Genomic DNA, 143,522 nt, shown 5'->3' with positions numbered 1-143,522 from the left:
TTTTGCTTGAGATTCAGATTTTGGAATCCTTGGAATTTTGGGGCTCTGGACCAATAAAAATTTAAAACAAATCAGGCGATCACATGAAAAACGGCGACGTTTCAATGCGACAAGAATCAAATTGCATACGTTCTCAAACCGACGTCGTTTCTTTTAAATTTTGACATTGTGCGGGAAAGTTTTTTACTTTTTTATTCTCCCTTGCACCAGGGTGTCATCTCTTCTCTCTCTCCCTAACGCCTCCCAGCATGGATGACACGTGGCTGAAACGGCAAAACACCACTGCCCCTGGCACGTGTCGTTATCTTGCTGGATGTCACCGTTGTATGAACAGAAACCCTTTCCCTTGTCTTTTGTTTGGTAACTGGGTTATCGAGACCGGTTTCCGGTTAAGCTTTCCCCCACTCTGGTTTCAGTTATACAGTGCTGGATGACTTCCTGGAGTTCAATTCTATGTCTACATGATTAATGCTCTTACATAATTTCATGATTAAGCAAATTTAAAAATAATCTATCAATTAAATGAGAAAAATATATATTTCTAGATAATATTAAAATACTAATTTAATTTAAATCATAACAAATAAATGAAACAATCTTGGACCAATGTATAATAATTATTATCTATTTATCATATGAAACAAACCATGGTTTATAATAAATGCATTTTTGTCTTTATTTTGTTCAATAAATATATTGGACAGAAATATTAATAACAAAACTTGGATGATTAATCAATCCTTATCTCAAACTTCTTAAAATTATAATCAATACTAATGTGATGCCACCGGGATTAACTCTATGTCTATATGATATTTAATAAATTAAGGTCATGTTTAGTTGGTTAAATATAGTATAAGATATGGGATATATAAGAGGTAAATCATTATATAAAGTAGCGGTTATATTATATCTTATGTTTAGTTGATGATGAATCTTATCTTCAACTAAATATAAGATAGGATAAGTGATGGAATATATTATCCATTATTATTTTTCATAATTTTCACATGAGATATATTAATTTATGGTAAGATAAAAACATTTTTTTTTAACAAATTTTTGTTTTTTAATATACTCATTTTACAAAATAAATTTTTTATTATAAATTATATTTATGATTAAAAATATATATATATATATATATATATTAAATGACATAATATAAAAAAAATATTTGTGAAATTTAAATATTTTAATCAAGAAAATTATTAAACATAACAAAATTTTCATTTTTTTAAATAGAAAATATTTGAATGTGATATAATTTTTATTTTAAAATTGAAAATAATTTATATTTCATATATATTTTTTATTTATTTCACAAAGTAAATATAAATATAAAATAATATAACATATTCTACAACCTTAAAATATCATGTTCATAAAATATGTATATTAAAGGATATCATATTCCATCAGAATTCATATCTTATACAATAGAATATGATATTTTAGGATATATATATTTATATATATATCTTATCCTGACAACCAAACGACCCATATAAGTTCAAAAGTACTACATTATCTCATATACCGAAATTTAAGTAACCCCCAAATTTTCAATGAAGCAAGTCAAAGTGCAATTTAAGAAAGTAGAAAATCTTTAGCAAGAAAGCTTCCTTGATTACCATATTTTTTTTTTTTTTTTTACATGTAAGCTAAGTGAGGTGCTAGTATGAGATGACCAAGAAGATGAAAATATTGGTTTTTATGGAAATATGGAGAATTAGATTTTACAAATATATGGGGAAATATTTAAATGACAAAGGTGAAAATATTAGGTTTTATGGAAATAGCGATAATAAGATTTTACAGATATATTTCTGATAAAAAAAATTATGATAATTTAAATGTAATTTATGATAAACAAATGATGATATATGTATGATTTTATTTTAAATTTAATTGTAAAATTTCATTTTTTATATATTTAATTAATATACAAAAGATATAAAGAAAAATTCAATAAAAAAATTTATAATGATTTTTATATTTTTAACAACAAAATAGAATTTGAATATAACATTCAAATTATTTATTAAAATTTTATTTTAATATTTTGCATTTTGTATGAATTTGTTGAAAAAGTATCTATATTTAATTATTTTTTAAAATGAAAGAAAGAGAGATTTACATATATGTTTTTAGGATTTATACCATTAAAGGTGGATTAACCTAGTCCATAAGATTCGAGGGAGTATCGGAATTTATCCAAAAATAATCCCTATATATTAGGAAATAATCCAAAACAAGTGGAAATTTTTCCTCAAAAATCATTTCTATCTCCACGGATATTTTCATCCATGGAAATGACAAGATTTTATATAACTAAATAGACGTTGTGATATTTTCAATGGGGAAAATGGTAAAATTTTACCTCACCTTAAATCTTAATTTTTGTTTAGAATAATATATAAAAATAATTTATTGGCTTTAAATACGAATGCACAAATGTAACCTTTTTTTAAAATGAGTCAAAGGTTCTAATATAGTTGAATAGAGTTTTAAATTCAAACTCCTCTTTACTTCCATCTTTTCTTGATATGGGGTGGAACACTACGTAATTCATGGTTGTTAATTTTTCTAGTGGCTTATACTAAAATTGGAAAATTAGGTTATGTTTGGTAACCAAAAATAGTTTTTTATTCTTTACAATAAAAAAACAAAACAACATGTTTGATAAGAAGAAAACAGAAAATATAATATTTTCAATTAACATTGCAATTGTTTTCACTTTTTTTGTGAGTTATTTTTAAAAATAATTATTTAAACATAAAGAATAATTAAAAATAAAGTATTACAGATAAAAAATTATTTTTAAAACATATTTAAAAATATAAAAAATAGGTAAAAAGCATTTTAGTTCTCAGATAGATTATTATTTTACAAAACATTAAAGAATAATAAAAATTATTTTCAAAAACTGTTTTCTTAAAGTGTTTTCGAAAATACTTTCCAAATAGAGCCTTGGAGTTTTAGCTACTATTCCACATCTAATTGATTAACTATCAATTATGCTTTATGATGGAGGATAAACTGAGAGTTTTAAGCTAACAATGGAGTGTTTGGCCGCTTTGCTTGCTTGAATATATGCTAAGCTCCTTTCATTGGACTAATGTGCTTTCAAGTCCTAAAGAGTCAGGGGAGGCATCTAATAAAATTTGAAGGTTAAAAATGAGTGTAAAGGTGGATTAATTGAAAAGAGAATAGAAAAGATAAAAAGGTACTTGGACAATTCTAACAATGAAACCCTCTCAAAGGGAAGTTTTGAGGGAAGTAGTTGATTAAAAAGTGTCCCAAGATTTTTTTGACGACATGTGGACATTTTTAGTATGCATGAGGCTGGATAAAAGCACCCAAATGGAATGAATTGCACCCACTAGGTGGCTTACGCTAAACATTAGTATTGAGCTATTACTTGTTAAACTATGAGCAAAACATAGACATAATTGGTTGTAGAAATTGTGACTGAAGTTTTACATGCTATATTTGATTCCAATGGATTTGCAACATGAATTAAAACTGAAAAGACTAAGAAAAGTCTACTTACCTCCAGCCATTGTTGTCGGTTTCAAAAACCCAGATTTCCAAACTCTGATCTCCTTTTTTAGATGGTGTTTTTTCTGAAGATAAAAATGTAGAAAACGAGTTTAGGACCATTTTTCATATCTTTATAATTGTGGCTTCCATCATACCACGTTGCTCTTGCCACCATGCATGAGCAGTTGCTGAAATGTGCTCTTTAACCGCAGCGGAAGAGAGATGGTGGAGGACGTGGTCAAAGTGCTGGACCACATCATGAAGTGTTGGACGATGTGGCGAACGTGTTCAGCTAACATTCTCCCACTTGGTCCACACCTTTAACCTAATGTCCTATCTCAATCCATCAATTATCCCATTAAGTAACAAATACATGAATCATGGCGATAAGTCCTTTATTTAACGAGTGTTACCTTCCATGTATTATAGTGTACTCATTTCTTAACATTATACTTTATGTGGCAATATTACTTAATGAATAAACCCTATGTTCATTCTTGGTCCAATGAAGTTGAATTTTCTCAAAATTAAATAAAAGTGCACATCAATATGAGAAAACATTATAATAAAAGTTTGTACAATAGAAACTACATAAGAGAACTAAGTCCCATGTTCACTACATGATCCTTGAATTTCAACGGTGGCATGCCCTTAGTCAAAGGATCAACTATCATCAATTCAGTGCTAATGTGCTCAATAACCACTTTCTTTTCTTTAACACGTTCACTTATGGCTAGATACTTAATGTCGATGTGCTTGCTTCGACTTCCAGTTTTATTATTCTTCGCCATAAAGACTACAACTGAATTGTCGCAATATATACTCAATGACCTAGATATTGAATCCATAACTCTAAGCCCGAAAATGAAACTCGTAAGCCATACACCATGTGAAGTAGTCTCAAAACAAGATATGAACTCAGCTTCCATAGTAGAAGTAGCAGTCATGGTCTGCTTAACGCTCCTCCAAGATATAGCTCCACCGGCCAATATAAAAATGTATCCAGATGTTGATTTACGTGAATCAACACAGCCAGCAAAGTCTGAATCTGAGTAGCCAACAACCTCTAAATTGCTTGTCCGTCTGTACATAAGCTTGTAATCTTTGGTTCCTTGAAGATATCTCATCACTTTCTTTGCAGCTTTCCAGTGGTCCTTACCCGGGTTACTCTGATATCGTCCTAACATTCCAACAGCAAATGCAATGTCAGGCCTTGTGCAGACCTGAGCATACATCAGACTTCCGACTGCAGAAGCATATGGAATGTTTTTCATTTGTTCCCTTTCAAGATCGTTTTTTGGGCATTGGTCCAGATTGAACCTATTACTCTTCACTATAGGAGAAACACTAAGTGAACAATTCTTCATCCAAAATCTCTCTAAAACTTTATTGATATAGGTTTCTTGAGACAAACCTAAGATACCTTGAAATCTGTCTCTATGGATCTTAATGCCAATGACATAAGATGCCTCACCCATATCCTTCATGTTGAAATTTTTAGAGAGGAATTGTTTCACCTCATAAAGAAAACCCTTATCATTGGTTGCAAGTAAGATGTCATCCATGTATAAAACAAGAAAACAAATTTTACTCCCACTGACCTTAAGGTATATGCATTGATCCATAACATTTTCTTCAAAACCAAATGAAGAATTTATGTTATGGAATTTTAAATACCATTTGCGAGATGCTTGTTTTAAACTGTATATGGATTTCTTAAGCTTACAAACCAATTGCTCACCATCACTAGAGGGGAATCCTTCAGGTTGTTTCATGTAAACCTCCTCCTCTAGCTCTCCATTAAGAAATGTTGTTTTCACATCCATTTGTTGCAATTCCAAATCAAAGTGGGCTACTAATGCCAATATAATACGCAAGGAATCTTTCTTAGATACAAGAGAAAAAGTTTCCGTGTAATCGATTCCTTCTTTCTGAGTGAACCCCTTTGCAACAAGTCTGACCTTGTATCTCTCAATGTTGTCTAATGAGTCTTTCTTTGTCTTAAAAACCCATTTACAACCAATGGTTTTTGCACCATTAAGCAACTCAACAAGGTCCCAAACATCGTTGCACTTCATGGAACTCATCTCATCCTTCATGGCATTGTACCACAATTCTGATTCTTTACAACTCATGGCTTGTAAAAAAAATTCGGGATCATTTTTGGCTCCTATATTGTAGTCACATTCCTGTAGATACACTACATAATCATTAGGAATTGTTGACCTCTTAGTTCGAGTAGACCTTCTTAAGGTTGCACCAATATCTTCTAAGAAAGTATGAGGTTCAACTTGTTGTTCAGTGTCAGGCAACTCCTGATCAACTTGATCTACTAGAATGTTGTCAACAGCTTGTGGAACTTCAACGATTGATTGAACTTCAGCGATTGTTTGTTCTACACCCGATTGTACTTGAGGGGTGTTATGAACAATAAACAATCTATCACTTGAAGTGGAAGGTTGAGACTCTGTATGATCAATATCAGAAACTATGTTTCTAAATTGATCGCTCCCACTGACCAAGTCATATTTAAGAAATTTAGCATTTCTCGATTCCACAATCCTAGTGTTGTGAGATGGACAGTAAAATTTGTACCCCTTAGACTTTTCAGCATATCCAATGAAATACCCACTAATAGTCCTTGGGTCTAGTTTCTTCTCTTGTGGATTATAAATTCTCACTTCAGACGAGCATCCCCAAACGCGCATATGTCACAAACTCGGTTTCCAATCTTTCAATAACTCAAATGGCGTCTTTGGGACAACCTTGATTGGAACTCGGTTTAATATATACACTACTGTCTTTAGTGTTTCAGTCCACAAGAATTTAGGAAGTTTTGAGCTGCTAAGCATACTCCTCACCATGTCCAATAAAGTTCGATTTCTTCTTTCTGCTACACCATTTTGGTCTGGAGAATTGATTGGAGCCAAAATATGTGCTATAATGGCACATATTCGATATGATTTATGCACCAAAGGACATTCAAATCACCAAACTTGACCTAAATCAATGCTAAGGCCCTAACCATGAGTTTAATCTATACTTTGGAGATTTATCTCAGGTTCAAGGGAAGAAAATTGTGCAAATTGAATGACTTTAGATTTTGAAAGATCAAGAAAGGGCTAAATGAGGAAATAAGTGAATCAAGACTCATTGAACCTAAGGAAAGGCAAAACAAGGATATCATGAGGTTGGAGGATGCTAAATGACCATTATAGAGTAAGAAAGAAGGCAAGAAAGCATGGGAAATGAGGCATGAAGCAAGATTGAGCTGCATGGAAATTTAGAACTCAAAAATCTGATGACATTATATACTCTGACTTTTAGGACAAATTTGGAGCACTTTCTGGAGTCGATTATATACATACTATATATCGTTTCGAAGCTCGGGAAGTCAAAAGTTCAACGCTTCAAATGGTTTGCAAATCGAAGCTGAAATGAAGTATGACCATTTGAAGACAACTGCACTAAGCTGGAGGGTCATTTTGAAATGATTTCGAAATTCAACTTATGAATTCGAAATCCACTTCGAAATGACACCAATTTCGAATTCACCCACTGCCACTTTGATGTTTCGCCTCCTCTACCTCGGGAATTGCATCTAAAGCACTCCATCTGCCCTAGGTGGACCCCACACGACTAGAAATCACCATTTTATTATTTTTTAATCATTTTTAGGAAATTATTTTGTAATAAGTGGCCAATGAGAGTGTGTCACATGTTAGGTAATTGAGGATATTATATAAACTCTCTCAATTCTAGGTTTTTCGGATCTTGGATTTTTTTTCTGGAGAGTTTGACATTGAAGGTGGAAAAAGACGAGAACTTTGGTTTGTTTTCTTTTTCTTCTCTATTGAATATATTGTTTTTAGTTTCTTTTGATTCAAATTATGGATTTTTACCCTATTATGGATTGTGAATGTGACATCACCCCCATGAGAGGCTAAGAGCCAACTTGGGGCTTGAAGCATGAAAACCTAAGGGCTAGGAAACCTATAGGGACAATGGGTAAATTACTATAACAATGAGATTAATTATTGGTTGGGTGACAATTTATCAATTTTTATCCTATCCTTGTGAGTTCGTTTAGGGAATGATACAATAGGTTATTACTTGATACTAGTGATTCTTGGTAATTCTTGATCATTAGTTATCCTCGTCTTCTCTACCGTTATTTGCCCCTAAACAAAGCTATAAGGAGTAGGAAGGGTTAAAAAGCCAAATCTTAAATTGATAATCAATCTCATTCATTTGATGGTTTTAGGAATCTGTTTTAAAAAGGAAAAATCAGGTTTTGGATGCAATCTTGAGTTATAGAACTCAACTTGATCGCGAACGGCCAAAGATCCTAAAATCCTAAGATCATATTACTTAAAATACTCTTGTTTTCTCTAATTTCTATACCCTAGGTTGGATTGTAGAAAACCCCAAACTTGAATCAATTGAATTTAAAATCAATATTCATTTTTTTTTATTAATTCAATTTCTTTTACTTAGTTTCACATTATTCACATGTTTTTTCATTTAAGGATTTAAACAAAAACAATTCATTTATTCTAGTATTGACAATTTTCATAAGCCAGTCCTTGAGAACGATACTCGGAATACTACAAAAGTCGTAGTGACTCTTTCTCTAGTTTTTTTTCTTAACCAGAGTTACTACGTAAAAAGGCTAAGTATTTTGGTACAATAGAGAATTTCGGTCAAGAACCAGACATGGTGTATTGGGCAACAATCCCATGTTCTTGAAGAAACTTAGCAAATGGCCCAGGTGATTGTCCATCTTCCAAGTATCTACCATAATATTCTCCACTTCTATCTGATCTCACGATCTTAATTTGTTTACCACATTGTTTCTCTACTTCTGCCTTGAAAACTTTAAAGGCTTCTAAAACTTCATTTTTGTTATGAAGTATGTAGAGATACATGTATCGTGAGAAATCATCTATGAAAGAGATGAAGTATTTCTGATCATGAAAGTCCATGTCAAGACTACATATATCAGTATGTATGATCTCTAGTATGGCAAAACTCCTAGTAGCACCTCTCTTTGACTTGTTGGTCTGTTTTCCTTTAATGCAGTCCACACAAGTTTCAAAGTTAGTAAAATTTAAAGTATTAAGTACCCCATCATTCACCAATCTTTTGATTCTATCTATGGAGATATGACCTAATCTCCGATGCCATAATATAGAGGAATCCTCATTAACAACACATCTTTTAATGCCAGTTTGGACATGTAATGAATTATGAATGGTATCATTTTGTAAGAATATGCAATAAAGACCATCAGACAAAATACCATTCCCAACACAATCAGATTTATAAATCAAACTGAAATATGTTTCTGAAAAATGAAAGGAATATCCAAACGGTACAAGTCTAGAAACTGAAATCAAGTTTCGTGAGAAACTTGGTACATAAAAGGTCTTTTTCAATTCTAAAACAAAACCACCATTTAAAGTTAAATAACATGTCCCTATTGCTTCCACATGCGAACCCATCTTGTTTCCGGATAAGATGAATTGCTCACTTGTCACTGGCTTCCTTAGGTTTTGCATACCCTGCAAGGAATTTGAAATGTGGATTGTAGATCCAGAATCAATGCACCATGTGTTGGTATTTACATTAACCATATTAGATTCATAACAAACAAATGAGGTAGGGTTACCTTTCTTCTCAAGCCATTTATGAAATTTCAGACATTTTTTCTTCACGTGTCCTTTCTTTTTACAGAAAAAAACACTTTTCGTCTTTCTTAGTGTCAGATTTGGGAGGAATTTGTTGCTTCCCTTTCTAACTGGCTTGAGATTTTCCTTTCTTTCATTTCCTTTGCGTCACCAACATGACACTTTCTCCATGTTCCATCAATAACCTTTATTCCTCTTGAACACACATGGTCATCAATTCATTGATAGACCACTTATCCTTATGTGTGTTGTAAGAGATTTTGAAAGGTCCATACTGAGGCGGAAGAGTGTTAAGGATAAAATGCACCAAGAAGGATTCAGACATTTCTACCTCGAGCTTCTTCAATTGAGCCACTATGTCCCTCATCTCCATGATGTGTTCGCGTACACCTCTTATACCAGTGAACTTTAGGGATGTGAACTTCATAATCAGGGTGCTTGCCAAGGCTTTGTCTGAAGTGACGAATTGCTCATCAATAGCCTTGAGCAATTCGCGGACATTCTCATGTTGCTCAATCGAACCACGTATACTAGCACTAATTTTCGTCTTAATGTACATCACGCTTAGCCGATTAGATTTCTCGCAACGTTTGTACAACAATATTTATTCAGGTGTGCTAGTATCAGTGATCTTATGTGGTTCGTTTTTTCTTATGGCATAGTCTATGTCCATGCACCCTAATTGAAGAAGAATTCTCTCATTCCATATCTTAAAGTTATCTTCTCTAAGTTCGGGAACCTCACAACGAATATCAGATATGCTAGATAAAACTGTATAAAAGGATTACAAGCTTATTAAAAAATTTTGAGGCTTTAATATAAATTCATGTTTTACCAATGTAGAACATGCTTAAAATTTAATCTAATTTTATTAAAAATTGTCTATGGGCTAAATCTTTAATTCAATCAGATTAATTATATTTATGATAGACTTTATCAAACTATTTTATTGAATTATGAAATTTATTATAAATATAGTTTGATATTTTCTGTTTATAATATTTATGATAAACCTATTAAATTAATTCTTCCTAACTCCTGTGGGTAAATTATGAAAAATTAATTTTAATATTTTATCTTAATTAATTATATAAACATAATGAAAACCCTGTGGGGTAAAATCATCATATTTATATAGTTAATTACAATTAATGTCCATAATGTGATCCTTATTTACTTAATATATAATTTTTATATAATTAAGGATGTTGTGGCTATTTCTTAATAATTTAAAAAATCATATGGATTCACTAGACATTAAAACTATATGATATAATTTTAATATATCTAACTAAATTTTAGGCAACAATTGCATGCATTAAAAGCTACAGTTTTAATTTAGGCTACAACCATATAAAGCAGTGTATAATTATTTATTTTGCATGTATAAATTTTACATGATAATTTTAAAATAATAATTTTAAAGGTTTCAGATTATGAATGAGTGCCTAAATACAAATAAATCAATTCTATGCCCAATAAAATTAAAATAAAAATTCAAATCAGGCCAAAAAGGGCTTAAACTGGCCCAATTTTTTACATTTATACATGACCCAATTTAATGCCTTTTATTTTTGCAAAATGGGCCACTGCCCATGCTTTGAACCTAATGGGCCCAATGGGCCTTTGCTTCCCTTATTTCTATAGCAAATTGGGCTTTGACTTCCCCCTCATGGCCCAACATTTAATTTTTCTTGCCACCCTATGGACTTTTTCAACACCTGCAACAACGTTCTTGCCGCCATCCACGTGGACTGCACCATTGCCGGATGCAGTTCAAGCCATGAAACCGCTTGCATTAGAGGCATAAAAAGCCTCATGGGTGCCATCTGGCTACCAGCATCACCAACAAGTAAGGTTTCACTGGTGACTTCCAGCCGCTGCGAATAGCGCTTGAACGGCTCTCCCAAAGGGCGCCTCTCGCCAGCGCGAAAAGACGCCTAAAACGACGCTGGTATGACGCCTGAAATGGCACTGGTTGCAGCCCAAAAAATGGCACTTCCAATTGCTCTGCAAGCGGTGCCTTAATGGGGCTGGTATGGCGCCTGAAATGGCGCTAGTTGCAGCCCAAAAAATGCACTTCCAATGGCGCTGCAAGTGGTGCCTGAACGGGGTTGGTATGGCGCCTGAAATGGGGCTGGTTGCAGCCCAAAAAATGCACTTCCAATGGTGCTGCAAGTGGTGCCTGAACGGGGCTGGTATGACACCTGAAATGGGGCTGGTTGCAGCCTAAAAAATGCATTTCTAATGGCGCTGCAAGTGGTGCCTGAACGGGGCTAGTATGGAGCTTGAAATGGGGTCTTTTGAACGCTTGTAATGGCCTTTTTTTATGAATGAATGATGCCAACTATATATGGATCTCCAATAGCAATCGTTTAAATAATTATCAAGAGATCATAAAATAAGATTTTTCATTCCGAAACAATACAAAGCAGAGGCAAGATTTACAAGCTCTGATACCAAATGTGAATGAAGTTTTACATGCTATATTTGATTCCAATGGATTTGCAACATGAATCAAAACTGAAAAGACTAAGAATAGTCTACTTACCTCTAGCCATTGTAGTCGGTTTCAAAAACCCAGATTTCCAAACTCTGATCTCATTTTTTAAATGGTGTTTTTTTTTAAGATAAAAATGTAGAAAACGAGTTCGGGACCATTTTTCATATCTTTATAACCGTGGCTTCCATCATACCACGTTGCTCTTGCGACCATGCATGAGCAGTTGCTGGAACATGCTCCTTAACTACAGCGGAAGAGGGATGGTGAAGGACGTGGTCAAAGTGCTGGACCACATCATGAACTGTTGGATGACGTGGTGAACATGTTCAGCTAACAGAAACTTGTCAAATTGGTCCTTCTACACAAGTTTTTGGGCAAAATTGCACCAAGTCACATGGGAAAAGTGCTTGATGCAAGGTTTACACCGTGTAGGGGCCAAAATGTTTGTCACTTGAATCTTAAGCCAAATTTTGAAATCTTTCTAGAACTTCACTTCCTTATGCCACATTCATGGACAAATGAGAAGCACATATACTTTTGACTAGTATTTAAGGAATTTTTTTAATCATTTGTATGCTTTGAGTTTTTAAGGGAGGAGCTTTTATTCTTCTCTGTTGAATTTTTCTACAATTTCTTGGTGACTAAGCATGGTATTTGAAAGTGATTTTCACTATTATGAGTGATTAATCATCTCTTAAATCTAAAGGACCATGAAGGAGTATGTATAATTTATAAAAATGATTATATAAAGTTGTGAAAACATTGTATAAACAGTAAAAATTATTTATCTACATATTATATTATTCCTTTTTTTTCTAAAAAGAAAGATTAAGTAGAACATGTCTAAAGAATTGCACAATAGTAGACAAAAAATGAAAAATAAAGGCTACATTTGATAGATATTTCCACATGAAATAGGCACATAATGATAGGTTTAGGGTTTATGATCTCCCCCATATGTCCAAGTTGCAATCAAACAACTTCTCTAAAAATACCATATTTTATATTCTTAAAATCAGTTTTTTTGTTATCAAATATATTTTTTAGTTTTTTTTAATTCATAGGCGGTAGTTATTTGACCCAAGAAATTATGATATTAATTTATAGAAATGATTATATAAAGTTGTGAAAACATTGTATAAACAGTAAAAATTATTCATCTACATATTATATTATTATTTTTTTTTCTAAAAAGAAAGCTTATAGCCTTATATAGAACATGTGTAAAGAATTGCACAATAGCTAACAAGAAAGGAAAAGTAAAACCTACATTTGATAGATCTTTCCGCATGAAATAGGCACGCCGTGATAGGTTTAGGGTTTATGACGTCCCCAATGCAACCAGATGTCCAAGCTGCAATCAAACAACTTTTCAAAAACACCCTATTTTCTATTATTGAAATCAATTTTTTAGTTGTGAAATATATTTTTAAGGTTTTTTAATTCATAGGCAGTAGTTATTTGACCCAAGAAATTATGGTATTAATTTATAGAAATGATTATATAAAGTTGGGAAAACATGGTATAAACAGTAAAAATTATTCATCTACATATTATATTATTCTTTTTTTTTTTCAAAAAAAAAAAAAGCTTATGCAGAACATGCGTAAAGAATCGCACAATAGGCCAATACCTGACAAGAAAGGAAAAGTAGAAGCTACATTTGATAGATCTTTCCGCATGAAATAGGCAAAGCATGATAGGTTTAGGGTTTATGATGTCCCCTCTGCAACCAGACGTCCAAGCTGCAATCAAACATGGATAAGATTGACTGAAATCAAAGAATCAAACATGGATAAGATTGGCTGAAATCAAAGAGCTTCGTCCAAATGGGTTTTTCAAGTTTTAACCCGGGATCTGCCTTTATGGTAATCAACGACACAGTTTCAGTGCCGGCCAGTTGAGCGTGATGCTGTCAAACCCATGCCAGACCAGACAATGTGGCTGCTAACGACAAACAGAGGTTCGTATTCGTACTGATACATTGAACGCCACCACTAATTGGTTCTGTACCATTCTGTGACAGACCCAACTGATGTGGTCGTTATCCCATTCATTTGGTATACTGCAATTTACATGAAGATATATATATACACACGTTTTCTCTTTTGTTGTTTTTGTTTGTTTCTGGGTTTCGATTTTTGGTATATTTAATTTTGCCGTCCACTCTACTACGTTACACTTTCTCAAATTGATTTTCTTTTTTTGAAATATTTGTTAATTTACAGATAAATCATAAATCCACTTGCAGTTGAATTATGTTTATGATAATGTGATTGAAAAACCATTGTAGGATTGGTTCTTTCTTGACTATAGAGGAAAATGTGATTGATAAACCATGATTGCTTTTAGTTATCCCCCAATTCAATACATTACTTATTTGGAGGAACTGGCTGAATTTACCCTGTTGTTTTGTTATTTGATCACTGAATGCATAAAAGCACACCAGAACCAGGCGTACTAAGGATCTAGATTTCCTTTGTTTGTTCCAAGTGCAACCCCCAATTTTTTGAGCAAGAGATAAAGGATGGATCGGTGGAAAGCTGCACGCATGTGAACTGGCGAATTGATTGTCGGTACTTCTTATATGGGATTCCCTTATCTTGTCCTCAATTAGTGGTGCCCCTAGCTTCTAAGGTTGCATTCATTCCTTTTTGTTTTTTTGTTTTTTTTTTTCTAATTCTATTCTTTGTCATCATCCCTGTCATCCATACGAACATCCTCATTTTGGATTTTTTTTTTTGACTTCCTACAGTTTAGCATAATAATGTGTGACCATAAGGGTGTTATGAACCTTTCGTATTGTACTTGACAGTGATGTACTATCCACAAGATAGTGTTGCGACTTAAATATTCCCTTTAACTTGATTGGCATTAATCACTAATTTTCATTGTTCTTTCACTTCTCTTAGTTTTTGCGAAATTAAGTCAAATATATTTTGCCCTAGTTCTTATTCTGAAACCCTTGGATTCCAAAGCATCTAAAGATAGTTTAATTAACCTTGGTGCTAGTTTATTTCACGGAGGCATGCCATTAGTAGATAATACACCCGAACGGGCTTTTCCTTAACTATGCTTGGTAAATTCATCCACACCCAATACAAGAAATTAAATGAGATTAGTGCTTATCCTTATAAAAGCTCGTTATGATTAGAAATTCACTTTTCTCTGCTCCAATTATTTGCATCCATAAATGTCCTGATCAAGTTGATATATTTAGTTGATATTTGTTTGTTTTATAAGGCCTGCCATACTATCTCTAACAACTCATACTCAATGTTGAATCTCTTTGAAATGAGATCAAATTGATTCTTTGATACACCTGCATATCATCTCTTTATATGTACTTATCACTCTGTAAAGATTCATTAAATGAAAAACAAGTTTGGTACCATGAGAGTTGTGATTTTCAAATTTCAATACCACCTTTGTTCTTATATACCACCAAAGTACTTCTTTTCCTCTTTATTCATGAGTTAATCATGTTGTTGGCAGCATTAGTGTGTAGATGATGGCATGACTTGTTAGTGGTTGTGGTGATGGTGACAGGTCACTGCAGGTGGAAGACTAACAGGTGTTTGTACTTCTGCATACATATTACATGTTATGTATACTTCAATTTTCTAATATTGTGGCTCTAAAGCCATATCTATGTTAGTACTTCCCAAAATCTTATTGTAATTCATGTTCTGCAACCAACTCTCACTTATCTTAAATCAATATCGATATCTATATTGACACAATATTATCATAAATATTTTTGTGGATATGGAACCTTGATATTTCCTTTAACATTGATGGTTAGGTATTTAGTGGGGAGGTGTTGCTAGACGATCTAGGGGATGAAATAATAACATGGTGGTCAATAAGGTAGTAGTAATGATAGGTTTCCATTTCCAAAGGCAGTGGTAATGGTGAACTATGTTTTGATAAAATCTCTTTCCATAATAATTTGCATCCCCTGTTTAACTAAAATCAAATTCCTGAATTTTCAGCAAAACTCCAATTGGGAATTTTGCCTTAACCACAAGAGCTATTAGATTATAAACATGTTCAAGGAGTTCTAATGGAAGAGAACATGCATTGATTAGGTTATAATATTCAAGTTTAGACTCTGTTGTTTGCCTATATTAGGATATTATTAATAAAACATGGTAGAATACTTGACTAAGATCTGTGATCTCTTTTCATGAAGTAGTGCCTTCTTCTTTAGTCTCTAATGTATTGATAAAATGACTTTATTGGCCTCTTTGGGAAAGTGGATGATGTTTTAATTCTGTTTCGAGGAGAAAAGGGAGTTCAGGTAGTCATCCACCTATTTTTTTTTTTTTTTTGCAGCATTAGTTAATTGCAAAATATTGTCCTATATGAATGCTAATGGCTTGACTTTAAGGCTATATTAGCCACTGGAATATGCACTTCACAACATTTATGTCCAACCAAACCTGATCTTAATTAATATACATGTTCAATAGCTGTACATGCACAATGTTGGCCTGTCCTTCTGTACTAGAATAATGCATTTGTCATTGATATTCCTCTTGTCGAAGGATTTTTAATTTGTGGCTGGCTAGAAACAGAAATGCTGATCTTATTTTGGGTTCAGGGAATAGTGTTTGTGGGCATCAAGTTAGGACCAGATCCATGTGAGTAAGCTCCTGAATGACACTTTGTCATCTATAATTGTGATGCATATTTACAAGCTGACCAGAAAAACAATACCAGAATGGATGAACAGTCTTTCTAAGATACACATTTTATGTAAGGTGTCTTTCCTCATCACAAACCATTTGCTACTATGGAATTTATATTTATTTTCTTGTATTTGTTCAAATTTTTGTGCTTAGTATTTGTTGCTATTTCAGGTTTTATCAAATAATGGGTCAGATGACTGCTGTGGTTGACCTGATGCTATACATATATACATCTCTGGTTTCTATTGTTGTTTTTTTGAGCTAGTTACTTCTAATGGATTGAAGCTTATGATCACAAGGCTTGAACCCATTCAATCCACTCTGTCAGTCATTGTTATATCATCTGTTTTATTGACTTTCTGTAATATTGGCCTGTGCAGAGAGAACGGGTTTTCATAAGGACTCCCTGGAGACCTAGATTCAAATATTCTAGGTTATATAATTAGCACCTTGTCTTCTTCCTTCGAAAGGAAAAGGAAAGGAAAAAATTAACTGCTATCAGTTATAGCGACGATTTTTTTCCTTGTTTGGACAGTTTATTCATCTGTGTGACTTGGCTTGCACAGCTAATGTTCCTGCTGTGCCATGCTACTGCAAGATTCCAATGCAACAATTGAGAGAAGAGGCCGTTAATGAGTTCCTGTTGAAAAGTGTCTCACATTCTATTTTTGAGTCAATTGAAAAGTTATAAATAGTTTCCAAGTAGAAAATATTTTTGTAAGTGGGTTTACTATTATTATAAAGGAAATACCCTGTTATGAGATGTTCTTTTAGGAAAAGGCATTTTGACAATTATACACTTAGTTTCCTATATGGAATCTTCCTATGTAATTAGGAAGAGATTTTGACCAAAACAAGGAGTTTTTTTGGGTATAATTGGGACTTTGGGATTTGAGAGCTTTGGTTTGTAATTTCCTTCAATAATAGTGGAAGTTCTTCTTGGTCTTCGCCTGTAGATGAAGGCTTGAGGCCGAACCACCTAAATCGTTGTGTATTTCATATGTTTTGTTTTGGTTCTCTCATTCTTTTCTCCCTATTATTATTCTTTGTTGTGGTTTTTCGCAACAATTCCTTCATTCCCTTTTTTTGGGTCTTAGTGCTACAAAGGCTGGTTTAAATTTGTCCTTACGTTTTTTTTCAGCCCACCCCTTTGTTGGGGTGCTTACCACCCTCACCATGGAAGGCATTTGCCCTTTCAGGACAAGTTCAGAAATACTTCTTATTCTGTTCTCTTTATTCCTTGATGGGAACGATTTCAGTCATCTTTCTTGTAGCTTAAAGCATCAAAGACATCTTTTAGCTATCCGGCATTGTGGTGGGTCTACGTCTTGGATTACAAATGCTAAGATACCATATCATCTACCATTACTATTCTCCATACTTTTGGCAGCCAACCTATTCATGATCTTTATTATAATGCACTATTCTTTTTTCCTTTTCTTTTCTGTTCTTCCTTTTTTTTTTTTTTGGTTCTGGTTTTTAGAATCTGAACCTTCTTGTGTGTTGGGAACGCGAGTGGTGTGGATGTGCTCTTATACTCAAGCAACCAAATTTGAGAAATGACTTTTTGACTTACCCTTCTTTGTGTGTTGGGAACATGAAGCGAGTGGTGTGGATGTGCTCTTATGACTCCAGCAACCAAATTTGAGAAGTGACCTTTTGATTTTTCTGGTGGGTCAATGTTATCTTCATTTTTTTCTTCATGAAAACTGCCCTACCAAACCATGCCAAACACGATCAGAGACCTGCTGTTGATATATATATATATATATATATATACTTTCAACAGATATTTCCCTGACCACTAGACCGCAAAAAAAAAGGGACTGCTTTTAGTTTCTCATCCCACCAACATTTCAGGAAGGCAGAGACATTTTCTTTTTAGCATTGTATGTGAGAGGCTTCTTTTGGCTACTTGAAACCCCCCACTCCACCAGGACACCAAAGTCTTAATGCAGGCACTGTAGCAAAAAGGTACGCAGCGAAAAAGTGAAGCCAAGTGCATTGTCTGAAGTTTTAAGACTTAAGCCACCTCCTTACTACTTACCATCAGTGTGGTGCCATTAATCTTTTGGATAAGTTGTCTATAAATGGCCCTACGCTCTTCCCTTCACTTGCATTACAAGCCTACGTCTCTTCTCTTCTCCCGACAAAAAGAACAAAGCCTTTAATTAATTGCCATTTTTAATATAAGAGAGAAAGGATTATACGGCAAACTTAACTTCAATTTGTGGACAAAAGAGGAAAGTTAGGAGGGGTGCCTGTTCTAAGTCAATAGCGTGAAAACACAGAAGAAAAGCAAGAGAGATTTACATTAGATGGTCACTATCTACATATTAAAATGCCCTTAATTACATATCATATAGATATCCCCATTCCATGCCACTAACATAATTGTTTTCCGGAATGTAGAACACATTATCCAACCCATCTACCACCCCAAATTCCCCAAAAAATGGTGGGTCTACGTCTACCGCATTCGACAAGGACGAGGTCGGGCTATTGCTTGAAACGCCGTCGGAGCGCTCCGACAGCCGTCGTATCTCCTTCTCGGCGTCTGAGAGCTGTTCCTTTAGCGTTAATACCTGCAAATTCAGGGTGTTTTTACGGTCAAGCAAGATGGTACGATATATGGTGATTCGAATGCCAGCCATTGGATTAGATTAGATTTGGGATTCAAGACACAGCATATCTTTTTGTGGGTCCGCGAGATGTGGTAGATGGAGCAGCAGTTTTCCATGTGCTGCTCTCAAGGCCCAACATATCAGCCACCTTAAATACCTTTGTACGGATTACGAGGACTGAAACGTGGGGTGGCTAATGAGGTTTACATTGTTCTCTGTTCCTTGTCGAACTAACAAGGATTTTTATTTTTATTTTTCCTTTTTTTAAAGGCTTTTTCTAAACCTAGAGCCCCATTACGGAAGAAAAAAAAAGGAACATCTCATAAAATTAAAACACAAAAATATGTTTTTTATTTTTTAAAATTAAAAGAAAAAAAATAAAAGGAAAAAGTGCATTAATTTTTTTTTTCCTTTTTTTTAAGGCTTTTTCCAAACCTAGAGCCCCATTACGGAAGAAAAAGAAGGAACATCTCATAAAATTAAAACACAAAAATAAGTTTTTTATTTTTTAAAATTAAAAGAAAAAAATAGAAGGAAAAAGTGCATTAATTCTGGAAAAACATGAGTGATACTGAGTTGCAGTGAGTGGATTTTTGAACTGGACACCGCATAAATCCTTTTGGAAACACACACTCAACATGGTAGAACTAAGAAGCATCTTCTTCCATTTGAAAACATGAATGACCTTCACATGAGAGAAGGAGAAGGAGAAAGAGAAAGAGAGAGAAGAGAGAGAGAGAGAGGAACCTCTGTTTCAAGGCGACACTTCTCCACCACAACACTTTCGTGGACTATCTTCAACTTGGAGAACTCCTCCTCCAGCTTCTTACTCTTCCAGCGAGCCCTCCGGTTCTGAAACCAGACGGCCACTTGTCGGGGGTCCAACCCCAGCTCCGAGGCGATCTTATCCTTCCTCTCAGACTCCAATTTATGTTCATTACCAAAATTCAACTCTAGATGAGTAACTTGCTCCTCGCTCAGCTTCCTCTTCCTCGCACACCCACTGCTACTTTCTCCTTTGCTCTTCTTCCTCCTCCGCCGCACCTTCGCCTCCCCTAAACACCATCACCAACCACTCCATCATATGATCAAATGCAGACATAAAGAAGCCAGCTACGAAAGCTAATCAAGAGTTGTTTCTGAGTTCACTTCATACGTATAAACATGAAGCAGAAATTAACCTACCTTGTTCCGGCATCGCCTGAGTGTACAACCCGGGATACATATGAGTGAAGAGCTCCATATGATCTTGGACCTGCTGATTCATGGCGGTTGTCATTGTTGTCTGCTAAAACAAGTGGATATATGCCTTAGAGATTACAACAGCTAGCTGTGATTTCTTTATAAAGCTAGCTGAGTAAGGACTTTGCTGGCTTTGGGACTTTGGAGAATACAGTGAAGACTTTATTTATAAAACCTGGGACTCGGAATGGGGCTTGGCTTTGCCCCAAATTTCAGGAATGCCATTCATGCACCATGGGGGATGGGGCTTGTCTGATTTGGTGGGACGTGACTATGTTAATACCGTAGGACCTGCGGGGATTTCCCTGCTTGGTCGCTTGCTTCCTTCAAACTCTTGGTCTGTCGGAATAAACCTGATGTTGGCTACTGATTCGCCCACTGTGGGACCCTCCTCTTACGGGCTTAATGCCTTATAGGGTTTGACTTCCTCCCTCCATGCCACCAAAGTCCTGGTCTTTGATCAGAGTGCTGCTGTGGATTATGACACGTACCAACCAAACTTCTCACACCTCCAATTTCAATCTCACCACTCACATGCTTGCCTTTAATTTTAATCATCACAATGACGGTTGACTGCCTCTCATTTTAAACAAATGAGAAAGAACAAATTTTCAAAATTAACCAAAACTCTGCGGATATGCTTTACAACAACTAAATATTTAAAAACAAATATATCCTTTTTTTTCTCTCACGCTCTTTCTAGGGATGGTAACTGCTAAGTTGATCATGAAGAACAATTTGGTTACTTCAAGGAATGAGGCGTGAATTGGAAAAAATAGAGGTACTATATTTCAGGATAATCTGTGTTAGGTAGTACACGATCACGCTACATATATTATAACTTATAGTAAAAGCTTCGATGACTATGAATCAAAGAAATATAGAAAGACCAAGATGATAAAGTAAAAAAGAGTTCGGTGTTTTTCATGTCATTGTTTTTTTATGTTTGTTCACGGAGGGTAGTAATCCAATGCTGGCATATTAGGGAGTGGGAAGGTTGCGTTTGGCTTTCCTATTGAGGTAATTAATGGAGGAAGAGAGGGTCATTTTAGTGTAAACACGACCCACACAAAAGTTAGTAATTTTGTATGGTTGGGATCCCAACCCTGACCACCTCGAAGTCATTAAACAAAGTGGTACGGTTAGCCTCTGGATTTGGACATGCAATTAGTCGTGTTGTCCAATTGGGTGGTACTCACCTTTTTCTATGCCCCCCTACTTAGCCAAGCCATGGCTTTAACTCTAGCTCCTGCGTGGCTCGAGATGGGCACACTGGTAAAAATCCAAATTCGATAATGAGAGAAAAAAAATGGTTATTTTGGTTGCATGCAAATGCATGGTAATTAATTGGCCGCCCATGCATTCTCCCAATTTTCTTTCTCAATAAATTATAATTAATAATCTAATTGGGGGTGTAATGAGATTTTAGTCTTAATCTTTTTATGTAGGTGTGGAGAGTTGAGGACAGGGTTTGGAAATACCTATTTGTTTTCATCCTCCTATCTTTCCCATGTGTTTTTTCTGAGTCAAACTGAATAAGAGAGAGGAGACATTACTATTTGGTCTTCTTTTCCACATTTTCTGAGCAACCAAACAGCACGAGTCGCTATCCATATCTCTTCCCGTTTAGCCTTTTTCTCTTGCATGTTTTTTGAAACTAATTAATGCATGCAGCAGTACTGTACACGATTGGTTTGAAAGGCGACCAATCCAATAGGGAAAAGTGGCCCAATTTGACCAACTTTCCTAAAATATTAAAGGTCAAAAAATGCTTGCACTGTTTGTCTTTTCGCTTAGAGGTTTTGTTGGCGATTGTAAGATAAGAAGAAGAAGAAGAAGAAAATTCAAAAGGTAAGAGCAAATAGTTTCCCGAGAAGAAAACAGGTTCCCTGATAAATTCTGGGCATTCAATCACCTCAAGATTGTTGTATGTAGACCTACAGACAGGCCACCTAGGTAGCAAGCCGCAGGGAGCAAATTCGTCGAAACCACATGGATTTTTATGGTTCAATTTAATCCACGAATCCGGAATACCAAAATTGTATGAAAGATTAAAAGGCAACACAAAGGTGACCATCATCATTTCACCACTAAAAAAGAAATGGGAAAAAGAAAAGAAAAGAAAGAAAGAGAGAAAGAAGTTAGGGATGCAAAGCTAATCGTCTTTCCACTTTATGACGACATGCTGCCAAACATAGGCCACATCCGTGTGAAGCTAGAGTAACGTCTGAATTTTAAATAAATTTTATCCAAACATGTACTTATTTCCTCTTACCTTAAGAATGAAACTCTGTATGTACGAACTGATAATGTACGGGCATTTTAGTTTTTCATCCCATCCATTCCCTGTAGGAATCAGGATGGACTTGAAGCAGTTTAACTAGGTTGGGGTAATGGGTTTGATAATTTTCTTCTTTTTTTTTTTTTTTTTTGTAAATTTGGGTCAATTTTGGGATAAGATTGTGAATTGTCTATCTCGTTTAATTATATGTTTAATTAAATAAAAAATTATTTAACTTTTTTTATTATTCTCTTTTTTTTTTTTTACATACAAAATAAAACAATTTATTTATCATATTTATTTTTAATATAAGTAAAAATTCTTAAAAATGTTTAAATAATTTCATTACCACTTCTGTGTCATTTGTTCAAATTTTTCTTAATCTAGGGATGAGGTTTAAGTGAATCAAGGTCAAGATAAAATGATTAGTGTCGAACTCACTCAAGTTTCTTTTCTAAATATTTATTTAGTGTTTTTAATATATATTATTAGGTGGGTTAATTCAATTAGAATAAAGATGAATGAATGGACGATGTTAATTAGAGTGAGCAAGGATTAATGATGGAATAAGCATGCTGAGAAAATAGCATGGGAATGTTAATAAATATGTGTGGCAATGGAGTGGGGATGAGTAGGAAAGCACTAAATAAGAGGGAAGTCGAGGGAGCCAGAGTGGGGGAGAGAGGTGGCTCCAAAGTGAAGCCGATGGAGTCAAAAGTGATGTGGAAGAAACTAACAGATTTTAAAGGGTGTGATAAAGACAGCTTCCACACCAAGGAAAAGCACATGGGTGCAACCAAAAACTTTTACACGCGTCCCCTCCCCCCAACCATTTGGGTGGACCACAAATCCTATCCATCCACATGTAACTTGCCAATAGATGCAGACAGTTTCAGGCCCTGCCTACCAATCACCACTCACCACTCACCACTCACCACTCACTACATTCACTTTAACCATTAACGGTAGCCGCCACCTTTAAGCCCTCATCATCCACACTTGGAGATAACTCCCCTTTCCCTCCTGTTATAGTAATTTCTTGGGATAAGGTGAAAAAGGAGGACAGACCCATTTCCCCGGTTGCTTTGGTGCAATTGGATAATTATTTCTCCACATATTGCCATATTTTGAAGTTGGGTTGCTTCATGGATTTACTTTCGATTCTGTCTCATGCTGGCCTCTTGCGGATCCTTATCTGATCATATGAAATCAATCCATTCTTTTTTTCCACAAAATAGAGTGGTTAGTAATGGAATCTGTTTAGTCATAGTCATATTTGGAAACTATTGCTAACATTTGTGCCTCTTTAATGCAGATTCAGCTAATTTAACCTGCAGGATGGGGATTATCATTTCCCATATAGGCAAAGGAATGTGGATAGAGGCACTGTGACCCCCTTTCTCCAAAATATCGGTCCAGTCTGTCATGACATGTGGAAGAGTATGAGCGGTGGATATGGAGCCCATTGGCATACGACACCCAGTGTTTACTTGTCAGTGATGAGGACATAGGAGGAGGGCTTCATGAGGTTGCCAATGATGTCAAGAGGACATTGATTGAGTTTGGTCCTTTTGGTTTTCTATCTCGAGCTTCAAACACTTAAAATCATCAATGAAAACTTGGTATCCAATTGGGTGGTGACATCTCTAGCTTTCCTCATTCTCCAAGTGAAGAGACTTTCGAGGAGAGGATGGATTATTTCTAATTCAAGTTGGTGTTATTTTAAGCAAGAATGGTAACCCCAAGAAGGCTTTAGTTCACTAGGGTTAATTGGATTAAAGTGAAGACAAAGGTGTGGTAAGAAAGGATAAGGATGGAGGGGGAGGAGGGAGTAGGAGAGAGAGAAAGAGGAAGAGAGAGAGATTCTCCTAAGCTGGCAACTTGTGTTGATTGTGTTCTAGTGTTTGTTATTGTTTAATGAAGGAAAACAATAAAGAAATGCTGAAGAAGATGCGCATGGTGTGCAAGGGATTCCTCTGCGTGCTTTTGAGTTTTTTATAAGTTAAATAAGCTTTTGCCAGACTAAAATATCATGAACTCAAAGGCTTAAACTAATGGGTGTCATGTTTATCCCGACACTCCCAAGCCTTGTTTCCCATCTTCCAACTTTCTCATTTAGATGCTAAACACCTATTGGTGATTACCCAGATCTTCACCTCCTAATTTTGGCTAATCATAGTATTCCTCTTCATTAATCTAAATTAGCAAATCCTTAAACCTTGAGCTGAGTTACAACCGCCCCTTCGTTTACATATACAACATTAACCTACCTAGTGGTCCCTTCATATGTGATACTCTAGGATTCTTTCATCCTGTATATGTACACACTATCTTGACCACTGTTCATATATAGCTTACTGTCAATACTTTTTTATCACCCATCATCCTAAAATATTGGATGAGTACAGAAATAGGTCAGACCCCTTGTGATATATGAGACGTAAAGGATGATTCGGTTCTCTCTCAAGCCATTCTTTTCTTCTATATTAACAATGTATGAAAATAACAGCATAATTCAGTAATTTCTAAAATAATTGGAGTACTATAGGTCCCTAATCCTATGTCGACTTTGATACTTTTTTATGTTCAGGAGGAGAAGGAGGATATTTATGGACAAGGGCGTACGTGCTTGCCTCTAGATTGGTGAGAGAACAATACTGCCCATTCGGACATCTCTCCTCTCCTTTGTTGTTCTTGTTGTATATATATCACGCAAAGTACGTACCCCGCTCAGAGTCCCACACTATGTTTCCCCTCCACCCATACTCAGCCCTTCACGCTCTGCCCTCTGGGTGCGTGCCCATGTCTCACAAAAACAATTTCCCAATTTCTTACTCAGTCCGCGCATGCTTTCCACAACAAAAATCTTTTCTTTTGTGTACTTTGATTTCAACAACCCTTAATTTACGCCTTAATTTGGGCCATAATCTAGGTGGGTTATGACTTAAGCGTACTAGCTAGGTTCCTAATTAAGCTCCGAATTCAAGGTGTGCAGTTCACCAATCCCACATGCCACATGCACCACGGCCCAATCACCACCCAACATCTAGTCCCAATTCGGGTGAAGGGGCTTGAGCGTAACTAATCTACATCTTACCCATTAGTCAAAAAGATGTTGGTCAAATACTTAAAAAGAAATCCAGAAAGGGAGAGAGAGAGAGAGAGAGAGAAGGGGAGAGCTAGTCTATGTAGCTCTTTCACAATCTCTGCTATTGGTAGGCAACCCTTAGATTGTCACTTTCTCTAAAGCTGAAAGTCCACAACGCATACAAAGTAGGATTATTATTCTTGCTGCTTAAAAAGCAAAAGAAATCCAGCCCCATCAGCTAAGTGATGTGGTTTAGGAGGATTTAAATATAATAAAAGATTCTAAACCGTCCATTACTTAATACATAGCTCAAGAATTAATAATGAGCAGAAGTACATACGTGTATGGTTGAGAAGATGGTATGTGGCCTTCCATTGTTCCTTCGTTTCCCGTTTATGTGATAAATCTTTTATTACTGATTCCTGATGAGCACATGGTGAGCACTTGCTGTCTGGGCATAGTTTTTATGAGCAACCCCATTCCTTTTGATAATTTTGAGACGATGAACTACACGTGTTAGGCTGGTTCCATGGCCGTCTGTTACTTGTCTCCATATGGATTCTTCCTGGAGCTTTAAAGTGTTTCTAGATTGCTCTCTCAGGTGTCCTAGATCCGAAGACAATGGATCATTGTTATTCACCCCTTTTTCGTCTTTTTAAATTCATTTTCACCCTTTTCTCCTTGTTTATTTATTTATTTTTTTCTTTTTCGCTTTTTTCCGGGTGTCCAGTGCAGTGTAATACTGTACAGGGCAGAGAGGCTGTCATGGCTTCTGAATTTTTATTAGGGCTAGTTGGATGGTGCTTTATGGAGCAGCAGTGGATTATAAAAACCTCTCTAATTGCTGGATCGTTAATGGTTTCTTTTCAACTTCTTTCCGTACACTTTGCTGTAAGCAGACGTGGTCCGTCTAGGATAGTATAGGCTAAATCAATTTAATAATTTTAAATGATTTAATAATTTAATTAGTAGAATAACTTAATATTATAACTAGGCCCACTGGTGTTATGATATGCATTTTCTTTCATATGTCCATACTGTCATTGAAGCCACTATTATGTTTATGTCTGGGCTGGACTGGGTTGGACTGGGCTGGGCTGGGCTGGCCTTAAAGGCGCCTGTCTATTACCTCTTATTTCTTCTTTGGGCCAACTGTTGCCCCTTTTGCTTGATATATGAATACCAAATTGAAAAATTGAGATTCAATCAATTTATTCTAAATGTAATTTAAAAAATCTAAGTAAAACCCATTTAAGAAATCTTCCCATTTCATAGTTCTCCATGATTTTATCTTCACAATAATTTGGATTATTCACCACAATCAGGATATTTAGGATTCTACCTTAGAATTTTCTTTTATTGTAGAAAATAGGGAAATAATTAAATATAATTAAAATTATTTAAAATTTTGTGCATTTTAAATTATTTAATCTTAAACTGAAAAAAAAAAAAGTTAAATTAGTTTGAAAAGTCATGTAATAATAATTTAGTTATTATAGTTAAATTTTTCAAGAATCAAACATATGACTAGAAAAATATAAATTATCCTTAGTAGACTTCTAGTCTTGCTTTGACTTTTATATATTTTATTATAATATTTTAAAATTTTTTATAATTAAAACATTAAATAAAATGATGAATAATTACAAAATTAAATTAAATTATTAAATTAATTAAAATTTTAAATTTAAAAAATTTAAAAATTCAATAGTAAAGAAACTAAAAAGTATTATTAAAAAATATATTTATAAATTTAAAATTAAGTTGAATTGGTCCACCTAGCGCTCCAACCGCTAAATCGGTGAACCGGCTACCCCACTTTTTGTTTTCGGCTTTTTCCAAAACTCATCCAATGATCCAACATGTAGGGGCCCATTGTTAAGCCGAAACTCTTCACCCAAGTTCACAGCTGGCCTGTTTGTTAATGGATGACAACTTTATGGACCACAACTACCAAGCTATGATTACATCTTTGCAAAGGAAAGCATTTAAAAAGTTTATATAATTTGGGAGATAATAAAATAGATAGTTACTAAATCCAAACAAATTTAAATAATAAAATTTTATTTAATATTAATAATTAAAAGTTACATATTTAATAAAATTAAAAATATTGATAATTTAATAAATTTTGTACTATCCTTGTCATAATTTAAGCTATCAATCTTAATGATGATTAAATAACAAAATTTATTTTAAAATTTTAATTATTTATATATTTTTTAATTTCTTATAATTATTTTTAATTTTGATTATATATAAATTATATAATTATGACATAACCAAGACCATAATTTAACTATTAATCTTACTATTAAACATTGAACCGGTAACTTTTTTGATTTGATAACTAGTCTAATTTTGAAAACATTGAATGAAGGCATGAAACAAATTGTCACTTCTCTCGTATAAAGTTTTAGCATTATATCATTAGACTTTTGAAAAGAGATGCCTTTTCATAGAATTTATAGGGAACTTATGTTTTGGTTTGGTAATATGAAAAATATAAGAAATTGGAAACCCAACTTTTGATTTTTCAATATAACTATTCTAATCTCAAAAACAATTTAGAATTCATGCACTTTCAACTTAGTTGTTATTTTATATCAAAATTACCCTCCCCTTTCCTCTAGCTCAGCTTTCATATTGAATTAAAAAAAAAAAAAAAAAATCCTATACTTTTCTCTCTCCCATAGTTGACACTAATACTTAATAGAAGACTTCTATCCACTTATCTCCCTCTTGAAACCCAAAAATCTAGAAACCCTAACACCTTTCTTGTGTTGATCTGAATATGAAAAACCTAAATCTGATAAAAAAACAGACCTCTTATTTTACCAACCTAAAACATAAGTTTCCCTTAAAATAGTGGAGAGTTTGCCACTAATGCAACAATATATCAAAAAGGGATGTCACTAACCCATCTGCCTTTCATATGTTTTCATTCTCTATCTCTCCTATTAATGTAATCCTATGATTCCTATCCCATAGCCCAAATTTCGCTTTCCAACGTTGACGTGTTGTCCTCTTAAATTCTTCCTTCCCATTCTAACTTAATGGTTATGCAAATTATGGATGTGTTTCATAATGTTTTTTTACTCAAAGTATTTTTAATAAAAATAATTTTTTTAAATACTTTTGAAAAAAATTATATATTAATCATTTCTTTAAAAAATATTATAAATGATTTTTCAAAATTTTAAAAATATTTTCAAAATTTTTATAAATAACTTATTTTCCTTTGAAAATATTTTTTAAAGTGTTTTTAAAAAACACTAGCAAACGAAACTCATGTCATTGAAGGTATGTTCTTGTCCGTTGCGAATGAGTACAGACTAGCAAATGGGGAGGACCATGTCCCCTTTCCAAACTAGCCGGTCTAATACTCCTTTCATCCCTTCATTGGATGATTCCACCATTTTTTTTTGCTTTTATCTATTACAAATTCAACTCAATATAGTCAAGATGTCAACATGTTGTCTAGTATTAAATTGTTGTCATGTCCTAGAATTGTGTTTTTTGAAGCAATCCATTAACTTTGCCAACTGTTCCAACTTTTTTTGCTTTATTTCCTACAAAGAGCAAGGAAAGCTTTTGGAAGGATCTTTAACTCAAGTTCTCAATCTTAGCGAGAGAGACGAGAGATGGACAGAAACGCTAGCACCATATGAATCCATTCTAAAAACCTCAATGGAAGAGGCTATTATGGCTCCATTAACTCTAAACCCCAAGGATAGGAAAGGTTATGAGAAATTCCTATTGTTAGCATGTGGAAGTTCTTGGCTTTAATTTATCATGGATACTCCCCATTTTTGTAGGCTTGGTAACAAAGTTCACTGATAATGACAATAAGTGCCTAGAACATGAGGAATTGCTTTAGATGTCTAACACCCTGCAAACTTAGGAAAAGGAGAAAGAAGATGAAAAGATACACGATTGAGAATTATTGCAAGAATTAGTGACACTCAAACATAACCCATTAGCTTTTGGAGTTGGATACAATCCATAAGCAAGAAAATGATAACCTAAAGATTGAGATGAAATATAATATTAAGCTAAAGCAGCCAAAAAGAAGACTCAGGCATTACTAGCACTCTAAGAAACTTGGAGAGCACAAGGACCTTGAATATGACATAGGTTATGAAGAGTGTTAGGTAAAGCATGGCATCCTATTGTTCCTAAAACACTTCTTGATTCTTCCCTTTGTTATTATTATTATTGTGAAAAACAAGTGTAATAATTAACAACAAACAATGAAAGCTGTATGCCTCAAGGTTAATCAACTTTATTGTTCTTTGGCAGCAAGAAATGTGGACAACTCACTTAAGCAAAGTGATTACAAAATTTGATGAATAGTGCACTTAGGAAATTTTTTAATAAAATATTTTATATTTTTTTAAATTGATTTTGATGGGAAAATCTCTTCCATGAATTGAGTATTAAAACAACTTTATGTTAAGCTTGTTAATAAAGTAGCCTATGTTTAACTATATCAGATGAAGGCCACAAAGCCCTCTTTTATAAGGGCCGTGTGCATGTTAAATTTGGATGAACTTTTTGTCAAATTTTGGAAGTATGCTAAGATAAAACCCTTAAAAGTATAATATGATATAATATATTTTGATTTATTATTTATTTAATAAGATATCGGGTTTTCAATTCTATCTATTATATTTCATGTATTGTATTATATTACATGAGCATTCAGATTTAACATATTTTATATTGTATATGACTTGAATGAATTTGGAGTTGCATGAAAAATTTGAGTGATGAGTTTTTTAAAAAGTAAATAATTTGTTTATTATCGTTTTATGGATTTAGATAATCCATTTGAAACTGTAGTGCACTACCTTATAATTAGAGGATAACTAGTTTTGCTCATTAAGATGGTTTTCTATGTTAAGTGTATTAACATGTATGGTTATATATTGAATAAAACCGATGATGTGCATAATATAAGACTATCAAATAATTATGATATCATACAACTGTTATATTGTAAAATCTCTTATCCTTGAGATAATATTGAGTTTATGCCAAAAATTTATAGTGACTGTAACTTATAAGTAAGACCCTAAGATGATCATATATTCCTTAGAGATTAGATTCTATAGGTTCTATATTTGAGATCAATCTTACTCCACTAATACCAATAAGTGGCATAGGGGAAGAAGCACCACACCTAGGAATCAACAATATGAAAATTTTGTTATGAATTGCCCTTTTTCCTTATTGGGATCGAGAGTAAGAAGAATGGTTGGTACAACAATCATCCATCTCGTTTGGACTTTGGCTACTTATATAACCATTGAAGCCGGTTGAAGTGACTAATTCTTGAAAATTAGGGAGCATTGAAGATAAAGAAATTATTAGAGTTATCATTTCTATGGAAGCCGATGGCAACACTAGAAATATGATCTCACATGCATAGATTAACTTCACTTTTATAGCATTTAAATGAACTAAAAAAATAAATTTAGACACGAAATAAAGAATGAACTAATTTTTATGATAGAAATCTTAATTCATATTAATATCAATATCAATTTTTTATTACAAGTTTTTATTATGTTAGGTCCATGTTTTAAGCTATGTGGACGCATTATTTTTAAACTTTGTATGTGTATAATTAGTTGACTGCAATGAATATAAGACATAAATCTTAAAAAAAAAAAAACAGTTAGATTGTTTACTCGAAGAATTAGATTGGATTCCACCGGAACATGCCTGGTTAAATTTGAATGGACTATTCGTACGTTAAATCTGGTGGAGGTGGAGCTATAAGCGAAACTAGTCTTAGAAGCCAATATCAACACGGCTTGTGACTTATTGTCTACAGGCCAACCAAAAGAAAAGGACACTGAAAGTAGCAGGAAAGATAAATCTTCCCCAATGGCCAATGCCAAAGAAACAAAAATTTGGTGACAAATGACTTTATTATTCTTTAAAAATAAAAATCCAAATTTAGATTAGGTTTCAAAATAATTTTCAATCTAATATGTTTCCGACGTATAAGCATCCACATCATAGATTTGAAGTTGGTTTTGAATTTTTTTTAACATGGTCAAAATCGTAATTATCAAGTATGATTTTAAATTTAAATTTTAGATTACATTATTTTTTATTTATTAATATTCAAATCATTGGTATTTTTAATTTAATATAAAAATATTTTTATTAGTTTTATTTTTAAAAAAATGGGCATTATAAATTATTAACCTCTTACATGTAATAAATATAAAAAAAATTGAAATTAAGTTTAAAACTATAGTCACCAACTACAATTTTAAAATAAAATTCAATCTAAAATCGTAATTAATGATGATGGTTTTGAATATTTAAAAAAAAAAATCAAAATCATAACCTTTAATTACAACTTTACAATATGGATGCTTACACGGTAAAATCACACTAAATAAGAAATTATTTTGAAACCAAATCTATTTTATAAAATATTTTTTTAAAAGAGAATATTTTAGGTCAAAACTCCAAAATAATATTATTTTAAGAAAAACCTCACTATAGATGGAAGTTTCAAATAATTCCCAATCTAATTCATGGGCAAAATTTTCAACCCATGACCATGTTTATGGTTGAAAATCAAAACCCCACCTCATGATTGAAGCATTTTCAGCTTATTTGTATTTTTTTTTCTTTATTTGAGATAAAGGAAGAAGGAAAAAAATGTCAAGAAATAAGACTTGGAGATATATTTCCATTTTTTGTTAAAAAAAAAAAAAAAAGGCCAAGTGTGATATTACCGGGTATAGTGTCTTGGCAAAATGATTAGAGACAGAGGATGGGCCGATGGCTGTTGAAAACAAAGATTAAAGTACATTGGCCCAACGGCTCGAGGTAACATGTGCTCTTTTTTTTGGAGGGGGGACATTTAAATTCTAATTTAGTAATTTATATATTGATTATGAGAAAAAAAGGTAAAATGTACATGCCTAAAAGGGTGTGGTTTTTAGAGGAAGTTTTTAGGGACAGGAGATTTGGGAAAGGAATAAAGGATGGCCCAAAAAGAGGTCATTCCGTGGGACCTACGGAGAAGGACATCTAGAACGTCGTCGTTTCACAAATAAAACGTCATGTCTTAGCTGTCTTACCCAAACGGCCTAACTTTCTACAACACGCTTTGGTTCAACATTGTCAAAACGACACCGTGTTGAATCTTTATTTAACTCCTAATCTCAAATCCACATCGGATATTCGCATTTCGCACAAAGTGTGAGGGAGAGAATAGAGGGGATGTGTTCATACTTCATGATTCGGATCAAGAGCGGGAGGAGAAACCTGGGCTGGATGTTGGGTCAAAAGGCACCCAGTATGAAAATGTATTGATTTCTTCTTTGTCGTCTTTCTCGGACTTAGACTTGGATTTCTCCATCTGCAACCATTCTTTCTAGGTCACAATTTTCATTTTCTTTCTCTTCATCGATATTGGATCATTGCAGTGCCCGTTATTCAATTCTTGAATTATGGGGAAAGGAGGAGGCTGTGTTCCCAGCAAGAAAAAATTACCCTCGGCGACAGCCGATGAAGGCCCACCTAGCGCCAGGGACGCCCCCATTCCGGCCCAGGACAACAGCCCCGAGGCCCCCGCATTGGATGTGGACGGCGTAGTCACTGATCCAATTGCCAAATTGAAGATATTCGTCGTGTTCTATTCCATGTACGGCCACGTTGAAGGCTTGGCTCGGAGGATGAAGAAGGGTGTGGATGGGGTTGATGGACTTGAGGGGCTTTTGTTTCGGGTTCCTGAGACGTTGCCAATTGAGGTGTTGGAGCAGATGAAGGCGCCGCCCAAGCCCGACGATATTCCGGAGATATCCGCGGCGGAGTTGACGACGGCTGATGGGATACTGTTTGGGTTTCCGACGAGGTATGGATGTATGGCTGCTCAGATGAAGGCTTTCTTTGATTCAACGGGGCAGTTGTGGAAGGAGCAGCAGCTCGCCGGCAAGCCGGCGGGGTTCTTCGTGAGCACTGGGACTCAAGGAGGTGGCCAAGAAACCACTGCGTAAGCCTTCTTTTTCAACCTCTCCTGATTGCTTTACTCGGATTTGCAAGTTGTAACTTGTTATTGTCTGATTGAAAAGTGAATTGCTGTTGAATGTGATCTTGGTATTGCCTTGTTAGTACATTAGATTATGAGTTACAGAATTGAAAAATATCATAACACTTGGCAATATCACTTTGTGAACGCCATTGTGACTGAAATCATGTTGGTATCTTATTTCTATAAATAACATTAGAGGTAGACTGCGATGACCCACATCCAGTGGAGAAGAATTAATCTTGTAGACACTCTTTGAAAGACTGAGGACCCATTGGCCCTAAGCTGATAATATCTACATGGGAGAGAGTTGGCCATTACAAAGTCCCATACATCGGTGTGGGACTCTATTGTCTGGCCTCGTGAGGGATGTTTGTTTATCTAAGTGACATCTCATGGGTACCATGGATACAACAATGTCTTTGTTTGTGCATGGAGAATGAATATGGATAAGGGAAAAAGATCTTAACACTACATATGTAGTTTGCTTCCTTTAACCATGTAGACATGGACTCAATGGACTCAAAGGATAGGAGAAGAAATTCCTCACAGTATATATGCAGTATGTTTCTTTTAACTGTGTAGATGCATTTTAAATTCATGAGGACTCATTGGTTCTAAAGAGGAAAATATCTATATGGGAGAGATTGAACCGTTACATAGATAGTTAGAAATTCTAAAGTTAACAAGTGAAGTATATTGTGGAGCATAATAGTAAACAAAATTCTACTTCTTAACTATATAATAGAATTGGGTCTCCTTGACTATGCGTCCATCAAGGGTATATGACTGTCTCTAGCTGATCAACTGATAGGCAAACTATCTGCTTTGATGGTTAAGTTTGACCATAAAATTTACAAAAAAAAATGGAATACAAATGTGAAGAACTGGGTGTCCTGTGTGTTAAGGGGAGGGGGTTGGGGTGGCAGAGGAGGAGGGGGCATGAGTAATTGTGTTTGTTATTGGGTTGGATTGGGTTTGTGCTGTTTTGCCATTGTCCATCATGAACAATTTTTTTATGTTATAACCTTAACAACTTTCAGCCTCATTGAATGTTGCCAGATCTTTTGATTGTAGTTCAATATTCTTTTTCTTTAGTCCACATCTCCAAGATTGATTAATTCCTCATTTGTCTCGTAAATCAATATTGAGTTTCATTGCCATGCTTAGATTTTTCGGTCCCAATGGACAATGTTTTATGTCGTGGTATAAGGAGAAAATTTTATTATCTCTTTGTGAAATATAATTGTAGTACAGTCAATAAATCTTGGCTTGAATTATCATGGAGAATCCAAGTTGTGCTGAATTGGGGATAGAAGTTCATCTTCTTTAAAACAAAAAAAATTGTGCTGCTCTACTTTGAAACTGGACATTATCATTCCTATGAAAGAATCGAACATTTTTCATTGACTACCTGTATTGGAAGTTTTGAGGAAAGTTTAATTTTCTCTAATCCAAATCCATGTTCTTGCCATCAGCACATTGTGCTTGGTGTAATACTGTTCCAAAGTTGGGATTCCCAAGAGATCATTAATGACCCCAAATTTTGTGTGGAATCTGTTTGAGCTGCCGTGGATTACTTTCACAAGCCATCCACTCATTTGTCATGTTGGATATCAGCTAGATACAGATATTTATTCTCAGACCCTCACAAGAGGAGGATCTTAAGTTGCATTCTTCTTTTCATTGAATATTCAGTTATGACTTTTCCTGTGCTAATGTTTCAAAATTGGTCTGCTTCAATTTGTGAGGTTTAATATTATGTACCTTTCATTTGTTTGGTTAGGATTTCTGTATGCATAATGTACCTCTCCAGATGAATAAAATTCTGGGTGAGGGGATGAAGAAGGTTAGTGTTCGAGTTTTGCTTAATAACTGTTCTCTTAACCTTAAACCTTCTTAACCACACTCCCCCTTATATGTCTCTCTCTGTGTTTCATATATTATAGGAAACATAAAAAAATTATAAATGAATAAAATTCCGTTCAATTAATTTTTCTTAATATGGTTTTTTCTATTGTAATGTGGTGTTGGGTTGGACTTTGGTTGGATGTGATGGTACAAAATTATCTGTGAGTGAGAAAATTTGAGTTTTCTGCATTACATTATATCCTATATTCATTTCTTTTGCAGGTGGACCGCAATCACCCAGTTAGCTCATCATGGAATGCTGTTTGTTCCTATTGGGTACACCTTTGGGGCTGGTATGTTTAAGATGGACTCCATTCGCGGGGGTTCTCCATATGGGGCTGGAGTTTTTGCTGGTGATGGCACAAGGCAACCAAGTGAAACAGAGCTGGCACTTGCAGAGCATCAGGGCAAATATATGGCTGCAGTGGTTAAAAGACTTGCCCAAGCTTGATGGCATTATCCTGATTTCAACCTTTTCTGGCCCATTAAATCTGCAGCTGTATCTTTCCTCCCTTTATTGATTTAAATATAATTGTTCTGTGATTAGTCGTGGTATTTCTCATGTTTCAGTGAGACACAATTTTTTTTTTCTTTTGGTGTCAGTTCCTTGCTCTTGTCCTACTCTGTTTAAAGAGCTGTATTCTTCTGTCTGATATTATTTAAATAATAATGCGAGTTTGTGGGATGTGCTCTTCTTGTATATTTTATTCTTTCACCTATGGCACTGTGGACTTAATGTTTTTTCTCCTTCCAGTCCTTCAAATCAGTATCGATGAATCATGAGTCATTCTCCATTGTTGTAGACTCATCACCTCCTCTGTTAATTTTGGACATGGCATCGAAACAAAATCATCTCTTTCCTTGCTGGAAACAGGGAGCCAAGGAGAATGACTACAAAACTAAAGGAGTAGGGGACGTGAAATTACTTTCTTCCAATGTTGGGTACATATATGAGAATTGAGAATGAATATTTTGAAGTCATTTTTTGTTTCTCTTTTATTAAAAATCATTTGTAGTGGCTTAAATCTCTTCTATTTTGTCAGACATGCTGTTGAAAGAGGAGGGTTTTGATATCACTAGAAAGACCCGCACAAAGTGAGATATAGCAACTTGTAACCCTGTCCATCAAATGGAAAATGGAGATTGTAACTGCAACCCTCCCTAGCAAAATAAAAATTTTAAATTAAATATATTCGAATATCATTACAAAAAATAGTAAATACAGTGTGAGGCAAAAATACCTATTATCACTTTGTTTCTTTTCAACACAAATTTTTTTCCTCTCTCTTCTTCATGGATGGACCTGAAAAAAAATTATGGAACGTGAGCAATTAACTTTATTTTTCCCTTATATTGTCTATTTTTTTTCTTTTTTTATCCGTGTGACAAAGTCAAAGGATAGTCAGCAATGAATTCCATGAATGGAAAATTATGATTGTTTTAGTATTGTGGAAGTTAATTCTCAATCATAATATTTTTGAAGTAAAACTAATTATATTAAAGAAAAACACTAAAGATGAGGTGAGTTTGATTGTTAAAACTTTTTAGAAAACTATTGCGATTGATCAAATAATAAAATAATAAATGTAAATAGTGTAGGGAAGAGAGATGTAAACTTATTTTTATAGTGGTTCAATAAATCTCGTTTATGTCTACTCTTCTCAAACTCCTTTCCAAGTAGGGGTTTATATCAAAGGCTTCCAACTCCAGGCCTTCGAGCTCTAGACTTGGATTTAATGGCTCCAATGGACACTTATAAGTCTCTTCAAGCTCTATGCTAACTTGAAACTTCAATAAAAATAGATTTGGAAAACCTTTATCTTTACTTAATGTCTCCAACAAATTCAATCACAACAAAATCTTTTCAATCACAACAAATTCAAACACAATATAAGTAAAATAAAGAGATAGAGTTTAGAGAATTCAAACTCGGGTTTATAGTGATTCGGAACTTCTTTGCCTACGTCCATTCTCCTCAATCTCCTAACCGAGTGAGGGTTCCACTAACTTGAAGCTTCAACCAAGCTTCCAATTTTCTTACACTTGGATTCTGGCTCCAATGAGTTCTTACATAATCTCTTCAAGATTCAAATCTCTTGAAGGCTTTGACACTTAGATTTTTACAAGAAATGATCCCTCAACCTAGCTTAAGGATAGCTCAAATACAAGACAAAGCTAGGATGACACACAAGAGTGCACTAAAGGATATGCAAGTAGTGATTTAATGCACTATGAAAGAAATGAGAGCTTTTTGATCAAGAACAAGTAGGTAGGCTATTGAATGCAAGTGTTCTCTTGTCAATAAATGAAGTGGAGCTATCAATTTATAGGTTTCTAAGCTCAGGAGTCACAAACAGCAAAAGGTAACCTCGTCCGGTCAAGTTAGGGGTCAACCGGTTCACTAGCCGTTGGAGCATTTAATGTATGACAGGTTACCGTTGCCTCGACCGAACCTCGACCGGTCCTTGACCGGACCTCGATCGGTAAGATAATCCCCTCGACCAGGAAGAGAAGGCTACCGGAAGAGAGAGAAACTTTTTGGCCTCCCTCGACTGGTCCTCGACTGGACGAGCACAACCGGTCAACTGGTTCCTCAACCGGTTGAGCCGGTTGGCCATAACCTCGACCGGTTGAGCCTTTTTGGCCCCGAAAACCTATTTTTTTAATTCCTTTCTTTTCTAACACTTAGGCAAGGTCTTTAGGTGAATTATTAAGCCAATTATAAAACATTTTGCCTAAGGTACATTAGTTAAAGACTCGGGTTTTAATGAAATCGAAGTTTTAAAGAATAAACCGAGTTTTCTAAGTTGCATGAAACGTATAAAAATCCTAAGTGCACTTATGCATTCATCTTACATTAGTTTCCTATGATCACAAGTCTTCCAAGGGTCTCGATCTTGTATCCATTTGGTCATTTGATGAATTTTTGAGTTTATGCCTGAGATTTTTAACCATTAAACAAATTAATCACTTAACCATGGTTTATTATCATCAAAACCCGATTAGGAGAGCCCTTGGACTAACAATCTCCCCATTTTTTATGATGACAAACCTTGGTTATCTAAGAGAAAAAAAAAATCTCCCCCTCAAACCAATCATGGATCAATCAAACAATTTTTAATAAGAAACAATGTAAAACACGAAAATTTGAATAGGAAGCAATGGATCATGAAAATATTATAATATATATATATATGGAAACCTCACATGTACATGAAAACATATGCTAAACAAAATAGATATGACAATGATGACAATGACATGCATGAGGGTCTCCTAGATCCTATATATTTCTTCCCATTTGGCAACATAAAAAAGAAACAGAGGGAGAACTCTAGATAATCTCAAGGCTGAGGGGGTGGAAGAGGAAACACAGAGCGGAGATAAGCCATCATCTCCTCATGCTGACTCGCCTGGCGACTCTCAATGCAATCAATGCTCTGCTAGAGATGCTCGAATGTAGCCTGCTGCCAATCCATACGCTCTTCTATGCGCTCAAATCTCTGCTGGAAGTGCTCAAATCGAGAAGTGACTCCAGTCTGATACTGATCCATGTGCTCCTCCATAGAGTAAAACGAGTGTCATGGACTAAAGCAAACTCCTCCATATTAGTCCCAAGAGAGCTGATTTGAACTGAGACATCCATCCAATGCGCATGATCAAGAGCGTGAGGAGCGTGAGATGGTAGCTCTGTGTGAGGAAACTCGGTAAATGATGGTTGAGATGATGGTCATGTTGTGTAAGACGGCTCAGTCATCATAGGCTCTGAGAAAGTGGCCTTAACATGAATACCCTTTAACCGAATGTCAAGCTCAGACCATTTCTGCTCAAAATCCCTCTGAGAGTCTAACCCATCCTCCATCTCTCTGATCTCGGCCTCCTCCTCTGCTCTAGGATGCATCTGTCCCTAACCTCGGGCTTGTCACTCAAATCTCCTAACCTAAGAGTCATCGGGTGCCTTCTCGAACTTCATTTGCCCCAAGGACTGCTCATCGTACGTGCCATAGCTAGTGGGGGCCTCGAAGTCCGTCACTCTACTCAAGTCGACCCCGGCATCCTTGAATACTTGAGTAAGGAAGCGGTCGTAGGGGAGTACTCGTGTCGTGCTCTCAACGCAGGATATCATATGCATCATCATCAGATATCTCACGTGAATCCATCTCCCGATGAGGATCGAGTTCACAATAAATGCCTCAAGGTAGGAGACCTCGTCTCGATGTCCTCCTCGTGGCAATAAGATGGAGCAAATCATGTGATGAAGGACTCGGTAGGGCACGGTCAGGCTGTGTGCCGATGGTTTGCCCATCCCCTAGGCATCTGTGAGTCCACACAACCTCTGAACAGCCTCTCTAGGCTCGAATCCCGGCATAGTGGGTCACACCTTCTCATACACTCGGAATCCAACTAAAGGAATGTCGAGAATGTGGCATATACTCTCCGAGCTCAATCCAATCTCAACTCCTCTAACTGTGGACAAGACTGGTCCTCCAAGCTCATAAGTCGCCCGGGAATAAAAATCCCGCACCAAAGTCGGGAAGATCGGCTCGAAAATCGTCTAAAATGGCAGTCATCCCATCCAACCGAAGAGTCCTTCAAACCCGAAGTGCTGAAGTTGGGAGAAATTGATACTTCTCCCTAAGACGACTTTTCTCTAGGCGAATTTTTTCTTGTATCGCTAATAGTCTTCGACGGAATTGAAGAGGGTCGTGTCATACCTCGCCTTTCGACGAGCCTCCGTCTGCTCAAGCTGAGATGGCTCAGCAGGGCGCTTGCCCTGAGCCCTGGAGATGCCCGTCTCTCGCCTGGGAGCCATCCAACAAATGGAATAAGGAGAAGGAGAAGTCTAAAAGGAGAATGAAATCAAACAAGAAAGAGCAAACACCAACCCGAAGCCCTAGGCGCACGTAGATGAGGTTGAATCCAAGCTTGAGGCATGCGGTCAGAGAGAAATCACCCCCAAAAACTGAAACCCTGGGTTTCAAATTAAAACCCTAGCCTCAAGACGCCCCAAAATCAAATCCATAGCCTACAATCAATCCGAAATCTTGCCAAAACTGACTTTTGGAATCAATGATGTGAAGAGTCTTCAAGGTATGGAGGAGAACAGGTGAAAAATGAAGCGCGGGGGCTTTTTAAATTCCTAGCCCCGATGAACCGGTCGACCGGTTGAGTCTTGGTCAGCGGTCAACGGTCAACGGGCCAATTTTTTTGCATTTTCTTGTCTCGTGATCCCTTCCCCTGTCCTTTTTAATTGAAATCCCTAATTTTTTATGTCCAATGCCAAAGGAATTTTGATTTTTGATCAAAATTTGACATTTTTCCTAAGATTATTTCTATATAATGCATATGATATGAAATTCACGCAATCATAAGATATATTCAATCAAGAATTCATCAAGCAATTATTTGATCATAAAGAAATCACCCCTAGTTGTCTTCTAATATCAACAAATTGCTCTTCACTTAGGGGTTTTGTAAAAATATCGGCAAATTAATCTTTTGTGCTTACAAATTCAAGTGTAATGTCACATTTTTGTGCATGGTCTCTAATAAAATGGTGTCTAATCTCTATATGCTTAGTTTTAGAGTGTTGCATCGAATTTTTTGAAATGTTTATGGCACTAGTGTTATCACATTTAATAGGAACATGCTCAAAAATCAAATTTCAATCCCTAAGTGTTTGTTTCATCCAAAGGATTTGTGCACAACATAAACCGACTGCTATGTATTCGGCTTCCGCCGTAGACAAAGCTACCGAATTTTGCTTCTTACTATGCCATGAAACAAGTGAGTGTCCTAGGAAATGACAAGTGTCACTAGTGATTTTCCTCTCAACTTTACAACTGACAAAGTCGGCATCCGAGTATCCAATTAATTCAAAGTTATCACCCTTAGGATACCATAGGCCTATGTCCATTGTCCCTTTTAAATATCTAAGAATTCGTATTACAACACTTAAATGAGATTCTTTAGGACAAGATTGAAATCTAGTACACAAGCATACACTATACATGATGTCGGGTCTATTAGCGGTCAAATATAGTAAAGAACCTATCATGCCTCTATACATAGTTGAGTTGACGGACTTACTTTTCTCATTCATGTCAAGTTTGATGGATGAACTCATTGGAGTCTTCATTGTTTTGGCTTCCTCCATATTGAACCTTTTGAGGAGATCTCTTATATACTTTGCTTGATTGATGAAGGTTCCTTCCTTTAGTTGCTTGATTTGAAGTCCAAGGAAGAAGTTAAGTTCTCCCATCGTGCTCATTTCGAACTCACTATGCATGCATTTAGAAAATTCTTCACAAAGAGAGACATTAATAGCTCCAAAAATGATATCATCAACGTATATTTTCACTAAGAGCATGTCATTTTCTTTGGTTTTTATGAAAAGAATTGTGTCAATTTTTTCCATTTTAAAACCCTTTTTCAAAAGAAATTTACTCAATCTTTCATACCATGCTTTAGGTGCTTGTTTCAAACCATAAAGTGTCTTTTTAAGTTTAAAAACATGATTAGGAAAGTTAAAACTTTAAAAACCGGGTGGTTGTTCAACATATACCTCTTCATTTATAAAGCCATTTAATAAAACTCTTTTCACATCCATTTGATATAAAACAAAGCCTTTAAAACATGCAAAGACAAGTAGCATCCTAATGGCTTCCAATCTAGCTATGGGAGCAAAGATTTCTTCATAATCTATCCCTTCTTCTTGATTAAAACCTTGGGCTACCAATCTTGCTTTATTCCTTATAATTATGCCATTTTCATCCATTTTATTTCTAAAGACCCATCTAGTTCCAATAACACTTTGATTTTGAGGTCTTGGCACTAATTCCCATACTTCACTTCTTTCAAATTGGTTTAATTCTTCTTGCATAGCAATCATCCAATTTTCATTAACTAGAGCATCTTTTATATTTTTAGGTTCAATTTGAGAGATAAAAACAAGATTATTGCAAATATTTCTAAGAGATGATCTAGTTCTTACCCCACTAGATGGATTACCTATAATTTGATCTTGTGGGTGGTTGATGACAAACTTCCAATCTTTAGGGAGGTCTTGGTTTGATTCACCTTGTACTTATTGAGGAGGAGGTAGTGCCAAAGGTGATTCTTCTTTCTTGGGATCCTCTACAACTTCTTCTTGTTGCCTTCTATCTTCAATTTGTAATTTTCCCATGGAGGTCTTCAAGCCTAAATCATCATCAAAACTCTTTCTTTCTTGGAGAGAATTGTTAGATTCATAAAAAATAACATGGATGAACTCCTCAACAACCATGGTTCTTTTGTTAAAAACTATAAAGGCTATACTTGAAGTTGAGTAACCAAGAAAAATTCCAACATCCGATTTTGCATCAAATTTTCCAAGATTGTCTTTGGTGTTTAATATGAAGCATTTGCACCCAAAGACTTTGAAATAACTAATGTTGGGTTTCTTGTTTTTCCAAAGCTCATAGGGAGTTTTCTTAAGAATAGGCCTTAATAAAATTCTATTTAAAACATAACAAGAAGTGTTAACCACTTCGGCCCAAAAGTATTTTGGTAAATTGTTTTCATTTAGCATGGTTCTAGTCATTTCTTTAAGAGTTCTATTTTTCCTTTCAACTACCTCATTTTGTTGAGGAGTTCTAGGAGCCTAAAAATTGTGGTTAATACCATGCTCATTGCAATAGTCTTCAAAATCAATATTTTCAAATTCTCTCCCATGATCACTTCTTATACAAGTAATTGTAAAACCTTTTTCATTTTGAACCTTGTTGCACAACTTTGAAAACTCATAAAAGGCTTCATTCTTTTGGCTTAAAAATAAGACCCAAGTGTATCTAGAGAAGTCATCCACAATAACAAAAGCATAAGATTTTCCTCCAAGGCTTGGTATCCTAGAGGGACCAAATAAAAGCATATGCAACAATTTAAGAAACCTAGTTGTTGAAATGAAATTTTTGTTTTTAAAAGAGTTTTTGATTTGCTTTCCCATTTGACAAGCTTCACAAACTTTGTCTTTTTGAAAATTTATTTTGGGAAGGCCTCTAACAAGTTCATTTTTGTTGAGTTGAAATGAGGTCCATGTTATCATGTCCCAACCTCCTATGCCACAACCAACTTTGATCATGCATGCTTGAAAAACATCTATCATGGCTGATTCATGCCCAATTGGTGTCTCAGCTGATTTGTGTTCAGCTGGTGCTCCTTGATTGAGGAAGTGATCAACAAAATTTATACCTATAACACCATACACTAGGGTAGCAAATACAAAGCTACTATAGTATAGTGGCTCTAAGGATCGTTCACTGGGAATGATTTGCAAGCAATCAAGGATACCAATTCCAAGTGAATTGGTTTTGTTTCATTTCACGGTTAGTTTAAGAAATAAAACACAAACTTTGATTGGTAAAGGTTGAGATTTAAAATAACTAACTTAACAGAAGTTTGGAATAATTTAGGAAGAAAAGCATTCCTTGGAGATTTAGGTTCACTGGGGTGGTTCCTCATGCAAAAGACATAGCTCCGGTCAGATGGTTCATTTCCTCGCATTAGAGATTCAACTTATAGTTAATTCTCTAACCGGTGATGTACAGAGACTCCTTCAATTAGATTTCACTTTAATTCTCTCACTGATACAACTTGCAATGGTTCATGCCTCTCACGAGCACTTACCATTCAAGGTGATCTTTAACCTTGGATTCCCTTCACAAACTCGCAAGAGATAACTAATGGATGCCTCCTAAGAGTCCAAAAGCTTACCAAGTGTTGGTAATTCCGGAAAATCCTACCTTGAAGTCACCTACCAGAGGCTCGCAAGGGGTAAACTAGTGCATTTCCACGGTTGGAAATCACTTGCCTTACCAAGTGTTGGCCCAGGTGACTCTAAGATGTTTTAAGTTAACTAAAAACATTGAAATCACTAAAGGATTTCACTTCCTCTTCATTACTAGCTAAAACCACAGAGCTTTGCATTCTTGCACTTGGAACCTTCCCCGGCAACCTTAGCTCCAAGGAATTGGAGGTTTAGTTACTCATTCTCTGGGGAAAACTCCTCAGAGAATTCATAACTTAGAAATAAAATGAAAAATACGAAGTGAGAAGGTAAGGCAGTAGAAAGAAAAGACCTTTACTAGCTTACCAAACGTTTACAGAAAAAACTCCTCCTCGAGAACAGGCTCCCGAGAGGTATTTATATCAACAAAATATAAAACTAATTGTTACAAAGATATTTGGTCTTTTTACTAACTTAAAAACTAAGGAATCATGTAATTGGTGGTTTACAAGGAGTATTTTGGGATTTAGACAACAAAAAATCTAATGGAAAATATCTCCCAATGTCGGTAGCAAGCTTCGGGAGGCTTCAGGAGCCATTTCGCAGGAGAAAAGTGGTGCCTGCGAAATTTCGCAGACACCCAAGAGGGCTGCGAAATTATTTCGCAAGACCAAGCTATCTTCACCAGGCTGCAAAGTTGGCTTCCACCTTGAAGTTTCCAGCTCCCTTCTCGCGGCATGGTTCGTGCATCGTCAGAAGGAGAAACACCTTACTGTACAAAAGTGTTGCGAAATTCTCGCAACAAAAGGCTGATTCCGCAGCACTTCAGAGTGACTGGCTTGTAATGGCTGCAACTTCTTCGTTTCAACTCCAAATCGCGCACCGTTTGAAGCATTGGATTGTTGACTTCCTGAGCTTTGAAATGGTATATAACTTGCATCATTTGGACTTCAGAAAGTGCTCCAAAAGTGGCTGCTACGACTGTCATCAAGAATATGCTCCATGACTGATCCTCTTTGCTTTTTCTCCTTGCAATCCGGATTCACTCTTGGCAATTGAATTCTCAACTTTGCCCAAGATTCCTCATAGCTCTCCTCATTCTTGACTTGCTTTGGTGATCAAAATACTAACAAAAACACCAAAACTTACACAAAGTGATCAAAATTGCTTTAAAGGATCCTTAACATGTCAATTGAGTTAAAAGGCCTAAACTACTACTCAAAAGTGTTAAAAAGGATTAATTAAAGGCTATCAAATAGCACTTTTTGAGTAGTAATCACTCCCCCCAACCGACATATTTCTAGTCCCTTAGCAATATAGGAGAGAAAATTAAAAATAAATAGCAAACTAATCTAAAATTTACAACATCATGCTGAAAGGAAATAATTCTCAAGTGGCATGATGATCTAATTCTCACATGAATCATTAAAGAAATACAAACCCAAATCTCAACAAGAGTCATAACACTTATGCTAAACACTGTCAATCAAGGGAGTGCATTATGCAAACTGAAGTTTTAAAATCATTTCACTTTCTAAGAACTAAACTTCAATCTTCCACAAAAATCTATGTGTATTGGTTCTTTAGCTTCCGAGAATAAAATGCTACTAATCTCACCCCCCAACCTATCTCTTTTCAACACTTTAGCAAACTGACCAAAATCAATAAGAAAAGAACACACTTTCATCTTTTTTTTTTTTTTTTTTTTTTTTTTTTTTTTTTTTTTTTTTTTTTTTTTTTTTTTTTTTTTTTCAAGGTAGCTTTATGGGGTACTCTTTCTGACTTGTCCATGTAATGGGGGTCCATCGATGACTCCCAACCAATTAAGGTTTAGGGCACCAAGTTTTAAGGATCTTTCAACCACTAACTCCTCGGATTTTTCCCCGGACTTTTAAGAATGAATTTCTAATACCCAAGCATCTACCATATGCTAACTCTACCTATTCACCCTTGTAACGAGCATTGAGGTCAGTGACTCCCAACCAATTAAGGCTTAGGGCACCAGGCTTTAAAGGCTTTCACCATATGCCCCTCAGACCTTGCTCGGGTTTCAAGGCAAGCAAACAACTTTCTTTATTTCAAAGGCTCATTGGCCTTTTGCAGGGTGTTTCAATTTTTATCAACTGAGGTCAAATATACCAAGTCTCAAAATTATCCTAAGTCAAGAGGGAAATAGCTTTTCATCTTATAATCGGAAACTAATGTGCACAGTGTGTGGATAGCTTAAAGTGGAAGAACTAACTTCAATTTCAGTAGAAGTTTCAACAATTGAACTACTTTAGTAAGCATAATCCATACTCTAAGTCAAGTGAAAAAACAACAGTTCAATTTCTCTTGGTTTAATTTGAAAATTTTCCTCAAAATTCATGGAGAATAGAGTAACAAGAGTAAAAAGTAAAGACTACAACTAATTAACCAATATAATTGCAATACCAAAAAGGTTTAGAATACTTCCTTCCTCATACCCCCCAACCGAACTGAGCATTGTCCTCAATGTGATTTGAGTGACTGTAATAAAAGGGAGGAAGTGGTACCTCCATGCTGATATCAAATTCGAATATTGATTGGGGAAAACCACATGTTTCAAAAAGAATAGAATATGTGAGAAAAGGAAATAAGGAGAATTTAATGCTAACTTTTAACAAGAAATAGTCAACTTGTATTACTTTGAGTTCATTTAATTACAATGCTAAAAACAAGTAACACAAGGGATCCCATATATATACCAAAATACTGGGATTTCATTTCAACTAAAACAAAACAAACATGCATAAAAACATAAATAGCAAATATATATAATGTCTGATAAATGGGGTGATAGTGCTAGGCAGAAGGATCTGCCTCCTCAGTAGCTGGATCAGCTGAGGCTTCGGGCTCTGGAGCTTGAGACTCTGAAGGCTGAGAGTGTGGCTCTGGTGTAGTAGGAATGGAGGGCTCTACAGCTTGTGGCAGATCGAAATGGACTTGAAGCTGCCTTAGGATGGCAGCTTGTTGAGCCTGAGAGGCTAACATCTGCTCCTGGCATGCTTTGATGGCTGCCAATTCCTGAGCAAGATTGCTCTGGGAAGCTGTAAGAGTCTCCAATGCTCGGCACAGCTCTCGATATTCGGATATAGGGATGGCCATCCTCGGCTCAGCTGATGTGGATGGCTGTGATGGAGCAGGTGCAGCTGGTGAAGCTCGAGGGATGGCAGGAGTAGCAAGTGTAATACCTTCAGGTGGATGTCTTGGGGAAGCTCTCCTTGCTGCTGGCTGAGGCTGCCCAGGCTGATCAATTTTGTAGGCCGTCATATTATTCCATTTATCAAGGGTAAATGGCTCACGGCATATTCTCTTTCTTTCCTGCTGAGGCTCAGAGGGGTATCCGAGATGCTCCAAAACTTGGCATAGCAGCCTTGGGAAGAGGAGTGGAATGCAATCTGCTCTTTGAAGCTTCTTCTTGTGAACCTTTTCCTCAAAGTATAGAAGGGCTGCCATGATCAGATGATGAGGCCCAAAGAAGAATCCTTCAGACATCTTGTATAGAGCTTCCAAGAGAACTCCCCTTCTTTGGGTCCAATGCTGCAGGGGATAGATATTATGCCTCAAAAAGGCATCAATCAAAAACATCACTGGAGGTAGCTCCCCCCTCAACAGGTGTGACCGATTTGCAGCTCCTCTGGACAGGGTGCTAACCATCTCTAACTCAGTTGGATTTGTCCAAGCTTTAAAATTGTCGAATTGGGTTGGCTCAAAAGGAATTTGCAGAGCTTCAGCAATGTGTCTTGCTCCCAAAATACCATGCCTTCCATCAATTATGAAATGGATCAGAGTTGGATTTCTTACTTCTTTGGTTGTCATGGTCTGGTAGAAGTCCGTGACTACCCGGGGATAGAAAAAATCCCTTGGAGCTAGCAGATGCTCCATATGATATCTCCTCAGCAGCTGGAAGGATTGGGCAAGCTCTGGCCTCACTCTGAATGCTGCTAAGTCGAAGCTCAATTCAGAATGGAATGCCCGTGTTCGACAATCCAAGTTTCCTTCGATTGGGGGCTGGGGGAGCAATGGCCTTCGAATCACTTCTTCCAGAGGTGCTTCAGCTGCAATTTGGGGCTCTGGAATTGGCGCTTGAGGCTCCTGAACTTTTTCTTGGGGTGCCGGAGATGGTACCGGCGATGAAATTGGAGTTGCTTCAGGTGAGGGAATTGGCGAGGGAACCGGTGACGGCACTGGAATTTGTACCGGTGAAGGATTTGGTGATTTCTCAGGGGATTGCTCAGTCAAATCGATTGGTTCAGAGCTCTCAACCCTGGCTTTCTTCTTCAATGGCTGACCGCCTGATCTTGTCAAATATCGTCTTGCCGGCGGCTTTGGTGGCGTCGGCTTCCCTGGAGAAGGTTGTGGTCTCGACGGCGAAGGCTGTGGAGCAGGTTCTGGAACAGAGCCTGGACTTGGCTCCTTTCGCAGACTCCTTTTGCGGTTCGAAGGAGATGAAGATTTTGCTCCTCGCGTTCGTGCCATTTCGGGCTATCGATCTTTGGCCGGCGCTGCTAAACGGAGAAGACGACCGGAAAAGCGAACGGCGTGGCTTGGTGAAGAAGATGAAGGGGCTGCGAGAATGGCTCTCTGATTTTTGAAACCCTTTTCGCAGCACTTTTGACCGGTATAAATAGGAAAAACGGAAGCCCAGGGGTCAGATTACGTTTCGCAACAAAACGCCAATTTCGCAGCAACTTGCCATTTTCGCAGCAACTTCGCAGTGAGTTTCGCAGCTGCGAAATTGATGTCACTGTGCTGCGAAGTGGCACTCGTGTGCCAAATCCACTTTCGCAATTGCGAAATGCCCTGCGGAAAGGGACTTTTGGTGCGAAATCAGGCTTTACCACTTCGCAATGAGTTTCGCAGCTGCGAAATGGATGCTACTGTTCTGCGAAGTGGCACTCGTGTGCCAAATCCACTTTCGCAATTGCGAAACACACTCGCAGAGGCTTCTATAGTGCTGCGGAATGGGTTGGCAGCAAAATGCCAATTTCGCAGAAGTTTCCTTCACCCTGCGAAATTTCGCAGAGCTCTGTTTTTTTTCCTGTTTTTGCTCTGTTTCGGCTCCAATTTCGGCCCGATTTTTTTCTTTTCAATTTCCTTGAAATTTCTTCCACCTGGGATCATTTAAAACGATTAAAACACACCTAAAAACATGATTTAAGATCAAAAACTAAAATCAAAAGCATGGAAACAACTTGAAAATTTACAAAATTTACAAAAATTTTGGACTGTGGTTAAACCACGTCCAGCAAACCCATTTCCCTTAGGCTTTTTGAGGTTCAAGGAGGTTGATTGCCTCCTTTTCTGATTTGAATGACTCCATGAACGGCTTAAGACGATATCCATTGACTCTAAAGCTGTCCTTGCCATTGGAATTCAATAAGTCCACCACTCCATTGGAATATACTCGGTGAATAACAAATGGACCAATCCACCTTGACTTGAGCTTCCCAGGAAAGATATGGAGTCTTGTGTCATACATCAAAACTTTTTGCCCTTCCTGAAATTCCTTGTTGGAGATGAGTTGATCATGCCACTTCTTCATCCTCTGTTTTGCAACTTTGGAGTTGATATAAGCATTATTTCTCAATTCCTCCATCTCATTAAGGTCTAGAAATCTCTTTTCTCCGGCCTTAATCAGATCCATGTTCAGCTTCTTTATGGCCCACCAAGCTTTGTATTCAACTTCCACAGGGAGATGGCATGCTTTGCCATAGACAAGACGATAGGGAGACATCCCTAGAATAGTCTTATAAGCTGTTCTATATGCCCACAATGAGTCATGAAGCCTAATAGACCAATCTTTTCTGTTGGAATTCACCACTTTCATCAAGATGTTCTTGATTTCCCTGTTAGCTAGCTCAACTTGCCCAGAAGTCTGAGGATGATAAGGTGTGGCCACCTTATGCTTCACTCCATACTTGGATAACAGAGCTTCAAAAGGTTTGTTACAAAAATGAGCACCTCCATCACTGATTATGGCCTTGGGCACCCCAAATCTTGAGAAAATGTTCTCTTTAAGAAACTTGAGAACCACCCTGTGATCATTTTGTTTACAGGGGATTGCCTCAACCCATTTAGAAACATAATCTACCCCCACCAAGATGTAAGAATTACCAAAAGACATTGGGAAAGGTCCCATGAAGTCAATGCCCCATACATCAAATAACTCAACTATCAGAATGGGGTTCATAGGCATTTGATTTCTTTTTGTTAGCTTTCCAAGCCTTTGGCATCTATCACAATTCCTACACATGATATGGGCATCTTTGAAAAGAGATGGCCAAGTAAACCCTGATTGTAATACCTTCATGGCTGTTTTCTGAGAGGCAAAGTGGCCTCCACATGCATTCTCATGACAATGAGATAGAATCCCTTGCTGCTCATCTTCAGGGACACACTTCCTAATAATCTGATCTGCACAATACTTAAAGAGAAAGGGCTCTTCCCAATAATAAGAATGAATTTTGGCGAAGAAGTGCTTCCTGTCCTGTGCATTCCACTCATTCGGAATTTCACCAGTTACTAAATAATTAGCAATATGAGCATACCAAGGAGTTTTCACTAGGAACATGAGTGATTCTTCAGGAAAATCATCATTGATAGGCAAGGGATGAGAATTATGTGCTATAACTAACCTTGACAAGTGGTCAGCTACTACATTCTCCACTCCTTTCTTATCTTTGATTTGAAGATCGAACTCTTGTAACAATAGAATCCATCTAATCAACCTTGCTTTTGCATCTTGCTTTGTCAATAAATACTTCAAGGCTGAATGGTCAGTAAACACAATGATGAAAGACCCCACTAAATAAGCTCGAAATTTGTCCAAAGCAAATACCACAGCTAACAATTCTTTCTCTGTAGTTGTGTAGTTCCTTTGAGCTTCATTTAGTGTTTTACTTGCATAGTAAATCACATAGGGCTTCCCATCTTCTCTTTGGCCAAGCACAGCTCCTATAGCAAAGTCACTGGCATCACACATCAGTTCAAAAGGTAACTGCCAGTTAGGGGCTCTCACTATTGGAGTTGTTGTTAAAAACTTCTTCAGTTGATCAAAGCTATGCTGACACCTTTCATCCCATATAAACTTAGTATCCTTAGCTAACAGCTCACAAAGAGGTTTTGAAAGACTAGAAAAACCTTTTATAAACCTCCTATAGAACCCTGCATGGCCAAGGAACTGCCTTACTCCTTTCACAGTTGTTGGAGATGGTAATTTGGCAATAAGCTCCACCTTTGCTTTATCAACTTCAATGCCTCTTTCAGAGATGATATGGCCAAGGACAATTCCTTGACGTACCATAAAATGGCATTTTTCCCAATTCAGCACCAAATCTTTTTCAATGCATCTATGAAGAACTGCTTCCAAATTAACCAAGCACTCCTCAAATGTACCTCCATATACGGTGATGTCATCCATGAAAACCTCCATAATTCTCTCCACCATATCACTGAAAATACTCAACATGCATCTTTGAAATGTAGCAGGTGCATTGCATAACCCAAAAGGCATTCTTCTATAAGCAAATGTTCCAAATGGACATGTAAAGGTGGTCTTTTCCTGATCTGCCAAATCAATTTCAATCTGAAAATACCCTGAATACCCATCCAAGAAACAATAGAATGGATGTCCAGAGACTCTCTCCAGCACTTGGTCAATAAATGGCAATGGAAAGTGATCCTTCCTGGTGACAGCATTCAGCTTTCTATAATCAATACACACCCTCCAACCTGAAGTGAGGCGTGTAGTAATTTCTTCCCCTTTTTCATTTTGAACCACTGTGATCCCTGACTTCTTTGGTACCACTTGAGTAGGACTCACCCAAGGGCTATCAGAAATAGGGTAAATGATTCCTGCTTGAAGTAGCTTCAGCACCTCAGCTCGCACCACCTCTTGTAGATGAGGATTCAACCTTCTTTGAAATTGACGAATTGGCTTTGCTTCCTCTTCCATATATATATGATGAGTACAAACTAAAGGACTAATGCCTTTCAAATCAGATATTTGCCATCCTATTGCCTTCTTACACCTCCTGAGAACTTCCATTAAACAATTCTCTTGATGACTGGTCAGAGATGAAGATATCACAACAGGACATTGATTATTTGCTTCAAGATATGTATATTTCAGCTCCACAGGTAAAGGCTTCAAATTGAGTTTTGGAATTTCTTTTTCAACAGCTGCCTCCTCTTCTTCATTGAACAGAGGTAGAATTCCTTCTATCTTTCTCCAACTTTGTAGAGTAGCAAGCCCAATAGGAGATTCAGAAAAACCTTCCTCAATATCCTCAAGACTTTCACTCAACTTGTCTTGCATATGCTGATTGCAATGCTCCTCCACCAAAGTATCAATTATACATAACTCTTCTGGTCCTTCTTCTTCTTCTGGAGTGATTTGCTTTTTAGACATATAGAAAATATTTAGATCCAGTGTCATATTACCAAAAGTGAGTTGCATAAGCCCATTTCTACAGTTGATGATTGCATTTGAAGTTGCAAGAAATGGCCTTCCAAGGATGATAGGAACTAGATTAGCTTCCTTTACAGTAGGATCTGTATCAAGAACAACAAAATCTACAGGATAGTAGAAATTATCTACTTGAACTAATACATCCTCAATTACCCCTCTTGGAATTTTCACTGATCTATCTGCCAAAGATAAAGTGATTGCTGTTGGCTTCAACTCTCCAAGGCCCAGTTGCTTGTAGACAGAGTATGGAAGCAAATTCACACTTGCTCCCAAGTCTAGCAAGGCTTTCTCCACTACCTTTCCTCCAATCATGACTGAAATGGTAGGACTTCCAGGGTCTTTGTACTTCAAAGGAGACTTACATTGTAAGATTGCACTTACTTGCTCAGTCAAGAAGGCTTTCTTGTTTACAGTCAACCCTCTTTTGATAGTACACAAGTCCTTTAGGAATTTTGCATACGTTGGAACTTGTTTGATCATATCCAGCAGTGGAATATTAACTTTCACTTGCCTCAATACTTCTAGGATTTCAGCTGCATTTCTAACCCCCTTTTTCCCATGTAATGCTTGAGGAAAAGGTGGAAAAGTTGATTTCTTCAGCATTTCTTCCTTCAAAAGCTCCTTCTCTGGAATTGCTTTCATTGTTGCATCAGAGTCCTTCTTTTCTTCACTGATCTCACTGTCTTTATCTTCCATTTCCTTCCCTTTCTTCATCTCTTCTTCTTTCTCAACATGTGGCTTAGGTGTTGGCTGCTCAATTTTCTTACCACTCCTTAGAGTGATCAAGGCTTTGACATCTTTCACCTGTGATGATTCTCCCTCATGACTTTCCACTTCATGGACACCTTTGGGATTTTGGTTAGGTTGAGAAGGAAATCTTCCCTTTTCTTGCAGTGTATTCAAATTTGTAAGCCTGGAGATTGAATATTGGATGTTATCAAATTTTTGATTCATATCATTTTGCATTCCATCCATTCTTTTGTTCAACATACTCTCCATTCTGTCCATTCTTTGATCCACTCGAGCATTGGTGGCTTCTTGCTTTCCCACAAAATCTCCCACTACCTTGCTGAGATTAGCTATTATTTGTTCAATACTTGAAGATTGCTGAGATGGTGGATCCGGCTGTTGGTATTGAGTTGCTCTGGCCTTCCATGAGAAATTTGGATGATTCCTCCAACTTGAATTGTAGGTATTTCCATAAGGAGCATTGTTATTGGGCCTAAATTGTCCAACAACATTTGCTTGATCTCTATACATTTCCCTTTCAGCTGAAATTGCAGGGCACTCCTCCACCAAATGTTCAAATGATTGACAATTGGGACACAGCTTCACTTGCACTGGTGCTTCAGCAACAACTTGCACTTCATGCATTCTTTTCAGCTCCAGCTCCTCCAATCTTCTTGTCATAGCTGCCAACTTTGCTTTCATGTCATCATCTTCTTTCAAATTATACATCCCAGCTTTTGCATTATAAGCATTCAACTGAGACTTCATCTTTCCCACTTCTCCTTTAGTTGGTTCATCCCATCCCCTTGAAACATCAGCTACATAGCTCAAGAAATCCATAGCTTCCTCTGGATTTTTGCTCATGAAATCTCCTCCACACATTGTCTCGAGGAGTTGCTTCATTGAGGAGGACATACCATCATAAAAATAGCTCACCAATAGCCAAGTATCAAAGCCATGGTGAGGACAAGCATTTATAGCTTCCATGTATCTCTCCCAACACTCATAGAATTTCTCATTCTCTTTAGCTGAGAAGTTTGAAATTTGCCTTTTCAAGCCATTTGTTCTATGAGTAGGAAAAAATTTCTTGAGGAACTCAGCTTGTAAATCAGTCCAAGAGCGGATACTCCTTGGCCTTAAAGAATTAAGCCAAATTTTGGCCTTATCCTTTAAAGTAAAAGGAAATAACTTAAGCCTCATCAAGTCAATTGAAGCTCCTCCCTCTTGGAATGTATTACAAACATCTTCAAATTCCTTGATATGTGCATACGGATTCTCACTCTCCATCCCATGGAAAGTTGGTAGAAGTGGAACAAGATATGGTCTGATCACTAGCTGCTCTGTAGGGGGCACTATACATGATGGTGCACTCATACGAGGTGGATGCATACGGTCCCTCATTGATCTGAATTCATTGAGATTGTCTTGACGACCTTGGTGACTATGCTGATCTTCAGGTGCAGCCTCCATGATATTCAAGATTACTTCAAATTCTCCTTTCTGAGGTGTATCACACTTAACAAGCCTACCTCCAATGTCTCGTATCCACTTTGGCATACACAACTAGTATTCAGCTGCAACTAAAAAATGAAAACAGAGGACACAAAAACAGAGGACTACAACAGCAAAATTAAACTAGACTAAATTTAAAAAGATAAACTTAGATTATAAATTAACTAAGAAAGAATGAAAATTAGTAAAGTGAAAGAAACTTTACCAACTTGTGATGAAAATCACAAGTGCTCAAAAATGGTATCACAATGAACTTGACACTCACTCCCCGGCAACGGCGCCATTTGATTCATGCCCAATTGGTGTCTCAGCTGATTTGTGTTCAGCTGGTGCTCCTTGATTGAGGAAGTGATCAACAAAATTTATACCTATAACACCATACACTAGGGTAGCAAATACAAAGCTACTATAGTATAGTGGCTCTAAGGATCGTTCACTGGGAATGATTTGCAAGCAATCAAGGATACCAATTCCAAGTGAATTGGTTTTGTTTCATTTCACGGTTAGTTTAAGAAATAAAACACAAACTTTGATTGGTAAAGGTTGAGATTTAAAATAACTAACTTAACAGAAGTTTGGAATAATTTAGGAAGAAAAGCATTCCTTGGAGATTTAGGTTCACTGGGGTGGTTCCTCATGCAAAAGACATAGCTCCGGTCAGATGGTTCATTTCCTCGCATTAGAGATTCAACTTATAGTTAATTCTCTAACCGGTGATGTACAGAGACTCCTTCAATTAGATTTCACTTTAATTCTCTCACTGATACAACTTGCAATGGTTCATGCCTCTCACGAGCACTTACCATTCAAGGTGATCTTTAACCTTGGATTCCCTTCACAAACTCGCAAGAGATAACTAATGGATGCCTCCTAAGAGTCCAAAAGCTTACCAAGTGTTGGTAATTCCGGAAAATCCTACCTTGAAGTCACCTACCAGAGGCTCGCAAGGGGTAAACTAGTGCATTTCCACGGTTGGAAATCACTTGCCTTACCAAGTGTTGGCCCAGGTGACTCTAAGATGTTTTAAGTTAACTAAAAACATTGAAATCACTAAAGGATTTCACTTCCTCTTCATTACTAGCTAAAACCACAGAGCTTTGCATTCTTGCACTTGGAACCTTCCCCGGCAACCTTAGCTCCAAGGAATTGGAGGTTTAGTTACTCATTCTCTGGGGAAAACTCCTCAGAGAATTCATAACTTAGAAATAAAATGAAAAATACGAAGTGAGAAGGTAAGGCAGTAGAAAGAAAAGACCTTTACTAGCTTACCAAACGTTTACAGAAAAAACTCCTCCTCGAGAACAGGCTCCCGAGAGGTATTTATATCAACAAAATATAAAACTAATTGTTACAAAGATATTTGGTCTTTTTACTAACTTAAAAACTAAGGAATCATGTAATTGGTGGTTTACAAGGAGTATTTTGGGATTTAGACAACAAAAAATCTAATGGAAAATATCTCCCAATGTCGGTAGCAAGCTTCGGGAGGCTTCAGGAGCCATTTCGCAGGAGAAAAGTGGTGCCTGCGAAATTTCGCAGACACCCAAGAGGGCTGCGAAATTATTTCGCAAGACCAAGCTATCTTCACCAGGCTGCAAAGTTGGCTTCCACCTTGAAGTTTCCAGCTCCCTTCTCGCGGCATGGTTCGTGCATCGTCAGAAGGAGAAACACCTTACTGTACAAAAGTGTTGCGAAATTCTCGCAACAAAAGGCTGATTCCGCAGCACTTCAGAGTGACTGGCTTGTAATGGCTGCAACTTCTTCGTTTCAACTCCAAATCGCGCACCGTTTGAAGCATTGGATTGTTGACTTCCTGAGCTTTGAAATGGTATATAACTTGCATCATTTGGACTTCAGAAAGTGCTCCAAAAGTGGCTGCTACGACTGTCATCAAGAATATGCTCCATGACTGATCCTCTTTGCTTTTTCTCCTTGCAATCCGGATTCACTCTTGGCAATTGAATTCTCAACTTTGCCCAAGATTCCTCATAGCTCTCCTCATTCTTGACTTGCTTTGGTGATCAAAATACTAACAAAAACACCAAAACTTACACAAAGTGATCAAAATTGCTTTAAAGGATCCTTAACATGTCAATTGAGTTAAAAGGCCTAAACTACTACTCAAAAGTGTTAAAAAGGATTAATTAAAGGCTATCAAATAGCACTTTTTGAGTAGTAATCAATGGCCATCATATTTTGAAATATTTATTGCATAAACATTATCACATCTATGGCCCATGAAGATGGTTTTATCATTTTGAATATCTTTGATGATGTAATGAGATGCTTCAAAAATCACTTTAAAACCTTTGTCACAAAGTTGACTTATGCTCAAAAGATTATGTTTTAAACCATCCACTAATAAAATACTTTCAATAAGAGAGAATGTGCCATTACCAATGTTACCTTGACCAATGATCCTTCCTTTTGAATTGTCTCCAAAGGTAACGTATCCTCCTTTTCGCTTTGTAAGGAAAACAAACTTGGATTCATCCCCGATCATGTGTCTTGAGCGTCCACTATCCAAGAACCACTTATCCTTCTTTGATCCCTACAAAATAAAGTTTAAGTTGATTTAGGTACCCATATCTTTTTGGGTCCTTGAGGGTTAGTGACCTTAGATTTCTCAACCCAAACTTTTTTAGCTTTAGCATTTGAATTCTTTTGAGAGCCATTTCTTAAAGGACATGTACTACTAATGTGCCCTCCTCTTCCACAAAAGTTGCAAGTGGTAGAAGGACTTGTACTTGCGGATTCTTTTACAAAGTAGTTTTTAAAATACTTTTGATTTTTTGAAGATTTGAATCCTAGCATTTGTTTGTCAAAGACACATTTTTGGCTAAGTAAGATCATTTCAAAATATTTTTGTCTACAATAGAAAATTGAAAGAGAGGAGGTCAACCATTCATTTTTCTTTTTTAAAATATCATTTTCACTTCTCAAAATCTCATTTCCTTTTTCAAGATGAGTTTTAGATATTTCAATAATTGAAAATTTTTCTTTTACTTCTTCAAGTTCTTGAATTTTCTTTTTAAGAAAATTATTTTTCAAACTAAGTTTTTCAAAATCCTCATATAATTCTTCAAAAACATCATGCATATCTTCATCACTAAAGTTAGAGTTTACCTCATCAAGATCATCTATTGCTATGAAGCACATGTTTGCCACTTCCTTCTCATTTTCTTCTTCGGAGGATTCTTCACTTTCACTCCAAGTGGTCATCATTGCCTTTTTCATTCTTCTCTTGGCTTCACTCTTGTAGAGAGGACAATCATATTTAATATGTCCCAACTTTTTGCACTTGAAGCATATCAAATCTCTTTTCTCTTCCCATTTCTCCTTATCACCATGGGATGAAGATTCCTTTTTAAAAGGATATCTTCTAGAGGTGAACATCATTTCTCTAAACATTTCATCTCTCATGTATTTGTTGAGCTTTCTTGTGATGAGGGCCAAATCATCATCTTCATCACTTGGTTTTTCTTCTTCAACATCTTCTTCTTCCTTGGTTATAGCTTTGAGGGCTATGCTCTTCTTCTTTTTGTCTTCACCCTCTTGTAGCTTCTTTGTCAAATTGATCTCATATGTCATTAAGTAGCTTAGTCAAATCTTTTGCTTTTTGAATTACGGTGCCCTTGGTATGCCACTTTGATGGGAGAGACCTCAATATCTTCATCACCTTCTCGGATTCCTTGTAGGTTTTTCCCAAAGCTTCAAGACCATTGACAATGTCGGTAAACCTAGTAATCATCTCAACAATAATATCATTTTCTTTCATTGAAAACAATTTATAATTATGAACAAGTAAATTAATTTTTTACTCTTTCACTTGATTAGTTTCTTCATGAGTTATTTCAAGCAACCTCCATATTTATTTAGCCGATTTGCACTGACGTATTCTATTGTATTCATTTCTATCCATAGCACATTGCAAAGTAAAAACGACTTTAGCATTTAATTGAAAGTTTCTTCTATCAAGCTCATTCCATTCTTGCTTGGGTTTTGGAACCAAAACTCCATCAACTAGTTTAGTGGGAAAAGTTGGGTCATCTTCAATGACATCTCATACATCTAAATCAGTAGATTGCAAATACCGAGTCATTCTAGTTTTCCAATAGGAATAGTTGGTTCCCGTAAAGAATGGAGCTCTATGTTTTGAAAAATTTTAGCTTGGGATGAGCTTGATGGAATAACCATTTCCTCTTAGACGATTAAGTCTTTAAAAAAAAACCAAGAGGTCTAGCTCTGATACCAATTGAGAAAACAAAGGTTATGCTTAGTTAAGAAAAACACCCAAAAAAAAGAGGAGGAGGAGGGGGGGAGGGGGTGAATTGGGTTTTTAAAATCTTTTCAATCACAACAAATTCAAACACAATATAAGCAAAATAAAGATATAGAGTTTAGAGAATTCAAACTCGGGTTTATAGTGGTTTGATATTTCCTTGCCTACGTCCACTCTCCTCAATCTCTTAACCGAGTGAGGGTTCCATTAACTTGAAGCTTCAACCAAGCTTCCAATCTTCTTACACTTGGATTCCGGCTCTAATAGGCTCTTACACAAAAGAAATCAAGGCTTTCCTTTTGTTTAAATCCTTTGGGTACTAATCTAGCCTTGTACTTATCTATTGTTCCATCAGACTTCATCTTTTTCTTGAAGATCCATTTGCAACCCAAATGTTTATTTCCTGGTGGTAAATCCACCAATTTCCATGTGTGGTTATGCATGATGGATTCAATTTCACTATTGATAGCCTCTTTCCAAAATGGGGCTTTTGGTATTGACATTGTTTCTTTGAATGTCTTGGGTTCATTATCTAACATCTAAGTTAGATAATCTAGGCCAAAAGACTTTGTCTTCTTGACTCTCTTACTACGTTTTGGTTCTTCCTCATTTTGATGATTACCATTTGCAGTATCATAAGTTCTCTTATTTGAACTTACTTCTTGTTTTTATTTACAAAGAAAAATATTCTCAAAAAATGACTCATTCCTAGACTCAATAATTGTATCTTCATGTAAATCATGAATGCCAAACTTATGTACAAAAAAATGATATGCACTTCTATTGTTTACATATCCAATAAATATGCAATCAATAGTTTTAGGCCCAATCTTAACTTGTTTAGGTTTTGGCACTCCTACTTTAGCCAAACATCCCCATATTTTCAAATATTTGTAAGAGGGTTTGTGACCATTCCATAACTCATATGAAGTTACATCCTTATTCTTGTGTGGAATCTTGTTAAGAATGTGGTTTGCAAAAAGAATTGCTTCTCCCTATAAGTTTTGGGGTAGACCCGAACTTATCAACATAGCATTCATCATTTCCTTTAATGTATGGTTCTTGCGCTTAGCAACACCATTCGATTGAGGTGAATAAGGAGCAGTAGTTTGGTGGATTATTCCATGTTCTGAACAAAATTCTCCAAAATGAGCCTCATACTCTCCACCTCTATCACTTCTTATTGCCTTAATCTTTTTGCTAAGTTGATTTTCAACCTCATTCTTGTAATGTTTAAACATATCAAAGACCTCATCTTTGCTTCTTAGCAAATACACATAACAATATTTTTTAAAATCATCTATAAAGGTAATAAAATACCTTTTCCCTCATCTTGTTTGTATCAACTTTAAGTCACAAATGTCACTATGAATTAAATCCAGAGGTTCTGTGTTCCTTTCAATTGAATGAAACGGTGGCTTAGCCATCTTGGCTTCCACACACACTTCACATTTATGTTTAAAATCAATGCTAAAAGAAGGCAACAAATTCATGTTCATCAACATTTTTAAAGTTTTATTGTTAACATGTCCTAACCTATCATGCCACAAAGTAAAAGACTCAATCAAGTAAACAGAAGTACTTGCTTTATTATTATTGAAATCACGCTTAATGGTCATTTCATTCATATTAAACAGGCCATTGGTCATATACCTTTTGCCTACATACATCTCATTTTTCATGAATACAAATTTGTTAGACTCGAAAACTAACTTGAACCCATTTTTTCTAAGCATAGAACCATAAACAAGATTCTTGCGAATATCAGACACATGTAGCACATTTGTGAGAACAAGTTCTTTTCTAGAAGTCATCTTTAGCACCACTTTTCCCATTCCCACAACCCTAGATGTGGCAGAATTTCCCATAATCAAATTTCTACCATTGATTGGTACATATGTAGAGAACATGTTTATTTCTCCACAAACATGACGGGTAGTACTTGTGTCAACCCACCATTCGTTTAGGTTATCTACCATGTTGGCTTCAAATAGTACCAATGCAAAAAACATGTTTGCCAACTCCTCTTCCTTAGTCACATGTGCTTTATTTTCCTTACTTTGTCATTTCAAACGACAATTCTTTGCCCTATGGCCTTACTTATTGCAAATGTAACACTTCCCAACAAACTTCTTATATTTGTTCTTCCCTTGACTTGGACCTTCACCAAAGTGCTTTATCTTTTTATTAGCCTTTGGTTCCACCAAGTTTGCCTTGGGCTCCATAGGATGTTTTCCCACTTTCTTCTCAGAGACACGATTATCTTCCTCAATTTTCAGTCTCACAATCAAGTCCTCAAGCCTCATTTCCTTGCGCTTGTGTTTTAGATAATTCTTGAAGTCCTTCCAAGATAGTGGTAACTTTTCAACAATCGCTACAACTTGAAAGGACTCACTTAATTCCATCTTCTCAGGACGTAATTCATGCAAAATTATTTGAAGCTCTTGGACTTTGCTTGTCAAGGTCTTGGAGTCAACCATTTTGTAATCTAGAAATCTGCCAACTATGAATTTTTTCATGCTAGCATCTTCAGTCTTGTATTTCTTCTCCAAAGACTCCCATAGCTCCTTGGTTGTCTTCACTTGACTATACACATTATACATCGTGTTAAGCCCATTTAGGATGTAATTTTAGCATAGAAATTTTGAATGTTTCCATGCTTCAACTACTGCCACAATTTGCTTGTCAGTCTCTCCCTCATTTAAGGTAGGTGCATCTTCATGCAACACTTTGGCCAAGTTAAGTGTTGTGAGATAAAACAACATCTTTTGTTGCCACCGCTTGAAGTCTAACCTAGTGAATTTCTCTGGTTTCTCACCATGAGTAGTAGTAGATATAACAACAGGGGTATAAATAATATTTGTAAAGGCCATATTATTAACTGTATTAAAAACACAAATATAAGCAAAGATTAAAAAGAAATTTGTCTTAAGATTCTTATTCTGGAGTTATCACAAATGTATGGTCAAATAATTATGTATAATAAATAAACGAGAAGGTAAGTAAATATTGAATCTTACAGACGGTTGATTGAGGCTAGAGTTTGACTCTATGTCCTTAAGATGAATTTGCCCCGCTTTGGTGCTTACATTTGTTGACAATTGTCTCCCAAGATACAATGATCACTTTCTTGTAATAGTGACACTCCAAATCACAAGAAACAACAAATTGCTTGATGACTTGAATTCTCTTGAATACCAAGCACTTGGAAGAAGGGAGAAGAAGTGGAGAGAATTGATGATGAAATGAATGAGAAATGCCATGGGGGCCCTATTTATAGGTTTTCTAGTAACTCTTAGAAGAGATATTTCTTAAATACTTGACATATCATTTGACACAAGTTGTGTCCATTAGTAAAAGTTGAGTCTAATTGAAACAGTATGTCTTAATTTTCATTCACCTATAAATATCCCAACAATATTTTCATCTATAATTAAATCATTCGACCATCTTAATGTTGGATGTCAAAAAATATTGGTAAATACACAAATAAAAAAAGAAAAAAGAAAAAAAGGCATGAACATATAATGATTATTAAAAATATTAAGATATTTTAAAATTTTAATTTATTTTACTTATATTATTATTATTTATTTATATTGTTAGCTAATGCGTTTATATGAAAATTTTAAATTTAAAAGATTAGGAGTCCCACATGGCAATGATATATTATGTGTTAAAATGATAATACCAAAGTGACAAATTTGGTATTGGGTTTCAAATATCAAAATAACATTATTACTATATTTTGAACATATTTGTGAGTGATTTTGAATGGGGTTAACATCTTTCAAATGTTTATAAGTATTTTTTTTTCTTTTTTAAACAAAAATAAGGTATTTGACAATTTTTTTAAAAATATTTTAAAAATTTAGAAAATCACTTAATTGATTCATGGACAATCATTTTATAGATGGTGCTTCTATTTTTTATTTTTTATTTTTTGTTATATAACACATTATAAAAAAACAATCAAAATAATTTTTCAATTTATAATTTTTTTTGTGAAAACTTTTATAATAAAAGTGTCACATTGTAGACCCCGTTTGGGGCTCACTTTCATGTAGCTTGTTTTGCCAAGTGTCGCAACCCCAGGAGATCACATGGCGTCTTTTAGTTGGCTGCTATGGAATCAGATAGTGCTTTTTGAGGAGCCATTAGAGTGGAGACACCTGTCTGAGAATATTCAGAGGGGTTATTTTCTGTTAAGAGGGGAGCGTCTTCTGCAGGGGTGGTGGTGCTTTTTCAGGCTGGTTGGGGAGATATTTTGAGGGGTTTTTACAGAGGAGAAGGGGACATGGGGTTAAGGGGGCATTCCTTGAGCTTGAGAGACGGGTGCTGGCTGGAGACATTTTTCTAGAGGTAGCTGAAAGGGAGAGAAACCAGAGAGGTTAGGTGGCGTTTTTGCTGGCAGCTAGAGAGGTAGAGGGGAAAAAAAAGTTAGAGGCAGACGAGAGAGAGATGCTAGAGAGGAGGTATATTCAGCATCTACAGGAGGTTTTCGGGAGCTTGGGAGGATTCTGGGAGTTTTGATAGAATTTCTGGAGCAAGAATAGATAGAAATCCATTACACTTTGCTGAAGAAAAGCATTTTCAGATTGGTTTGCTCCTGCTTTGGTTTCCTCATGAGATATTTTTGTAACCATGTTCTACCTTTTATTTGGTACTCATTTGATTTCATCCACCCCCATATAAGCTCATTGATTGATATATGAAATGAGGCTCATATGAGTTCATTTTTATTCCCATTATTTGCACTCTGTTCTTGTTGTCTACCCTGTTTATGATACCCGTACCTGGAGTGCATTTTTCTTCTCATCTCTGCCTATGAAAGTAAGGAATTACAGAGGATAGATTCTCAGTTGGGAGAGCTGCCTAGACTTCGTTAGTAAATGTGGGAGATGGCTGTTTCTAGAATCATTTTTGAGTTGGGCGCCAAATGATGACATAAACTGGGGATATTCAAGCTATAACCCAAGATGAGGATATCTGGATTCATCTTTGCTACTTCGTTGCCTTGAATCCTCATGGAAAGTCTTGTTGGTTTCTTTTAATGTCGGTGCGTCATTTGCGTTATCGCCTGTCGCTGCAGCCACTTGGCCTTTCTGTTTCAGGCATTGTACCATGAGAAGTTTATCAAAGGGAGAGGGTCTACTCATGGTGCAGATTTTATCCACTTCCTCCACTCTCTTCTCTGGGTGAAGACATTATCACCGAAATTGGTTGATATGCAAAAAGTAATGCAACAGGGACTGCTAACGTCCATACCTTGATATCATCCTGATCTTCCATACTCCCAGAGGTGTCACAGTGACTTGAACACCTTGCTAATACCGTCTCGGCTGCTCCATTCCAGTGGACACTCATTTTTGTCTGGATGAGATGTGGGGATCAGTGAAGCTTTTTCGGATCTGGGTTTTGTTCGCTTCTATAAATCTCCATTTGTGGAAATGGTTAAATGTGCCAACTGGGTTCTATGGTTGAGTATTTTGGGTTGGAAGTACAAAGATGGGTTGAGCTTGATTGGAACTGTTGTTTTCATATGGGCTGCTTCTGCAGGGATTACTTAGAGAATTTTCTCAGAGTATGAACAACCATTTGCACTTACTTACCTTGGGGTGTCACTTATGGTGGTATATCTACCTATAGCAATTCTTAAAGACTGGATCTGTAGCAGGCTGGGCATAAATTCATTTAAGAACCTTTGCAATGGCAGCTCCATTGCCAAGTCTTCAACTGGTTTAGATACATGTGGATAGTGACTTGAATGCTCAAGGCCAGCAGCCTCACTGATTGAGGACCCGTTTCGAACCAAATTTGAACCTAGAGCCATGCAAGTATGATTTAAAAACAGGTTATTGATTCACTCTTTCTGATTACTTCAACGACAGAAGGTAACCATGATGCCTTTTGGAGCTTCTTGGATTTCATGAAGAAAGCTCGGAGTATGTTTAGTTTGGGGGGGGGGGTTTGTTTCCCTTTGGCTGGTTCATCCTTGCATAATAGCATTGAAACCTTGAGATTATATGCTGGAAGTGGCTATATATTGAATGAGCAGCAGGAGTTATCGCCACATCATGTTAACGGGAATAGCTTCACTGAGAAGATGGGATATTCTGCTTCACCCTATGTGGAAGATCCTTCTTCGGCAATTTTTCGACATTTGCCAATTAAGCCCTGGGATAAGCAAATTGCGCCCTGTGATATCAACTTGTGGTGTTTGGCATACTGCTGCAGTTGTAGAAATCATGGTTGGGAATCCTAGTTCTAGCAACTGCTCATCAGGAAAGGCGTTTACATGGAGAGATGGTGATAAAGGTCGACTTGGCCATGGTGACAAGGAGGCAAAACCTGTGCCTACCTGTGTGGCTGCTCTTATTGATCCCAACTTTTGTCAAGTTGCTTGTGAGCATAGTCTGACAGTTGCTCTTACTACCTCAGGCCATGTTTACACAATAGGAAGACCCATGCATCACAAGGGAGAGTCCTGTAATACAGTGCAACCAGTCCTTAATACTATGAGCAGGCACCCATTTTCTATGTCCAGATGCCAATCCAATGGTGCTGAACCCAAAGCCTTCTGCCAATCCATTCCTTGCCCACATCTGATGCCCATTCACCAATCTTCATACATACACAACCACATTTCATGCCCATTTATCTCTCTAAGTCTTCACTCTTCACTACTCATTAAACCCATTACTCATCTTTTAGCCATCATCACCATTGTCATGCTCGTCATCACGCCCCGCATCTCCACCTCTCATTCAGCTGACAAACTCATTCCATCACATCACCACTTTCCAACACCCACCAAGTCATATCTCTCACTATCCTGAATTCCCATGCAAACCTGTCACCACACCCATATCTCACACTCTATGTACACCTCCACCTCTCTAACCACACCAGGGACTGTTTAGGCTTTCAGAAAAGCCTTTTGTTCATTCTAAGGCTGTTCTAGTTTCTTCAGCGACCCCTGGCTCAACCAATTTCTATGATCTGCACTTCCAGTAGTAAAAAATGGTATGTTGCAATAGGAAGTGGTTCACCATTATGAAAAATCACCGATGAGCGAGTAATGCTTTTGAGTTTTGGGCAGAGGTTCACTACAAGTCAATATATTTTAAAGGAGATGTGCCTGAATTTGAGACTAAGAAGAAGAAGAGATCTTAGAAATTTGTGCTTGTTTACTATTGATTCTTCTACTACTACTGATCTTGATGATGCTCTATCAGTTGAAAAGTTATCTGGTAACAATTTCAAAGTGGTGGCTGTGGGTCACAATGTCGGTTTATTTAATCTGGGAAATACTTGCTACATGAACCCTACAGTACAGTGCTTGTATTTAGTTCCGGAATTGAAATTGACTTTAATCAGCGAGTTTAATAAGAATATCAAGCCTGTAGGGCCCATGCGGTTCTAAATGGTATTGCGTGAAGAAAACATCCTCAACTTGGTCAGCTGTATAATGGTAGTTTCATGCCTCGGTATGCTGAGGAATGTTAGATACAACTGTTATACACTCTTTCTCAACCGTCTAGGCCATCTGATTCCAATGAAAATCCCGATATGATGAAGACCGGTCCACCAAGCCAAGGAAGAAAGACGATTCTGCTCTGTCATTTGACCTTAATCAGGCAGCTGGCACTGAAGATGATAGGGCAGATGGATCTCGCAATTCAGGTGACTTCCCCATTGACCACGAAGACGAGCAGGGTCCTGAAAACAGGTGTTTGCCTGCAACTTCAGCATCGAGGGAGTTGCTCAATTCAGTAGACTATGTCATTACCTTCAAGCCTGTGGACTTTAACCCAATTCGGCACCAAGTCAGAAGCTGCATTGCCAAAAAAAATTTCTTCCTTCATAGGTGACAAGCTTTCAATCCAAATAGAAGATGAAGCTCTAGAAAATATGTTTAGCTGCTTTACAATTGGGTAGTGTAGTTCTCATGGGCTTTTAGGGCGCGATGGGCTGACTGAGAGTCACTTAATGGATATTCCTCATGGTTCTGAATATATGCTGACATATGAGGATCAAAATGAAGATACATCCAGATTAAGGCTATTGGTGCTTGGAGCAATGAAGAATTAAGATTTGTCACTGGCAATGATGGAGTTACTCATTTTCAACACTGTTTAAAGCTTTGAAGTGCATACCATGGCATTCCTGGAAGCTGTAGAACAAGAGAATAATTATGGAGAACCCTTAGTAACATCATACCACTCCAAGTCTATGGGAACTGTTGATTATATATGGCATATTGAGGAACTTGTTCTTGTGAGAGTTCTTGAAACCTTAACTGTTGATGTTTTAAGGAAAACAGGAGGGCTCGCAAGTGAGAAATGGGGCAGCAACCATCCTACTCTCGTGTGTGCATTGGCCTTTGCGGATGATGGTAGTAGTTCTTGGCCTGGTTCAAGTCCTCTGATTGTTGATACCTCGCGCTCTTGGTGTTCCACGTGGTTGCCAAATGGATGGATGCGTGAGCTCAACCAAAATAGGTTCTTGATTCAGTCGTTATACCTGCAAAAAGGGCATCCGGACAGGGTGTCCGGATGCACCCTCCGATGGTATTGTTAGTCATGGTCTGGGAGAGAGATTAATCAGTTGACCTTTTACTAGGTATCGCAAGCTTACCTTCTCTTTGTGTGAAGGTTGATATATATAGTTCCAGGAGCACTGTTCCTCTCATTAATGGTGGGGAGATATTTTATGTTGTCATGATGACATTAGGTGGCAGCATGACCACCATCACCTTACGGGCGGCTGACAGAGATCGTGGGAAGTGATCATGTGGAATGATCGTAGGAAGTGACTTGTTGTCACTTCATCCTGTCCTCTCACCCTGCAGGTGGCGGAACGTGGGCCATGACAGGCTGTTGTGGTAACGTGTGAGACTTGCTTACTTTAGTCAATAATCCGGACCATTGTATCCGGATGGCATATGTTGATCATCCGGATGTATTGTGTAAGCCGTCCGGATGATACGTTTATAAATGTCGTTTGATCTCCCTTGAGGTAGTCCGGAAAAGTGTGTCATGTGTGCTTTATAGGAAGATCCGGATGAGGGTGACTCGGATGACGGTTAGTGTCATGTGTCACCGTAAGATGCATGCCACGTGTCACTGGAAGATGCGTGCCACGTGTTCTAGGAGGGAGGGGTCCCTACATTGATTGGTATTTATTGGAAGCTAGTGTACAAAATGCCATTTTATGCGGTTTCTTGGAGTTGGGCTGTTGCTCTCAAGTTCCCATTGTAGGATATATGGCGCAACCTTAGCATCTCTTTGAATGAACAGTTTAATGCATGGGACTACCAGGATGGGTGCAGGTTCAGGGTTTATGACAGAGGCACGGATTCATTGATACATACGTCTTTGCCAAACCCATTTTCAACACTTATATTTTGTTGGATATTCTCTGCTTCTCAAGAAAGATAAGGCCATTGAGGTACAGTTCGAATGAGTTGATGATTGTCAATGGGTCAGCATTTGGCTCCCCTTTTAATGAAAAGTTGCTTCAAAGTGACCTGAATTGGAACCTGGATCTGCCATTTGAATTGGACTCACTGCGTTGAGGAAGGAAGTGTCTGAAATAGTACTTTTCTAGAATGGCCTAGAAGAAAATACTCCTGCATGACCACCTCTAGTATGACTACCTTTGGGTCGTGTGTCCCCCTCCTTTTTTATCCTTGTTTGGTTTTTATAAATAATTTCTCACACTCCAATACTCAAATCTTTTTTCAAATTCTAGCTTTTAAATAGTTTTCCAAATTCTAAACCCTTCAAATAATTTTAACTTTTCAAATTTTCATCCCTAGCATTTTTCTTAAGTTCCAAAATATTTTTTTTCAATAAAATTTTTAAAAGGTTTTGAAATAAGCAAGAATCAAATTTTGTAATTCCTAGTGATGGAATCTACATATTTGGTTCACCCAAAAATAAATTGGGCTATGGTGGGGGCCCAACATCAAATGAATTTCCTTTAAAATAAAAATGGAATTGAATGAAACATTATGCATGATTTGGTGCTTCTTTATCTGATTTGGTGATACGAGTGACTTATTTTATGGTCATTACCATGCACTAACCCCATTTTGTGATAGCGCGTTACTGTTTACGGATCAGGTATGCATCTTTTTTCACTTTGACTATCATCCATATATGCTTTGGCTTTCAGTGTGTGATCATGTCGGTATTCACTGATTTTCTTGTTGATTGTCACATCAGCTTCTTTTTATTAGTAGAGACCCAACTTTAGGGACTTTAAGGGGTGCTACGGTCTTTACCGTACCCTTCCTGATAAGTAACCTGACCCTCGAACCCAATTCGGTTTTTTACAGACCGTCTTTTTCAAAATAAGGAGTCACACTTAGGATTTTTCTTTCTTATTTTGTTTACCCTTTAAAAATAAAACAAAAATAAATGACGACTCTAAGTCATTTTCTTAATTAATAAATCATTTTTAAAATAAAAATCGAGTTCGTCATCGAGTGAGAAATATATGAGCCGAAATGCAGGGTCCACACACATATAAAAAGAATTTAATCATGACTTCCAAATATGCTCTTATATTGCATATTGGACTAATATATCAAAATTTTATAATTATACTTATGTTTTAATAATTGCTTCACAGAGTGATTATTAATTCTAAAAAGGAATTTTAATATATGATAATGATTTTGAGAGGATTATGATCGTTTTTTAACTTTTAAAAATGCTTCCATAAAAACGAGGCATTTATAAAGTTTTTGAAAATTCCTTTTAAAACATGGGGGATCACGATTTCTAGAAAATCACTTAATAAACAATTCTTCTAAAAAAAAGTCACATTTAAAAATATTATAAATTAAAATTTGATATTTGAAAATAATTTTAAGAGAATTGTAATTATTTTCTAATATTTAAAAATGCTTTCATAAAAATGAGATATTTACCAAGTTTTCGAAAATTAATTTTAAAATTTAGTGAATTACGATTCCTAGAAAGCCACTTAATTAAGTGTTCTTTTAAAAAAATCATATTTAAAATATATTATAAATTAAAATTTAATATTTGATAATGATTTTGAGAGAATTGTGACCATTTTCCAATACTTAAAAATGTTTTGTATTTGCCAAGTTTTTGAAAATTACTTTTAAAACACAATGAATCTCAATTCCTAGAAAATCACTTAATAAATGATTTTTTTTTTTAAAAAAAGATATTATAAATAAAAAATATTTTTAGTAAAAAATATTCTTAAATGGAATATTAAAAAGATGTCTTGACGTTGAAGGATTGCAATTATTCTAACACCACTACATTTGATTCGCAATGGAGTAAAAAAAATGGAATAAAGCATAAAAAAATGAAAAATAATGGCAGACTTAAAAAAAAAAAGAAAAAAAAAAGCCTAAATTGCAATGAAGCTAATAATATTTTTCTAGAGAGAAATTGAACTGAGGGCAAATTTGAAGCGGGTAAAGAATTTGACATCTTAATTATTCTTATCTTGCACATTTCTCGAAGGCATAATAACCATTTGCCAGAAGAAATGCAAAAAGAATCATCGGTAAATTTGGGAATTAAAATGCGTTAAGAATCCGATAAACTCGTGGACTTATCGAGTACTATAAATATCAAACTTAACAGGCTTAGTGCTCTGCTCATTTCTCTGTTCGAAATCATCATCAAAATCAGGGTCAGGAGATAGAAGAAGGCGGCATGGCGGACATTCTCGCTGCTTTGAGGTCTCTGATGGCTTCTCACTCTCCGCCCTTGGATGCCTTGGCGGTCCCTTCTGAAGATTACCATCAGGTCAACTCTCTTGTCTTTTCGGATATGATTAATCTCTGCTTTCGAATTGGACGATCGTTTTTTCGAAACCCTAGATTCATTTTACATTCCAGTAAAATTTTTATTCTCTTGATCGCATTTTTTGTTCATTTTCACAAGGCATTTCTTTCTTTATTTTATTTTATTTTATTTTTTTTAAATGTTTCGAGTTTGTGTCAGTTTGGTGATTGTTAAGTTTTCTGTGTTTTATGTTGGATTATGGTTGCAGAGCGAGTACGTATCTGCAAGGGACAAAAGGCGCGCATTCGTTTCGGGATTCACCGGAAGTGCTGGTCGGTTCAAATTTCAAATCTGAAATCATTATCATACTGAGTTGCTTTATTCTATTTTAAATATAAATTTTGTAAAAGGCAACTTGGATTAGTAAGCGGCCAGTTATCATGTCTCTTCGAGTTTGTATTTGATAAATGGAGCAATTCAATATCCTTACTACTGATCTTTGTCTAAGATTGATCCCCACAACCATAGGTTTGGTTTGTAAAATTTTTGGTTTCAGCTCATATCTTTTGGGTTCTAACTACACATTAATCCTCAGTTTTCCTTAGCATCTTATATTTTCAAATTAGAAAGTATTGGGGGCTTGAGATAGAAATTGTACCAACAAAGTGACTTGTTTTGTGTATTGTCTAACTTTTGTTATTTTTCAACTACTTCATTCTGCCTCTTGTGGGCTACCACAACCGAAATGAATTTTTGGGTGCATGGGGATTTTAATGGTTGAAGATCTTTTCTTCTGTTTCTGGACTTCATATCTTTTAATTCTATTTTTTGTTCTGTCATTTGGCCCTAGGCAATGCCTATCTTGCATGTACAGATCACCCTTCTATTATAAAATTGTAGTTTATGAGGAAAATTTAAAAGGTTTTGTGGGTCTAATTGATGACCTGATTTCATAATATTCCATTATTGTAGTGCTGATTACAGGAATATGGCCCTTTGGGATTGTAATTGAGGGCAATTTCAATTCTAGTTTCATTATTTGGTTGTTTTATGTATTTTTAGATTTGGTTTTCAATTTCATTCATATCTAAATACACAGTTCCACAAAATTAACAAGAATTTTGTTAAAATTGGAATACCAAATTGGGTTCATTTTAATGCAACCAACAAAATCTTAGAAAAATTCTTACTCCTTTGTTAATAAGTGCGTATGCAAATGTATACTACACCTCAGCATCAGGTGATGCAAAGCCAAAGGCATCTTGTCTTAGTCAAGGAAGTACACATTGCAATACTATGCTTAGAAGAGCCTAGTCTTGACAGAATAGGGTTTTTCTGGAAGCAAGGATGGTGTCAATTGTTACCTCAGTACTTATTTATATGTTTTGGGTGCAAGCATGCAATTCAGCAGGCTTCCTAATTTCTGGAGCTGGTTTGATTTAAATGCTCGTGTGGGATGCACCAAGGGAGGGATCCATAAAAACTTGGCTGGAATTCTAACACCATACAGATTGGCACCTTCATTGTTGATCATGCAGATTTGCTGATTCCTGTGTTGACATGGAACTGAGATGTATCTCACTGAATCACAAGCATTGATCAACTTCAATTTTTTATCCATAATTTACTTTTAAATTTCTGAACCTGATCACCTTAGTTGGATTAAATTACGATTAACTTAGCCTGGTGTTTTTCTTATTATTCATATTTATCTGTTTTTGGAATTTCATTCAGGCTTGGCACTTATTACCATGAATGAAGCACGGTTATGGACCGATGGACGATACTTCTTGCAGGCATCACAGGAGCTAAGCGACCAGTGGAAACTCATGCGCCTTGGAGAAGACCCTGGTGTAGATATCTGGATGGCAGATGTGAGTCACCTTTTGTTAAAGTTCCTTTAAGATTATTTTCTAAAGCTAAGGGCTGTGTAGCGTAATATACTGAAAGAGGTCTCCTCAGTTTGAAGAATCATGTTGGGCCCCAAAATCCTGGTCACATGTCTGTCACTCCTAGGATGTGTCTAAAAATTATTTTCAGTTGGGGGTCAAACACTCAATGGTCGCAGAACATGGCCTATTTTGCTGTACTGGAGAGAATAGTGTAGTTTAAGAAAAAGAACTATAGTAAGAGGAGTAAGACGAGTCATATACGGGAAGTATATAGGATACATCAAAAGTGTATGTGAGGAGAAATGATATAGAGAGGAAAAGAAACATGCAATATTCTATTGAGTTTCTCATATGGGTTGAAACCCAAGAAGCCTATTGCCCCCGTGCTTAATGACATGTAACGCCATGTGGGGGTTCTAGATACTATTTTTGGGTTCCGTATTATCATTTGTAATAAGTTTCTTCCAGTTACTCACATCCATTTTTTCTCTTAGAAACTTAGTTGACATCCTTAATTTTTCTCTTAGAGATAATCATGCTGTTTAGATTTCACCAACTTTATTGGTATGAACTTTTTATTTTTTGTTTTCTTTGGTTTATTTTGGTGATAGTTCATTGCTGTAGGATTTTTTAGATTTTATAGAAGATTTACTTCTGTTGTGTAATGAGATGAGAGATTAAAAAGAAAAAAGAAAAAAGAAAAAAGAAAAAAGAAAAGAGTGAAAAAAAAATATAGATCCTTGGCAATCACACCTTAGGAGATTGGATAGCCACTAAATTTTGACTAATTTTATTCATTAAAGTTGGAAGACTACACAATTTTATATGTAATTTTATTTATTAAAATCGAAAGACTACATAAATTTATATAGATGTATTTTTTATAGGCCACAAGAGATATATATTGAAGGCGCTTGAATAAAGACAAAACAAAGTACACATGTTATATACAAAGGTCGCCAAGACTGGAAAATAAAAGAGGAGAGAGATAAAACAAAACCATTCCCTCTCCTATCTATGAGCTAAGCTAATCTACACATCCTATCATGGTCAAAGAGTGATCATTAATATATCATTTGGCTTGATCCACAAAAGTATTCATAAAAGAGCGTTTAGTTGGTTGTTCAAATTGCTCCAAATTTTTGAAAGCCCTTTTCTTTCTCTCCTTCCATAGAGTCCAATAGACACAAAGGAGCGACTTTCTTATTTTAAAAGATCCATGCTAACTCAACTGAGTTCTTGTTACTGTTGAGTGCATCACTCATACTACCTCAAACAGAGAGAACAATAGCTGCCATAAAATACTTGCTGTAGGTTAATGAAGGAGCAAATGATAGGCTCATTCATCCCCTACCTTGGACATGTTTAACCGACATTATCCTTCCCCTCCTTTTAAGTATGATCAATTGTCAAAATTCTTCCCCTATCTTGAACATATCTTGGACACATCTAACTGGCCACTAGGAGACTTAGAGGGGCCATATAGGATTACTAAGGCTAAAGAGCCCACCCTCCATTAGGCCTGACATCCATCAAATTTCTGTTTTCGACAGAGAAAGCTGGCTCCTCCATTGCATGTGCAGAGAGCCTTGACTATGGAAATGACACTTGTTTTCCTCTTTTTACACGCTTCTTTTCTTTAGGCACCACTTCCCCAACAACGTGTGCAATCCCCTCACAATCATCCGTGACCTTCATATCTCTGCACCTCTCCGTAGAGACCACTGTTGTTAACCATGCGGGACCTCCCACCATAATTGAATGGCAAAGATAGAGGCCCCAACCATAGTGTGCAACATACTAGGTGCCTTCCTCTCATTGGGCTTGACAAGGATCCTGATCCATTGTAGATGGCGCATCTCAGCTCCTCATCCATTGCCACGAATCCTTTGAAAGCATCAGGTAGCCTTTTGAATAACTCTCTTCCCCTCAAATATAGAGGCAACCCTATCACTCACCCATATTTTTGTAGCACAAACCCCTTCCCTTAATTTTTTGTACCAAGAATTTGGGTAAATTCCATATAAGAACCTTGGGTAAATTCCATTTTTGATCCTTGCAATAGGATTACTTGATTTGAGGGATCCTTTTTTGATGGGTAACTTAATTTAAGAGATTTTTTCAACCCTTTTTTTGTATGTAAATTGTAAAAAAAAATGTAATGAAATATACAAGAGATTATTTTTCATCACACATAACACACACACCCACACACACACACACACACACACATATAATTTTTTTTTTGATAGGCAAATAAGAGGATGTATTAGAAAAGCCTAGAAAGGCAAAAAGAGTACACATGAAGTATACAAGCAACGCCCTAGGAGCTAGGCCAAAAAGAAAAACCTTTTTTCTATCTAGACAAAAACCATTCTATAAAGTCAAACAAGGACAAAGAATGAGTCTCTAAATATACCCTACCCCAATTCACAAAAGTGTACAAAAAAGAGAGTTTTAGAGCTTGGTCGGTACGTTCATTGTCATTGAACACTCTTTCATTTCTCTCCCTCCATAATGTCCACATTAAACAAAGGGGAGCAGCCCTCCAAGCTTTTTCCTTTCCCTTACTCACAGAAGCACCATGCCAAGCTATCAAATTCCTTTTGATTGAGGAGTGTAGGACCTACTACACATCAAAAAGGGAGAAAAGGAAGCTCCATAACATTGTAACCTTCTTGCAGAAAATGAGCAAGTGGTCACTAGTTTCCTCTTCCATTTTACACAAGTAACATCTATTTGGTAGAATCCAGCCCCTTCTTTTAAGCTGATCAGTGGTCAAAATTCTGTTCCAAGACGCTTCCCAAGCAAAAAAACTAACTCTCATGGGTGCCCAAGATCTCCAAATGATGCTCCAAGGAAAAGGTTCACTAGAGGTAGATGTGAGGGATCGGTAGAGAGATCTAACAGAGAAGGAGCCATTCTTACTAATCTTCCAGCTTAAAGCATCCTCCACATCACTATGCAAAACCAGAGGGTGTATTTTTTGGAGCAAGCCCTCCACCTCTTCCATTTCCCAATCCTTAAAGCTTCTTGAGAACAAAGGATTCCAGCTTCCCACCTCTCTTTCGTCCTCCCAAGCATCACATACCCATTGATCCTTATTGACCGCCGATCTAAATAAGTTGGGGAAGGCATCCTTCAAAGCTTGGTTCTCACACCACAAATCCTTCCAAAATTTGACCTTCCTCCCATTCCCCACTATAAAGCGGGATCTTGAGCGAATGATTTCCCAATCTTTTCTGATGGCTTTCCACAATCCCACACCATAGGCCCCTCACTTCTTTTGAACACCAACCTCCCTCTTCCTCCCCATATTTGTCTATAATTACTTGTTTCCACAAAGAATTCCTTTTTATAGCAAATTTCCAGTTCCATTTCCCAAGCAGGGCTTTGTTTAGGGCCACAAGACTGCGAATACCCAAGCCTCCTTGTCTCATATCAGTACAAACCGCACTCCAATTCACCAAGTGCGACTTCTTCTCTAAAGCGCCACCGCCCCACAAGAAGTCTCTTTGGATCTTTTCAAGTCTTGCACACACCTTCCGCGGAATAACAAGGAGAGACATTAGGTAAATAGGGAGGCTTGAAAGGGTGCACACACACACATATAATTGTTTTCCCTTAGCATTATTTGGCCATTTAGGCACCTTTGTATATATTGTTTATACCTTTGTTCGGCTTTTGTTAGGTGCTTTAATATATTCTATCTTTGCTTATCAAAAAAAAAATAAAAAATGAGGACAAAAAAACCATCAACATATGGGAAACATTGTCCTTGGAATACATTTGGTTTATGAGTATCTTGACTTGGGAATAGGCATCTTATATTCAAGTATAAGATTACCATGTTTGTGCATATTACGTAGAAAGTATTAGTTTCCTTAGATATGAGCAAGGATGAAAAGATCAATCTTTTTAGTGATTGAAATTTTATGAAACTGAGCATCCTGATATGGCAACTAGGGTGCTAGTAAAATCTGCAAAAAATCACTGAAATAGTGTTGAAAAATTGACACTATGGAAATATTGGGGAAAGGCAACCAAAATATTAGCAAAGTATATATATTTAAAAGTCGAGGCTTCTTGTAGCCTGATTTCAGAAAAATATCTTAGAATTAGATGGAAATGTGATTTGGAAAGAATACTGTCATTTTAAATTAAATAATATATTTATTTATTTTAGATAAATAAAATGGTTTGAAAAGCTCATCATTTTCACAAGAAAAGATATTACAAATGCTTGTTAAAGAATTGTGATAAAAATATTAAACAAAAATTTAGCATGTATGGGTTTAAAATTGTTTCTATCTTAATTCAATTATCAACACTTATACGAATTTAGAGGGTATCATTAAAAAATGTGATAAAAAAATTTGAATCTAATTCTCATTTTCATTGAAATGTTCATTTATAATATAAAAATAATACCGTATTCGCTTTTCAATTATCTCAAATTTTAGTTCAATTATGTGATAAAAAATCATCCTAATTATGTATCATTTTAGATTTTCTAAATTTGCATTTTAGTGAATTAATATAATGTGCTTAGCAAATACAAATTGTATAATTACTAGAAAAATAATCTTAAAATGAAATATTTACAATCAACTATTTAAAAATAAAATAGAAAAGATAAAATTTTATTGTTCTTTGCTTTTGCCAATATGATATTGACTAATTGTAAGAAGTTTTTCTTGTATATATTAACAATTATGAAAATATGTACAACATGTATATATTATTATTCATGAAAATGTTTTTAGATCCATGTTAGTATTCAATATTCATGTTTTACCATCAACACATTATATTATTTACAAAATAACACTAATTTTATCATACATATTTAATATAAAAACTAGTTTAGTTTGTATTTGGCTTTACCCAAACTTTCTAGTTTACCCCAACATTCCCCACCTGTATGACTGTTGCTGAGCAGTCTTTGGATCATAATATATGTATGGGCTAGGAATTCTTGAATTTGCTTGCCTGTATTATTTGTTGTTTTATCATTTCTCAAAGTTTCAACCAAAATTTTCATGTTTTTTCTGTTAATCTCCATGGTCTCTTTCATTTTTACTTATATTTTAAAATTGAACCATTGATATTTTGTGGATATTGATATTTTCATCCTTGGATATGAGATTCTCTCAAATTTAGGGAAATATTGTACCTATGGAGGATTATTGTTTTCTTTTTATTCCCATCTTCAGGCAACAATGATAAAAGGAAGGAGGACAATCTTTTGTTTGTTTTTATTTATTTATTTATAACTAGATTTAATCATTCTAATGTTTCTTTGGGTTTACTATGTAAACTTATATCAATTCCTAAGTTGTTCTCAAAATAACCAAATTTTATAATAGAAATAAAATTTGACTGGAGTTTCAAATTCCCAACTTTTGCCAAGCCTTATAATGGAAATCTTTACATTCCTGGAATTTATTTTTAGAGATATGATTTCAGTATTGAAGTTTGATGCTTGTAAACTCAATGCAACCTCAGAGAACAAGAAACTACCCAATTATGTCACCAGCAGATTTTTAACTTCTCTTAGTCCTTGACATAGAAAAATTCATTCTTATATCCGGCGATGATCTGCTAAAATTCTAAGGATTTATATTTTTACCTCTGTTGAAATAAGGTTTGGAATAATGCATTCCTATAGACAACCATACTAGTTCAGGCTGAAATCACTTATTTCCAAAAGTTACTTATCAATAATGCCTTTTGATGGTTTAGCTTAGTTGAAAGATAGCTATGATTGTTGGACTACTTGTCATTTTTTAGTTCTTTGAATTTTTATCAAATTTTAGTTTTGTTTGTTATAATGTAATAGAAAACCATATTAAAGTGGAAACTTTTTATGTGCTTTTGTTAGAATCTGCCAAACAATGCAGCTGTTGGTATTGATCCTTGGTGCATATCAGTGGATACTGCACAAAGATGGGAGCGTGCTTTTACCAAAAAACGGCAAAAGCTGGTCCAAACATCCACAAACTTGGTAGATGAAGTTTGGAAAAATCGGCCACCAGCTGAAACTAATCCTGTCATTATACAGCCAGTAGAATTTGCTGGTCGTTCTGTAGCTGATAAGTTGGAGGATTTGAGAGAAAGGCTCATGCAGGAGAAAGCTCAGGGTATAATTATCACAGCGCTTGATGAGGTAAGTTCATCTTGTTCTTGCTTAATATTTGCAATTCTGTTGTTTCGAGATTGAGAATCTATTGATTCTCAGGGACCTTCCAGTTTAAATTTCCTCATTTTCTCATGCAAAATTAAGTGTAATAACTGTTACGCAGGTTGCTTGGTTATATAATGTTCGTGGGACTGATGTGTCTTACTGTCCAGTTGTTCATGCATTTGCTATAGTGACATCCAAATCAGCTTTCTTTTATGTTGACAAGAAGAAGGTCTCTTCTGAGGTTAGTTGTTGTTGTTGTTATTGTTTTTTTTTGGGTATATCTCCATCTCTGATTTGCTAACCATGAAAAGTAGTAAGGCAATGGGACTCCAGGGATATGGTATTTGGTGACTCTGATTGGTGCGCAGAAAATCAGGCAATATAATAACAGATATTATGAGAACCAGATATGTATTAATTCCAAGCTGTCAGCGACAAATGAGTACTGAAGTTAAAAGATAGTCATTAAAAGATCAACCATATCAAGTAAAAAGTAACAAATAAAAAATAATTCACTTCATTTGCTAGCCTATCTATCTTTAATTTATTTATTGATGTGAAATGGGAAAATATTGTTGAGGTTAAACGAGGAATGTCTGGGGGAAACAATGCTTCTTGTGGACTATGGTATAATTTACACACACATGTCTATTGCTTCATTGCGACATGATTGACTTGGTTTAGACTGTATTAATTTTTTTAATATCCTTTTTTTTCTATAGGTAAAAGCAATTGTATTTAAAGTGCCTAAAGAAGGGCACATAAAAGTACACATGATGTATACAAGGCACCTAAGGCCAAAAAAGAAAGAGGATATACAAAAAACAACACACTCACATCACTTGCAACCCAACCAATCAATAAAATCAAATTAAGGCAACAAACTAAAACCTAAGAGCACCCTGACCCAATCTAAGAACATGTACATAACCATAAAATATTTTGGTTTGTTAATTTGGAATCATCAAAGCTCTCCAATTTCTTTCCTTTCATGAGGTCCAAGATAAGCACAAAGGAGTTGTTGTCCACACCGTCTTCCTTTTCTTCCCTATAAAAGAGCTAAGAAGGGCATCCCTGGCTGAAGGTGGCGCCGCTCACTAAGTTGAAAGAAAGGTTCTGATTCTTATTTGAGCCTTAAGTTGAAATTTCTTTAGGCTATTTACTGAATGAAAAGGACAATAAATTGGTTTAATGTGGAAGAAATAATCTAGTCTTTGAGGCTTGGCTTAAGTGGTGTGGGGTTAAGGTGGAGATGTGGGAGGTTCCATGTTCAAGTATGGCAAAAACAAAAATCCAAGAAGAAGGTTACCTATCAAAAGAAAAATGTGAAGGACATAATCTTAGTAGCAAGTACATGTAATTGAAATGTTTTAAAAGGCTAAAGTCTGTCTTGAGGCGTTTTGTCCAAATGAAGTGAGACATAAGCCGGTGGAACTAGACTTGAGCCTCAACTTAAACAAGTAAATAAACTAATAAATAAATAAAAATTCTAAAAAAAAAAAATCATAAAAATACTAATAAAATTACATGAAAATTAAATGATAAGAAAACCCATAAAATTCGTAATAACAAAATTAATGGTTTATCATTATCAATAGTTTCTAAATTTAGGTCCTTTTTCTCTCCAAAAATTCAACTCTCTCATGCTTCATCAAATAATCTTTAGCACTATTATAACCATCACTTATTAGATTCTTTAAGGAATTATAATCATATCTGATTGTTGTAATCAGTGTTAATGTCTGTCCACTCTTCTTCTTTATCCATATGCTGCAGTGATAATTTTTTACTTATCTATTAAATATGGTAATGATTATGTATGAGTTCAGTCACTAGAGCAGCCAATAATTCCCCTATTTCTTTTTCTCATCACCCTTTTTCTGCTCCATTTGAAGAGTTAATTAGAAGTGAACTAATCTGTTATTTGTAAAAAGTTTAAAATGATTTTGGACCTCAAACAAAATGTATCCAATGCTATATATCTGTATCTTACACAATCTCACACCCGCACCATGTCATATCGTGTCGACAGGTATTAGTGTCCATGTATCTCAGCTTCAAGCAAGGATCAGATCTAAAAAGTTTTGGACCCCTTGGGTAGCTAAGATGGGGACTATATCTATTTTTGGAGATAGAAAAGGTGAAAAGGACACTTAACATGGTTGGTAATAACTTTTTATAAAATTTCCTGAAAATGATCTATATGATGAAAATATATATATATATATTTTCAGGTTTTAAAACCTGTGAGTATTTTAACTATTGAAGATGATGCAAAAATGTTTAAAAAAAAGGTTCGATATTGTTGTGTTTGACAAGGAAAGCATTTTTTAAGAACATTTTCATTTTGCTACCCCATAGGCCTTCAGATCCTCATCTGGTTCAATCATGTGCGCTTATTATTTTGGTGGATCTCACATCAGTTACCGGGCCTGATCTCAAATATAGGTGCTCAATTGGATTGGCTGCTTTTTGGAACAGACTGCATCTTTTCCCTAGGACCCTAGACCTTTAGATTGTCAGTTCATGTACCCATTCAAGCAAAGCTACAAGACCAAATTCTTCAAACCCCTAAAGCAGTTCATGCCTTCTATTTTTTTCAAGTTTTTCAAAGGATTCTTTTGGTTGTTCCTATCAAAAACGGATTCTTTTGGTTGTTTGCGTATTGATATATATTGACTGACAGCTAGTTTAGTGTCAGGTTTCACAATTATCATACTTGTACAGGTACTTAGGCTCTATTTAGATTGGCTTTTAAGAGGCTAAAAGTTCTTTATTGGGTGCAATAAGAGCTTGTGAACATGTTTGGGCAATTTTAAGGAGCTTATCATTTAAAAAAAGAGTTTATTATACAATTCAAGATAATGTTACTTCTTGTAGAGGCCCCCTCCTTTAGCTTATCTAGGAAGCTATTTCATGTTTAATTACTCTTTGAAGTACCAATGTTGACTTCGGCTTCAGCTCCAAGCTAAAGCTAAAAATTAGAAGATATCCCAAACAAGGCCTTAAAAACTCAAGCAAAAATTTGTTGTCTTGTATCTTTCTTTTATACTCTACATCCATGTCAGGAGGCAACTCACATCTGTATGTCTAATAGGTCTAACCTTTTGACTTATTTGGCATATGGTTATTTTATGCAGGTAAACTCCCATATGGAAGAAAATGGAATTGAAGTTCGAGAGTATGGTGAAGTTAGCTCAGATGTAGCCTTGCTTGCGTCTAATCAACTCAGACCTTCCCCTGTAACTGATATAACAGAGAATGACATAAATGAAGAGGAAGAAAAAACTTGTGGCTTCATATGGGTTGACCCTGGTTCATGCTGCTATGCTTTGTATTCAAAACTGGATTCAGATAAGGTTGTTTTGCAGCAATCACCTTTGGCCATTGCAAAAGCTATCAAGGTAGCATATCCATTGTCCCTATAACTGGACATATTATTTGAAATACGAGTTACAAAAAGTGTTTGAATGCCTGAGTAAGCTAATAGTACAGGATTGGTGAACCTATGTTATCATATAACCATGTGAAATGTTTTCGTTCTGAAAAAGTATAATACATATAACTGAAATGAGGTTTTTCTTTGTGATATCAATTGGGCAAATTTAAAACCTTCTTGAGGCTTTCTCAAGGAGACCAAATGTGAGGCTTTCTCAGGGTTTACCTTTGAGGTGATCTGGCAAATTTCTTGAGCTTGCGAAGCATTTATCAGCATCCAGCATGCTGGAAATATGCCTATTTGAGCTGTTTTCCTGTTTACCTTGGTCCTTCTATAGTGCATGAGATTAAGAAACTTTTCCTTTACCCTGTGATAGAAATATTCAGATTCTTGGATTAAGCACATGTGAATAATGGAATCTGAAGCTGTTTCTAAAGTCATTAGATAATTATAGTTACTCTCTGGTAATTCTTTACAAATCCTAGTAGCTCCATTTGGCTTCATCATGTCTATGTCATATGTTCTGATACAATTTTGCAGTAGTACTACATTATAATTATTTTTTTTTGATAGGGTAGTAATACGTTATAATTACCTTCACCAGACTAATCTTTTCTCGTACTGGATTAAATTTCTAGAATCCAGTTGAGTTGGATGGATTAAGAAAGGCACACATTCGGGATGGTGCAGCTGTTGTGCAATATCTTGTTTGGCTGGATAAGCAGGTATGCTTCCCCACTTTGTATCTTCCCCAGAAAATTTTAAATTTCTGTACAAATATCACATTTTATCTTATCTGTTTATTATATAAAAGACACTAACATATGCAGCAAACTCTAAAGCATGAAACACGATTCTGAAGTGATCTTCGGGTGCTTTATGGCCATTGATATTATAGTGCTTGAATTGATTTCTCTTGGCCTTTGTAGAAATGTCTAAGACTCGTTTTGGTAATTGTTTTCAAAAACAGTTTTTTGTTATCTAGGAAAAAAAAGAAGGGAAAACACGTTTAACAATCAGAAAACAGAAAACAGTTTACTGTTTTTAAAAATGGAAAACAAAGTATTTTCAGAGAATGTATTTTAGTTTTTTTTACTTATTTTCTAAATATTATTTAAAAAAATAATTAAACAAATATGGAGAATGATTAAAAATAAAGTACTACATATAAAAATTATTTTTAAAATATATTTAAAAATATAGAAAACAAAATAAAAAATATTTCAGGTTCCCAAACAGACATTTGTTTTGCAAAACATTAGAGATGGTTTTAAAAAATTGTTACCAAACAGGGCTTAACTTTTTGGATTGTTTTCTCTTGAACTTTATTGGAATATCTGCTTGCTTGCTCTCTCCCTCTCTCCCTCTCTCTTTTGAATCTTCATGGATTGTGCTTTGGGCTGTTGTGACTATGGAATAACTATTGTTGTTACTTAGGGAATAATTATGTTATACAGAATAGCTATTCTCTTTCTTCTCCCCTCTCTGGTTGGTGACAGAAACAAATTTTGGGGGTCCTCGTTCTATGAAGATACCTTTAGCTTGTAAGCTGCTTTTTTTTTTTCTGAAACATTTGATCTTACTGTTGTTTCAAACTTGCAGATGCAGGAGAATTATGGAGCTGCTGGTTACTTCTTGGAGGTAGAGAGCAAGAACAAGAAACAACAATCATCGTATGTTCTTTTTTCCTTGTTGATTTTGGTACTTATTCCGTGGTTTGAAGTATGGGCAATCTAAGACATATAAGCCACCTAGATACTGTTAATATTAAAGTCTGATCTGATTTGGTTCAGTGCCCAAATTGAGTAAAAGGTTGTCTTGGATGAGTTGTCTCATGTGTTAGATGGTGTATTGATGTTGTATGATTTGACAAGCCTATTCACATCAGATACCAACTGATACATGGTGTGACAGAATGATATGTAGATACATTGTGTGAAAAATATGTAGCAATGCTATAACCATGGTTTGAAATATCGGTAAATACGGATATATCGGTACTTGGATTTAACGGATATATTGGAAATATTGGAGAAATATCGGTGGATATTTTAACAAAAATATCAGTAATGCGAAAATTATTCAAAATTCATGAAAATATTTAGAAAAAAATCAAAAAATGATAAAATAAATAAAAATACACATGTTTAAAGTTATTTTCTAAGTGTAATTGACATAGATATAGTCAGAGAGAAAAATATCGGTAAGCAATGATAAATTGATCTTAAAAATTTATTATTTATCTAATCACATATTAGAACTTCATTATTATTATTATTATTATTATTTTGGTAATTTTTTTGAATAAGTTTATATTTTTAATATTTTAAAATAAAAACATTCTAAATTAAATAAAATTAAAAGGATAAATATAAAAAATTTAAAATTGAAGTGATAGTAATTTTTTAAAATAGGATTAATGAGATAAATGATAATACATTTAATATTAAAACTATAATTTATTTAATTCAAATACATTCAATAATGTAAAATAAATGATAATACATATATGATTTTTTAATATTTATATTTTTTATATTTAATTATCATATAAATGATATTAAAAAAATTATAATGATGGTTTTTATACATTTATTAATTAACTAAATAAAATTTAAAGTAAAATAATTAAGATTAATTAATTAATTTTTTAATAATGAAATTTAACAAATTTATTATCAACATATATTAATAAGTGTGAACTTAGTCTAGTGGTAACCAGGATTGAACCCAAGTTTTTTGGCCAAGGTTCGAATCCCCTAAGCAGCAACATAAACAATTTCAAAAAAATTTGAAGTTTGAAGGGGGTAGGCAGTAGGCTTCAACGCAATTGAATGGTCAACTAGACTTAACCATAAAAAATATCAGGAAATTTCCCAAAAAATCGGAAAAAATGTAGATGTTTAGGCGAAATTTCAAAAAAATGGGCGAAAAATCGGTCGACTGATTATTGGTGAGGAATATGTGTCAATTTGCTCCGATAACCGAAATATTGAGGATATTTCACTGAAAAATTTCGACATTTCAAACCATGGTTGTAATCTATTGGTATGCAGTAGCAGTTACATTCTGTTATTCCTAAAAAATATTAAAGGAATATAATTGATATTTGGGTTCTTTTGGAGGGCTGGAAATCAACATTGGAAAATTTATCTTATTTTGAAACATTATGAAGCTTAGTTGAATTAAAAAAAAAAAAAAACAAAAAAAGAAAAAGAAATCTCTGATGGTTAAAGAGAACAAAATGTTTAGTTTTCAATGCTAGTTCTGGAAATTGTTGTGGTTTTGCCATTGTTATAAAAACCAGACTAAATCGGTGGCATTTCCGGTTTGGTGTCAAACCGTTGAAATCGACGGTTGGACCGGCGAACCAAGTGAACTGGCTGATTTGTAGTGAATTGAACAGGTCACTGCATGTTTTTTTTTTTCCATGAGAGAGAGATAGTGAGATGGTGGAATGGGACGACTGTTGGTCGGCGATCAGCAGTCACGCTTGAGCTGCTGCTGACAGTGAGATGGCTGCTAGTTGGGGTAGGCGCCAGCGCACAGGTATGGTGAGAGAGGGGGATTACGCATAGGTATGGTGTGACAGAGAGGGAAAGAAGAAGAAGAAGAGAAAGGGGGAAAAAGGGCGAATGGTGATGGGAAGAAGAAATGAAGAAGAAAAGAAAGGGGGAAAAAAGGAACGACTAGTGATGAGAAGAGAGGGTTTTGTTTTTTTAAATGAATGGTGGAGATTAAGCATAAAAATGAATGTCCATATGGTTCTTTGAAAAATGGGCCTAAAAATTGGATTATCTAATAAAAATTGCGTTTTTTCAAAATACGTTTATATTTAATTTTATCATTTAATATATTAAATATAAAAATAAATATTATTAAAAATTTTAATTATATATATATATATATATATATAATTTTTTATAAATATTTTTAATTTTAATAATATATAAATTATATACTTATGACGTCATTGTTTTGACCGTGGTTCAACCACGGGTTTGACCAATGAACCGTGAACCGGTAATATTTTCGATTCAATGGTCAATCCAGTTATGAAAACATTGGGTTTTGCTAAATCTTGTGCAATACTATGATATATTAATGTTTTATTGTTAATACATCATTTGTCTAGTACCTGCTTGGCTTTATATCCATAGGATACATGTGAACAGTTGGCTTGGTTTTACAAAGAGGCCTCAATGCTAAGCATGCTGTCATTCAGAGTCCTAACCAACAAGGGCCTCAAGAAGCTTTACATATTCTCTTTGCTTTCTCCTCCACCTCCAAGAAAGGGGTGTCTACATTCAATATTGTGAGTCACCAAGTGCTAGGTCAATGCTGGGCACTAACCTTCTCAAAATCCCTCATAGATGTTCTTGACACCATGCCATAATGCTTGATGCCTGCCTGAGTTAAGGCTAAGGCTGGGTGATCCCTGACAAAGACTTAATGCTGTTGACATTATCTCACCTTACCACTGAATAGGGTTGGGATAGAGGCTCTTGGTTTGATTCCCCTTTATGCTTGTTAGTGAGAGACACCAAGCATAAGGGTTGATGCTGGGGATTAACCTTCTCAAGATCCTTTGATTTGAGGTGCCCTTGGAACAGCACCCTAAACTGGGCTTGTGGGGAAGGGCACACTTCTTCCTGGGGTTAAGGAAGCATAGAAAGATTTGTTAGAGAAATTGTCACTCTTAGTTTCCTTCGAGCCCAATTTATCCTCCACTTCCTCTATTATCGAACATGAATGCAGTCTTTAGAGGAAGGTCTTCACTCTTTCCAATTCCTAATTATGGAATTGTCTGTGAAATTAGGGACTCCATTAGTTTTCCTTGCCAATCTACTTCCATAACTTTGCTACCCAAGAGTCTTAAGCAACAACTATAGAAAACAACATTAGGAATGGTTCTTCTAAAGAACTTTCTCCGCACCATCTATCTTTTCGAAATTTTACCCTTTTGCCATTACTAACAATGAAGTGATATCTAATTCTAAAGACCTATCCAACTCTAATAGCCTTCCACAACCCACTCGATGGAAATCCCCCACTTCCCTTAAACACCAACTCCCTTTTTCTACCTCTAACTTTTGTACCATGACTTGCTTCCAAAGGGACTTACTCTCGGTAGTAAATCTCTATCACCATTTGCCCAAAAGAACTCTGTTAAGAATATGAAGATTTTTTATACCAAGAGCTCCACTCTTGCCTAAATGGATATAGACCACTTAACTAAATGGGGTTTTTCCTTATCCCCCCCCCCCCCCCCCCCCCCCCCCCCACCTCCTTTGGCCAAAGAAAATCCCTTTGGATTTAGTTTAACTTAGGCAAGCTAGACAATGAGCTTTTGATCAAGGTAAGCCCATTTGAGAGATTTTGTCTCTTCTACAAGGCAAGCTTTCTCTGAAATCTCTCCTCCATTGAATATTATATTCTCATTAATTTGTGAGGAGCTTCCAAAGGAAGGCTTAGATATGTAGTAGGCAGATTTCCTACATTATAATCAACAAGGCTTTCCATTTTTTTAACTTCCTCTACCATAATAAGCTCATGTTTCTCCATGTTCATTGTCTTTAGGCCAGAGATTGCCTCAAATCAAATGAAAGCCCAACTTTGGTGCTCCAACTACTCTTGGTTAGCATCATAGAAAATTAAAGTGTCATTAGCAAACAACAAGGGGACAATTCCATACCCTTGCCAACTCTTTCTCCAACTTTGTATTCTAATATGGAGGCCCTTTCTCGTACCCTTCTTAAAATCTGATTGAAAGACTACATCCCCAAAATGACAAGGTAGAGGTAAAGATGGTTTCCCTACCTTAAACCTATGGAGCTCTAGAAAACACTGGTTTAAATCTTGTTGACAAGGACATAAAATTTTGTATTAGATATACACCATTTGATCCATCTCACTTATTTTTTACTGAAGCCCATTTTAACTAGTACCCTTAGTAGGAAATCCCAATTTACATGTTCATAGCCCTTTCAATGTCTTGTTTACAAATAATGCCACTATTAGACTTTTTTTAAACTAGAGCCTAATGTCACGAACTTATTCTTTTCCTAAGCTCGTATGACACTTAGACAAGTCAAGACACTTGATCTTGCTAAGTCAACCTTACTCCCGATGCTTAGCTTGCTAGGCTAAGATACTTACAACTTGGAAGTTTTAGAAGGCGTAGTAGGCAATTATTGAAGAATGAAAGCTTTTATTGCTCAAAAGAAGCTTTAATAGTGTTTTGGAACTCACTTGCTTGGTTAGGAAATGATTTTGGGTGGTGCCTTGGCCAAATGAGGTCTTAACCTACCTTAAGAAGTCTCTAGAACCTTGAAGGGTTCCTTACAAATCAAGAACAATCTAGAAGTTCCTACACTAGTCTATGTACAAGGCCATGTACAAGATGACTTTGGAAGATTCTAGAACACCTCACACTTTTCCAGTGGTCTCCTAGCTAAGTGTAGAGATGTGTGAGACATCTCTAGTCTTTTCTAGAAGCTTTCACACTCTTCCACTTTGTAGCTAAGTGTAGATGTCTCCAGGGGTCTCTAAAAGCTTACTACCTCTTATATAAGCCCATGGGAAGGGTCATTTGAAGCATCTTGTAACACTCTCCCCCACCCATGCCGTCGACGTCCCCGTTGTTGTCTCTTCTTGAAACCTCTCAATGTGTTTCCAGAACCTTCTCAAGGTATTTGCATGTTCCTAGCTTGCCTGCCTCTTAGGTAGTCATTTCCATTGAACTAGATACTCTATCACGGGAGGGAACTCTTGTCTCCTGGTGACTCGTTCAACCAGGGTATTTTTCACCTCCTTCTCCCGTGAGGCCTAGGATGGATGCAGACACCTACACTTTCGATGCTTGGAGTGCTGCTTCCTCTTGCCCATTGAGTTCACCTTTCTCTTGGTGACCTTGTCCATGTGTGTGTGGGCTACCTTAGCTTGCTCCCCTTTTGCCTCTTTTACTTGCACCCCCGATAGTAAGGAGGTCTTAGGCATACTAGGCTTTGGGTTGACTTGGAGGGCACCTAGTAGTTGCACCAAGCCCATATGTGCTTCATCTTCCTATTCTCTCTCCTCAATCATGGCACTGGGCACTTTCTTTTTTGGACAATCCCATGCCCAATGTGGACCGTCACATAGGAAGCATTTGATTTTAGGCGTAAACTCCTTCCTTTCTGCCTTACCCCTTCCTTCCCACGTCTTGCCTTATCCCATTTTAGGAGCATTGTGGTCCCTTGAAACCTCGTCTCCCCCACCCATAGCATGGCTATTCTCCAAAGACTTAATCTTGGAGGAGTCTCCCCTCTTGTAATCCGTTAAAGACTCTACTATTGCCATGGCCATGGCTAGGTCTTGGACACCACGTCTCCTCAACTCTTGCTCGGTCCAACTTTGCAAGTTGTCCATTAAGTTGAATAGTAGCTTCTCCTTGGACATGTTGGATATCTCAAGCATAAGTGTAGAGAACTCTTTGACATATTCACGGATCAAGCCCGTGTGTTTGAGACGCTTCATGTTTTTCCTTGCTAGGTAAGCCATATCCTCAGGGTAGAATTGTCTTTTGATCTCTCGCTTAAAGGCATCCCATGTGTCTATGGTGCATGTCCCTTTTTCTATATCAACAAACCTTCGACGCCACCATAGAGTAGCATTATCGATGAGGTAGAGGGTCGCGGTATGTACCTTAGTGTCTTCATCCGTTAGTGCGATAGCCTCAAAGTAGCGCTCCATGTGCCACAAGAAGTTGTCTAGCTTCTTGGTATCCCTTTTGCCATTGAATGTGTGTGGCTTGGGCACCTCCACCCTTGGTGCCTCATGAGTGGCTATGACTCGTGTTGATACGACAATCTTGTAGATGGCCGGCTTTTGTCGAACCTCCTGGTCTCGGGCCTCCATGCGTGCAACCAATGCCTCCACTCTTGACTCCATGCTAGCAAACATGCTCATGACCTTGTCTTGAAAGGACATGAACTCCTCATGTGACACCGGCTGAACTTGTGAGCCTAGCACCTCCTCACGAAGGTCTTGGATATGCTCCCTCAGATCCTCTAAGCCCTTCTCCATGCCTTGCTCGATCAAGTCCACTCCTTCCCGGGTGTCTGCCATTCTTGGATATGCTCCCTCAGATCCTCTAAGCCTTTCTCCATGCCTTGCTCGATCAAGTCCACTCCTTCCCGGGTGTCTGCCATGGCTAGCTCCACCTTGGCTAGCCTTGCCTCCATGTTGGCTATGGCATTATGAGATTTATCCTTCCTACCCCTGCCCCGTGCAGTAGGCTCGGTCTCCCTCCTACGGGTTTGCTCACTAGTCTCGGCCATGTTGGAGCCCGACATGCTTCCTTTACTATGCACGCTTCGTAGCTACGCTCTGATACCAACTGTCACGGACTTAGTCTTTTCTTAAGCTTGTGTGGTACTTAGACAAGTTAAGACATTTGATCTTACTAAGTCAACCTTATTCCCGATGCTTAGCTTGCTAGGTTAAGATGCTCACGACTTGGAAACTTTAGAAGGCGTAGTAGGCAATTCTTGAAGAATGGAAGCTTTTATTGCTCAAAGGAAGCTTTACAAGTGCTTTGGAACTCACTTGCTTGGTTAGGAAATGATTTTGGGTGGTACCTTGGCCAAATGAGGCCTTAACCTATTTATAGGCACCTTAGGAAGTCTCTAGAACCTTGAAGGGTTCTTTACAAATCAAGAATAATCTAGAAGCTCCTACACTAGTCTATGTACAAGGTCATGTATAAGATGACTTTGGAAGATTCTAGAACACCCCACACTTTTCCAGTGGTCTCCTAGCCAAGTGTAGAGATGTGTGGACATCTCTAGCCTTTTCTAAAAGCTTCCACACTCTTCCACCTTGTAGCTAAGTGTAGATGTCTCCAAGGGTCTCTAGAAGCTTCCTACCTCTTATATAAGCCCATGGGGAGGGTCATTTGAAGCATCTTGTGACACTAAGCATATAGAGTTTGTCTACCCCCCATAAAAGCATGCTGGTAAATTGAGACCACTTTCCTTAACACCTTTTTGAACCTATTGGCTAGGACTTATGCTAGGAGCTTATAACCCCAAAAATAAGCTAATAGGTCTGGAATCATTTAGGTCCTTAGCTCTGTCTTTTTTTTTTGGGGACCAAGACCAAGGAGGAGTCATTTAAGCTTCTCCAAAAGATCTAATGACAAAGAACTTCTTGAAGAAAACCACTACCTCAGGTTTTACAAAATCCTAGCTCATGTACAAATCGCCACCATAAAACCATCTTACCTTGGAACTTTATCTCTACACAGATTGGACAAGGCGGCTAACACTTCTTCCTTAGTAAAAGGAATCTCCAAGTTTCTATCATTGTGCCTTCCAACCCCTGATTTGTCCTCCTTATCCCTTCTAATTAAGGTTGATTGCAATCTTCATAAAAAGACCTCCACTCATTTCAATTCCTAATCATGGAATTGTTTATGGAATGAGGACTTCACCAGCCTTCCTCCCTATCTTGTTCCCATATATCTGCCATCAAAGAGTCTTTATTAGTGGCTATTGAAAACAATACTGGTAAAGACTCTTCTAAAGAACTTTCTCGACGCCTTCTATCTATCTAAAATTTTTCCCTCCTGCCATTACCCATCATGAGCGAGCTCTACTTCTAAAGATTTCGGACCTGATTCTAATATCCTTTCACAACCCTACCCTATAACCATTGCTTACCACCCTTAAGCACCATTTCGCATCTTTTGTCCCATTCTCTCTCTCAAAGGCAAATCTCTAGTTCCATTTACTAAGAAAAGTCTTATTAGAAGTATGGAAATTTTTTATGCCAAGTCCTCAATCCTTTTGGTCCAAACAAATTGTAGACTGACTTTCTCTCAAGTGCCCTCCACCCTATAGGAAATCCCTTTGGATCTGCTCTAGTCTTAAGCTTACCCAGCTCAAATGATAAGTAGAGACATGAAATAAATTAGTAGGCTTGACAATGTGCTTTTGATCAAGGTAAGTGTCCTTCCTTTTGATAGGTATTGCCTCTTATAAGAGGCTAGCTCTCTGTGAAGTCTCGTCTCCACTGAATCCCATATCAGTATTGATTTGTGAGGAGTACCCAAACATAGACCCAAATATGTAGTAGGTAGGCTCTCAATCCTATAGATCAATATTGAGGTTAGACTCTCCATATTTGCAACTTTATCAGAATTAGCTCATTTTTCTCCGTAAATCATATATTGTCTAAAATTGTGTGAAGGCTAGCTTAGTCCTTTGATGCTTCAATTGCTCTTGGTTAGCATCACAAAAAATTAAGGTGTTGTTAGTGAATAACAAAACTTCCATTCCCTCCCCACCCATTCTTTCTATTTTGAATCCCAAGATGAAACCTCTTTTCATTGACCTTCCTTAGGATCTAGCTAATTTCCTCATTTTCCAAAATAAAGAGGTAAAAGGAAAGAGGGTCTACTTACCTCAATCCCCTTGAACTCTAGAAAAAATGAGACAGGACTATGTTGTCTACAATGGAGAATCTCATCATAAAAATGCACCATTTGCTCTATCTCACCCATTTTTGGCCAAAGCTCATTTTCTCAAAAACCGTTATCAAGAAGTCCCAATTTACATAATCATATCCTTTTTCAATGTCCAACCTACAGATGACCTTGCTATTGGTGCTCTTTAGCATTGAATCTGAAGCCTCATTCTCATTAAGGGTTGCATCCCAAATTTGTTTGACCTACACAAAAGCTGGTTGGTCAATTGAAACCACCTTGCCTACTACCTTTTTGAGCTGATTGGCTAGAACTTAAACTAGGAGCTTACACACCCGCCCAACTAAACTAATGAGTCCGAAATCTTTGAAGTCCTCAACTCCACCTTTCTATGGAATCAAGATTAAGAAAGTAGCATTTAGGATTCTCTCAAAGGAGCTATTATCAAAGAACTCCCTGAAGAAGCCCATCATCCCGGTTTTTATGAAGTCCCAACTCATCTCTCAAAATGCTATGGTAAAACCATTTGACCTTGGTTTATCCCTGCATAAATTGGATTCCTTCTCAGAGATAGGTGCCTCCAATTTCCTAGGATCATTGCTTCCTAGCATTTCAAATTGCATCCCACTAATGCTGGGTTTCCAATCCCTTACTTCAGTAGGAGCAATATTGGAAAGCCCAAGACACCCCTCATTAATATCCACTTCCTCGATCAATAGATTCCCATTGACACTGACTTTGGACAAATGGTTTCTCCTGTGTGCATCGGTCATTTTATGAAAGAATTTGGTATTTTTATCCTGTACTTTTATTCTCCTCTTTTGGCATGGTTTGTCTTAATTTCTGCCTCCTCATCACTTCTTCCAATGAGGTCCACTTGTTAAACTCAGCTACAAGTAACCTTTTGCTCGTAGACTCTTCAACAGTGAGGACTGCATCTCTTTCCTTAGAATCCTGGAAACCGATCTGCTTTAGGACCTCAAATTTTTTAGTAACAATGTTTTCTAAAGACCTTTTTTCCCACCTTCTTGAATCCTACTTGAGGGCTTTCAGTTTTACTACCAGAATGTAACTAAATGAACCACTCTTTAGGACCTCAAATTTTTTAGTAACGATGTTTTCTAAAGACCTTTTTTCCCACCTTTTTGAATCCTATTTGAGGCCTTTCAGTTTTGCTACCAGAATGTAACTAAAAGAACCACTCACATTACCATCCATTAGTTCCTCACTAGGTATTTGAATCCTTTCGATTTAAGCAACATATTTTCAATTCTAAAGGGAGATTTACCCCTCTGCATCCCACAACCATCTAAAATCATGTGAGAATGATCTGAAATCAGTTGAGGTAGAACACATTGAATTAGGTCAGAAAAATGTTGCTTTCAATCATTTGACCCTAAGAAGTGGTTAAGCCTCAAAGAAGATTGAAAATTCTGACCACCGCACCAAATGAATCGCCCTCAAACTAGCACAATATCCCTCAAGTTCAGCTTTAAGACTTCCAAAAAGCGCTTCATATCAGAAGACATTCTTAGGTAATTTGTCCTTCCCTCAAGAAATTTGACCATACTAAAATTCTTTCTTAAGCACCACAGGTCATACCAAATACCTCTTATGGCCCTCAAATCCACCCCCAAAAATCCTCTCTTTCCCCTCTTGGATCAGCCCATAAACTCTAGAGAAAACTCTCACTTCTATACCAATCAATTCTAGCACCCTATGGTCCTAACTGACTAGTATGCCTCCTGATGGTCCTCTGGCATCCACAGCTCCCCACTCCCAAAATCTTCCTACTCCCTAGCTCCTCACTAGTTGTGTGGACATATGTTCTATCTTGGATTTTTGAAAGTAAACTAGATCTCCCCCTTGATGTCTTTGTTGGCTCCTTTGACCTTCCAAGAAAGGATTTTTAGTTTTGTCATGCAACCAGGGTTGGGTTTCAACTGCTGCTCCCACAACCCCTTTCATTTTTGGAAGAATCTTTGTAGCCAACTGAGTATTCCAACCTCTGAAGGTCCCTCACAAACCGAGATATCCATATGGACTTCCTCTTTGCCCTCAAAGACAGACTATACTCTCTCCTAGCCTCCATCTTCCTCAAAAGGGACATTACATCCTTTTCAAATCCCAACATTGGCATCTCAATAAAGCTCCTAAAAGCTACTAACTTGTGAAAAAACATTCAAAGAGAGGATCCTCACCCCGTTGAACAACAGCTTAGTGTCTCTTTTAACCTAACCATGGCTTCCATACTAATCCCCTTGCGCATTTTTTGGAAACACCATAGATGTTCCATCTTGAAGCACCATCCTCAACAACCTAGTTTCAACTCCCATGAGCCTAGTGGAAGTCCCCACCTATGAATGTTGCAACTTCTAATAATTGACTTAACAGCCCACTTCCAAACCTAAGGGTCTAGTCTTAGAAAGAGAAGAAGATGAAGAAGGAGACTTGGCCCTCGATGAGTTGCATTATTATTTTTTCTCGAGATTCTTTTAGATGTTAAATATTTTATTTTGGTTAAATCATGGCTTATCAGCTACTACCAACTTGTTTCACTCACACCAACTGTCAGTAGAACTTAGTGATACCATTAGTCTGCTTATACCTTTAACCATTGTTTTTAGTTAATGTACTCATATAGGCATATATGGTGTAGACTAACTTCTGCATCCGTTTTTTTCCCACTTATCATTGCTAGAGGATCATGCCTTTCTCCAAGTTGTTATTTTATTTCAAGTGTGTATAGTTTGGAAAGTTAGTTTCGAAGCAATTGGGTTAAGCATGTAGACTCGATAAATTGGAGAACTAAACATGCAGTGAGGTGTGAACTCATGACCTCCCATTCAATGAGACTGATATCATGTTGGACGATTTTCCTAAAAGCTTAAGTTGTTTGGATTTTGACCCACAATGCATATCATGCTCTGTAACAGAAAATGAATTACTGTAATGTATTTTCTGGATTATTACATGATGATGTTTTACTTTGCATATATAGATAGATTAAAATTCACATCTCTTTCATCAATGATGCCAATGGGGGTATTAAATAAATAAAACAGTGCCTATTTAATATAAATGTGTTTTGACTTATAAGTATGGATGGGGGTTTCTATTAAAAGGAAAGCTAAGTCTTGTACTTGTCAGAAACATTTTACTACTCCTTAAACGTCACAGGGTATAATCCACATTTAATTCTTCTGGATGTCTAGGTGCATATAAATATCCTAGACTTCACTGTTATGGGTCTGAAATCATGGGTCATATTGAATTTGTTTCTTTTTTTTTTTAAAAAAAAAGCTTCTACACAATAGTTTCTATTTTGATAATTATTGTCTGTCTAACTTTGTCAGGGAAACTATGAAACTGACAGAGGTATCTGCAAGTGATAAGCTAGAAAGTTTTCGAGCATCAAAAGAGGTACTTTATAGAAAAGTTTTTGTTATACTGACAGTCAAAAGTGTCATTTCAACATTACCAGATGGCATTGATAGTTTGAACAAGGGGATTTGTTGATTTTGTTGCTGTACTTTTTTATAATGATCATGATTGTTGATTGTAGACTTGTCCTATCTCTTCAATACCACTATGAAGTAACTTAAGACGCCCTTTTTGCTTGAATGATTTTCTAGGAGATGTATTTCTGATAAGTCCTTTCATGTAATTTGTTTTGTGATATTTTTGTTTTTCCTAGATTAGTTTTATTTTTGTTATTCTTCTCTATCTTCTGATAGAACTTTGTATTTCATTAAATAGATAGCATTATGTGTAATATTCTTGATGGCTTCTTTTTGCAGCATTTTAGAGGATTAAGTTTTCCTACTATTTCATCGGTTGGTCCAAATGCAGCTATCATTCATTATTCTCCAGATGCAGAAACATGTTCTGAGTTAGATCCCGATAGCATTTATCTATTTGATTCTGGAGCGCAGGTTTGCCAACTATCTTGAATTGTTTGGGATATAGCCATTAACCAAAGAAGGCAATACAATAAGTCCATTTTTTGTATTAACTTTGTGTTTATGATATTGCTATTCTTTACTGATGATATGGTGTCTTTGAAGTATCAAGATGGAACAACTGATATAACTCGAACTGTTCATTTTGGAAAACCTTCATCACATGAGAAAGCATGCTATACTGCGGTATGTGGCTCTTGTTGCTTTCTTTTCAGGATATCTTGTATTTATTTGGCATTTGAACACTTCTTAACCTTGTTCATTCAAAACAGAATATGGTTGTTTTCAATTCTGAAGTACGGAAAAAGTTCCATATTTTTTCAGGGTGTCACTGCAGTCGACTTGGAAATGAACATATTTCAAAACATTTTGAGATGGAACAGAAGTCCATCCAAAAGTTGGAAATGTGTTCTAATTCTAATTTTTCAGCCCCTTATAGATCCACTGCTACCACTGCTAGGCCCCTAGGAACACCATTTCTGTTGTCACTGCTTCTGCCATCTTCTGCTTTGATATCCTGTTACAGCCATTACCACCTTATCCACATTCATTTTACTTACGGGGAAATTGATCAAATTGTTCGCTACCCTTTATATCCTCCTCATTGCTTCTATCACCTCCAATACTATGGCCATACTACCACTGCCCACCTAGAACCTGTTGCTACCTTTTACACAATCTTCCTCCTCATCAACCTGTGTTGTTGTATCCAGACCTCTCATCTGGAAGCGACTATATGTATCAACACACCTAATACACCTCAAAAATTTCCACTGCATCCCATGTTATCAATTTTGGCACCTTTATTTCCACCATTAGCTCCTCTTACTATAAACAATCATGACATGATCGCAATCACTTCACCACCTTCTCAGCAAGTTTGCACTGCCATCATCTTTTACATATCTAGCACCATTCTATGCTATGACTATCACTGCCTGCCTGTCAGCACGTTATGGCTACACCAGTGCAGTTCACTGCGAACTCTAATACTTATCTATCGTGACATTACTTTTCAACTTTGAAATTTCCAGTCTTTCGGTTGGAGATCAAGTATCAATTCCAATATGAACAAAGTAGTGGGATAAAACTTCGTTGAGTTTTCTGAAGTTGCATTTTAGGTGTTTGCAAAGGAAGTAGCCTTATCCCAGAATATAAATTCATATGTTTTTTGTTCATATTTCATAAAATGTTCTACTGATTTTTATAATTTTTTTTATTGAATACTGTTGAGAGAGAGAGAGAGAGAGGAGAAAAACCTTATTCTCATTCATTGTAATCTCTACTTACAATTGAGAGATATATATATACAAGGCTAGGAGTCCTAACTACCATACATGTGACCTATATTAACAAGGAAAGATAGTATACTATACATGCATTATATTCAACACTCCCCCTCAAGCTGGAGCATATACGTCATATGCACCAAGCTTGTTACAAATATATTTAATCCTAGGACCTCTGAGGGATTTAGTGAAGATGTCTGCTAGTTGATCATTTGAATTGACAAAACTTGTAGCAACACATCCTGATGCGATCTTCTCTCTAATGAAATGACAGTCAACTTCAATATGCTTGGTCCTTTCATGAAAGACTGGATTGGATGCAATATGTAATGCGGCCTGGTTATCACAGATGAGTTTCATCTGTTCATCCTTTCCAAATCTCAACTCCTGAAGAAGATGTCTCAACCATATGAGTTCACATGTTGCCAAAGCCATAGCTCGATACTCGGCTTCAGCGCTAGATCTGGCCACTACATCTTGTTTCTTACTCTTCCAAGATATTAGATTACCTCCAATAAAAACACAGTACCCTGAAGTGGAACGTCTATCTGTGGGTGAGCCAGCCCAATCTGCATCTGTGTAACCAACAACTTGAGTATGACCTCTGTTCTCGTACAATACACCTTGGCCTGGTGTACTTTTGATATATCGAAGGATACGGATTACGGCATCCCAATGGCTATCACATGGTGACTGTAGGAATTGACTAACAACACTCACATGAAAAGAAATGTCTGGACGAGTAATGGTGAGATAGTTCAATTTACCTACGAGCCGTCGATATCTCCCGGGGTCTCCTAAAGGCTCCCCCTGTCTTGGTATAAGTTTGACATTCGGATCCATGAGTGTGTCTACCGGTTTACAGTCTAACATACCGGTTTCTTCCAGGATGTCTAAAGCATACTTCCTTTGGGAAAGGACCACACCAGAACTGGATTGAGCTATCTCAATTCCCAAGAAATACTTGAGTTTCCCCAAGTCTTTGGTCTGAAAGTGGGTAAAAAGATGTTGCTTTAGTTTCTGAATACCATCCTGATCACTGCCTGTAATGACGATGTCGTCCACATAAACAACCAGATAAATACACTGCCCCAAGGAGTGATGATGATAAAAAACTGAATGGTCTGCTGTACTGCGAAGCATGCCAAACTCTTGAACAACAGAACTAAAACGGCTAAACCATGCTCGAGGAGATTGTTTCAAGCCATATAGAGAACGGCGTAACCTGCACACTAAACCAGACTCCCCCTGAGCAACAAAACCAGGAGGTTGCTCCATATAAACTTCCTCGGCAAGATCACCATGAAGGAAGGCATTTTTAATATCCAACTGATAAAGAGGCCAAGAACACATAGCAGCCATGGAGAGAAGCAAGCGGACAGAAGCAATCTTGGCAACAGGGGAGAATGTGTCACCATAATCAGAACCATAAACTTGAGTATAGCCTTTAGCAACTAAACGGGTCTTAAGGCGATCAACCTGACCATCAGGACCAACCTTAACTGCATAGACCCAACGACAACCAACTGTAGATTTACCAGAGGGTAAAACAACAAGATCCCAAGTGCCATTAGAGTGCAGAGCAGCCATTTCATCCACCATTGCCTGTCGCCAGCCTGGATGGGAAAGAGCTTCATGGGTGCTCTTTGGAAGAGAAACAGAGGATATAGCAGAAACAAAAGCAGAATAGGGTGAAGATAATCGATGATAACTCAAAAATTGTAAATAGGATGAGGATTACGAGTAGAGCGAGTACCTTTCCGAACAGCAATAGGTAAGTCATTAGGAGAAGGCAGAGCCGGGGCAGGTGAAGCCGAAGGGATAGGAAGTGAGTCAGCAGGTGCCTCAGGAAAAGGGAGAGGAGCAACGACACGAGGGCGGCGATGATAAACCTGAAGTGGTCGAGGGGGCATAGCATCAGGTGGGGAGACAATGGGAATGGGCAAGACTTCAGAAACAGGAAGAGACTCAGAAGTGGTGGAAAAGAATGGTGAGTCCTCAAAGAAGGTGACATCAGCGGAGATAAAGTACCGATGAGTCTCAAGGGAATAACAACGATAACCCTTCTGAAGTCTGGAATATCCCAAAAAGAGGCACTTCATGGCTTTGGCGGAAAGCTTGTCCTGTCCAGGAGTGAGAATATGAACAAAGCAAGTACAACCAAAGACACGAGGAGGAAGGAAATAAAGTGGTTGGTCAGGGAAAAGAAGGGAGTGAGGAATCTGATCGTGTAAGACAGAGGAGGGCATACGATTAATCAAATAACAAGCGGTAAGAACAGCGTCCCCCCAAAAGCGAAAAGGAACATGACTATGGAGGAGGAGAGTACGAGCTGTCTCAACAAGATGTCGATTCTTGCGTTCAGCTACCCCATTTTGTTGAGGAGTATGAGCACAAGAAGACTGATGAAGAATCCCATGATGAGACATAAACGAAGTAAATTGGGCTGAAAAATATTCCCTGGCATTGTCACTGCGTAACACACGAATAGAAATATTGAACTGGGTTTGGATTTCAGTATAAAATTTCTGGAAAATAGAGAATAACTCAGCTCGATTTTTCATTAAAAATAACCAAGTACATCGAGAATAGTCATCAATGAAAGTGACAAAATACTGAAATCCTAAAGTAGACGCAGTCCGACAAGGACCCCAAACATCAGTGTGGACAAGCTCAAAAGGAGACTTTGCCCGATTATTCAAACGCTTTGGGAACGAGACACGAGTATGTTTCCCAAGCTGACATGACTCACACGGAAGCGACAACAAAGTTGAAAAACGAGGAACCATCTTCTGGAACTTGGAGAGACTAGGGTGGCCCAGACGATTGTGAATGAGGAGAGGAGCATCAGTGGAAATGCAAACTGCAGGAGATGAATCTGAGGTGAGGTGATAGAGGCCTTGAGACTCACGTCCTATGCCAATCGTCTTCCCCGTACTCCGGTCCTGCAAGGTCACAAATTTATCAGAAAAGGTAATAGAGCAATTAAGAGTACGAGTGATTTTGCTGATGGAAATAAGATTAAAAGGACATTCAGGAGTATAAAGGACAGAAGTGAGAGGTAGAGAAGGCAGAGGAAGGGCCAAACCAATACCTTTAGCCACAGTTTGAGAACCATTAGCTAAGGTAACAGTAGGTAAATCAGAGGTAGTAGTAATAGAGGAGAAAAGATCCTTATTACCAGATAGGTGATCAGATGCTCCAGAATCTAGAATCCAGGGTCCAAGAGAAGATGTGTGGGTAAGGCAGGCAGAGGCATTACCAGGCTGGGCAACAGAGGCAATAGAAGCCTGAGATGTCTGAGATGCGGAGGAGCTCGGAGTCTGAGGCAGCGGAGAATCAGAGGACTGGGCCATATGGGCAGTGCGAGGAGGTCTTCCATGTAACTGATAGCAACGATCGCGAGTGTGGCCAAGTTTATTGCAATAGGTGCAATGAGGACGTTGGCCTCTACCTCGGGTACCACTGCGTCCTCCTCGAGAGGTAGTTTGAGAAACTAACACAGAAGAATCTGAAGCGCTATCAGATGGCAAAGTCTGAGTGGACGAGATACGGAGGAGGCGAGCAAACACATCATCCAAGGACGGAACTGATGAACTACCAAGAATCTGATCACGAATAGGCTCAAGATCCGGACGGAGGCCAATAAGAGTAAGGACCATGAAGAACTTGTCAAGCTGTATTTGTTGAGCCCCAACATCAGGAGTAAGAGGCATCACAGTCAAGAACTGCTCCTTAAGAGAGGTAATCTGACCAATATAAGTCGATAGATCCAAGTCCTGTTGGCTGAGATGGACAATAGCAGAAGCCACCTTATAAAGACGCTGGATATCATTCGTGTATAATCCTTTGGCCTGAGTCCAAAATTTAAAACAAGTTTTATAGGCCTGAAGATGAAGAAGAATCCGGGGATCAACCGATTGCCATAATACACTACACAACTGTGCATCTATCTTCCTCCACTGTTCGCGGTCAACCTTAGGGATATCTGCCTCCTGGGTAACCAAGTGATCCTCATATCCTTGACCCATAAACCAAAGTTCAACAGAGGCAGACCAGGAGAGATAATTCTCACTGCCAACCAATTTCTCTGAGGTAATCAAAGGAGATCCAGAGAGAACAGACGTAAAGATCTGATTTTTGGTGGTCATATTCACGTATTTGGATCGAAGAGAGCCCTAAGATGGGTTCAGATTTCGGCGGAGAGAGAAAAACAGTGAAACCACGGCTGTGAGAGGTGCAATCAATGGAGAAAAAAAGGTCGTGACGTGCCTGGAGAGGAAGAGAAGTAGCACCCAAGCCTCAGGGATGGAGGGGGAGCCCTGTCGGAGGTGGCCGGAATGGCAAGAAAGCCAAAAACAGGGAAAAAAATGGAGATGCAGGGCTCGGGGAGGACTGCCGGAGGGCTAGAAGGCCAAGACGGCGCCGGACGAGCCTGGAAAGGTGTCGGAAGTGGCCGGAAAGTGAGCCACGCGCCGTCACGCGCCGGCGCGTGGGTGACAGTCCGGAGGAGAAGGGCAGCGCGTGGGGGCGCGTGAGATGCCGGTTGCCGGTGGGGTTTCCACTGGCGTGTAGATCAGCCTCCGGCGGTTCGGAATATGTGGTCTTTGCCCGGAAAAAAGGTCGCCGGAAAATTTCGCCGGAAAAGGTTGCCGGCGTGGTGGAGATCCGACGGCGATGAGGTTGTCCGGGGTGGTTCGGAAAGAGAGTGAGGGGACCGGAGTGAAAACACGGTCACTGGACGGTTCGCCGGAATTGAGTACACGGCTAAACCGAAAAAAAAATTAGGTTTTCTCCTTTGACTCTGATACCATGTTGAGAGAGAGAGAGAGAGAGAGGAGAAAAACCTTATTCTCATTCATTGTAATCTCTACTTACAATTGAGAGATATATATATATATAAGGCTAGGAGTCCTAACTACCATACATGTGACCTATATTAACAAGGAAAGATAGTATACTATACATACATTATATTCAACAAATACATTCAAAATGTCTTAATAGATGCTTACCTTTTTAGGCCCTTTGCTTCATAAAATGTCTTAATAGATGCTTGCTAACAAATTTCTTCTATCTAGGAGTTATGTTGTGGTCTTGAGCATTTTGCTTGATTTGTTGGATTTCATGCAGGTTCTCAAGGGTCATATCAGTCTGGGTAATGCTCGATTTCCTAGTGGAACCGCTGGTATGATGAGCTTTTTCTCTTGTTCATTTAATTTGCTAGTAGCTTATTGGGCTTCTTTAGTTCCAAGGGAGGGGTAAATTTCAGCATAGATCCTCAGGAATCACCAAATCACATAGTTGACCAGCAATTTTCTTTGTTATGTGCCAAATTTGTTGCTTGTAACTTTGTTCTATTTAAAGATACATAGATATGCGCACATATGATGTTAAATTCACTATTTATTTTTATAAATAATTTTTACAGGACACACACTTGACATTCTTGCTCGTGTCCCATTGTGGAAGGATGGCCTTGATTATCGACATGGAACTGGTCATGGAATTGGATCTTACCTTAATGTTCATGAAGGTAAGCGATGAATGAAGGGTTCTTCCTCTTGTTATTTTATATGTTCTTTGATGCGAACTAATATACCTTTTTTTTTATTGCACTATATTGAGCAGGACCCCATTTAATTAGTTTCAGAACGCCTGCTCGGCATGTGCCATTACAAGCTTCAATGACTGTAACAGATGGTTGGTATCACAGCTTCATTACCTTAAGTTGGATTTATAGAATAAATTTTTCTTGATACAGTACAGCCTTAGATCCAACCACTTGGGTTGGGTGTAGAAATTCTTTCTTCATTCATCTTCCATGAGGCCATATCCTATGGAAATCCAAGGTGGTGTAAGATTGCAAACTGTCAGGAGTCCTCTTCATGCAGGACCAAGTAGATGTTTGACACTGGCTGTCTACCCAAATACTTACATGCATTTTTTCAATGCCTGGGTTTTCTAACTTCTTGCTTGTCTACTTGAGTTTTTCCCCTCTATTTTGCTAGTGTATGTTTATACAAAGGTTTTTTTATGAAAGTTTATAGAAATCAATTTATAATTTTACTCAGGAGCTGGATTTGGCTTATTATAATATTCAAATTGAATCCAGAACTTTGGTTATGTTTTGTTGAATGAGTACTAGAGTGTTGAAATAGTGGCATTTGTAATTGAGTACTGAAGTATGTTGGCACCAAATTTTCTGCTTGTTCCTTTCACCTTTTGTGAGAGCCTTAAAATGCTTTTATGCTAGAAAAAATGGATTTTATATTGAAATTGTGTTTTCCAGAACCTGGTTACTACGAGGATGGGAACTTTGGCATAAGATTGGAGAATGTCCTCGTAATCAAGGAGGCTGATACAAAATTCAATTTTGGTGATAAGGGTTACTTGGCATTTGAACACATAACATGGGTAAGTTTATTTTATATTAATGATATCCTTTTTTGTTTTCTTGTGCGCAATGTATCTGGTTTTTTTTTTTTCCTTGTAGCAGGTTCCTTTTATTTTTTATTTTGGTTTATTTATACCCATAAATGATTTTACTCAAAAATCTTGAATTTTTAAGCAGTGAAGAAGTTTAAGCAGGCTGTGTCTCAGTTGAACCTAGACAAATCAAACATGCAAAAATTGTCAAAGGGAGAAAAGATGAAAAACATTGAATCAGCTGTTTTGTTGTTAATTCATTGTCCCAGCTGTCTGGGAATCTGCAGTTAGTTGACTCCATAATGAGTTGTCCAATTTCTTGGGTCAGGAGGGTTTCTTTTTTCCTTTTCCCCTTTGATTCTTTGTTTTCTTTCACTTTTTGTAGCTCAAATAACTTGAAAGATGCTGCTTTTAATGATCTACTTCTATTAGCATGTCACCTAAATGCTTTCGGCACAAAAAGCTACAAATTTGACTAAGAGCTTTTCAGCCAAGTATTTTTATCCTAGCTTGATTTGTTCGTCCTACTTGTCTTCTGGCTATGTGGGTTGGGAATGGGTGTTGGCTGGAGCTGGGGAGCCCAAGTTGTCCAGTTTGGAGGCATGTACTCAAGATCATCCTGTTTTGTGTTGTACATGCACGCAAAATATTGGAGTATTTACCATTTCTATCCATACCCTGTATATTTGTTTAGTAAATATTTGCCTAGTGACAGGAAAACATGTGATGATTATTTTTATTTTCAATTTTAATTTTAATTTTAATTTTTTTCTTAAGTAATTTTTAAATGGGTATATGTTCAGGCACCATATTTGATTGATGCATAGTTTTGGACTACTCACCATTTCTATCTATACCACTTGTATATTTGTTTAGCAAATGTTTACATACTGATATTAGAATATCTACTAACAGATACTAGAATGGAACTAGTTTTGCACCTAATTCGGATTCTCTTTGTTTGGGTGTGCCCAGGCACCATACCAAAAAAAGTTGATTGACCAGAGTCTTTTAACGCCTGAAGAGATAGAATGGGTGAACTCCTACCATTCCACCTGTAGAGACATTCTGGCCCCATACCTGGATGAGTCCGAGATGGCATGGCTGAAGAGAAGTACTGAACCCCTAAGTGTGTGACTCGCTCCACATGCCCTTCTGTTCTTCCAATAAAATGCATGTTAGTATTGTCCTGGGGTAATTCTGCTTTCTAGTTTAATCAAGGTTATTTATATACACTTGATTTTCTTGTTTATCTGTTTTGGATGCTCATATGAATGAATGGGAGATTGGTAATCCTTTTGGGATTTTGAATCTTTTGGTGAATGAAGTTGATTGTTATGTTCCATGATTCGTTTTTGGGAGACTCTACTTATGTCCTTGACTCATCCTCTTACTGAAGGACCTAATGAATGGCCCATTACAATGTGATTTTGTCTGCATGCATCTGCATTCTTTAATCGCTTGTAACAAGATTCAATCTGAACTATTCCCCAAAAAACAATCAAACAGTCATCTGCATTCTTTCTTTATTTATTATTGTTATTTTTGCAACCAGATTCAATCAGATCTGTTGTCCATGAACGGTCTTTCTAGCCCATTTTGGTGGCACATTGCATGAACAGTTCTCGAGTATGTTTCCATAAGTTTACCATTTTAAGGAAAAATAATTTGTATTGATAAAATAAAATTAAGGGTTAAATGCATTTTACCCCCTCAATTTTTTTGTGGGTTTTACATTTTGCCTCCTCACATTCAAGACCTAACATTTTGCCTAACTTATTAAATATCAACACTTTCCCCTCAATTACAAACCCTTCATGAAATTAAAATGGGTTTAAACATTAGTATAAAATTGAGTAAAAGCAATTTTGAATTAACAATTTTGAAAATTTTCAAATGCCTTAAAATATAATAACTATCAATTTTTATTTTTTATTTCAGAGAGATGTTTATATGATTATTTGTGATTTTCCTATTAAGTTATGAAATGTGATGATTTTGATTTTAGTTAATAAATGTTTTTCTTTGTATTTTAATAATTTTTTTTTATATATTTTAGTATTTATTTTTATTTAATAAACTATTTATTGATTTTTTTAATAAGTTTAGGCAAAGGGCAAAGTCTATAACAGGCCCAAGAGATAAAATATATTCAACTCTGAAATTTTAAAAAATATATTAGAAAAAAAATTGCACTTTCCAATGTATTCATAAAAATACGGCACATTATGTAATAAGTCATGTAGATATAATGATCCTTTTAGATTTCCCCTAATAAATTTACACTAAACTCTCTTGATCGATGATGATATAACATGATCACTCGTTGATTGACGTTGACAACCTTGGAATCATTCCTTGATTTAAACTGACATTGACCAACCCTGAAAGATACCGATTGTTAACTAATGATGTCATTTTTTTGTTAAAGAAGACCAGCGATGTTATCGTTAAATTGAAAACAATATGTTTTTTTATTGTACTTTTGTTTTTTCTCGTAATCTTATTCATATATTTCCCAAAACAGACTTTAAATGAAAAAAAAAAAAGGAATCTGAATCCTAAAATTTCATTTTAATTTTGTGCACTTTCCGAATCCAGCCAGAGAAAAATTCTAGACGAAATTTTAGGGTTTAGGTTTTTTGTTTTCCCATTTAGTAGAAAAATTTTAAAAGAAATCTTAGGATCTCAAATTTGAGACTTTGTTTTTATTTTTTGTACTTAGGATTTGATTTGGAAATATAGAGTTTCATTTGAAAAGTACAAATGAAAATTATGAAAAACTAAAAAAAAATAAACAATAAAATTTAGTGATTTTAATTAGTAAACAATTAAATTTAATCTATTTAATAAAGAATATTCAAGATTAAGTTGGAAGTAATTTTTATCTAATATGTTGATTTTTTAGCATTTAAAATTATTACATTATCTTAAGTAAATAACTAAAGAGAAGAAAATTGATGACCCCTAAATAAAAATTGGCTTGCCATCCACACAATCCACAGAAGTTGGCTTACATCTTTTTTTTTTTAAGTCCCAAATCTATAATTTTAATTTCTTTTTATATAAAAAAAATTCTTTATGCATTTCCCAAATCATATTTATGGATCAATTATTTTCATGTGCACTTCACCTGGTGGGAGACCAGCTTTTTATTATGAAAATTTTGATTTTTGAAAGATTAGAATCTTCACTTATTTTAATTTATTAAAAAAAATAAAATTAAAAAAATTTTTTACACTTTATTTGAAAAAAAAAATGTTTAGAGTATGATATGCATATTAAAATAAACAATAAAAAAATTATCAATAATAAAAAAATATTGGTTTAGATATTAAAAATGTTAAAAGTATGTTAGACATATTAAACTCAAATTTGATAAATTTAATTTTTTAGAAAAATTGATAATTCAAGGTGATATTGCATATTTCATATTTGTTCCTCAAGTTCAAAAAGGACTTTGCTCTTTCTATGTCTCTTCACATGCGGGATGGACTCCTACATGAGGGAGGATGTTAAGAGCAAGTTATTTTAATGTTATAAATGCTACATGGATGGTAGATGACCATCACCTCATAAATGTAAAATTACTTTTAATTCTTTTTCCTCCCTTAGTCCCATTTAAAATATTAATGGTAAAATTGTCTTTGTAAGTCAATAAAAAAGATATCTTCCATTTATGAGATAGAAATTCTTGATTAGTAATCTTGCATTGCTTTTATTTTATTTTATAACATATTGTCATAATAACCTTATGGTCATTTTAGTTATGTTTGGTTCTCGGCAAACAGTAAGAAAGAAAAAAAAATGTTAAGAAAATTAGTTTTCTCATATTAAGTTTTACTATAAAAAATATGAAAAAAATAAATTATAATTAAAATTAGTTAAAATTTTATATATTTTAAAATTATTTAATTTTTATATAATAGAGAAAAATAAGTGAAATGAATTTGAAGAACCACATAAAAACAATTTGTTAATTTTAAATCTATTTTTTATTTTTCTTTTATTCTATTTTTTTCCTCAATTTTCTTTCTCTTGCATTTTCCCACAAATTTTTCAAAAAATCAAGTATAACCTTACTATTTTAAGAAACTAATTATAAAATTTAATTATCATTATTAGGTTTTTACATGTTTTTGATTGTTTTATTTTTAAAATTATCTTTTAATTAATTATAATTTTTTAGAGGTTAGAATTCTTGTAACTTCACATTTTCTTACTGCTAGAAATTATGTAGAAATATTTTTCTCATGATATGAAGCTATCCATAAAGGGAAAAAGTCATATAAACTAAGATATTCATAGTTAGAAACTCAAATTATTTTTAAAGTCATTTATTTTTTTAACTTATCAATTTTCTTAAACACAATTTTGTGAATTTTATCAAACATGTACGGAAAGTTCACATACCGTTATAACAATTTTCAAAGTTTTGGATAGAAATGAATTTTTTAAAACAAAAATTCCACAAAGTAATTTCATTCTCAAACTAGTGTACTCTCGTAAAATCATAGTTGATAATTATGATTTTGAATTTTTTTTAAAATAATCAAAACAATAGTTAATGATTACAACTTTAAATTTAAGCCTAGAATCGTAATTGATGATTATAGTTAAGCTTAAATTTAAAGTTGATTCGCAGTTGGGAAAGGGAAGGAGTCTAAATCAATGGACATTAATGAAGTCAATAATTACGGTTTTGTATTTTCAAATTATGATTAATAACTAGGGTTTTGTGACAAAAAAAAAACATTATTTTTACTCAAAACTAAGGATTTAGAAAATATGTGCTGTAGGTGAGTTGGCATCAATGCCAGCCTATTTTGAGAAACCAATTTCATGTCGGTCCATGTCCCTTTCCGGGGGGGATTTTTAACATAAAAGTTTTGAGAAACCAATTTTGACCATATTGGAAGTTGTATATTAAAAAAATAATTTTCACAATTTTTATATCGGTCATATATTGGAATAAAAAATTAAATTTATGTTAAATGTATATTTTTAAAAAACCATTTTATTGAAATTAATTTTTTGTAAAAAAAATATCCTAAGGACACTTGTGGAATTTCACTTTATTATCTTATTAAAGGACCTTTATGGAGATTTTCTATCTTTTGTCCTACCTTATCCAAGAATTATCGATGGCCCTAAATGGTAATTTTCTACATAAAAAAAAACAAGTGGCATTCTCCTTGGCACGCAATTAAGTAGATAGGGCCTAGAGAAAATGTCACATCAATTATTTTCTAATTAAGAAAAATCATATGATTTTGAACTACATAAATTCAATTTAAAAAATTAAAATTGAACTTATTTTATAATAAATTCAATAAACGATAAGGATTTCTGCTTATACAAGTATGTAGTATTTAAGAAATCTTGAACAAAACTACTATAATTAAAAAAATATAAATTTTTATAAATCATTTACAATGTTTTGTTATTAGTAACAAATTATCATTAAGTTATGTAATAAATAAAACGGTTTTTGAGACTACTTTAATTTCAATTGATATAAGATGTTTTTTTACACTTTTTAAGAATTTGTTTTATAATAATTTTAAACTTCACTAAATTTTTATTTTTTAAATATTAAAAAGGTTAAAAATACATACAGAATCACGGTTTAAATATACTCATAAACAATTTTTTAATCAAACATCACCTAGAAGAATAACTCTAGGGGAAAAAAAAATTCAAAATATAATTAAGCACAAACCTATATATGTTCTTTCAAATTGAATACGTTCTTCCCTTGACGACAGTCAATCTAACAGGCCACAAGTTGGATGGGAAGCATCCCTTCAATGGAGGGCGATGCTCCCTTTTTTTGGCCTTTAGAAACCTATTTTGTAGCTCATTTATGGTGGCGTCAACAATGGCATGGCATCCAATGCAGAGTCCCACGACCCATCCCCAAGAGGTCCCCCCAACTAATTAATGACACATACAGTTCTAGAGTCTGCGTAGAAGCCAGAAACTAAGGCTACAGTTAGAGGACTCACGCTTTCCTCTTATCATGAGTGTCTCTTTCAAGCATGCGAATTGGATAAATTGAGTTGGAGCCTGCAGGGAGGGTTGCATTTTGTAAGTCAAATCTCTTCAATACCATCACTTTCCCATGGGATTTTTTTGCCAAGATATTATTATCTACTCCTTTTCCTCTTTGTTTTTGGCCTTTTAGCATGTAGGCGAAAAAGGAATCGGTGCAAAAACACTTTTTCCCTTTGACTGACAAGATTTTAAGGCGATTCTTGGGTCTAAAAAAATGTGTTTTTTCATATTTATTTTTTATAATAAAGAATATGAAATATAATTAAAATTAATTAAAATTTTAAATCACTGGATTAGCTTTCTAGGTTGTTTGATAGCGCATATATAAACAGGCAGAGATATATGATTTAAGGTAATAGCAGAGAACACCATGACTCGTGTGTAACAAAACGATACCCTTGTCATTAGGATAATCAAGAAGACCTTTATAGGGCACTTTAGCCACAACCTATAAAATATAGTTGGGAAACTTAAGAGAAGAACAGATACTTGATTTCTATGGTCCATTAATTAATTAACGTGCTCCTCAACGCACAGTGGTCAGGTGCATCCCTTTGAGTGACGGGGATGGAGGATTGGTGGAGGTTCTGTTATCCAAGGGTTGCTGGGATGATCGGCTCATCATCTGGCAATCCATGACCACATGAGACAGTGAAGTGTAGGAGGAACCACCCTTGCTTAAAGCCTTCTCGGCACTGTATTTCAATTCCTTAACTTTAGCCCTTATTGCATTCCCTTCCGAGTCCTCCATCAGCCTCCTCACCATGGTCGCTATCTCCTCCCTGCCCACCACTCCCTTGGTGGGAAACACATTTGGTCTGATGGCCACACCCAGCTCTTCGGTTAACATGACTGCGTTCATCTTTTGCTCGGCGTAGAGTGGCCATGCAATCATGGGTACCCCATTCACCATACTCTCCAGAGTTGAATTCCACCCGCAATGCGTTATGAATCCTCCAACCGATGGATGCCCCAAAATCTGGGCTTGCGGGGCCCACATGGGTACCACACATCCAACCTTTTTGGTCCGCTCCAAGAACCCATCAGGCAAGTACTCTGCGATGCCATCACGTCCGTCCGCCGATGTGAAAAGAGCCGCCGCTGCATCATCATCCATGGGTGGCCGTATCACCCAGACAAAGTTTTGACGGCTCAGCTCCAAACCCCAAGCCAGCTCAGTAGTTTGCTTAGCTGATAGAGTTCCACCGCTTCCAAACGAAACGTAAATTACTGATTCACTGGGTTGCATGCCCAGCCAGTCCAATACACCGTTCTCCGAATCTGTCGGTTCTATGGGTCTAGTAAGTGGGCCGACGGGATAGACGGGGGCCTTTACTATCTGGCCCAAGAGTTTGTCATCGCGCATGGCAGCAAGCGTTGGATGCTCCAGGTTCTCCCACGTGTTCACCAATACTCCATCGGCCATGGTGATCTCAACCGCCATGCGCATGTATGCGTGGTACATCTCATTCTTGATGTCCAGAACCGGCTCAAATACATGTTCTACCCATAACGGCTTGCACCCGGGAATTCGAGTGGGTTCTTGGAGATCAGAGCATTTGGTTTCCACCAGCTTATCGAGGACGGGTAAATATGCGGTGAAAGCAAGGAACCATGCGTTTGAAGTAATGTAAACGTACTTGAGCATCTCAAACTCATTAGCGATTTTGAAAGCTTCGAGACCAAACATATCGACTATGAGGACGGTTGGAGGAACCTTCATGGCCGAGATTGCAGAGCGGAGCCGTGGAAGGGAGCCGCGTACCATAGACAGCAGCTGTTCAAGGACAGATGCTTCTGGGTCGACTAAGATGGAGTCATTAACCACCGGAAGTGAGACCAAGTTAGGGAGATGAGGAGTGGTGGCTTGTTGGAGCAGCAGGGATTGGGCGGGTGAGACTTCAGTTGCCACCACAAAAACGGTGACTTGGAAGCCGTGATGAGTGATAAGGCGCTTTCCAAGCTCGAGAACGGGGATGAGGTGACCCATGCCAGGGCTAGCGAGTAGGGCTGCATGAGGTTTTGTGCCTTCCATGGCTGCAAAAGCTAAGAAGACGAAACTGGTAGGGGAGGAATGGGTTCAATTCAATTAACCTTGAAACTGGTTTGGTTTACATACATTCCTGGGTCTAAAGTGCCATCCTTATATAGAAACTCTTGGGTGAATTTTTATTTTATTTATTTGGATTTATAGCTAATAAAAAAATTCTCAATCTTTATTTTGGCCACTGGCCAAGTTGTTTGAGGATGCCACACTTGACTCGTCACTCATCAAGCGATGGTCCAGCTGACTAGGGGAGTGCTGTTTAGAAACGCTGACTCTTGGGTCTAGAAATGTATGCTGCATGGGTTCCCTACTTAGTCTTGAAAAGCATTTATTTTCCTTCGATCGTAGTTGGAAGCATTGATACATAAACATACCCCACCTTTATTAAAATATATATTTTCAACAAAACATATTTAAAGAAAGTCAGATAAGGTTCCGTGAGTCCACGAAAATATTCCAAAATAATGTCACAAATAATCATTTAACATTAAATTTATAATTTTTGATCTGTTAATCTGTTTTCATTTTATGAAAATAAAATATCATTTAAATACATAAATTATCATGTTCAATAGAAACTAATTAACAGGATGTTATTTATAAAATTTCTTGTATAAGATCCTCAAATTGTAATTCTTCTTAAATATTTCTTGTTCTAAATTTTTTTTTTCTCTTCGTATACATACTAGTAAATGCTTAATATGATGACAATATTGCCAGGAATGCCCTCTAGTAAGTAATTGAAAAATAAGTAAATGAAAATATTAAATTCTCATTTAAGTTGATTATTAGCATTGAAAATATTAAATTTTGAATTGCCTTTTAAGTTAATGATAGTAATTTCAAGAATTGTTTTATTACGACTAGTAATTAAAACCTTAACTAAATGAAAAATTAAATCCTTATTTAAGTTGATTATTAGTATTGAAAAGATTAAATTTTAAAATACCTTTTAGGTTTGTGATGACAACTTTAGAAATAGTTCTATTACGACAAGTAATTAAAAGCTTAATTAAATGAGAAGATTGAATTCCCATTTAAATTGATTATTTGTATTAACAAAAATATTTTTAGAAATAAAAAAAATGAAAAACACCTACTACTTTTATAGGTCATATATATATATATATTGCTTTTATTGGTTTCTGTTTTTGAATTTGTTGGATGATAATATTAATTTTTTTTTATAGTTCAATAATGTTTACAATACACATTGATAACATTACCTCTTTTAGTGTGTAGATGACTTAGATATATTATTTTCCACTTATCATTACAATTATACATAATAATTTTTTTAAGCCTTTTATATTAAAATCAAAGTTATATTAAAAAATAGAAAATTAAAAAAAAATGTAAGTTTTAAAGTGTATAAATTTTTAAATAATTTTATTATATAATACTTTTTTACTTTTTATGTTTTTCATGCATGTGATTTTTAATTTATAAATGCGTCCATAATAGAGAAATTTAATCATTATATTAAAAACATAATAACTGAATGTAAATCAATTAAGTAAAAATAAAATAATTAGAGTTTATTTGATAATGATTTTAGAAAACGATTTTATAATTCTAATACTTTAAAATTTTTATTTTTTAAGTATTATAAAAACTAAAATATTTTCTAAAATCATTACACCCATACTCTTAATCTCTTAATGTGAAATAAAATATATTTTTAAATTTTTAATTAAAATAAATAAATAAATAAATAATTTACTCTCCAAATATTTTTTTCCCACCCTTAGTGCATACCTTTTATAATTGATTGGTAAATTAAGTTCAATTAGCATTTGGTGTGCGATGAAGTTCACGCGCTTCACCGTAAACCAGCTTTGACTTTCTTAGCATCCTGCGTACTGTTTGGAGATATTATCCTACTATTATTAGGCTGTGATGAGGCGTTGACCCAGTGGAGGCGATGTGACTCTTTCTAGTGTCTTGGGTCGGCAGGATTGAATCATTGTCAGCACTTCTATCCAGTTGTGTCGAAAAATAATTCATTTTCAATAATTGCGTGGGTTGAATGGAAATAGAGATGGCTTATTACGAGATGAATTAAATTTTTATTTTTATAATAATATTATTTTATTTTATTTTTATTTTTAAAAAATTCAAAATATATTAACATTAAGAAAATAAAATTAATTTTTATTCTTATTTTCTATTTTGTGAACTGAAAAATAATCAAATTATTGAAGCATGCATGTACAAATTAAACGCCTAAATTCCGTTGCTTTAGTTTTACGTCCCCATCGTAGTGGTCCCATGTCAAGTCTAAGTAGGCATTGAAACCGTATAAAATACAAAAGTTTCTCCATGAGGAACGTGGATGGGAGGAGGATTATCGTTTTCGTGCGTGTGTGACTTTGCCGAGTGTGGACGCTGTCTGCATAACATGCTGTGCCTCGGCAGTTTCGGAAGGCACTTTTAAGAGTACTTTTCATATTTGAAAATGGAAGTGGCCAAAAAAGTTCCCATCTGAAAAACAAAAATGGAAATGCAGGTTAGGAAATACCTAAAAGTTTGGTTTTGAGAAGTATAAAATTATTAATTTTTAATAAATTAAGGTGGTGTTTGTTTTTTTACTTGATTATAAATAAAATCTTAATGCTTAATAGTATTAAATATTAAGTTGTTTGTTTTTGTAATATTTTATTTCTATTAAGTATTAAAAAGTAAAAAAAAATTAATGTGTTATTTTTCCTATTTAGAAAAAATTATATATTTTGATTTTTTTTATTTAATAAAAAGTTTATAATAAATTATAAAAAAATAAATAACCTAAATTTTGAAAATAAATTGCTTTCAATAAAAAGTAAAAAAAACAAACACCACCTTATTCTTTCTAATTTCTTATGAAAGCAAAATTTTCTCTAAATAATCCAAAAGTTAAAATATTTATGAAAATTAGTTATTTTTCAAATTCAAATATAGGAAGGGTTATTTTTACAAATTTAGGATTATTTCATAATTTTAATCAAATACTTTTTTTTTTTTCTTGTTGTAGACATTTTCATTAATAAAAATATTATTTTTAGGAATGAATCAAGTTTATGTTTCTTGTAACAATTTTAAAGACTCTCCTCTTTTCATGTTTTATGTTCGATTCCATTTAATTTTTTTCTTTAATACTTCTTTAAGTACTTTCTTATTGATCCAAAATGTTCTTGATTTGTACTTCTAATGATAAATATAACTATTTTTTTCTTGCAAATTTTTATTTTCTTTTCTTTTCATCCATAGTATTGTTTCCCATGTGATTTTTAGATTATGTACACTTTTTTTTTCTTTTTTCATGTTTGATTTCACTCAACTTTTTTTTTTTTTTTTGGGTAATACTTTCTTCCTTGTGGGAACGAATTGATACAAAATTTTCTTGATTTTGTACATCTAAGGGCGTTATGGGTAGGCACCTTTATTTATGTGTGTGACAAAGAACGTGAAATAAGCATGCCGACCACTTGATACATGTATATGAAGAATCCTCAACCCCATAGTCAACATGTATAAGGGAGTTCACAATGTCAATGATATGTGTAAATGTGTATTCTTGATCCATGGAACTTTAAGCAAAGGATATGAATGCATAGTACTCCATTAAATTACTTGTAAAGGGTATCTTAAATTAGTTTATTAATTTTAATCATATCTTAGATTTATTAAATTAAATTAATTATTTTTTTATTAACCTTGTCAAAAGTAATAATTGTACAAAGTCACTGAAAAGCGAGTTGATTGGGTGATCATGGCTTTTCCACATTTTTGGTAAGTTACAAAAGTTAATACAATGATAATTAATAATAATAGGAAAAAAATAATAAAGAGTTAGGTAAAGAAAATGAAAAGGACAATTTTAATGTTGTTGGGGATCACAAAGAGATGGTTGCAGACTAATCACCCCAAAAGTTAGGATGGTGTGAGAATTTCGCATATTCATCTTGGCCTATCCTACCCCTATTCAATTTTTTTTTCAAAATTCTAATTACATAAACATAAATACATTTTATAAATAATAAATATTATAATTTATTTTTAAAGGAAATTATTAATTTCATTTTATATGTGTTAAAAAGGTAAAATAAAAAAGAAATTAAAATAATTTTTATTTAATTATAAATATAAACAAGTGGGATATAATAAAGTAATACTTGATCTTGTCTTGAACTTGACCTAGATTTAAAAAATAAAATCTAATTTAGATCATCTTTGATTATGTTCTAGAGATCTAGTTAAATGTCTCCATATATGGGTTGACATTCACTTATGTCATATGTATTCAACCTTATCTATGCATTACTTTCCCTACGGTGCCCAATGTTTCGACACTAATTGACCAAGTGTGAGGTTGTTGCTCATCTAATCTCTTACTCATTTATATTCTATTGATTGATGTTGCCAAGGGGTTTTAGGCACATTTAGGAAAAATACATTCTATCCTACTTCTCATCAACCCAAATTTGTTGTTTAGTTGCTCACTTTGTACACTATGTATTCTTCATTGGAAGGAGAAGGGGCATAGATAAAGGTCGATGTATACTTGATGTTATGAGATCCTAGTGTTACCCATATCAGCAATCTATTATTTCTCATTATCGTTTCTCAGATCTTTAGCAAGGTCTTGAGTTCCAGCATGAGCTCCTTGTCTTTCGTTAGCCTACGCATGCCTCTTGATCGGGCCTCCTGGTCCCAGCATGTGAGCCATATTACCTAGCCAAAGATAGAAAGGGATGGGGAGGATGAGATCTAAGCACTAGTTGAGCAAGATGCTAATGAGATTGAACTTACTCGAAGCCACAAACGTGCTTCTCCTGTGCCTCTACTTGCTCCAAGCCTTCTATTGATCTTACAGCTTGTCTAAGCACCTCATAATCAAGGTTTGAAAAATTGAGAAATTTTGCTTATATTTTTTGCCAAAACGAAATTAGACACCGATTATTGGTTGGGTGAATCACTAAAAAATCAATATTTTGGGAAAATCGTGAAACTTCGCTGAAAAAATTCACCGTTTTTTTTTCTTTTCAAAAAAGCATTTTTTAAAAAAAAAAATTTACATGCGTTTTTTAATTATTGTTTTTCCAATTTATCTTTTATTTTAAATTTATATCACTCTTTTATTTTATATTATTCTTTTATTTTTAATTATTTGTATTCTCATTAATCTTATTTAAAAATGTTATTATCACTTCATTTTATTTTATTTTATATTTATCCTAATAATTTTATTTAATTTTAAATGTTTTTTTAAATATTAAAAATATAAATTTATTCAAAAATTACTAAAATATTAAAAAAAATAATAATGTTCTAATATTTTATAAATTAAAATTAACTTGATAAAATATATCATTAATATAATTTTTAATAATTTTAATTATTTAAATAGATTAATGATAATAACAAAAAATTTGTAACAAAATTTTAGAAATTAAATCTCAAATAAAATATTTCATATAAATCATTTTTATTTAAAATGTAATAAAATATGTTTTAATAAAATTAGATTTTTTGTTATAAAATGTGAGATTTTATATGGGAACATATAGATGATCATCATTTATATTGATGTATATTTCTTTGTAACTTCCTATAAAAGATATATACCTATAATGAAAATTTTCAATTCTCTTCCTACATTTTATTCTACTTTTCTTTTAATATCTTTGTTTATTTTCTTGTATTTTCTTCTTACAACACGTTATCAGTATGACGTTCTAAGTACATAGAAAAAAAGAAGAATGCTCAAGGTATAAAAGAATGACGCTCTAAGTACATAGAAAAAAAGAAGAATGCTCAAGGTACAAAAGAAAAGTGAAAAATTCACCTACAAAATTTCGTATAGGTATGTAGTCTTATTCTTTTCAAATAAAATATGAATAATGTGCATTGTATTATTATAATTTTTATTTACTTTATTTCATATCTTGAAGTTATGTAATCATATTTCATATAATTATAGATTTTAATTATATAATAACTAGAAGTTATATAGAAAAATTTTCATAATAGAAGTTATGAAAAATACGTATAATCTTCATAACCGAATGTTATGAGGTAAAATACAAAATTACAAATGCATAGTCAGAAGTTGCATATAAGATCCCTAATTACTTTTTAATTATATTATATAACTGGAAGTTATATAATACAACATTATATGGCCCAAAGCTATAAAATGAATAGTTCATGGTTTGAAACTATGTACAAATTCAAAATTACAAATGCATGGTCATAAACTATGTACATAACTCATAATTATTTGTTTTTAATTATACAATATGATTGAAAGTTATACAAAATAATATTATATACCTAGAAGTTATAAAATAAATAGTTTGTAACTTGAAACTATGCACAAATCTACATAATGAATAGTTCATAACCTAAGGATATGCACAAATTTACATTAAAAAAAAATAGTTCATACCCTAAAACTATGTACAAATTTAAATATTTTCCTGTTCTAACAAAATAATCATAGCTTAAAGCTATGAAAGATATTAACTTTTAATTTTTATTTTGTATTCACGCATTTTTCATAACTAGGAATTATTGAAACAATTTTTTTTATTAATAATTGTTTCATAGCTACAAGTTGTACACACAATTTCTAATTCTTTTGTATAATTAGAAGTTATACGAAACAAAATTGTCAATAAACAACTATATGGCTAGAAGATACATAATTTTTTTTTTTAATTTTGTTGTATAACTAGAAGTTATATCATAATATAATTATCAATTGTTTAATGTTATTATAACATTATTCAAATTTTAATTATTCATAACTTGAAGCTATGAATTTAGTAAATTAATAATTGTTAAAACTCGTATAGCTAGAAGCTATATGAATATAAGCAAAAGTTATATAAATATTATTATTCATAACCTGAAGTTATGAAAATGAAAAAATTAATATTCTTTGTACTAATCAAAGGTTATGTCAAAGTTGTTATTATGTACTTTCCTATAACTCAAAGGTATAGAGAACAAAATTTTTAATTAACAATTTTGTACAACTTTATGAAATTTATATATATAACCAAAAGTTATAATAAAATATATTATAGTCTGAAGTTATGATAACAAGTATACAGATAATATTTACATAGTATCAAAAGATTAATATTTTGTATATCAAGCTATACAAATAGGTAAGTGCTTGATAATTTTTTTATGAATTCCTATTATTAGAGGTTATATTATCATTAGTAGAAAGATTTATATATAGATGTGGAATTTTTGATTGTATGAAAGTATGATGTTTATACTTAATGTTCTTGTGTTAGAGGTGATACATTAGAATATTTTTTTCTAGTTCTTTAATACACAATAATCTTTTGATATAATAATTGAGATTTTCCAATATCTTATGTAAAATATGCTTATTTCATATAGAAAGTTGAGATTTTTGGATGGTATATATGTACTTATATTTTGAAAATTCTAGACAACATTTTTTTTATTTGGATTTACTTATTGAGAATTTAATAATAAAATTATGTATAGAAAATTTTGATTATTTTTTTTATACATGTGAAATATATGATTTGGTCATATTATTAATAAATTGATTTTGTATGTCAATTTTCTTTAAGGCATGTTTTTATGATTGAAAATTTTGAGTTATATAAAATAATATATATTATTGCATGTTGCCACATATGCTATTTTTATTATCCAAAAATAATTTTAAAATTACAATAGGTTCAACTATTGTTTTCAATATATTATGTTATATCTTTACATATATGTTTAGATGGATTTGTAGTATTTCAATTAAAGTTTTGAGGCAACAAGATGTATTAAATCATGTTATGTTCTTTTGAAACTTTAATTTATGAATTAATTTTTGCATATTGATTTAGATAATAATAATATTTTGAATAAAATTATTGATCTATCACTACAATTAGATTGATTATTGAAATACTTCATAGTTATTTCATGTATAAATTGCTCCACACTTACAAAATCAAATGTGTGAGATATTAAGAAATATATAACTTTAAATTATCTTTTTTCATATTTGTTTTGTTGTGTTATATATGCTTTCATTATTTTTACACAACTTATTAAGGTAAGTTATCATCGATGACTAGTATTTTTCCATTGATTTTAACTCTTTCTCTATGATAATATTTTTTTCAACTCTATAAAGGCGAGGTCTTTATAACATGTTTTATGATTTGTTATTTTAATGAAACTCTTGTCTCATTAATTGCATAACATTGATGACAAACAATATTAATACTATATCAAGTGATAAAAACCTGATTAAAGGCTCCAAAAGGGCTTATACTATGTCATTAGTAGTATTTGATTTCATGTGAATGTCACTTTATACTATGCTAGATCTAGAAGAATCTTGTAAGACCAACTTAGTTCCCCGGAGTAAACAATGATTTATTAATTCATTGTAAAGTTATATGAACGTACATTATAACAACCAGAAGTTTTTATGTAGTGACTAGTCTACTTATATACTTAAAAGATAGAATGACATTTTGTGCATATTATCATTTTAATGAGACAATTTTCCTGCCGTTAGGGAGAGAAGAGCCAATTCTAGAAAAACATTGTGAAATTATTTGGAATGCATTGACTTTGACTTATCTTGATTCATGTATTAATCAACGTGAATTGGAAGTTCAAAAAGATTATTTATTTTCAAGGACTTGCAAATCAACTACCAAATGTTTTAATTGATGCAAAGAAAGTGACAAAATCATTTTCACTAACCTAGAATATTCCAATGCGAATTAATGTCCTTGAATGACAATTAAATAATGCATTGATGTTCGTGAAGAATGATTAAATAATGCAATGATGTCTGTGAAAGACGATTAAATAATGAGTTGATGTTTGTTAGCAGATCGAAGGGTTGGCCGCGTCCATCAACTCCCCTTGTGTTCATCGTGGGTGCTTGTGTGAATGCACTATAAGGCTAGGATATGCGCATTTCCTAACAACAATTGCTTTTAGGAAAGTTGGTAGCGTCTGAGGTCCTACAAGTGGTATCAGAGCCAATGTCATGGGTTCGAACCCTAAGGGTGTCGCTGGGAGGGAGTTTGTTGGCAAGTCGGAGGGTTGGCTGCGTCCATCAACTCCCCTTGTGTTCGTCATGGGCGCTTGGGTGAATGCACTATAAGGTTGGGGTATGCACCTTTCCTAACAGGAATTGCTTTTAGGAGAGTTAGTAGCGCCTAAGGTCCTACAATGTCCTTGAAGAGCAATTAAATAACGAGTTAATGTCCTTGATAGACAATTAAATAATGAGTCTAAGGCACACTTGAAGCACGGTAGACCCTGAAAAAGCAAACACATTCCCTAGAAGAGGAAAACACAAGGAAAGATATATGAAAGATGGCACTCTTGAAAAAATTGCATATAAAATGAGTTATTAAAATGACTGATCAGTCTCAAGCAACCCTTGAAGATGCACAATTTAAACAAGTAGCCTTATGAGAGGCATTTGTTTTACACTTAGCTCCTAAAAAGGTAAAAGTACCTAATAATGATGAGATCTCAATTATCTACTTATATATGGAGAAAAATGAGATTGAAATACTTTTATAATTAACAATATTGTGAAACCAAGGTTTGGTTAATCTCGGTTTTTATGATAAAAAAACAAGATTTAGAACTAATGATTATATTTCAAGTGTGATTAGGCAAGACGATTTCCAAAGTGGCAATTACAAAGACAAATCAAGCCAAAGAGAAATCATGAAGAAGAAGACCACCTCAAAGAAAACTGTTTTTCAAGACCCAAACTTCATAAAATCTTTTTGTAAGGTTGTTGGTGCACTAGGATTTTCATGCATTACATTCTTTACTTATGCACCAAAATCATCCAAGAGTTATTTTGTTTTAAATGTTTTAAAATTGGATGATTTCATGTTTTCAACTAAAATCTTGTGTCAAATATTTTTCAAACTTTTTAAAAAGGTTTTAAGTTGAAAAAGTTGGTTGTTGAGCCAAAAACGGCTCAACCGGTTGAACTGGATGAGAAACCGATCGACTGCCAGCTCAATCGATTGAGGGGTGCAAAAAACCTTCTCTCTCTTCCAGAATGGTTGTTCAATCGGATGAAGAACCGGTTAACCCATACCTCAACTGGTCGAGGTCCAACGGTAACTTGCCAAGCATTAAATGCTAACGACTAGTTAACCAGTCGACCCCCAGCTCGACCGGTCGAACCCCTAACGACAAGTTTGACTTTTTTCCTCTATAAAAAGGCTTCAAATCTTCATTGTTTAAGAGCTCAACCTTCTTAAACCTTTCTTGAATATATTTGAGCATTTGAAGAGTGTTTTGAGTGCATTATTATTCTAAAACTTGCATATTATTAGTACACATTTCAATCCTAGTTTTCTTGTATCATTTGAGTTTAAAGTTTTTGTATTAGGATTTTGTGAGGTCATTTATTTATAAATCTTTGAGATGAAGTTTCTCAAGTGTGGGGTATCACTTGAGAAGTTATTCAAGAGTGGGATATCTCTTGAGGATTGTAAAGGGTGCTTAGAGCCAAAAGTCCAAAATGGTGGATTGGAACCATAATCCAATTGTATTGCTTGAAGGCTTGGTTTGGAAGGCTTGAATTAGTGGAACCTCAAGCTTGGGATTGAAGCTAGAGGAGAGTAGATGTAGACCAGGTTGCGCCGAACCACTATAAAACCTTATGTTTGCATTCTCTATTCTTTTACTTTATATGCAATTGTCTTTATATTGTTTTATTATATACTTGCATATATTTTTCTCTTACATTCATATAGTTTAAATTTGCAAAAAGAGATCATCACCCTATTCACCCTCCACCCTCTAGGGTGATTACCATAGATTGGATTAGCCTAATTTTTCTAAAAAATATATTTTCTTTCCAAGTGCCTATTGACATCACAAGAAATGAGGATCCCAAAGTAGAAATTATTGATGAATATCAACATAGAAAAGATTGGCAAAAATGGAAAGACTACATCTCGACAAAACTAGACTTATTAGAAAAATGAGAAGTATTTGGACCAATAGTCTAGATGCCTAAAGTTGTCAAACTTTTAAATATAAATGAGTGTTTATAAAAAATTGTAATGAGAAAAATGAAATCATAGGATATAAAGCGTAACTCATAGTTCAAGGTTTCTCATAGAGACCTGATATAACAAAGGCTATGAATAATTAAGGAAAATACCCAAAAGGGGGGGGGGGGGGGGGGGGGGGGGGGTGAATTGGGTTTTTCAAAATCTTTTTCCACACAACAATATATGCACAAAATAAATAAAGGAAAGAGATAAAGGTAGAGAATTCAAACTCAGATTTATAGTGGTTCGGCACTCCCTTGCCTACGTCCACTCTCCTCAATCTCCTAACCGAGTGAGGGTTCCACTAACTTGAAGCTACAATCAAGCTTTCAATCGTCTTACACTTGGATTCCGGCTCCAATGGGCTCTTACACAATCTCTTCAAAATTTGAACCACTTGAAGGCTTTCACACTCAGCTTACACAAGGATGAAACTCTCAACCTAGCTTAAGGAAGGCTCAAGTACAAGAGAAAGCTAGGATGAATTGCAAGAGTACACTAAGAATATGCAATTGATGGTTTAATGCACTAAGAAAGAAGATGAGAGCTTTTTGATCAAGAACAGGTAGGTAGGCTTTGAATGCAATTGTTCTCTTAGTCATAAATGAATAGGAGCTCTCAATTTATAGGTTTCTAAGCTCGGGAGACAAAAACAGCAGAAAGTAGCCTCGACCGGACGAGCAAAGGGTCGACCGGATCACTAGCCGTTGGAGCATTTAATGCATAGCAGGTTACCGTTGCCTCGACCGGACTTCGACCGGACAAAGGGTGAGGCTCGACCGGGAAGAGGAAGCTACTGGGAGAGAGAGAAAGTTTTTGTGTCTCCCTCGACCGGACCTCGACCGGACAAGGGAAACCGGTCGACCGGTTCCCCAACCGGTTGAGCCGGTTGGCCATAGCCTCGACCGGATGAGCCTTTTGGCCCTGAAAACCTATCCTTTTTTATTTCTTTCTTTTCCAATACTTAGGCAAGGTCTTTAGGAGAGTTAATATGTCAATTTTGAGTCAATTTGCCTAAGGTATATTTGATAAAACTCGGGTTTTAAAGAAAATCAAGTTTTAAAGAATAAACCGAGTTTTCTAAGATGCATGAAAATGTATGAACATCCTAAGTGCACTCATGCTATCATCTTACATTCATTTCCTATGATCACAAGTCTTCCAAATGGTCTTTATCCCGTATTCGTTTGATCCTTGAGATTATACCTGAGATTCTTAACAATTTAAAGCAATTAGTCACTTAACCACGGTTTGTTATCATCAAAACCTGATTAGGAGAACCCTTGGGCTAACAATCTCCCCCTTTTTGATGATGACAAACCTTGGTTATCTAGGAGACAGAGAAATCTCCCCCTCAAACTAACCATGGGATAATCAACACAAAATTTAGGAAATGTAAATCAATAACAGTGTCATATCATATATAAGCAAGAGCAAGAGTACATGAAAGCGTATGATATGCATGGAAATGAAAAAGTCTCCTAAGGTCCCTATCCTAACATATCTCCCCCTTTGGCAACATCAAAAAGAAACGAAGGGGGATCCCAAACAAAATCAAGGCTGAGGAGGTGGTGGTGGAAACACAGAACGGAGGTAAGCCATCATCTCCTCGTGCTGACTCTCCTGGCGGCTCTCAAGACGCTCCTGGCGGCTCTCAAGACGCTCAATCCTCTGTGCCAGCTGCTCAAACTGAGAGGTGAAGCCGGCCTGATACTGATCGATGCGATCTTCCACGGAATAAAAGCGAGTATCATGAACAACAGCTAACTCCTCCATACGAGTCCCGAGAGAGCTAATCTGTGCCGACAAATCCATCCAAGGTGGATGCTCAGGAGCCTGAGATAGTAGCTCGGTAAATGATGGCTCAGTCATCATAGGCTCTGAGAAGGTAGCCTCATCATGAATGCCCCCCGACTGATGTGGAGCCGGAATGTCAAGCTCTGGCCCTCTCTGCTCAAGGTCCCTCTGAGGGTCCAACTCATCCTCCATCTCTCGAATCTCGTCCTCCTCCTCTACTCCGGGGTGTAGCTGATCATGTCCCCGGGCCTGTCGCTCGGCTTTCCTAACCCAGGAGCCGTCGGGGGCCTTCTCAAGCTTCATGCGCCCCAGAGAATGCTCGTCATAAGTGTCATAGATGCTAGGTGCCTCAAACTCTGTCTTTCTACTCAAGTCTATCCCAGCATCCTTGAAGACACGAGTGAGGAAGCGGCCGTAGGGAAGCACTCGTGTGGTGCTCTCACAACAGGACATCATATGCCGCATCATCACATATCCTACATGTATCCGCCTCCCGGTGAGAAGTGAGTAGACAAGAAAGGCCTCATAGTAGGAGACCTCGTCCCGATGTCCACCCCGTGGTAATAGGATGGAGCAGATCATATGATGAAGGACTCTGCTGGGCACGGTCAGGCTATGTGCTGAAGGTTTGCCCATCCCATGGGCATCTGCAAGTCCGCACAGCCTCTGAATGGCCTCTCTAGGCTCGAACCCGGGGATAGTAGGCCATGCCTTGGCCTCATATACTCGAAGACCAACGGGAGGAACGTCAAGGATGCGACAAATGCTCTCCGGACTCAGCTCAATCTCAACTCCTCAGACAGTAGTCCTAATCGGCCCTCCAAGTCCATAGGTCATCCTGGAGTAGAATGCACGCACTAAATTCGGAAAGATAGGCTCATAGACGGTCACAACTGGCAGCCATCCCATCCTGGTGAAGAGTCCCTCAAACCCGAGACTCTGAAGTTGGAAGAAATTGATGTTTCTCCCTGGAACCACCTTTCTCTTGGCGAAATGCGTCTTGTACCTATGATAATCCTCAACTGAGCCGAAGAGGGCGGTGTCATACCTCGCCTTTCGGCGAGTCTCGGTCTGCTCGGGCTGCTGAGAGGGCTCAACAGGGCGCTTGCCCTGAGCTCTGGAAGTACCCGTCTCCTTTCGAGGAGCCATCCAAAATCCAAAAATGGAAATATGCTTGGAGAACTGAAGCTAGTAGGCAAAGAGAGAAGACTAGCCCCAAGAAGCCCTCGGCGCGCGGGAAAGGAGAAAAAATCAGAAGATGGCGCGCAAATAGAGAGGAACCCGTCAAGATCCGAAGTCCAAATCCGTCCAGAGATGAAACCCTAGCCTCAAATCTCGTCAAAGAACACTCCAAAACCTGAAATCGGTCCAAGGAATAGCCCAAACTGATCTCTGAAGGAGGGAAGATGAAGGGTCTTCGAGGAATGCCAGAGAACAGTGAAAAAAACTGACGCGCGGGGGCCTTTTAAACTTCCAACCCCGACGAACCGGTCGACCGGTTCCTCAATCGGTCGACCGCCTGGTCAACGGTCAACGTTTTCATTTTCCAATTTTTTGCGTATTCTTGTCTCGTGATCCTCCCCCCGCTCTTTTCAGTTGAAATCCCCAATTTTTGATGTCCAATGCCACGGGAATTTTGATTTTTGGTCAAAAATTGACCTATTTTCTAAGGGATTGCTATATGATGCATATGAGATGAAATTTATGCAATCATAATGCATTTCCAACAAGAATTCATTATACAAACATCAGATCAAAGAGAAATAACCCCTAGTTGTCTTCTAATATCGGAAAATTGTTCTTCACTTAGAGGTTTTGTAAAAATATCGGCAAGTTGATCTTTTGTGCTTACAAATTCAAGTGTAATGTCACCCTTTTGTGCATGATCTCTAAGAAAATGATGTCTAATTTCTATATGCTTGGTCCTAGAGTGTTGCACGGGATTTTTTGAAATATTTATGGCACTAGTGTTATCACATTTGATAGGAACATGCTCAAAAGATAAGTTAAAATCACTAAGTGTTTGTTTCATCCAAAGGATTTGAGCACAACACAAACCGGCTGCTATGTATTCGGCTTCCGCCGTTGACAAAGCTACCGAATTTTGCTTCTTACTATGCCATGAGACAAGTGAGTGTCCTAAGAAATGACAAGTGCCACTAGTGCTCTTTCTTTCAACTCTACAACCGGCAAAATCGGCATCCGAGAACCCAATCAATTCAAAATTATCACCCTTAGGATACCACAAACCAATATTCATTGTCCCTTTCAAATATCTAAGAATTCTTTTAACGGCACTTAAGTGAGATTCTTTAGGACAAGATTGAAATCTAGCACACAAGCATACACTATACATGATATCGGGTCTACTAGCGGTCAAATAAAGCAAGGATCCTATCATGCCTCTATACATAGTTGAGTCAATAGATTTACCTTTTTCATCCATGTCAAGCTTGATGGATGAGCTCATTGGAGTTTTCATCACCTTGGCTTCTTCCATGTTGAACCTCTTGAGAAGATCCTTTATATACTTTGCTTGATTGATGAAGGTTCTTTCCTTTAGTTGCTTGATTTGAAGTCTAAGGAAGTAATTGAGTTCCCTCATCATGCTCATTTCAAACTCACTATGCATACACTTAGAGAAATCTTCACAAAGAGAGTCATTAGTAGCCCCAAAAATAATATCATCAACATATATTTGAACTAGAAGCATATCCTTTTCTTTGGTTTTAATGAAAAGAGTTGTGTCGATTTTTCCCATTTTAAAACCCTTTTTCAAAAGAAATTTACTTAGTCTTTCATACCAAGCTCTAGGTGCTTGTTTCAAACCATAAAGTGCCTTTTTAAGTTTAAAAACATGGTTTGGAAAGTTGAAGCTTTGAAAACCGGGTGGTTGTTCAACATATACTTCCTCGTTTATGAAGCCATTTAGAAAAACACTTTTCACATCCATTTGATATAGAATAAAGTCTTTGAAACATGCAAAAGCAAGCAACATTCTAATTGCTTCCAATCTAGCTACGGGGGCAAAAGTCTCTTCATAGTCTATTCCTTCTTCTTGATTATACCCTTGGGCCACCAATCTTGCCTTATTTCTTACTATGATGCCATTTTCATCCATTTTGTTTCTAAAGACCCATTTAGTTCCAATAACACTTTGATTTGAAGGTCTTGGTACTAGTTCCCATACTTCACTTCTTTCAAATTGATTTAATTCTTCTTGCATAGCAATCATCCAATTTTCATCAACTATAGCATCTTTTATGTTTTTAGGTTCTCCTAATCAGGTTTTGATGATAACAAGACCTAATATTAACTACGAGAAAACATATTCTCCTATGATGGACTCAATCATATTTAGATATCTAATTTGTTTAGCATTCTCAAAAGGATTGGATTTGTGTCTCATGAATGTTGTTACTACATACTTACATGGATATTTAGATAATGACATATATATGAAAATCCCTTAAATATTTCAAATACATGAAGCAACTAATTAAAAACATTATAACATATACTCAATTAAGCTACAAAAATATTTGTATCAATTAAGCAGTCCAAAGGCATGTGGTACAATCACTTCAATGAATATTTGAAATGGAAAGTATGTATGTATTACCTTATTTTGTCTATGCATATTCATTATGTTAAATATTTGCAATTATTATAATATATGTGGAACATTGAATTTTGTTGGAACTCTTGAAAAGCTTACAAGAATAGTTGACTATTTGAAAAGTAAAATTGAAATGAAAGATCCTGGAAAACAAAATTTTTGTCTCGGCTTACAGATTGAGTACTTTTTAAATGAAATATTAGTTTATTAGTCAACATATATAAAGAAAGTTTTGAAGCACTTTCATATTAGTAAATGACATCCATTAAGTTCTTTGATGATAGTTCATTCACTTGAAGTGAAAAATGATCTTTTTGTTTTAAAGAAGATAATGAAGAACTACTTGGTCTAGAAGTACCATATTATAGCGTTATTAGTGCACTAATGTATCTTGCAAATTATACACGACCAAATATTACATTATTTGTTAACTTGCAAGATATAGTTCTACACCAACTCATAGACATTGGAATAAAGTCAATCATGTACTTGATAACATGGGTCTATGTTATTCTGAAAGATCATAATCTTAATTGTTTGAATATGCAGACGTTGCCTATCTTTCAAACCCCCACAAAACTCATTTCAAATGAGGTATGTATTTATTTATGGTGATACAACAATATCATGGAGATCAATCAAGCAAATAATGGAAACATGTGGACTACCCTCCATCAGAGGTAATGCTACCAAGTTATATAATATTGTATGCATTGCGGAGATTAAAGAAAGACACATTAAAGGTGATAAAATTAAGCATATATCGCTTAAGTTCTTTTACATTCATCAACTCCAGAAGAGTAATTAAAATGTTGTTCAACAAATAAGGTCAAGTGACAATTTAACAAATCTATTCACAAAGGCATTGTCAACTATAAGACTTAAGATGCTCATTGGAATACATCGACTCAAAGATCTTCATGTTACGCTATTAGAGAGATTATAATCATGTTAACATAAGGGAGGAGCTTATTGATAGGAATATCACTATGATGTACTATTTTTTCCTTCGTCCAGGTTTTGTCCTATTAGATTTTATTAGCAAGGTTTTTAATAGGGTAGTTGTAGTAATCCAAAAGAATATTGTATTATTTTTCCTTCATTAAGGTTTTTCTTATAAGATTTTTCCTAGTAAGGTTTTAATGAGACATATTCTTATCATCATTCAAAGAAGAGTATTATAAAATATGATATTTTATCGGATTATGGGAACTTGTGGATGATGTATATTTCTTTGTGACTCTCTATAAAAGGGAGATACCTTTAATGAAAATTTTCAATTCTTTCCCTACATTCTATTTTTCTTTTATTTGAATATCTTTGTTTATTCTCTCGTATTTTCTTCTCCTTATTATTTTATTTTACAACATTTTTAAAATTTTAAAATAAATGAATATAAATATGTTAAAAGAATTTAAGTTAATTTTTTTTTTATAAAAAATGGATAAATATTATCTTTCATCATACCTATATCAATTATACTTTCAAAATAACTTTAATATATATATTTTTACAATATTTTTACATATTTTACCGATATTTTATTTCTCATATATCCGTAAAATTCAAATTTATTTCAAACCTTGCTCGTAATCATCCTTCTATCATTGATCTCCTTCAATGACCAGTTGGATTTGTTTATCAGATTTACTATTTAAAAGGAAATTACATTAGTTTTTAAATAGAATCTTTTAAAGGATATTAAAGGAAATTAAATTTATAATTTTAAAAGGAAATTTATATTTTAAAAAGAAAGAAAGTTAAAAAGGAAATTAAACAAAATAAATTTAAATTTTTAAATGATATTAGTTTTTAAATAGAAACTTTCCTTTTTAAAAAAAACTTAAATAGATATTTAATTTAAAGTATATAAAATTTTGACCGAAAATATTTATTTTTATAATTATTAAATAAGAAAAGGAAGGCAATGAGAAGCGGGACCACCGCTTGCCATCTGCTCCCGACTCGCCTCTTTTTATCTCAGTGTACTTGCCCACCAGTATACATTATTTTCGTTGGTGGGTCTGATAAAATTTTTCAGTGTTTCTCCTGCGGTATATTCCCAGTCAGGTGAGCCGTTCTTTAATTGTTACTCGATTCGATCAACACTCATGTTCGATTCAGATCATTCAACTATTTCTTTAAATTTCGTTATTTACTTATATAATTTCAATAGCTTGGTGTTTTGGCATCCCAGTTCTTTATTGTTGGATTTGATCAAACACAACAATCAAGGATTTTACTGTCTGTTTGGTTGATGAGAAAACGGAGGAAAAGAAGAGAAAATCAATCTCGAGTGGATCTTTTCTTCTGTGTTTGTTTCCAATAGTTTGAATTTCCTTATAAGGTTTTATATTTGGAGTCACAATTGCTTATAAATTATGATCACCGATCTAAAGTTGTTGAATAGCGGATTCATTTTTGTCCTTTTTAATCCATTGTGCTACCGAGGGATTATGTTATATGCTAAAGCTTTCCAGGGTTTGAATTTTCTTTTTCCCTTTACTATTGTTGGATTGAATGAAATTGTTTTAGTTTGAAATTTCCAGCTTCCAGGGCTGGTACGATATTGCAGTTATTGTTGTGCTAGCGGAAGCTCTGATACCAATTTGTTGTGCTTTAGACTAATCCCACAGGATCTCCAAAAGCATCAAATAATATACAAACTAAACTAGCCCATAATATAAAGAAAAATAGCAAGAGAAATAGACATCCTGTCTTACCTACATCCTCAAGCAATGATGACGAATCCATTAATCTTCAAATCAAAATTAAAAAATCAAATTGGGAGAGTTTTCTCCACACAAATTGGCTAAAGCAACTAAGATTGGCTAAAACCACATAGATTGACTAAAATCATTCTAACAACTTTGGCTGAAGTAATTCTCTCACCATTCTGACCAAAGGACTTGGACTTATTTACAGGACCCCAAGCCTCTGATAAAACCAATTCATAATCCTTGTGGAACAAGGACTCCTACATATAACAAATTATCAGATCATAATCCTTATGAGAACAAGGATTTCAAAAATATATCAAACACTTAATTGAGCCAAAAACCAACAGTTATAAGTTATTTATGTAAAAGCTGTGTGAAAATTTGGCAGTGTACAGTTTCTCATCTATTGCAAATGCAAATCCGATACAATTACTGTTGGAAATATGAAAGTGTTATTAAGACAGAAATTTTAATAAGGGAAGTGAAATATCAATTATTCTGAGGTTGAGTTGAAATTGTTTTTGCTCAAAGTATTCTTTCCAGTAATTAATTGAAAAGACCTTTGGCTTGGCAACCAACCGTGAAGCTCAAATGGAGAGTTTTAATTGTTTCAATAGTCATGGAAGCCATTTAGGATATTCATGGAAAATTGCTGTGTTATTTGGTTCTTATGTTTGTTTCCTATGTTTGATATCTTGTCACTTGTTTAACCATGACTTCAGTTTGTACGAGCTGTTAGGCAAGTGTCTGTAGTGCTGAATGAATCTGCTGCTGAATAACTAATTTCTTTGTTTCTGCTCGTTCGTTTTTATAAGTACATGGTATGCTGTAATGGCAAGAGAATTGGATTAGTTTTTCCCAACATCCTTGATACTTAAGGGCTATAAGTTAACTACAAGCTGATAACTGCTGCATTAGAACAGTTGATTTAGGTTTTAAGTAGAAACTAGAAACCTATTAAAGAAAGGGCAGTACTGTGTTTGTCCATTTGATTGATCTTTTATTGGATTCATTCATATGTATGCAAATCTGAGTTCCTGTTGTTCGGAAATCACTAATGTGTTTCTTTATCTGACAAAAATTTCTAAAAATGTTTGTGTGGTATTTTCATGGGAAAAAAATCAGTGTTGTATAACTAGCAGGCTAATTATATATTTCTGTTGTAGGAGCTATGATTAAGCTTTTTAAAGTAAAGGAGAGACAGAGAGAAATTGCTGAGAGTGCCAATGGAAGGGCACCCGTTAAGAAGCAAACTGCTGGAGAATTGCGCCTTCATAAAGGTCTCACCTATCTTAGCGATTCAATGGTTATACTTTTTTCCTGTTGTTTATTGCCTATATCTGGTCATAATGTATTTTACAGTAGTCAGTTTTCTGGGAAGTTCCTATTGAGCATTGGTTGTCATTTGTCATTTCTATAGTTCGAGTTATTTTGATGTTAAAATGCAAGTAGAGGGAGATGGAGACATAAAAGTACATGGGTAGGATTAGTTAGAAGGTTTCATTGGGTAATGACACTTTCTTTAATGCTTACTTCTAGCTAAGTAGGAGTTTGATTAGGTCTGGGATTGACCCCAAAGTAATTAATATAGAGAATCATGAGTTGGTTTTAACTATTCTGTAACTTGTTCTCTTATTAAAGCTTCAAATCTATTCTTGAAAAGCCAAAATTGGGTTTTCTAACTGATAGCAAGTGCTGCTTTTATATCAGTTTTAATGGCCTTTATAAAGGCAAGAGGCAGTTTCCATTGACTTACCTTTTGCAGTGCCTAGTTAACTAAACAACATCTATTTTATTAATTCTTACTATGGGATACTCGCATACTCTTTCAAACTTTTGTACTTTTTATTCTTTACTGCTGGAGCTGTTTTATTGATGAGTTTTTGTATTGCATTTTGTGATGTGGAGAGACAGTGAGTATGATTTAGGCCCTTTGAAGTCTCATTTCAAGATTCAAACCGACCATGAATTTTGCTTTCAAACAGGACCTATGTTATCTGCTTTCTAGGGTTCCACTATATTCATCAACAAAACTGTAGTTTCTTAATTTTCCATGCCACCCTTTCTCTTGAAGCTCAGGATTCATGGGCTAGAAAATGTGTGTAAATAAGGTAGTTAGGTATCTTGGGCAGTTTATCATGCTGTATTTATTTATCTATAAGGTTCTCTGCTGTTTTTTTAGCTTAGGAGTCCACTATCCTGCAACAAAATTATTTCATCTCAACTTGGGCTCTCTATAGTTGTATTTTATATCTTCTGATTCTACCATTTCATCTAGCAAAGAAGGTTCTTGGGGTATGTATCTTGCAGATATCAGTGAGTTGAACCTACCCAAATCATGTTCCATATTATTCCCCAATGGAAAGGATGATCTGATGAACTTTGAAGTTGTAATTCGACCTGATGAAGGATATTATTTGTAAGTAACCTCTCACATGCACCTATGAAGGTTTGTTGTGGTATAAGAACTTGCATTACAGCAAATATCAGTTATGCACATTTCCCTTTTGATAAGTAGAATAGGGTTTTCTATTAGGTTTTTGTTTCAAAATTTATTCGTGCTTTCTTCATTATCAAAAGCACAAATTATTTTGCTGGATGATCTTGGTTTTGCTTCTACAGAGGTGGCACATTTAATTTCTCTTTCCAAGTAAATTCTATCTATCCACATGAAGCTCCAAAAGTCAAGTGCAAGACCAAGGTGGAGAAAGCACAATCTTTAATTTCTTTTGCTTCTGGCTCTGTTTCCCTTTTATCAGTTTCTTGATAGTATTTTTGTCCATATATATGGTGTTGTATAATGGTGTTAAATTCTCATAGTCCATCCAACTTGTAGGTCTACCATCCCAACATTGACTTGGAAGGAAATGTTTGCCTCAACATTTTACGAGAAGATTGGAAACCTGTCCTTAATATAAATACGATTATTTATGGATTGTACCATCTTTTCACGGTATTAATTAGTTCTTCTGTAAGTAGGTCACTATAACTTTGTCACCCTCTAATATCGTCCATTCTCTCCATTTTGTTTGTGTAGCAACCGAATCATGAGGATCCCCTCAACCATGAAGCAGCAGCTGTGTTGAGAGATAACCCAAAGTTGTTTGAATCCAATGTAAGAAGGGCTATGGCTGGCGGGTATGTGGGACAGATCTCCTTCCCACGGTGTCTGTAGCTTTGGTTTGCCTGGACTTGGTGCCACTCCATATTGTCATTCCTTGAAGGCCCAGGAGCTGCATCTTGTTTCAAATTACATGTTTTGATTTTCAGGGTGAGGTTAGGGAATTGTAATTCCCAAAAAACCAACAAAGGCCCAGAGGAAGGTGTGTAGGTTACCGTAACTTTTGTGGCTCTTGTGACGTTGGCTTGCCATTTCTTTATTTTGATGTGGAACAATACAGACTTATAGCTTGGACAAGGATATACGTATATTACATCTTTTGTTTTTCCCCCATTCAACACTTCTCATTGTGGTTGCATCTTGAAGGCCTGCATTGCCATGGATTGGACTCTCGAGAGCTTGAAAGGTTGTTTTTTACCTGGAGGAAAAGTGAAATCGTTCTTTCTATTTTCACACAATTGTAACATTTGAGATGAGTCTCTATTTGCACATAAAGTATCATTATTTTGATATCGTGAGATGGTACAACTTAGTTGCTATTAGCCTATCAGTCCTTTGGCTATGGCACAATATTTTCTAATAGCTTCATACCAAAGGGGCGGGATCTATCCGTGTCAAATGCGCTGTGGGAAGTAAAATCGAATCTCCATTTTCCTGGACATTTATACTTGCTTATTGAAGTGCATTATCTCATGGTTGGAGGAAAGGAAATTGAGATTGTCCCCATGGTCCCATTTCTAACTGAACCAACTCGACAGCTGAAACACTGCTAGACCAAATCTCATGATGGCTGTATTAGTTATTTGGAAGAGCATAGATTCCACCCCGCCCTCTGTCCATAAGCAGAAGTGCCTCATCTCTTTTGCCGTTAGCTCACTCTGCAAATGAACTCAAAGCCACACCTACTAGCGCAGTTCATGGTTTATTTACTCCCCTTTTGGTCTTTCTGTTTGATTAAACAAACCGGGCCTTTGGGATCTGGGGAATGGACACTGTTCCAAGAACCAAGCTGGCTACCTGGCGGGGTGTTGACCTTGTGCGCCCAGACTAATATTCCACTGGCCAAGTATTTGACAATCTTTTTCTCTATCATCTTCTCTTGTTGAATCAATGAAAGGTGTTTGTTCCGGATACCATGAATCTGGAAGGAGCTTTATGATATTAAGATATCATGTTCTTTCTTAGGGAAGTGTTTTCTTTCTGAAGGGCATCATCAGGCTTCCAAGTTACATTTGGTTCATTTTTGTTATTGGCAGGCGAGGGATTCAATGTGTTTGCAGTGTGGCAAGGTGGCTGGTGAATTAACTGATCCAGGCACTGAGGTCAAAACTTGAAGTAATCAATTGAATACCTCTCAAGCTAATACCACAACTCAAATATTTACCTGATGATTCAGTCTTAGAATTGCCTCAAGAGCACTTAGTATGATAGCTCAAGCTCCCAATGCAAAGTCTAAGAAGGAACCCAAAGCAAGCACAAATTTGGGTCAAAATCTAATGCTAAAATGATCAAAACAGTATGATTCAGAAAATTTTATACCAGGGAACTAAAATAAGGCTTCTCACATCATCTCTTCCTCTTTCAAACTAGCAATTCTAGCATTTTCTCGGTCCCGCCTGAAAACCACATACAACGGTGTGTAAAACAAGCAACATAAACCGAATGGAACTGCCATCATTGAAAGAAGACCTCTTGACAAGGCGAAGGCTGCCTGTGCAGACCCTGAAACTGGATCAACAGTCTTTGGATCATAGCCAAACATTTTCTCTGAAAGAATTCCAACCATGGGGGCGGCAAAAGAAGAGAAGGATCCTTCAAAAGCACGATCAAATGCATAGATCATGGTCCGGTGCTTGACAGGGACAACCTCCGCAAACATGGGAGCATTTGCAGCTGTGCCATTCCAGCTGATGGTTAGCCCCATGAGAAAGAGGGTGGTGCCAAAAGTGAACCAGCTGCTCACTGACTGTGGAATCACTGTAAGAAGGAACCATGAAAATGGGATGCCCATGAGAGCACTGAACTGAGCACACATGATACGGCCTGAGTGAGGATAGATTTGTGACATTCGATCTGCTATTAATCCACCAAGGAGGGACCCCATTGCACATCCAATGGCAAAAACACTGAGGAGTGCTGCTGAGCTGTTATGATCAAAACCTGCGAAAAGGGTCACAGAAATCATACCTTTTGCAAGTGGGAGAAAATGAAACGTCCTAGTAAGCAATATTTATTATGGCCTACCATTTTGAGTTTGGGAAGGGATAGAAATAGGGGAAGGTGTTTGCAAAAACATAAATAATCCTTCTTTCTTTCAGGCATTATCGGGATCCAGTATCTTGGAAATTGTGATGTCTATTATGGTATTATCTGAACCATATGGGTAAGCCCGTTATTTTGCAATTTATAAGAAAATTAGAAGCAAACAGTAAATGGTTCTCACAATATCCACAATTCCAATTCATCAGGCTCTTGGAGTGCCGACCCTAAATCAAGTAAGTGCTATATTGCATGATCCTTCTAGTGTCCTTTTATTTTCATATGACGTCCCCTCTAATTTAAATATATTTTTTTGATAGGCAAATCAAGTGAGTATATGATGTAAAAAGCACCAAAATACAGAGGTTTACAACAGGCACCAAAAGACACGGCCAACCCTCAAAGTTAAATTTATCATGCACTTGATAAACTTAGGAATATTCTTGAATTTGCGCTCACCAATTAGTTCAAACCACATGGTGAAGAAAACCATGGCAGTCCATGGTAGTGAACCAACAACACCCTGCAAGACAATGATCTGAAATGTTTGCACTTTTATAACAGCTTTGGTGGCTGTCCAAGACTCCAGCCAAACTGACACTGAACTGGCTTTGCTTTTATCTAACAAACTGTTCCTGCAACAGGATAGGGCCAAATCAACAAACACTGACATAAGCCAGCAAGTATGTCATTTAACATGCTGTTTCTATGTTCTGTCACCAAGGCTATCATCAATCTAAGAATGATGATGAAAAAGGATAAGGTTAATGAATGCAAATGAAAATGGGGATAACGAAACAAAATATGAATCTAAAGGCATCATCCCTTTGGTTGTTGGAAACTGTAAGAAAGAAGTAAGAGAAAGAAAAAAAGAAAGGAGGGCAAAAAAGGAAGGAAAGCAAGAACAGGTTCAGTTCAATAAATTGTTACTTCATTCTTTCTCCTATTTTATTTGCCTTTTAAATAGAGATGAAGAGCTCAAAAGTGAATAAATTTTCAAATAATTTACTCTGTTTCATTTTTTTCCATTTGTGTTTTCTATGACAACCAAACATGAGAATTGAGATTCCTTTATATTGTGTCTCACTTTCCTTGGAAGGTTCCAACATCCAAACAAAGAATTCACATGCCACATAGTATAACTTTGTATGTTCAATATAGCCAAAGCCAGTCCTTTCTTCAGGAAGTTCAAAAAGGGAAATTAATGGATGCAGGGCACAGAAAGAAACTGAAACAATGATGAATCTAAAGAAACTCAAAGAAGCAATCAGTACCTGTCAGAGTTCTCACCACTATCATGTGTAATGTTAATTGTTCTTCTTGGGTCAACCACATACTGAAAAACAAGAAACCCAATTAATGAACTCAGTGTTGCCATCATAATGAAGGCACAACGCCATCCAGGTATGCCCCAGAATTGCTGACCAGCCATAACTGTTGCTAAAACTCCACCTCCTATGCCCCCTAAAGAACCGATAAGGTTTAGAAACCCAAATCCAGTCCCCCTCACACTATCCTTATAGCTATCAGCTATGAAAGATTGGAGTGCCGGTATCACAATTGCTAGTCCAAAGCCATTTACTGCTCTCCAGAATGCAACTTGCATGTACTGCTGGCTTGCACCCACTGCAGCTGTTGATATAGCCCAGCAAACAGTGCCCATTGCAAGAACAGTAGGGCGGTCATGACTGATAACTAGAACACCTGCCAAGGGTGATGCGAGTCCCTGCACAAAGTTACGTATGAATGTGAGATATCCCAATTCAGATGGCCCAGCGCTGAAAGCTTCACTGACTTCTTTATAAACAGCTGGAAGGAGATTTTCATCAGCTCGCTCCATTATAGAGGCCAGGTTGATAAGAAAGAGAGAGAGAGAAATCCCAAAAATCTTTCTTGTTCTGTAATAAGCCAACAGATATTATGAGGACAGAGAAGACAATCAATGCACAGAGCAAAATTTTTATTACCAAAGCAACTAAATGGAAGGAAGAAAAAAGGCACAGCATACACATCTCTTTTCATGAGACTGTTTTTTATGTGAGTGCAGAAACACAAGAATGCATTGTATTTATAAACTAAACATTCTAGAATGGAATAAGCATTAAGATTAAAGGTATTGACATCTTAAATTTCAGAATTACCATCTTTGGACAAACAGCTAAATAAACAAGTTTTAAAACAAAAATATTTATCTGCTACTGCATGTTGTAAACAGTCTGGGGCAGAGTAAGTATCATTGTCGAAGTAATTGACATCTTAGATTTCAAGGATTTATCCTCTCCGTCGAGCAGTTATTTTATTTTTTATTGTTATTTTATTTTATTTTTGTGTCAAACTGCTATTTTTGTTGCCCATAAGAACTTGCTTTGATCTGTCCCAGTGCTGAATGCTACACACAGAACAATTTGTGATTCATGTAGGGCCTGTCAGTAGTCCCTTTGACCTCTTTGTGGTGACCCATTACTTTTTTTCTTACCTGGATCTTGTTTAGTAGAGATTTATTTATCCCATTTTGTTCTAATTAGACTACCATTGGACTATCATTGAATTAATTTTAGTTTCACAATGTTTTTGAAAGCATTATAAACTTATAGTGGAGGAGTTCTCCTTTCCAAAATCCCTCAGGATTATTTTCTTTAGGTACATTAGATTCCTTTTCCCACATTACCTGTCAAGATTTTGGTGTTTTTGCATCATGGTGTTCTATTTTTTAACATTTTCATTTTATTGTTTATTCAAAGTCCAGCTCTCTGCCTTTTCATATCCCTAATAGTGATCAGCAAACAACACTAATAAATAAGTTAGGTTATGAGAATTCGGAACAGGTTCAGTAGGCAAAGTTGTTTAGTCATGAAACAAAATGCAATTTCAATGTAAGAACAGATAGAGGGATTCCTCATATGCCAATTAAGGTAGATAACAAGCTGGGAACTCTGGAGTCGAAGGGTTGGCTATACTCAATGCAGGCCTGCTTTATTATTATTATTATTATTTTGATAAATAAAAGAGAGATAAAATTGTATTGAAAAGAGCAGCCAGAACAGCAAATCAAAGTGTATGAAGTAGAAACACCTTCCCCCTCCCTTGCTGGAACAAATAGCTGTCAAACACGGAGAAGCAAGAGAAACCCCACCCTCAACGAGAACCCACCCAATCAATGAAACCAACTAAAGTTGAAGGACCATCTTTTATGAACAATTTTGTCTCCGACCAAAGAAAGAAAACAAAAGAACTCTTAAGTCATTGGATTGACGTCATCTTCAACACAATTCTATTCCTTGCCTTCCAAACCATCCAAAAAATACATAAGGGGTCTACTCTCCAAACTTCCTTTCTCTTTTTTCCCACAAATGACTCGTCCCAGCCCAAAAGCGTCGCCTTAATTGTGGCTGGCAGCACCCACTGCACCCCAAAAAGAGAGAAAAACAACACCTATAAAGCCCTTGTCTTGGGACAATGAAGGATGATATGGTTTATCGATTCTTCATGCATTTGGCAAAGGTAACATCTATTTGCTAAAGACCATCCTCTTTTCTAAAGTTGGTTCAAAGTGAGAGCTTTTCCTCACGTTGCTTTCCACCCAAAAAAACTCACTTTGGGCTGCACACAGGCTTTCCAAATAACATTCGATGGAAAAGAGACTAGAGAGCTTGAAACTAAGGCTTTGTAGAGATACTTAACGGAAAACTTCCCACATTTAGTCTCTATCCAAAGCACCCTATCTTCCACATCCCACTGGACACTCTTCCCATTGAGGCCTAATAAAAACTTGTACACCTCATCCACCTCCTAATCATTGAAAGATCTTGAGAAATGCAGGCTCCAACTCCCTCCTCCCTCAGTGGAACTCCACACATCTTTCACCCAAGCATCCTTGGAAATAGCTAGAGAAAATAAAGTAGGAAACGAAACACGAAAAGGTACAGCCCCACACCATCTATCTTTCCAAAATTTCACCGTTTGACCATTACCCACCACAAAAGAGCGCCTACTACTTACAACATGCCACTCCCTCCTAACTGCTTTCCACAACACCATGCCATACCCATCCCTCACTTCCTTGGAACACTAATTGATTACACCAGATCCGACAAATATCTCCTCTTTGAGTTGCGATGAGTCTTCAATTTGAATGCTTTGCTACTTTGTGGAGTGTGGGAGAAACTAGGATTATAATCAGGATAGTGATTGGGATAGTCCCATACAAGGAGCAACATCCACTGGAAGCATCTTGAACATCAAAAGCATATATTTAAAGTTAGGCCAAGACCAAAGTTCAGCTAAAAGATCCAGGACTTGTTTTTAGCATGGCTATACTGGTGAAAGTTTCTATGTGAAGGATGCCTTTTGTTTCTCAACTTTACAAAATTTCCTCATTTCAATAGGTAATCTACTGCTATGACTTCTTTCCATTGTAATCAAGCTCACTTAGACTTTTACCAATTACCGGTTATGCTAGTCTCACACACTTCTGTAATTTGAAAGAAAAGTTTGAATCTTATTTACCATTAAGGATATGCAGAAGAATACAGAGATAGCAGTCCAATTGAAAGCCCATAAGTGATGAGCAGAAACATTTAATGCATAGCATGGTTACTTCTAAGACAGTTAACATAATCGCCCAAATAACAAACAAAGCCACTCTTCCTTTACACTCTATCAAAACCAAAACGATATCATTTGTATACCTATTAACTCTAGGTTTGGCTGCCGAAAAAACACATTCAAAATTCTAATCCATTTTCTTTTCCCACCGTTTCTCAATAATCAAAGGAAAGGAAAGGAAACTTACGAACTTAACCACCACAAAATCCTCCCCGGAAAAGCATAAAATAACCAATCAAACAGTTGAAGTAAATGGCTAAATTAAATCAAAACGAAACTAACAATGTCTTATAAATCAAGAAGAAGAAGAAGAAGAAGATGATGAAAGAGGAATGGAACTTACTTCATGGCTGCCAAGTGCGTGGGAAACAGAGGCTTAGATCGAAGAAGAGAACGAAATCTGAATCTCAAGCTCCTACAAACGCCCATGTATAAAGAATTGACGGCGGCAAACCCGAAACACCTCTCTTCCTTGTATGCCGTATCTAGGGCTTCCATTCACCATATTGATATACATGCTGCTCACCACTTGCCGATAAACAACTATATTCAACAATTATTATTTATTAATCAATATCTCATCATCATCGTAGAAAAATCAAAATTCATTCTCTCTCTCTATCTAAAACGTTGAAAGAACAGAACAAGTCATGGCATCCATGGAGGTCGTTTTCAAAATGCGAGCGCGCCACGTTCTTGGTGGCGTTTGGCTGAGAGGTATCTGGTGACGATGGTGATGATCGATCATGAATGTGAGCTTGGATCTGCAACGGGTGTTTGGGGTCAAAGTCAATATCATCCCAACAACCGGGAAAATGCGGAACCTGTTGGAGAGGTCGCCGGTCCTGCGTCTTCGGCAATTTTTTAATGTTTTTTTAACTGGGCTATGCAGGTTAGCCGGTTTTGTCTTTATCCTTTTCAGTTGTGTTTTCTGAGGAATTGAATCCGATTGTGGAAGGAAAGTTCCCACTTCCCACAAATTTGGTACTAGTAATAATTAAAGAGAGTAACGTATGATAAAATTTGCTGTCATCTTATCCCATTTATTTGTGAATATTGTTATATAATGAATGCATCACATTAATTATAATAAATATTAATTAAATATTATTTATTATTTTTATTAATACTCATTAATGGACATATTAATAGAAGTCATTTAAAAAACCTATAAAAATATTTCTTATCCCCGTTATATGCATCCCTAAGCAAAAAAAAATTTCTTACTTTCTTTTATTCTCTTTGTCTTTCATTCTATGACTTTCTCAACTCTCTTTTTTGATTCATTTTTCCTATTATATATATTGTTAAAGTAATATATATATATATATATATATATAAC

General features: G+C 35.8%; 6 protein-coding genes and 2 long non-coding RNA genes across 8 annotated transcripts; 4 read left to right on the top strand and 4 right to left on the bottom strand.

The window, feature by feature from the left end:
• Window positions 1–12,827: 12,827 nt before the first annotated feature.
• On the bottom strand, window positions 12,828–13,729 carry LOC132253647 (uncharacterized). Its single transcript, XR_009465534.1, has 2 exons — window positions 13,373–13,729; window positions 12,828–13,093 (listed from the first exon to the last, which is right to left on the bottom strand). It is a non-coding gene; the product is annotated as an uncharacterized LOC132253647 (long non-coding RNA).
• A 46-nt stretch (window positions 13,730–13,775) lies between these two features.
• On the top strand, window positions 13,776–17,475 carry LOC132253646 (uncharacterized). Its single transcript, XR_009465533.1, has 2 exons — window positions 13,776–16,500; window positions 16,605–17,475. It is a non-coding gene; the product is annotated as an uncharacterized LOC132253646 (long non-coding RNA).
• Window positions 17,476–18,727: 1,252 nt separating this feature from the next.
• Window positions 18,728–20,620, bottom strand: LOC100253069 (homeobox-leucine zipper protein ATHB-40). Its single transcript, XM_002272971.4, has 3 exons — window positions 20,243–20,620; window positions 19,805–20,112; window positions 18,728–19,018 (listed from the first exon to the last, which is right to left on the bottom strand). The coding sequence occupies exons 1-3, from the start codon at window positions 20,334–20,336 to the stop codon at window positions 18,785–18,787; spliced, it is 636 nt and encodes a 211-aa protein (XP_002273007.1). The 5' UTR covers window positions 20,337–20,620; the 3' UTR covers window positions 18,728–18,784.
• A 12,255-nt stretch (window positions 20,621–32,875) lies between these two features.
• LOC100247950 (probable NAD(P)H dehydrogenase (quinone) FQR1-like 2) lies at window positions 32,876–36,326 on the top strand. Its single transcript, XM_002272994.4, has 2 exons — window positions 32,876–33,694; window positions 35,864–36,326. The coding sequence occupies exons 1-2, from the start codon at window positions 33,153–33,155 to the stop codon at window positions 36,090–36,092; spliced, it is 771 nt and encodes a 256-aa protein (XP_002273030.1). The 5' UTR covers window positions 32,876–33,152; the 3' UTR covers window positions 36,093–36,326.
• A 34,534-nt stretch (window positions 36,327–70,860) lies between these two features.
• LOC100242807 (aminopeptidase P1) lies at window positions 70,861–106,216 on the top strand. The gene is made up of 16 exons (XM_002273210.5): window positions 70,861–71,226; window positions 71,474–71,537; window positions 72,940–73,079; window positions 78,982–79,266; window positions 79,403–79,525; window positions 82,425–82,688; window positions 83,362–83,448; window positions 84,326–84,396; window positions 96,548–96,614; window positions 96,992–97,126; window positions 97,259–97,339; window positions 103,576–103,630; window positions 103,874–103,978; window positions 104,074–104,145; window positions 104,735–104,859; window positions 105,847–106,216. Exons 1-16 carry the CDS (start codon window positions 71,134–71,136, stop codon window positions 106,006–106,008), a joined length of 1,929 nt encoding a protein of 642 aa, XP_002273246.1. The 5' UTR covers window positions 70,861–71,133; the 3' UTR covers window positions 106,009–106,216.
• Window positions 106,217–111,308: 5,092 nt separating this feature from the next.
• Window positions 111,309–113,056, bottom strand: LOC100265092 (anthocyanidin 3-O-glucosyltransferase 5). The gene has a single exon (XM_002273320.4). It carries the CDS (start codon window positions 112,961–112,963, stop codon window positions 111,455–111,457), a length of 1,509 nt encoding a protein of 502 aa, XP_002273356.1. The 5' UTR covers window positions 112,964–113,056; the 3' UTR covers window positions 111,309–111,454.
• An 18,350-nt stretch (window positions 113,057–131,406) lies between these two features.
• On the top strand, window positions 131,407–135,649 carry LOC100259910 (probable NEDD8-conjugating enzyme Ubc12-like). The gene is made up of 6 exons (XM_002273381.4): window positions 131,407–131,545; window positions 133,362–133,475; window positions 134,506–134,614; window positions 134,818–134,896; window positions 135,032–135,148; window positions 135,233–135,649. The coding sequence occupies exons 2-6, from the start codon at window positions 133,367–133,369 to the stop codon at window positions 135,368–135,370; spliced, it is 552 nt and encodes a 183-aa protein (XP_002273417.1). The 5' UTR covers window positions 131,407–131,545; window positions 133,362–133,366; the 3' UTR covers window positions 135,371–135,649.
• A 1,172-nt stretch (window positions 135,650–136,821) lies between these two features.
• Window positions 136,822–143,128, bottom strand: LOC100254794 (uncharacterized). The gene is made up of 4 exons (XM_002273447.4): window positions 142,524–143,128; window positions 138,850–139,473; window positions 138,035–138,210; window positions 136,822–137,476 (listed from the first exon to the last, which is right to left on the bottom strand). Exons 1-4 carry the CDS (start codon window positions 142,676–142,678, stop codon window positions 136,878–136,880), a joined length of 1,554 nt encoding a protein of 517 aa, XP_002273483.2. The 5' UTR covers window positions 142,679–143,128; the 3' UTR covers window positions 136,822–136,877.
• Between the last annotated feature and the right edge of the window lie 394 nt (window positions 143,129–143,522).

This window comes from Vitis vinifera, chromosome 4 (assembly GCF_030704535.1).
Source record: "Vitis vinifera cultivar Pinot Noir 40024 chromosome 4, ASM3070453v1".
Taxonomy (NCBI): domain Eukaryota; kingdom Viridiplantae; phylum Streptophyta; class Magnoliopsida; order Vitales; family Vitaceae; genus Vitis; species Vitis vinifera.
Note: the sequence above shows the minus strand (reverse complement) of the source record. Positions and strands in the feature narration are given on the sequence as shown.

Bases quoted from the DNA above. Each gene is read 5' to 3' on its own strand.
- LOC100253069 (XM_002272971.4), bottom strand. From the start codon at position 20,336: ATGACAACCGCCATGAATCAGCAGGTCCAAGATCATATGGAGCTCTTC. The intron at 20,113-20,242 runs GTAGGTTAATTT...GATGGTGTTTAG, and splicing joins TCAGGCGATGCCGGAACAAG to GGGAGGCGAAGGTGCGGCGG. The intron at 19,019-19,804 runs GTTCCTCTCTCT...CTGAATTTGCAG, and splicing joins AGTGTCGCCTTGAAACAGAG to GTATTAACGCTAAAGGAACA.
- LOC100247950 (XM_002272994.4), top strand. From the start codon at position 33,153: ATGGGGAAAGGAGGAGGCTGTGTTCCCAGCAAGAAAAAATTACCCTCG. The intron at 33,695-35,863 runs GTAAGCCTTCTT...TTTCTTTTGCAG, and splicing joins GGTGGCCAAGAAACCACTGC to GTGGACCGCAATCACCCAGT.
- LOC100242807 (XM_002273210.5), top strand. From the start codon at position 71,134: ATGGCGGACATTCTCGCTGCTTTGAGGTCTCTGATGGCTTCTCACTCT. The intron at 71,227-71,473 runs GTCAACTCTCTT...TTATGGTTGCAG, and splicing joins CTTCTGAAGATTACCATCAG to AGCGAGTACGTATCTGCAAG. The intron at 104,146-104,734 runs GTTGGTATCACA...TGTGTTTTCCAG, and splicing joins TTCAATGACTGTAACAGATG to AACCTGGTTACTACGAGGAT.
- LOC100265092 (XM_002273320.4), bottom strand. From the start codon at position 112,963: ATGGAAGGCACAAAACCTCATGCAGCCCTACTCGCTAGCCCTGGCATG.
- LOC100259910 (XM_002273381.4), top strand. From the start codon at position 133,367: ATGATTAAGCTTTTTAAAGTAAAGGAGAGACAGAGAGAAATTGCTGAG. The intron at 134,615-134,817 runs GTAAGTAACCTC...TTGCTTCTACAG, and splicing joins CCTGATGAAGGATATTATTT to AGGTGGCACATTTAATTTCT. The intron at 134,897-135,031 runs GTGGAGAAAGCA...TCCAACTTGTAG, and splicing joins AAGTCAAGTGCAAGACCAAG to GTCTACCATCCCAACATTGA.
- LOC100254794 (XM_002273447.4), bottom strand. From the start codon at position 142,678: ATGGAAGCCCTAGATACGGCATACAAGGAAGAGAGGTGTTTCGGGTTT. The intron at 138,211-138,849 runs GTACTGATTGCT...ATCCTGTTGCAG, and splicing joins AGTGGTGAGAACTCTGACAG to GAACAGTTTGTTAGATAAAA. The intron at 137,477-138,034 runs GTGAGCGCAAAT...CCCTTTTCGCAG, and splicing joins CATGTGGTTTGAACTAATTG to GTTTTGATCATAACAGCTCA.